The following is a 144,179-nucleotide window of genomic DNA, read 5'->3' as shown; positions in this document are numbered from 1 at the left end:
AGCAGCATCACATACGTCCCTGTGTTGGTCATCACTGTCCACACATTTACACCAATAAATAGCATCAGGAAGAGAACTCAAGACCGCTAAGCCACTTGTAGCAATCATACTCCTGCCTCAATTATGCTTCTGCCATGGCTCTGACTCAAATGTTTGTGGGTTCAAGTCCCCTTCCAGACTTGAACACATAATCTGATCCACTGGGCGGCACAGTGGCGCAGTGGTTAGCACCGCAGCCTCACAGCTCCAGCGACCCGGGTTCAATTCTGGGTACTGCTTGTGTGGAGTTTGCAAGTTCTCCCTGTGTCTGCGTGGGTTTCCTCCGGGTGCTCCGGTTTCCTCCCACATGCCAAAAGACTTGCAGGTTGGTAGGTAAATTGGCCATTATAAATTGCCCCTAGTATAGGTAGGTGGTAGGAAAATATAGGGACAGGTGGTAGGAGTATGGGATTAGTGCAGGATTAGTATAAATGGGTGGTTGATGGTCGGCACAGACTCGGTGGGCCGAAGGCCCTGTTTCAGTGCTGTATCTCTAAACTAAACTAAACTCTCCATTGCAGTGCTGAGGGAGAGATGTGATGTTAAATTAAGCATGCCCTCTCAAGTAAGCGTAAAAGATCCCACTACACTTTTGTGAAGAAGAGCAAAGGTGCTCTCTCCAGTATCCTGGCCAATATTTATCCCCCAACAAACATCACTAAAATAGTTTATCTGTTACTGTTTGTGGGAGCTTGCTGTGCATAAATTGGCTACCACATTACTGCATTACAACTATGACTACACTTCAGAAGCACCTCATTGGCTGTAAATTTGAGGCATCCAGCAGTTGGGAAAGGTGCTATACAAATGCAAGACTTTCCTTCTATACAGACAAAGATCAAACCTGGGCCCTATGATCTGAATGGATGTGCATTTACTTATTCAGCTATGGCAGAGCCTCAATAAATGTCTTTGTGGCATGTGTCATTATTTGGTAGTGCAAGCCTTTGTTCTGTGGTTCTGTACACGTTGAAGTAGGGAGGCTGTGAGCTGCTTTAATGGCGTGGAAAAAGCAAAGGGAAGAGTGTTTATTGACAGCCAATGAGTGGGAGGCAGGGCAGAACTCACAACAAACGGTCTATTTTACAGCAAAAACAAAGTCTATTTACTCAGCAAACAGAGTCTGTTTAAACAGCACACTACAGCAAACAGTCTACAGAGTCTATTTAAACAGCATACCACTGCAAACAGTCTACAGAGTCTATTTAAACAACATACTACTGCAGTCTACAGAGTCTATTTAAACAAGATACTACTGCAAACAGTCTACAGAGTCTATTTAAACAACATACTACTGCAAACAGTCTACCTGGTAGAGCATAGCTACCCGAATGGAACCCGATGATATGTGTCTGGCATTCAGGCTCAGGTCAGGTCGGGCCGGGTTGGATACATTCTATCACCACCTCCAGTAAGTGGCTCCAATGTTAATGTACTTTTTGGTCTTGAAAGGTTGTTTAGTTACAGTTTTCAACAACATACTACTGCAAACAGTCTACAGAGTCTATTTAAACAATATGCTACTACAAACAGGCTACAGAGTTTATTTAAACAACATACTACTGCAAACAGTCTACAGAGTCTATTTAAAAAGAGTCTCTGTAAACTACAGCAAATGACCAAAACCACAGCAGAGTCTCCTGATAAAAACAGGATGCTTTCTTCAGCAAAATGCAGTGAGTGGAGGATAGCTACATAATACAGGATACACTTACTCATCTCCTAGTGGCTGGCAGCATAGAAGATGTTGCTCAGGATCTCGTTGGGGTATGGTGTGAAATTCACGGCATCATTATAGGAATGATATTGAAGCCATGTAAAGGGATCAGCGAAGATAGGCAAAAGAGAGGCTCAAAAAATTGGGGTTGTTTTCACTGGAGCAGGGAAAGTTAAGGGGGAAGGGGAGCTAATATAGAGTGCTTCAAAATCAAGGCGTTGGGAGGGAGTTTAGTAAAAGATTTACTGGTTGATGAAAGGGGGTTAATTCAGGATTATCACTGAAAAAAACAAAGGGAGAAATTAGAATGCACTTTCTCGCACCCATCAATGTTACTGGAGATCTGCGAGCTTATTTATTTTTTTCCGCATTTTATCTTTTTCCTCAGGACTTATCTCCCCTGGAGTATCGGTCCCAGTTCAGGTTCCTGGAGGTGATCAAGACATGGCTCAGTACTGGCCCAGGCTGCAGTAAGAAGGATTGTGGAGGGGACGGTGGGGGACAGTAATGGAACTAGAAGAGGAGACCATCGCATTTGAGATGAAACCAGATTCTGCCTACGATGTCTCAGAGGTGCCAATAAACATGAATTCACCCTATTGAATAGGACTCAATCGATATAACAGCTGTCTGTTAAATTAAACTCATGCTAACAATTCTGCTATTTTTTTGCTTTTTTTTAAAGAAACTTGGACCCTGTTGCCATGCAGTTAGACAACCTCGAAATCGCCGAAGTAAATATGCCGGTCTTATAGTTATGTAGTTTAGAGGGTTCCCAATATTATATCAAACTGAAAACCAAACTGGGGAAGATGGAACAGGTGGAGGGAGGGACCATTGCTTGAATTCTGATGTTTTCTTTGCACTGTTGAAGATTCATTGAAAACCTTCTTCACTGAGACCGCCACATCATAAGGTGGAGAGAAGTGAGGGAAACTGGATTTCTGTTTTAATGAATGGACTACTGGTGATGTAGTCAGTCTCCCGAAAACCGGATGTTCCACTGCAGTGTCGCTAATCATTCCGATTTGTGTGTCTAAACCTTTATTTATGGACACGCTGTGTTCCTGGGATATTCTGCTGTGCAGTCTCTGCTTATGGTTGCTTCTTGGGAGGAGATTTTCTTTATAGAATTAATCGAGGTTGATTTCCATAGGCTTTTACAGAGCTTGTGGTAGAACCAGGAACAAGGCTGTTATCATGAACAACTTGGTTTAAAGAAAGATACTGCAAAGTTTTACTGGCTCGCAGTGCTGGAAGATATTAAACAATATTTGATCCATTTTCAAGTTAATTGCGACTGATAATATATAGTGAACCAACACCCTCCCAGTAATTGACTGCGTATGGAAACATTATACTTAATAGAATCATACAGCACTGAAGGAGGCCATTCGGCCCCTCGTGCCTGTGTCAGCTCCTTGAAGGAGTTAGCCAATCAGTCCCCTTGCTCTGTCCCGATGACCCTGCAAGTTGTTCCCCTTCAAGTATTTATCCAATTCCTTTTTGAACATTATTATTGAGTCAGCTTCCACTGCCCTTTCAGGCAGCACATTCCAGCTTATAACAGATCACTGTGCAAAAATAAATTCTCCAACTCTCCCCCTGGTTCTTTTGCCAATCACTTCAAATCTGTGTCCTCTGCTTACCCACCCTTCTGCCAGTGGAAATAATTTCTTCCTATATACTTTATCAAAACCCTTCAGAATTTCAGACACCCATAAACTTATCTGCTCTAAAGAGAACAATCCCAGCTTTTCCAGTCTCTCTATGTAACTGAAGTCCATCATCACTGGTACCATTCTAGTGAATATCCTTACATCCTCTCCAATGCCTTGACATCCTTCCTAAAGTGTGGTGCCCAAACTGGACACAATAGTCCATCTAAAGCCTAATTGTTGATTTATAATATATAAATAAGAGTACCAACATACACATCAAGGACATAACTGAGCTCCTCTCAAATTACCTTTTTTGTTTCTTCTAAGTTATAAATAAACTGTCTTATACCTTATTGCAGATCCTACAACTCACTGTGTCAAAATCGAGACTTAGTGAACTGTCTTCAGCTCATAACTCAACATTATGGAGCTCCATACCTCCTTTAAATCTCCCATAACCTACCCAATTTAAGACCTGAGCTTGGGCCTCATTTAATCATTAATTTCTCATTTGCCTCATCTTGCTTCCTACTGCATTTTGCACTCGGGACCTTAGCTCTTCACACAGGTTTATTTCTGTCTGCACAAAACCCTGATTAAAGAGATTAACCCCACCCAAAAGTCAAAACGGAAAACATTAACAGAAACCAGAGAGTGGTTTTCACACACTAATCTATTCTCAGGGCTCAGCTTATGGTTATGAACTGCTTAAATTTTGGTCTGCTGGTTTTAAAAGTGGGATATCCTCTATTTAAAAATTTGCCATCACGTTTTGAGTTCCAAATGTCGGACACTTTCCGATCATTGCATTGAAATTTCTCAACGGAATTTCATATAAGGTTCAGCATCAGGGCTTTGAAAGGTAATTTTTAAAAAAGCAGCAAATCCCGAAACCAGCTCTCTGCAGCTCACCCTCATTTCTAAACAATCTGGCAAATTTTTAATGTACATATATATATATATATTATATATACTCTTACTTGTTTTACTGGTTATAATTGCCATAATTGAAGGGTTTGGGACAACCCAAAGTTTCTGAGCCTGAAGCAGCTTGCCGTATGCACTTGGCAACTTTCCTCAGGTTGGATGATCTATCTCATTTACTGATAGCTTCATCACAAATGACATGAAGTATGATGATTGAATGCACTGGGTTAAAGGTCCCACTGGTGTGGGACTCTCAATGCACTGGGCTGGAGTTTCTACTGGAGGGAGAGGCTGGCCTGCTTAATCCACCAGAGATATAGGCTCATTGACTGAACCGAGTCAGAGGTTCCACAATGGTGCAGTGGTCCAGAGGCTCCACTGGAATGCACCGTTTAGCAGGTGCACTGAACCAGATTTCAACTGCAAAGTGAGGCTTGATGAATCCCGTGTGCCAGAGTCCACTGGAATGTGAGGCTGACTGAGTGCACTGGGCCAGGGGATCCTTTCCTGCATCCTTACCAAGTCTTACAATCAGATCCCAGGTTCAGTGCTTCAGCCGAAATCAATTCAACTTTCTCACTGTTCATTACACAATGCTGGATGGAAGGGATGTGATGACGAGTGAGACAGACTATATTCCAACAGTCGAATCATCAACTTTCAGGAATATTATCATTCCATCATACCACAGCACCCTTAGTAATGTGCCCGTACATTATGTGGTCTAACAAGAAAAGTTTCATTTCGACAGAAATATATTCACTTAACAAGAATTACCAGCCGCAGTCATTTAGGATCAAGTATAGTCTGTGTAGATAGGAAGTCCTTTTGTTTGTTGAAATTTGTTCACTGGATGGAAATAATCACTTATCAGATACACATATAGGAGGATAGTAGATAATTCTTTACAATAAAAGGTGAGATACTGGCTTGGCAACTGAAATGGGTTAGAGGTGGACTTCTTGGTAACTCTCGCTAAACAGATACTGAATTCACTTTGAGAGGGTCTGGGACCTCTAGCAAGGCCTGGGAGCTGGCAATACAGTTACAGGACTCCCTTTGATAGGCTCTGGGAGCTTTGGCGGTAGTAGACTGGGTTGCCTTTGAGAGGGATGCAGTACAGCGTTGAATTCGTATTCAGAGAATTTGGGAGAGAATCCTCGCTTCAGATGATGGTCCCATTCAGTTACACTATGTGGAAGGGGGGGTTTTCCTAGATCTGAGCTCGGTAACTGACATCTGAATGGAGTGTCCCAATTTACTGTGTACCAGAGTCCACTGGTGAATGGAGTGTCCCACTTTAGAGTAAAAATAGACAGGGAGACTTATCTCAGTGACAACTGTTGACCCAGTTAAGTGCCCACAGTGCGGAGGCAGGAAGGCCCCAGAGCAGCTATGATAAAATGACCGGGTATTGGGGCGAATCGACAGTCAAAGGCGAGGTTTTCATATTGTGTGACCTCAACTGAGTTGTGATGATTATGGTCAGAGATTGTCAAGCATTGTGGAGCCTGCCCAGAGTTTTGAACAGTATGGCCCACGTAACGAAACAAATGGAAAGTTCCGGACAGATTTCTTTTTCTCTAGTTGTAATGCATGAAAACATATTTACAGCAAATACACATCAATATGTTGTCTCTTCTGAATCCATAAATCGACCGATTTTGTGTTTGATACCAATATATGTTGTTGAATATATATGTAGAAATTAGAGAATGGCAGCATTTTAATTCACGAAGTAATGATAATAAAAAACATTGTTAAGTAAATGACCCGAATTATGTTCTTTCATCCCTCTCAGAGGCCTGATAAGAAGGTCTTTATTACATTAATTTTCTGTATTGGTAACACTTTTGATTTGTTCTTCCTTTTCCTTCCTCTCTCTCTTGAAGGAGCTGGTCCTTGCTTTGGGTATAATTCCATTGTTACTGATTGCTTCCCAGCTCAGCAGTCTTACCAGTTACCAAAAGCAATGACTGTCAGTCGGCCATTCAGCCCCTCGAGCCTGTTCCATCATTTTGTTGGCTCATGGTTGATCTGCACTTCAACTCCATTTTCCTGCATTCGATTCGTATACCTTACGTAACGATGCTCCAATTGCCCCAATATCTATGGCCTGGTTCTAATTTTGAAGATTATATCCTCTTGCCCTGAATTGCCCCACCAGAAATAGTTCCTCTGAATCTACCCAATTGAATCCTTTAATAATTTAAAGTACCTTGATTAGATCACCCCTCACCTTTCTAAACTCAAGGAAGTACAAACCAAGTTTATGCAATCTACACTCATGATTTCTCCCTTTAATAACCGGTATCATTCTTGTGAACTGCACTGTATCCTTCCAAGGCCAGTGTATATTTCCTGAGCTGTGGTGCTCAAAACTGAATAGCGTACTCCAGATGGGGCCTGACCAAGCCTCTATTCAACTGAAGCATTAGAACATGAGAAATAGGAGCAGGAGTACACAGTCCCTCTGGCCTGCTCTGCCATTTAATAAGGCCATGGCTGATCTTTGACTTCAACTCCACCTTCCCAACCAATCCCCATTTCCGTTTATTTCCCTAGAGACCAAAAACCTATTGATTTCAGCCTTGAATATATTCAATTATGAAGTATCCACAGCACCCTGGGGTAGAGAATTCCAAAGATTCACAACCCTCTTGAGCAAAGAAATTTCTCCTAATCTCAGTCCGGAAATGGCCGATCCCGTTACCCTGAACCTATGCTCCTGGTTCTAGACTCTCCAGACAGTGGAAACAATCTCTCGGCATCTAAACCCCTCTCTTTGTACTTCAATCCCTTTGAGATAAAGGTCAATGTTCTATTAGCTGTTTGATTAATTCTTGTACCTGTTCACTAGCTTTTAGTGACACCTAAATCCATTTTTCCTCCACAATTTTTCTCTCTCACCATTTGGAAAATATTCTGATTTATCTTTCTTGGATCCAAAGTGGATGACTTCGTACTTCCCCACAAGGAACGCCATCTGTCACCATCATGCCCACTTAGTAAATCTCTGTCCTGCTTAGTTCTACACAGCTTACGGTGCCTCTTACCTTAGTGCCGTCTGCAAACTTACATATACAGCTCTCTATTCCCTCATCCAAGACTTTAATGTGCATGGTGAAAAGCTGAGGTTGCAGTACAGATCCCTGGAAGATCAAATCCCATGAATCAAAGAAAATTCCAGGTATCACTGACAGACACTGCCCGGGTATCAGTGAGAGACACTGCTCGGATATCACTGAGAGACACTGCGCGGATATCACTGAGAGACACTGCCTGGGTATCACTGAGAGACACTGCCCGGGTATCACTGGAAGACACTGCCTGGGTATCACAGAGAGACACTGCCTGGGTATCACTGAGAGACATTGCCCGGGTATCAGTGAGACACACTGCTCGGATACCACTGAGAGACACTGCCCGGGTATCAGTGAGAGACACTGCGCGGATATCACTGAGAGACCCTGCCTGGGTATCACTGAGAGACACTGCCCGGGTATCAGTGAGAGACACTGCTCGGATATCACTGAGAGACACTGCCTGGGTATCACTGAGACACTGCCCGGTATCAGTGACAGACACTGCCCGGGTATCACTGTGGGACATTGCCCAGGTATCACTGAGAGACACTGCCCAGGTATCACGGAGAGACACTGACCGGGTATCACTGAGAGACACTGCCTAGGGATCACTGAGAGACACTGCCCAGATATCAGTGAGAGACACTGCCCGGGTATCACGGAGAGACACTGCCTAGGTATCAGTGAGAGACACTGCCCAGGTATCACTGAGAGACTCCGCCCGGGTGTCAGTGAGAGACACTGCCCGGATATCACTGAGAGACACTGCCCAAGTATCAGTGAGAGACACTGCCCAGGTATCACTGAGAGACACTGCCCAGGTATCAGTGAGAGACACTTCCCGGGTGTCAGTGAGAGACACTGTCCGGGGATCACTGAGGGACACTGCCCAGGTATCACTGAGAGACACTGCCCAGTATCACGGAGACACACTGCCTGGGTATCACTGAGGGACACTGCCCAGTATCACTGAGGGACACTGCCCAGGTATCACAGAGAGACACTGCCCGGGTATCACTGAGAGACACTGCCCGGGTATCACTGAGAGACACTGCCCAGTATCACTGAGGGACACTGCCCAGGTATCACTGAGAGACACTGCCCAGGTATCAGTGAGAGACACTGCCCAGGTATCACAGAGAGACACTGCCCAGGTATCAGTGACAGACACTGCCCAGGTATCACTGAGAGACACTGCCCAGGTTTCACTGAGAGACACTGCCCAGGTATCACTGAGAGACACTGCCCAGGTATCAGTGACAGACACTGCCCAGATATCATTGAGAGACACTGCCCAGGTTTCACTGAGAGACACTGCCCAGGTATCACTGAGAGACACTGCCCAGGTATCAGTGAGAGACACTTCCCGGGTGTCAGTGAGAGACACTGCCCGGGTATCACTGAGGGACACTGCCCAGGTATCACTGAGAGACACTGCCCAGTATCACGGAGAGACACTGCCTGGGTATCACTGAGGGACACTGCCCAGTATCACTGAGGGACACTGCCCAGGTCTCACAGAGAGACACTGCCCGGGTATCACTGAGAGACACTGCCCGGGTATCACTGAGAGACACTGCCCAGTATCACTGAGGGACACTGCCTAGGTATCACTGAGAGACACTGCCCAGGTATCAGTGAGAGACACTGCCCAGGTATCACAGAGAGACACTGCCCAGGTATCAGTGACAGACACTGCCCAGGTATCACTGAGAGACACTGCCCAGGTTTCACTGAGAGACACTGCCCAGGTATCACTGAGAGACACTGCCCAGGTATCAGTGACAGACACTGCCCAGATATCATTGAGAGACACTGCCCAGGTTTCACTGAGAGACACTGCCCAGGTATCAGTGACAGACGCTGCCCAGGTATCACTGAGAGACACTGCCCAGGTATCAGTGAGAGACTCCGCCCGGGTATCACTGAGACACTGCCCGGGTATCACTGAGACACTGCTCGGGGAGCAGTGAGAGACTCCGCCCGGGTATCACTGAGAGACACTGCCCGGGTATCAGTGAGAGACACTGCCTAGGTATCAGTGACAGACACTGCCCAGTTATCAGTGACAGACACTGCCCAGTTATCAGTGAGAGACACTGCCCAGGTATCAGTGAGAGACACTGCCTAGGTATCAGTGAGAGACACTGCCCAGGTTTCACTGAGAGACACTGCCCAGGTATCACTGACAGACACTGCCCAGGTTTCACTGAGAGACACTGCCCAGGTATCAGTGACAGACGCTGCCCAGGTATCACTGAGAGACACTGCCCAGGTATCAGTGACAGACACTGCCCAGGTATCACTGAGAGACACTGCCCAGGTTTCACTGAGAGACACTGCCCAGGTATCAGTGAGAGACACTGCCCAGGTATCACTGAGAGACACTGCCTAGGTATCAGTGACAGACACTGCCCAGGTATCACTGAGAGACACTGCCCAGGTATCAGTGAGAGACACTGCCTGGGTATCACTGAGAGACACTGCCCAGGTATCAGTGAGAGACACTGCCCAGGTATCACTGAGAGACACTGCCTAGGTATCAGTGACAGACACTGCCCAGGTATCACTGAGAGACACTGCCTAGGTATCAGTGACAGACACTGCCCAGGTATCACTGAGAGACACTGCCCAGGTTTCACTGAGAGACACTGCCAAGGTATCAGTGAGAGACACTGCCCAGGTATCACTGACAGACACTGCCGGGGTATCACTGAGAGACACTGCCCAGGTATCAGTGAGAGACACTGCCCAGGTATCACTGAGAGACACTGCCCAGGTATCAGTGACAGACACTGCCCAGGTATCACTGAGAGACACTGCCTAGGTATCAGTGACAGACACTGCCCAGGTATCTCTGAGAGACACTGCCCAGGTTTCACTGAGAGACACTGCCAAGGTATCAGTGAGAGACACTGCCCAGGTATCACTGACAGACACTGCCCAGGTATCACTGAGAGACACTGCCCAGGTTTCACTGAGAGACACTGCCCAGGTATCACTGAGAGACACTGCCCAGGTATCAGTGAGAGACACTGCCCAGGTATCACTGAGAGACACTGCCGAGGTATCAGTGAGAGACACTGCCCAGGTTTCACTGAGAGACACTGCCCAGGTATCAGTGAGAGACTCCGCCTAGGTATCAGTGAGAGACTCCGCCCGGGTATCACTGAGAGACACTGCCCAGGTATCAGTGAGAGACTCCGCCCAGGTATCAGTGAGAGACCGCCCGGGTATCACTGAGACACTGCCCGGGTATCACTGAGACACTGCCCGGGTATCAGAGAGACTCCGCCCGGTATCAGTGAGAGACTCCGCCCGGGTATCACTGAGAGACACTGCCCGGGTATCACTGAGACACTGCCCGGGTAGCAGTGAGAGACTCCGCTCGGGTATCAGTGAGAGACTCCGCCCGGGTATCACTGAGAGACACTGCCCGTGTATCAGTGAGAGACACTGCCTAGGTATCAGTGACAGACACTGCCCAGTTATCACTGAGAGACACTGCCTAGGTATCAGTGAGAGACACTGCCCAGGTTTCACTGAGAGACACTGCCCAGGTATCACTGAGAGACACTGCCCAGGTATCAGTGACAGACACTGCCCAGATATCATTGAGAGACACTGCCCAGGTTTCACTGAGAGACACTGCCCAGGTATCAGTGACAGACACTGCCCAGGTATCACTGAGAGACACTGCCCAGGTTTCACTGAGAGACACTGCCCAGGTATCACTGAGAGACACTGCCCAGGTATCAGTGACAGACACTGCCCAGATATCATTGAGAGACACTGCCCAGGTATCAGTGAGAGACTCCGCCCGGGTATCACTGAGACACTGCCCGGGTATCACTTAGACACTGCCCGGGTAGCAGTGAGAGACTCCGCCCGGGTATCACTGAGAGACACTGCCCGGGTATCAGTGAGAGACACTGCCTTGGTATCAGTGACAGACACTGCCCAGTTATCAGTGACAGACACTGCCCAGTTATCAGTGAGAGACACTGCCCAGGTATCACTGAGAGACACTGCCTAGGTATCAGTGAGAGACACTGCCCAGGTTTCACTGAGAGACACTGCCCAGGTATCACTGACAGACACTGCCCAGATATCACTGAGAGACACTGCCCAGGTTTAACTGAGAGACACTGCCCAGGTATCAGTGACAGACGCTGCCCAGGTATCACTGAGAGACACTGCCCAGGTATCAGTGACAGACACTGCCCAGGTATCACTGAGAGACACTGCCCAGGTTTCACTGAGAGACACTGCCCAGGTATCAGTGAGAGACACTGCCCAGGTATCACTGAGAGACACTGCCTAGGTATCAGTGACAGACACTGCCTAGGTATCAGTGACAGACACTGCCCAGGTATCAGTGAGAGACACTGCCCAGGTATCACAGAGAGACACTGCCCGGGTATCACTGAGAGACACTGCCCAGGTATCACTGAGAGACACTGCCTAGGTATCAGTGACAGACACTGCCCAGGTATCACTGAGAGACACTGCCTAGGTATCAGTGACAGACACTGCCCAGGTATCACTGAGAGACACTGCCCAGGTTTCACTGAGAGACACTGCCAAGGTATCAGTGAGAGACACTGCCCAGGTATCACTGACAGACACTGCCGAGGTATCACTGAGAGACACTGCCCAAGTTTCACTGAGAGACACTGTCCAGGTATCACTGAGAGACACTGCCCAGGTATCACTGAGAGACACTGCCGAGGTATCACTGAGAGACACTGCCCAGGTTTCACTGAGAGACACTGCCCAGGTATCAGTGAGAGACTCCGCCCAGGTATCAGTGAGAGACTCCGCCCGGGTATCACTGAGAGACACTGCCCGGGTATCACTGATACACTACCTGGGTAGCAGTGAGAGACTCCGCCCGGGTATCAGTGAGAGACTCCGCCCGGGTATCACTAAGAGACACTGCCCGTGTATCAGTGAGAGACACTGCCTAGGTATCAGTGACAGACACTGCCCAGTTATCAGTGACAGACACTGCCCAGTTATCAGTGAGAGACACTGCCCAGGTATCACTGAGAGTCACTGCCTAGGTATCAGTGAGAGACACTGCCCAGGTTTCACTGAGAGACACTGCCCAGGTATCACTGACAGACACTGCCCAGGTATCACTGAGAGACACTGCCCAGGTATCAGTGACAGACACTGCCCAGATATCATTGAGAGACACTGCCCAGGTTTCACTGAGAGACACTGCCCAGGTATCAGTGACAGACACTGCCCAGGTATCACTGAGAGACACTGCCCAGGTTTCACTGAGAGACACTGCCCAGGTATCAGTGACAGACACTGCCTAGTTATCAGTGAGAGACACTGCCCAGGTATCACTGAGAGACACTGCCCAGGTATCAGTGACAGACACTGCCTAGTTATCAGTGAGAGACACTGCCCAGGTCAGTGACAGACACTGCCCAGGTATCACTGAGAGACACTGCCTAGGTATCAGTGACAGACACTGCCCAGGTATCACTGAGAGACACTGCCCAGGTATCAGTGACAGACACTGCCTAGTTATCAGTGAGAGACACTGCCCAGGTATCAGTGACAGACACTGCCCAGGTATCAGTGAGAGACCGCCCAGGTATCAGTGAGAGACTCCGCCCGGGTCTCAGTGAGAGACACTGCCCAGGTATCACTGAGAGACACTGCCTCGGTATCAGACAGACACTGCCCAGGTATCACTGAGAGACACTGCCCAGGTATCAGTGACAGTCACTGCCCAGGTATCGCTGAGAGACACTGCCCAGGTATCAGTGAGAGACACTGCCCAGGTATCACTGAGAGACACTGCCCAGGTATCTCTGAGAGACACTGCCCAGGTATCACTGAGAGACACTGCCCAGGTATCACTGAGAGACACTGCCTCGGTATCAGACAGACACTGCCCAGGTATCACTGAGAGACACTGCCCAGGTATCAGTGACAGACACTGCCCAGGTATCACTGAGAGACACTGCCCAGGTATCAGTGACAGACACTGCCCAGGTATCACTGAGAGACACTGCCCAGGTATCTCTGAGAGACTCCGCCCAGGTATCAGTGAGCGACACTGCCCAGGTATCAGTGAGAGACTCCGCCCAGGTATCAGTGAGAGACTCCGCCCGGGTATCACTGAGAGACACTGCCCAGGTATCAGTGAGAGACTCCACCCGGGTATCAGTGAGAGACTCCGCCCGGGTATCACTGAGAGACACTGCCCAGGTATCAGTGAGAGACTCCGCCCGGGTATCAGTGAGAGACTCCGTCCGGGTATCACTGAGAGACACTGCCCAGGTATCAGTGAGAGACTCCGCCCGGGTATCACTGAGAGACACTGCCCGGGTGTCACTGGGAGACACTTCTTTGTGCTTCATTGGTTGTACTTTGGGATGTCTTGGGCCATGAATGATGTTAATATAAATGTACAAGTTTACCCTTCGTTGGCTTTTCTGAAAATGCTGAATATTCTAACCAGCAATTTATTCCAACTTCCCCTTCGCACTGAGGTTATGGTCATGGATAATCAGCCTCCATTATTGCCAGCAGAGGGGCTCAGAGTGCACATGTCCAGTCAGAAACGATACATTTAGCCTCAGCGACCTGGACTGAGGGGGAGATAAAACATCCAGCACAACTGCTTCCTGTCAGATAACATGGCTGCAAAGCGCTTGTTTGTGAATGTCGGAGAAACAAATAAAGTCTTGCATTTGTAGAGCGCCTTTCATAACCTCAGGACATCTCAAAGCACTTTACAACCAATGAAGTACTGTTGAAGTGTGTGTCACCGTTGTAATGTAGGGAACACGGCAGCCAATTTGCACACAGCAAGCTCCCCACACAGGGCAATGTGATCATGACCAGGTCATCTGTTTTTTAGTGATGTTGATTGCGGGATTAATATTGTCCAGGACACCGGGAAGAGCTCCTCTGCTCTTCTTCAGAATATTGATGTGGGATCTTTTGCGTCCAGCTGACGGAGCAGACGGGGCCTCAGTTTAACCTGACATCTGAAAGACGACACTTCCAACAGTGCAGTACTCCCTCAGTACTGCACTGGAGTTGCAGCTTGGATTATGTGCTCAAGTCTCTAGCGCAGGACTTGAACCCAGAACCTTCAGTCTCAGAGTGCTAATCACAGAGGAACGGCTGATCAAACCTGGATGTGACACTCCCTGCGGTGAAACAGCCTGCCAACACTTAGGTTCATACATGAAGGATTGACGGCTGGTACCTGAGGGCATAAGGCGCCTGAGAAACCTGTTACCCCAGCACCTCCAGACAGCAAGGAGGAAGAATTTTCTTTGCCAAAGACAGCACCGTCTTCTGCTGTTTGTGGAAACCAGCCACTGTCCCCACCAAGCGTTAAAAGATCTGGAACAACAACAGAATGGATGGCAGAGTGATGAGGAGTATATTTTGTGTCACCGCTTGTAGGCCTGCCTTTCAGGGCCACAGAAAAGGTCGTTTGTTAAAAATAAAAAATAAATAAAAAAATTCGCCCTGTTCTGGGCGGGTGGGGGAGAGAATCAGCAGCAGTCGGAGGCTGGGATGAGGCAAGGAGAACTGAAACGCACACCACGGGCGGTACTGAGGGAGCTGAGCTGTCACAAGCTGTAAGCGTCAAACACATCGGTTCAGAGCTGTGTGCCGTGAGGTGAGGGGAGTGGGGGGTGGGGGAGAGGAGAAGGAGAGGAAGAGACCGCGAGAGGCAGCGTGTCAGGCAGCAGCAGATAATGCGCCACACCATGTCAGGTTGCACACACAATGAGCTGGCAGAGGTGGCCGCTTTCATCTCCCTCTCACACATCGGCAGACTGAAGATGCCTGTTCTGCAACTCCGAAATTGGGCAGGGCCGGGATAAAAAACTTGTGTTTATATAGCGCCTTTCACACCCAAAGCACCTTACGACCAATCAAGTACTTTTGAAGTGTAGCCACTGTAAAGTAGGAGACGCGGCAGGCAATTTGCGCACAGCAAGCTCCCACAGACAGCAATATGATTATGAGCAGATCATCTGTTTTAGTGATGTTGGTTGAGGGATAAATATAAGCTGGGACAACGGAGAGAACTCTCCTGCTTTCGTTGGAAATTGTGCCTTGGAATCTTTTACATGCACCTATGATCACAGAAAAGTTGTTGGTTTAACGTCTTATCCAAAAGACGGGCACCTTCGAGGAGAGTTTTTATTTTTCAGAATGCTTTTCCCTTCTTTGCCATTACATCTGCTTCTGCCTTCCCCAAGTCCTGGCCCGCAGTCCCTCCTAGTCTGAACCTGACCTCCTGCCATCTCCAAGCCTGGACCCCCCCCCCCACTCACTGCTGGCCTAATACCTGGCTGTTGCTGCATTCCGGCCTGAGACCGGGTCCCTAGTTTCCTTCTCACCCGTGGGAGCTGCAGCAGGTCCCAGACAAGCAGTACCCACTTTCCCCTGGCAGTGCCCTCTGCCTGCTTGATCCCAGTACCTCCCTTGATGTGGTATTAATTTCATCACCCTGGTTTTTGCAATAGATAATAGACACAAATTAACTAAATTAATGAAAAGACAATTGTGTGAGAGGCATGGAGAAATCGAATCATAGATACAGAGAAACTTCTGGAGTGGGAAGGAAGAGGAGAGGAAATTGCACAATATTTAATTTAAAAAATTATGCTTAAATAACATAATTGGGGATAACAGAATTATTTTAAGTGGGTTAATTATTGCACTAAAATAGTAGAGAGGAATTTCACACAAAAGCATTAAATGTATGTTCACTGGTATCCCAGTGCCTAACTTAGGGGCACTAGGGCCTAATGCAGGGTCTCAGAGCTTAACTTAAGGCCCCAGAGCCTAACTCAAGGCCCATAGAGTCTAACCCGGCACCCCCAGAGCTTCACTTGGTGCCCAAGAGCCTAACCTGGGGCCAAACTCAGTGCCAAGATCTAACTCAAGGCCCTAGTCCTAACTCAGATCCTCAGAGCCTAACTCAGGGTCTCAGAGCCTAACTCAAGGCCCCAGAGTCTAACTCAGTGTCCCCAGAGCCTCACTGGGTGCTCGCAACAGCCGAACCTGGGGCCTAACTCAGTGCTAAGGTCTAATTCAAGGCCTCAGTCCTAACTCAGACCCTCAGAGCCTAACTCAGGGCCTTAGAGCCTAACTTGACCCTCAGAGCCTCACTCAGAACCTCAGAGGCTAACTCAGGACCCAAGCTACTGCTTCAGATCGAAGCAACATGAAGAAATATACACACACAAGCAAGCAGCTAGAGACAGACTGAAACCCACCGACGCACAATTTGTGATTCCTAATTTTCTCTTTCCTCCCCACCCCTCCTCCTACATCTGATCGTCAGAAGTGCCAGGCCCCGTCGGATTGAATCAAACCACCAGAGCGGAGGGAACAAGCACTAATTGCTGGGGCTGTGGGTGATGCCGCAGGTTATGGATTTCAGATGATAATGCAGTTGGAGAAACACTGTCTGCTGTCACCTATTTACAGCTCTGTTTGCCAATGGGCTCTGAATCACTCCGACAGGTCTGGCTGTGATCCGTCAAACGTCCTTCAATTCCTGTCCCCGGTAATTGTAAGAAAGGTCCCACATTTTGACGGCACTTTATTTTATTTTCTCCCCTCTTATTTGTTTTCTTTACAAGCGGTGCCTTTATTTTGCTTTGTAGGCCGCAGGCTCCAAAGTTCCCTCATTCCAGGCCACAGAAGTAAGGCCCATCCTGCGAGCTCTTCCTATGCTGCGAATTCTTCCTCATGGTCGCGGATAACCAAAGCAATCCTAGAGCATGGGAGTTGCCCACGGTATTTAGCAATCCTTCTGATAGCTGGTGAACTGGTATCGTCAGCAGAGGTCGTGGCTGAGGTCACCTTGCCTACAGTGTGGGAAAAAAGGATACTTTCAAATTTTCTTCTGTCTTCTGAAGGCATTAACTCTACCTAGAATGCAATTTCACGATGTGTCGTCAACCCACTGGTATCTTGGCCGAATGACCATTCTTCACGTGAGAGCCGAGGCCGTGAGTGGCGATTCGACAGCAGGGCATCGCAACTGGGCCCAAGCCTTATATTCGCAAATGTGCTCCTTATGGCAGTGGTCACTGGAGTGAACAGGAGCTGGAAGGCTGGCTGATTTCCCCTCCTTAAAAGGATGCAGTAAGGCCAATGACAACCTTCCGAGACATCTTCACTTCTCCAATTGTGGCCTCTTGTGCATCCCCGATTTTCTTTGCTCCATCATTGGCGGTCATGCCTTCAGTTGCTAGGCCTTAGGCTTTGGAGTCACTACGGCACTATAGGATGCCATTTGGCCCATCGACTCCATGCTGGCTCCCTGTAGAGCAACCCAATCCAGTCAGTCCCATTTCCCCACTCTATCTCCGTAGCCTTGCACGTTTATTTCCCTCAAGTGCCCATCCAATTTCCTTTTGAAATCATTGATTGTCTCTGCTTCCACCACCCTCATAGGCAGTGAGTTCCAGATCATTACGTAAAAAAGTTCTTCCTCACCTCCCCCCTGTATCTCTTGCCCAAAATCTTAACTCTGTGTCCCCTAGTTCTTGTACACCTCTATCATATCTCCCCTCAATCCCCTTGCTCCAAGAATAACAACTTGGAATCATTCTGGTAAATCTCCTCTACACCCTCCCTAAACTTCTCCGCCTCTCTCTCCGCCTTTAAGATGCTTCTTCAAACCTACTTCTTTAAGTTTTTGGTGACCTGTCCTAATATCTCCTAATGTGGCTCATGTCAAATTTTGTTTGATAGCACCCCTGTGAAGTACCTTGGGACAGTTTACCACATTAAAGGTGCTATATAAATGCCAGATGTTGTTATATAAATATCATATATTTCTATATGTATTGTTATGACCGAGGTGGGAGGAGTGCACTGTCTTTTCTAGTTCCACTTCTCTACAGGTCACAACACATATTTTAAAAAATGTTTACCCAGTTACCGATGCAGTCAATCATAGACTCTACTCTTTATCCCAGAATAAAATACACCAACCAGGTTTCTTCAATAAACAACAAAATTATCAGTTTATTATAAAACAAGTCTTAACCAGTAATGAAGCAAAGCATTAACACCCAGATTGAAATAGGGAAGTTCCCCTTTTTAAATTCCCCATGCACCAACTCACACACACACTGAAAAAATACAGATATTCTCTCTGCGGAGGTCTGTTACAAAAAAAAAGACAAAAAAGAATACTTTGGCCAAATACTTGCTAATTCTTGAAGAAGATATGGAAAGATGTCAGTTGTCCCTTTTTAGTCTGGCGTCCCAAGTATATATAGATGGCTATCACTGGGATCTTTCTAGAGCAGTTCTTTTCAGGTGACATTGAGGATCAGTTTCTGACAGGCTTTTCAGGGCAAATGCAGCATCAGTTTCTCTATTTCTTACATGTGATTCTCAGGAAGTTCTCAAAGAGATGGAAGAGGGTGAGCTGATGGTGGCTGCTCTCTTGGCTGATTTTCTCCAACTGTCTTCAAAACAGTTCACACCCAACACACTGTCCAAACCAAAAACAATATCTCAAGAGTCAAGCCTCCTGACCCCTATAAATCTTGACCTGTCACTTCTCTGTAAACATCTTCCCCAGGTCACCAAGATTTCTGTTGTTTATTGCTTAAAGCACATGACTTCCAGCAAGGCTATTTTTAAACAACATCTCAGTGTCCTTTCAACGAACTGTCAACAACAAAGCAATATCCAGCTGCTATGAAATCTTCAGCCTTCCAATGAATCCATCTCCACAACTTAACTAGAAGTCCTCAAAAACATGGACTTAACAAAAAATAAAGAAGCACTTTAGTGCCAGTATAAAAAAGCTGAACATCACACACGTCTCATTACACTCAAGTGTCACGTGCTGGCATCCACCTTGGGTGTGGTTGTCACACCTTTCCATATGGAAATTCATGTATCATCCTCAACACCACATCATCCCAACTCTCATTATCACGAAACAGCGATGAATCACAACTGAACAGACAGCTACCAATCAGCAAAGAGTAAGCAGGAGTGAAAACCGTCAATCTTTGAGGTTCATGGTACTACCTTTCAAAAGAGGCAGTTAGCAAAATAAAAGGGAAGGTGAACTAATCAAATCCCTCAAAATGTTTTTTGCTCCCCCTCCCCTTTTGTCACTGCCACCTTGAATTCTTCATTAAGTTGAATAATTGGAAAATGGGGTGTAACATCATGAAGACATTTTGAAAATTACATTTTTGAATTAATTCATGGGATTTGGGCACTGCTAGTGTATTGCCCATCCCAGTTTCCCTGACAAAAAAAAAGACTTGCATTCATACAGCGCCTTTCATGACCTCAGCACATCCCAAAAGTGCTTTACACCCAATGAAGGACTTTTGAAGTGCCGTCACTGTTGTGATGTAGGAAACACAGCGGCCAATTTGTGCACAGCAAGATCCCACAAACAGCAACTTGATAACAACCAGATAATCTATTTTTTAATTATGTTGATTGAGGGATAAATATTGGCCAGGATACCAGGGAGAACTGCTCCCCCCTCCCCCCCCACCCCCCACCCGTCACCGTGCTCTTCTTCCTTCAAAATAGTGCCATGGGATCCTTTACATCCACCTGAGTGAGCAAATGGGGCCCTTGGTTTAAATCTCATCCAAAAGACAGTATCTCCAACAGAACAGCACTCCCTCCGTACCACACTGGGAGCGTCAGCCGAGATCTTTGTGCTTATGTCACTGGATTGGGACTTGAACCCACAACTTTCTAACTCAGAGGCAAGAGTGCTGTCAACTGGGTCACAGCTGACAGTCTAAGGTGATAGTGGGCCTTCTTGAATCATGCAATTCATTGGTGAACTCCACTGTTCACTGGTATCTCAGTGCCTAACTTAGAGCACTAGGGCCAAACAGCACTGTTAGGTAGCAAGTTACAGGAGTTTGACCCAGGGACAATAAAGGAACAACCAATTTAGGTCCAAGTCAGGATGAAGTGTGTGATTAAGAGGTGGACTTGTAGGTGGTGGTGTTCCCATGCACCTGCTGCCCTTGATTTTCTGGGTTTGAGGGATGCTCCTGAAGAAGCCTTGGCCTCATGGTCCTAGCTAACTATTTAAAATAGTGCAGAAAAGGTAAAATCAGAGCACTGTTTTCAAGCCAAAGAAGGACAAAGGGGAAACAGGTTCCAACTTAGGTCTGATTTTAGGAAGCTTTCCACGTAGAGATTGAATAGACATCTTGGGAGAGTGGTTGAGATAGCCGCAAGGTGTATGGCTTCTCATAATGGATCGAATTAGATGGGCTGAATGGCTTTGGTGATCTGTATCTATTGATCTTGGGGCCAGTGAACCCTCGACATGGGAGTCCTTATGCACAGCGAATTAGTGGCTTTCAGGTAGAAAGGATAAATGTGAAAGGGAACAGAGAAATAATTAACTGCTCTTGCAAATACTTTAGATCAATGGTACTCTGAGGAACACTGCCCATCCCCTCAACTATTTATCTCAATAATCTTTCCACTTCACCCCCACCCAGTCTCAAATCATTGCCCATCATCTTTGGCATGGAGTTGGACCGAGGGAAAGGGCAAGAAAGAGATATAGACAGATGGATACAAAAAGCTAAATAATGTTAAAAAAAAAAGAGATGGCGACTAGATATTTGAGACCAAAAGATGAATATGGGAAATCTGAAATAAAGGTAGAAAAATCTGGAATTGCAGAACGGGGCTATGGGGAAAGAGCAGGGGAGTGTGGGATTAACTGGAGAACTCAAGCAAAGAGCCAGCCCAGGCATGATGGGCCAAATGGCCTCTTTCTGTGCTGTATCATTCTATGATTCTCAGTCTGTTAGGATGAGGGCTGAGAGGACAGGTTGATGGTTTTAGGTGAAGATCTTTGTCAGTTTTTTATCCCCACTCCCCCAATTCAGATGAATGATTTCCATTCAAAACGTTAACTCGCTGTTTACAGAAGCCTCCGCTGCTAATGTTTCAGACAATCGGCTGTGTTGTGAGCATTGACCTCTGGTGGTGAAGCTCGGAAATAATTTAGCTATTACAGACTTTAAAGAGTATCAGTGTCCAAATTGGACTCCCTGCTGCATCCCGAGTTCGAGTTAATTCAACCTTGCTGACCTCCGACACCGACTAAACACAAATCTAAATATTCACCCAACAAATGCAAATCAACACACAGATAATCGGCTTCGGGGGGTGTTGGTTGAGGGATAAGTATTGGTCTGGACAACTCTCCCGCTTTCTTCAACAAACAGTGCCATGGCATCTTTTATATCCCATATTAAGGGACTTAAATGAAGAGGCTCCTGTGGACTATAACCACCAGCATGGACCAGTTGGCCTCTTTCTGTACTTTTCAATCCACCCGAGAGGGAAGACAGAGTTTAACTTTTCATCTGAAAGACAGGCGTCTCTGGCAGTGTAGTGCTCCCTCAGTATTGCACTGGAAGATCAGCCTAGTTTAGGTGTTCGGGCCTCATGGGGGTGGGGTGTGAACGCACGTTCTTACAAGCATACAACCACTGAGCTAAGCTGACATTTAAGAGTTCAAGTTCAGACTAGTTGACACTTCTGCCTTGTATTTATAGCTTGAAGGTAGCTTCCATAAGCAGACTGTACCTCTGCAGGACACAGAACTATTCATTTTTTGTTTTCTGTGTTCTTGTGACGTGGGCATCACTGGCAAGGCCAGAATTTGTTTCCCACCCCTATTTGTCCTTGAGTGGGGGTAGTGAGCCACTGAGTGGCTAGCTAGGCCATTTCAGAGGCAACCACATTGATGTGGGTCCACAGCCATGTGTAGGCCTGACTACAGGTAAGGTAAGGTACTTAAGGTACCTACATGCCAGGTAAGAACAGTAAATTTCTTCCCCGAAAGAGCATTTTTATAACTATCTAGTAGTTTCATGATTTAATAATTGAATTTAAAATTTACCCAACTGTCATGGCGGGATTTGAACTCACATCACTGGGCCACTGGATTACTAGTCCAGTTCACATTACCACCATGGTTTAAGATATAACCTCCCTTATCAAATCATATTACTTGTTGGAGATCACAAGGGACTTTCTTCTTAATTCCAGTCTCTTCCAGAGGATGGGGAATACCACCATAAGACCAAGAGGTTCAGGCTAAACTACCTAGTCAGATTTATTTACAGAATGAATAATACGTAAAAGCACTGCGACACATCATGGTACCAAAACCAGCCCAATACCTAAATAAAAACAAAAATAGTCATTGTCCATAAAGGGTTAACATACCCTTTCTAAAGCAGATTATTTTCAGGGTCTGATAAGTAACAGGATCTTTGGATGAATTAGACAGGTTTTTCTCTTGGTTGACCTCCCACAAGTTGTACATGAACAATGTTAATTCCAGTTCATTGATGGAGATAGTATTTTTATCTCTCACCTCTCGAGCAGCCACAGCTGCCAGTTGTAACGGGGATGTCTCTTATTTACAACCATTTCCCTGAAGCAAACAATTTAACGTTAAGTTTAACAGATCCCACACCTTGTGAGCTGAGTGGCAGAATTTTCGGCCTGATCTGGGGGCAAGAATGGAGGCAGGAGGGCACGCAATTTCGCACCATCCCTCCTCCGAGTCATTTTCCCCGGGGTGGGATCAGGGCTGGAAGGGCTACCACCTGCAAGCGGAGGGTAGCCGACTGAAGTGAGTAAAAGGCCAATTAACGGAGGCCGACTCTAATTTTGCACTCGGCCTGCGGGGCCCCCATGGTGTCAGAAACAGACCAGCGGCAGACCAGGGGGGGCCTGCACTCCAGTCAGGCTTTGAGGTATGTCCCCGCCTGCTTGGTGACAGCTGTGGTTGCAGGTCCCCCTGTTGAGGGCGCGTTGGAGGGTCTCCTATTGGCCTTAATTGGGCGGCGAGAGCTGCCTTTGGCCACTAATTGACCAATTCAGGAAAAATCACTCGCAGGTGACTGCTCCCAACATAGTGTGGGGTCACGAACCCCAGTTGACCCCAACAGTGGGGTCGTGACCCAAAAGGCAAATTCCAAATCCGAGATATCAGTATTTGGATGTCAGAGTTTCCTCCATGTAGTTTCCGCATTCAGAGTTAACATCTTTAGTCAGTCTGCACATGTTAACATTTCAAATAAGTTGTATGAGAATGGTCAGTGTACAAGACGGTCACTATATGAAGATTGTCAATATAGGTGATGTTCACTATGGGTAATGGTGAGTTTAAATTCAAAGACTCAAGAACCTATTTGTTACAAGTCAACCTTTATTGAATTAGACACTGGTACAGAATACAAACCCAGACAGAAAGAGACAGTAATATCTGACTGCCACCTGGCACTGCAGCAGGATTTCCGAATATGGCAACTTTTTTTAAAATCAAACCATCAATTGCAACTTAAACTGAAAACCACATTCTCTCAGCAAGTGTGGTTACACCCTGTATGAAGCTCGCTGTCCTTTTTTTCATTGTATATACCCACCCACCCCATATCTTTGATGGGACAAAGAGTGAACCTCTGCTCAGCCCCTCCCACAATGATCAGGAATTCTCCATGTGGTGAGAAACTCTGAACTGTTCCAACTATCAGTGATTCTGGTTATCTTTGAGTGCAACTTGTTTTTAAAAAAGTGATAGAAATTACCGCAATTTCAGTGAGTTAGTATTGGTTACTTATGGAAACAAGTTTGCTCCCATCTTTATATTCCCCCTCTTCCTTCCCTCAGTTTCCCCTCTTTGCCTGCTCATGGGTGGCTCCCTCGTTCTTGGAGCTTCTCGCACAATGGCTGCTGGCGCGAAGCCACAAACAAAAATACTCAACTTCAGAGGACCGAACCCTCATTGGATAGATGCGTTAACGTTTGCTGTCATCACGTGATCAACCATCATACCTCCAGGAACACCTCCAACCAGAGTGGGCAACTCTAAGTAGGGCTTCACCCCAGGTGGGGATTGAACTTCACTCCGCATCTAGGCGGAGTGCTGGGTGCCCGAGATTGGAAAGTGCCCCATTCTCCAACGCAAACATCTGCCACCTCAGTGGGAAGTGGATGGCACAGGGTGGGGGTGGGGGGTGGGGCGTTTGGGCCTCTTTATTTAATTTGTTTGGATTTGCAGACTGAAAGCCCTGGGTAAGTGTCTCTCATCACTGTTGGGCGATGTGTTAGATTTTCTTGGGTTTCCGTCCAACTTGTAAGTAATAGAAAAGTGAAAGGATCCCAAATATTGCATAACCTAAGAGCAAGACTGCTGCATGCTGGGAAAACAGGCCTTGATCTACATCTGCAGCCAGCGTCACTGTAAAGGAAGAGAGAGAGTTAAGCGTTAAAGGATTCCCTAAAATTCACATGGGCCCACAGCAGATCTGTAACAAGTAGAGTTTAATTGCCGACCATTGCTAAAGCTGCCCGATGAACGTTGTCTCACGTTCCACACCAAACACTTCTTTTCTTGGTTTAATGCTTTGTAAGGGATCAGCCATGATCAGCAGGTACCATCCTCACCTTGGAGACAGAACATTGTAGGTTCTTGTCCTACTCCAGAGGTTTGCGCACAAAATCCAGGCTGACACTCCAGTGCGGTACAGAGGGAGTGCTGTACTGCCGGAGGTGGTGTCTTTTGGAGGAGACCTTAAACTGAGGCCCTGTCTTGCATTTCTATAGCACCTTTCACAACCTCAAGGTGGCCCAAAGTACTTTACAACCAATGAAGTACTTTTTTGAAGTGTTTTATTGTAGGAAAGATGGCAGCCAATTTGCACACAGCTAGATCCCACGAACAGCAAAGTGATAATGACCAGAGAATGATATTCATTGAGGGATAAATATTGACCCAGGGCACTGGAGAGAACTCCCGTGCTCTTCTTCAAATAGTGGTCATGGCATCTTTTACATCCACCTGAGACAGAAGACGGGTCCTCAGTTTAACATCTCATCGGAGAGATGGGACGGCACCTTTGACAGTGCAGCACTCCCTAGGTACCACATTGGGAGTGTCAGCCTGGATTTGCTCAGGTCAACATTGATGGGGGGAAACCTACATTAACAATATTGGTCTGCGGCAGACGCAATTTTTCCCTCTTACTGGACAAACTGCCCTTGCTCTAAGCAGAATCCTAGGACACTACATTGCACCAAAGTATGAGTGCTCGAATTTACATACCTAGGAATTCCACAGCAAAGTAGCAGGTCTCCAACAGGAGTGTCCATCGAATAATTGCTTTCTCGGACGTGTAAAAGGCATTCCATAGGATCAGAGAAATACCTTTACTCAAAAAAGAAACAGTTTAGTTATATTTTAGAAGCGCACCAAAAGGAAGCTAGGAGACATAGCAACACTGAGACAGGCACAACCGACATAATGTCTCCTTTTATTCTACATGTACTTGACATGCAGAGGAGCAAAGATGAAATAATATGCTAAAGCCATGCAGCACTAGATAGGAATAAATTGTGCCCTTTCCTTTTTGTGCCCTGCGCATGAATTACAACAATATCTTGCATTTGTATAGCGTCTTTAACGTAGCAATCAGAAAATAAAATCGACGCCAAGCCAAAGAAGGAGCCATTTTTCCTGCCAACCTTTGCTTCCAACTTATCTGGGTCAGGTCCATTCTTATTCCGTTAAGTTGGCTTTCTCCCAATTCATTATTCCTACTCTGGATTGTTCTTTATCCTTTTCCATAGTTAACCTAAACCTTATGAAACAATGATCACTGTCCCTAAATGCTCCCCTATTGACACTTGATCTGCTTGGCCCACTTCATTCCCAAGAACCAGGTCTAGCAGTGCCTCCTTTCTCATTGGACTGGAAAATACTGCTGTAGAAAATTCTCCTGAACACACTCTAGCAACTCTTGCCCCTCTCTGCCTTTTACACTATCACTATCCCAGTCTAGATTTGGATAAAGTCCCCCCATTTTAACCACTCTACAATTCTAGCACCTCTCTGTAATTTCCTTGCAAATTTGCCCCTCTACATCTTTCCCACTAGTTAGTGGCCTAGAGGGAGGTAATTCCAGAGTGTAGGGCCTAGACGACCAAAGGCACGTCTGCCAATGGTGGGGTTAAGGGTGTGGGGGCTGCACAGGAGGCCAGAGCTTGGAGGAAGTTTCTCTGCAGGGTGTAAGGCTGGAGGAGGTTACAGAGTTAGGGAGGGGGTGAGGCCATGGAGGGATTTGAACACAAGGATGAGAGTTTTGAAATCGCAGTGTTGATGGACCAGGAGCCAATTCTGTGGAAGACCACAGGGGTGATGGGTACAGGAGCCAAAATTAGGACACACAAACTCTAACATGTCAAGTTGTTCCCTTTCATAGAAACATAGAAAAATAAGAGCAGGAGTTGGCCATTCGGCCCTTTGGGCCCGCTCTGCCATTCAAAAAAGATCATGGCTGATCGTCTAATTCAGTTACTCTGTTTTCTCCCCATATCCCTTGATCCCTCCGGCATTAAGAAATATATCTATCTCCTTCTTGAATATATTTAATGACTTGGCCTCCACTGCCTTCTGCGGAGAGAATTCCACAGGTTCCCCACCCTCTGAGTGAAGACATTTCTCCTCATCTCAGCTCTAAATGGCATACCCCGTATCCTGAGTCTGTGACCCCTGGTTCTCGACTCTTCAGCCATCGGAAATGTCTTCCTGCATCTAGCCTGTTTAGTCCCGTTGGAACTTTATAGGTTTCTAGGAGATCCCCTCTCATTCTTCTAAACTCTAGCAAAATAGGCCTAGTCAACCCAATCTCTCCTCATACGTCAATCCTATCATCCCAGGAATTAGCCTAGCAAATCTTCTTTGCACTTCCTCCATGGCAAGAACATCCTTCCTCAGATAAGGAGACCAAAACTGCCCACAATACTCCAGATGTGGTCTCATCAAGGCCCTGTATAACTGCAGTAAGACATCCTTGCTCCTGTACTCAAATCCTCTTGCAATGAAGGCCAACATACCATTCGCCTTCCTAACTGCTTGCTGCACCTGAATGCTTGCTTTCAGCGACTGGTGTACAAGGACACCCAATCTATCACCATTCAGATAATAATCTGCCTTTCATGCAATGTGCACTGTACATATAGAACAGTCAACACTGAGGCACACATAGCCACGCAGTACTGGGCTGGAGTGAATTGTCTCCTGTTACCTGGTACAAATGGGCAACAACTGAGACCAATGATCAACTACAAATAGTTGAGAGGTGGCAAACATTTGATCCCAACTTTTTGAAAGCTTTGACCCTAACTTTTGTCACCAGTTCCATTTTATTTTTCCACATGTGCTATTTAATCATAAGGGTTAATCATGGATTGTGGATATATATAATAGATATGAGCCTATTTACCCGTGTACAATATGGGGGGGAAACTGGTTAGCACCTGGCTATGGGCGTGAAGCCAGTGGCATGACTGCAAGGCACACCTGAAGAGTACGGTCCAAGGATCATCCAAAATGGGCAAATTGTGGCTGGTAATTAGCCATACTGATACAGCTTGCCCAATAGGCCCAAAGCAACATTAGCCTGCTCAGGGACAGGTACATCCTGGGATGGTGGGGACTGGGGGTGGGTGGGTGCAGGAGGTGGCGATGGTGGAGCGCGGATGAATGAAGGGGTTATGGGGGTGGGGGGCTGCAGCAGCCCATAGTATTAACATCCAGCCTAAAGGAGTATCCCTTCTCTTCCTGACTCCATAGTCAGGTAAGTAAAGAAAAAGTTCCTCAAGTTAGGCCTGCTAAGGAGCTTGTGCAGTACAAACTCCACCCAGATTTTCACCCATTTCCCAGAGGGATCCTTAAATAGGCATTCAGCCCCTCATTAGCATATACAAGGGACCTTATGCCAGTTTAAGGCAGCAGCCAAGGACTTCTGAATATCGCCTGAGTATTTCAGAGCCCTTGGGTCACAGGACAAAATTGGACCCATTTTGCCCCCATTTTGTGCCTGGGAAACAAGGTCCAATTTTGTCCCCTACATATGTGTCAACGTAAATTGAGGTACAGGTGGGGTCGTATAGTCCAGGCAGGGTTACCTAGTTCCCCCTTTTGCCTTGTGTGCACTGGACATATACAGGAGCTGTCACGTCAGCTGGGCGGGCAGCAGTTTGGCACAACGTTTCATTGGAGAAGATGAGGTTGGAGAAGACATGAGGGGAGATAAGAGGTCAGCTAGAGACAGACTCATGTTCAGGGTTAGAGCATGGGGCAGCCACCGCGTGTAGCATGTCCAATTTCCAGTCATCAAACAGGAGGTCCGATGCTGGCACGTGTCCACATTGGCTTTTTCACTGTGTTTTTGTCTGCCATCTGTTTCACCCTATCCCCCAGACCCTGTAAAGACTGATAAATATTTAGTTCTAAAGTTCTCCCCACAAACAGCCACTTACCTTTAATATTCCACATCTCTCTAAATTTGAGCTGTTGACAATTCCCATTAGGCCTGCTGCAAACAGATGGCCGAAGCTAATGTTAATAATTCAAATGAGTTGACAGTGCACTGTGGATGAGCTTGGGCCTAATAGCCAGGCATTTCCATCATAGATTCTGGCTGAACCAGATTCTTCATAATCTCCTCATCCTCTTTGACCCAGAGCGAGGCTTCCGACCCTATATCCTATCCATTACGATGACCACCTCCTTCCACCTCTGTAACATCGCTCACCCCCACCTCGAACTTAGTTAATTAAGAACATGGGAACAGGAGATGGCCATTCAACACTCCCCCCACACCCATACCCCCCACTAGTCTGTTCCACCATTCAATTAAATCATGGCCTTAGTTCCATAATCCTTAATATCCTTGTCTGACACAAAAAGTCAATCTCAGTTTTGAAATTTTCAGTTGACCCCCAGCCTCAGCTTTTCTGAGAGAGAGAGTTCCAGTTTCCCACTCCCCTGTTTTATGAAGAATTGCTTCCTGACACCACTCCTTAACAGCCTGGCTCTAATGTTAAGGTTACGACACCTTGTTCTGGACTCTCCCCACTAGAGCACAAATCAACAGGAACAGAAAGCTCATGCAAGGGTGAAAGGTAATTTCTTAATTTAGCGTTTTAATTTGTGACTCGCAACCTACTGAGTAACGCGCCACCGTGGAGTCTGAGAGACGCTTTGCAGGACAACCTGTACTCTTCCTGGAACAGCCAATCATGGAGCATTCTGGGAAACACCAGGGCCTGAAGCAGGAAGGAAAGGATACATTAAATTGCAGGCTGTCCAGGGGAAGGAGCCGTTTCATGTTCAGAGTATCTTCCCAACTTCTCTTTTTCAAATAAAGATCGGTTCCACCACAGTCCCCATGGCTATTGATTCCGGCAATGCTATTCTGATACTGTCCTCTGGCAGGGGTGGGGGGAGTGCACGTAAGAGCAACCAAGATATCATGACGTAATTCAGAAATACCAAATACCAGGAGTTAGATATCAAAGTGAATATTGCCACCATTGTGTCAACCAATGAGCTTTTGGTGGGGTGGAGCTAACAGCAAACAGAGTCTATTTTATAGTGAATAACGTCTATTTATTCAACAAACAGCAAACAGAGTCTAATTAAACAACAAACAAAGTCTTAAACATCGCACTACAACAAACAGTCTATTTATTTAGCAGAGTTTATTTAAACAGAGCCTCTATGAACTAGAGCTCACGACTGGAACTACAGCAAAGCCTCCTGATGAAGGCAGGATGTTTCTCGAACAAAATGCAGTGAGTGGAGAATAGTCCATTATACAAATGACGTGCTTAAGATCAATCACAGTTACTTAGAGCAGTGACTGACAGGGGGCATTACCCAATCATCTTCAGTCTAGCCGGGACTAGTGGTGTCACTATCTGTAGCCATTAGCTATATAACTTTAAAAGGGCTAATTTCAAACAAATGAGGGGACGACTTAAGCAGATTTATTGGGTGCATGGGGGGAGGGGCATTTTGTTCGACAACACATCAGTGAAGGACAAGTGAAATTCCTTTAAAGGCATGAAGGATAAATACATGCCCCAGAACCAGCAGGCTCAGAGTTAACAGGTCTGAGTGAATTAATAAACAAATCAAAAGTGAAATGAAGAGAAAAGATGGCCTTTATAATATACAAACATAGGAATTAGGAGCAGGCCACTTAGCCCCTCGAGCCTGCTCTGCCATTCAATAAGATCATGGCTGAACTGATTGTAACCACGACTCCACATTCTCGCCTACCGCTGATAACCTTTCACCCCCTTGTTTATCAAGAATCTATCTACCTCTGTCTTAAAAATATTCAAAACTCTGCTTCCACCACCTTTACTCTCTGTTTCCTGTGAGCTAGCCAATCTTCTCTCCATGCCAATATTTTACCCCAACACCATGAGCTTTTATTTCCCGCAATTTTACAGGGATTCACTGGAGTGAATTCAAGAACAAACAGTAATACGCTAATTATCACAAGAACAAAAAGAGACCTAAAAAAAGAATAGCCCCAGACGTGTCGTGTTTTTATAGTAAGCAGGGAGAGGAAAGGTTGGGAACCATAAAAGATGCAAACAGGTTCAATCTGCCATACAGAAGGGCAATTAGGGATGGATAATAAACGCTGGTCTTGCCAGCGAAGTCACAAATGAATAAAGAATAAAAGGAATGGAATTTACTTTTGCTAATGAACTTAAATTTACTTGACACATACCGGAAGCAACAAGAAGTTGGTGTGTTACAACAACAACTTGTATTTATATAGTGCACTTAACGTAGTTAAATGTCCCTAGGGAGGAGCGATTATCAAACGATATTTGACAAAAAGCCCCATGAGATATTAGGCAGATGACCAAAAGCTTGATCAAAGAGGTACGTTTTGAGGAGTGTTTAACAGAGGAAAGTGAGGGAGAGAGGCAGAGAGGTTTAGGGAGAGAATTCCAGAGCTTGGAAGCTGAAGGCACGGCCGCCAATGATGGAGCCGTTAAAATTGGGAATGCGCAAGAGGCCGGAATTGGAGGAGCACAGAGATCTCGGAGGGTTGTGGGGCTGAAGGAGGGAAAGATGGGTGGTGGGGGGGGGGTGGGGGTGGTGTGGGGGGAGGTGTGAGGCCATGGACGGATTTGAAGAAAAGATTGAGAAGTTTAAAATTGAGATGTTGCTGGGTCAGGAGCCAGTGGTGTAGGTCAGCGAGCACTGGGGGTGATGGGTGAATGGGACATTGGGGCTTGAATTTTAGGTCCTACTGGGGCCCGGACCAGAGGTGGGCAGGCACTGAAAATAGCGGTGCAGGCCAGTGTGGCTTCAAACTGCTTCATTAACGGCCACTAAAGGCCAATTAAAGGAGGCCGAATGGGATTTTCCAGTCAGCCTCCAGGATCTAGCGGGCAGTGGGGGGTGGGGAGCCAGTTTAATAGCTTGGTGGCAGTCTCCTGGCGAAAGACTGGGGAGGGGGAGGCGGGGGGTGCCAGAGCTCCAGACAGGCCTAGAAGCCCTCCCTGCCTGCCTAGGTGTTGCTGCAGCCGCAGCTGCATTGTAGAGGGGATCCCCCTGCTGCGGAAGTAGCCCAGCTGCTGAATCTATTTTTTATTATGAATTTGAAACTGTTGGAGATAGGGTGCCTCCATTTTGGATGAAGCCCGCCAAAGACTTGCAGGGGTTGATAGGTAATTGGTCATTGTAAATTGCCCCTAGTGTAGGTAGGTGGTAGGAGAATGGTAGGGAATATGGGATTAATGTAGGATTAGTATAAATGGGTGGTTGATGGTCGGCACAGACTCGGTGGGCCGAAGGACCTGTTTCAGTGCTGTATCTCTCTATGACTCTATGGCTCCCTCACTTACCTTCCACGGCATTCTGCTGCTCCTCTCAAGCTGGAAGGCTTCGAGAGCCCATTCGCTGTCCTTAATTGGACGGCGAGCCCGCACTCTGGCCACTAATTGGCCGCCCCAGGGAAAATCATAATGAGTGACCATTTGCGTGAGCTTCTGACCCACGTTTCAGCCTGACCGCGGGGTTCAGAAGCCCTCAGGGAACATCCTGTGTGAATTAGGGCAGCAGAGTTTTGGATCAGCTCAGGATAGAGAACAGGCCTAGTTCCACATAGTTTGGGAAGAGTTACACCCAGGTGAGTGAACAGGTTGGTGTGTAATACATGCAGGATAATGCACTGGGTGGTGTCTGTTGTAAAGACGTTATAGCAGGGCCTTCAGAAAAATTCAAGGTAATCAGGCAGAGTCAACATGGATTTGTGAAAGGGAAATCATGTTGAACCAATTTATTGGAGTTCTTTGAGGAAGTTTGATAAGGTGCCACATCAAAGGTTATTGCAGAAAATAAAAGCTCACAGTGTCGGGAGTAACATATTGGCATGGAGAGAAGATTGGCTAGCTAACAGGAAACAAAGAGTAGGCACAAATTTTCTGGTTGGCAAGATGTAACGAGTGGTGTGCCACAGGGATCAGAGCTGGGGCCTCAACTTTTTACAATTTATATAAATGACTTGGATGAAGGGACCGAAGGTATGGTTGTTAAATTTGCTGATGACACAAAGATAGGTAGGAAAGTAACTTGTGAAGAGGACATAAGGAGACTACAAAGGGATATAGATAGGTTAAGTGAGTTGGCAAAGACCTGGCAAATGGAGCATAATGTGGGAAAGTGTGAAATTGTCCACTTTGGCAGGAAGAATAAAAAAGAAGCATATTATCTAAATGGTGAGAGATTTCAGAGCTCTGAGTTGCAGAGGGATCTGGATGTCCTAGTGGATGAATCACAAAAAGTTAGTATGCAGGTACAACATGTAATATGGAAAACTAATAGAAAGTTATCATTTATTGTGAAGGGAGTTGAATATAAAAGTAGGGAGGTTATGCTTCAGCTATACAGGGCATTGGTGAGACCACATTGGAGTACTGTGTACAGTACTGGTCTCCTTATTTAAGGAAGGACGTAAATGCATTGGAGGCAGTACAGAGAAGGTTTACTAGATTGATAACTAGAATGGGCAGGCTGTCTTACGAGGAAAGATTGGACAGGCTAGGCTTGTATCTGCTGGAATTTAGAAGAGTAAGAAGCAACTTGATTGAAACATACAAGATCCTGACAGGGTGGATGTGGAAAGGATGTTTCCCCTTGTGGGAGAATCTAGAATTAGGATTCACTCTTTAAAAATAAGGGGTCGCCCATTTAAGACAGAGATGAGGAGAATTTTTTTCTCTCAGAGGGTTGTGAGTCTTTGGACGTCTCTTCCTCCAAAGGCGGTGGAAGCAGAGTCTTTGAATATTTTTAAGGCAGAGGTAAATAGATTCTTGATAAGCAAGGGGATGAAAGGTTATCGGGGGTAGCTAGAAATGTGGAGTAATCAGTTCAGCCATGACCTTATTGAATGGCTGAGCAGGCTCGAAGGGCCGAGTGGCCTACTCCTGCTCCTAATTCATATGTTCGTATGTACACAGGATTAATCATGTGGACTACAATCCATGGCCAGAGAGAATATTATACGCAAGATAACACAGGCTGAAATGTGCTGCACACAAACCCAAGTAGGCTAGTCACTCACACATATATATACAGGTATAAATTTAAATCTTGTTTCAGAAGAAATATATATTTATTTCTTCTGAAACCGAACACAAAAAAGGATCCTTTCCTTTACATCAAAGCAGTTTAGTTGCCTTTGAGTATTAGAAATAACACATGAACCATTGTGAATTGCTTTTAGCCACTCCATTCAGTACAACACGCTGTTATATATCCCAACCTCAATATTAATCTCTCGTTTACTTTATGTAGATAGGGTAGAGTAGCACAGTGGTTATATTATAAATAACTAATGTAGAGGCCTGGATTAATGATCCAGAGACACGTGGTTCAAATCTCACCAAGACAGGTGGGGAATTTAGATTCAGTAAATTAAATAAGTATGGAATAAAAAGCTAGTAACAGTAATCGTGACTAAGAAACTACCAGATTTGTTCTAAAAATGCATTTAGTTCATTAATGTCCATTAGGGAAGGAAATCTGCTGTTCTTACCTGGTCTGGCCTGCATGTGACTCCAGACCTACAGCAATGTGGTTGACTCTTATTGGGCCTCTGAAATGGCCTAACAAGCCACTCAGTTGTCAAGAGGGAGTAATAACTGTTGGCCTTGCCAGTGATGCCCATTTTTTGAATGAATAATAAAAGTTATGTACCCACCCTTATTGCCTTACTACTATAACCACCTTGCGACACTCACATAAAGTGTAGTGATTGAAACTACAAGAACTCACCCTGAAGAGTTATAAAAATGGACTTTTCTTTTCAAACAGAGGACAATGTGTTTCAAAATGGCTGCCAAAGCTCAAAAGACCTGGTTTGTGTATTCAAAATGTATACTGTCTGGCAAAGACAAAAGAATACATTCAAAACTAAGAGGTATCAATTGCACCCATCCTAAACCCATCAAGAGACATTTTTGAATTGAATGGGTTCTTCTGAAACAAAGAAGGTATGAAGTAGCCACATCCTGGACCATTGTCCACCACCACAGGGAGGAAAATCCATGCCTCCCAACCGAGGCAAAGGTGTGAAACAATTTTTGACCCTAAAAGTAGCTCTCTGGAGACAGAGGGAGACCCAAGAAGAAGCATCACCAAAAGCTGGAAAGAAATCCAGCAAGCCAAGAAGGGAGGCACCCTGCTGCGAATTCTACATTTTTAATTTGCACAGCAGTGAATTGGAACTGACTCTCTGTCTTCAAACTGAATAATCTACAAACATCTCAGGTCTGCAACCAATGAGAAATTGACCTCCGAGAGAATTCAACAAGTTTACCTTTGAACCCCAAAACCCTACCCTGCTTAAAACCATTTACCCCTTTGCCTCTCTATCTGTCACTTGTGTGTGTGTGTGTGTGTGCGCGTGTGCGAGTGAATGTGTGAGTGGGTGCAGTTGCAACAAATTTGGGATAAGGCAGATTGCTCAATAAATAATTAATCTTCCGTTTTAAACCTACACAAAACCCTGTCACTGTTTGTCCATTTGACAAATAAAACACAAAGTGGTTATAACCCTAACAGCAAAAAAACACTTGCTGCAGTCAGGTGGGAGTTGAACAGTTAGAATCACCCAAACCTCTCACCGTATGACTGCAACAACCTTGTGATACCTTGTGATTGAGGTAGTTAATGTCGCTGCCAATATTGCATCGCTGTGTCTGACTCAGTCTTTGATGCCCCTGTATGTGCTGTGGATAGAGCTGGCATGGTTATTAATAAATATCTTTACGACTAAATCATGCAGGACAGCTTGAAATGAGCTAAATTAGGCCTCAGATCTGGAGCTCGTCCTAACTCCAATCTATCGGTATGTGTTCCTGTAAAGGGCCGGGAGGTGTTGTCTGATAACCTTTAACTTATATAGGTTAAATGTAGGAATTTATTTTGACACAATAGTCTTGATTTTAGTTTCCATGACAACCCATGAATGGATTGTTGAGTAACAGAGTGGAAATGTGGCAGAGATCTTGGTTGATAGTTCAAATCACGCCAACGTCCGCTAGGGTGAGGGGCTGGAGGAGGATATTTTGGGCAGAATCATATCAGTCGTGTGGAGGTGGCTTTGGGGGCGGGGGGGGGGGGGGGGGGGGGGCGTGGGGGGAACATGATTCCACCTCCGAGTGTTCTTGCTGGAGCTGGGTTGTGATCAGCACCAACTATCCACCCGGCAACAGCTGCCAATTGTTATCGATTAAGTGCCCAGTTAGGGACAATTTGGTGATACCACTGGGATCTTCCTGATGGTGGACAGATTCCCCCATCTTGAGGCGCCCTCATGGTTCCCCCAACTACAGTGGCAGCGCCCACCTTTCCCCGTGACTCTACCAGCTACCCAGAACCTTGGATGCTCCCTTTGCCCCTACTGTCTCCACAGCCCGCCCGCCCGCTGTCCCTTATTGAACGGGACTCCCGGAAATGGCCGTCTCGAGGAAGATCATGCAGGCAGGTGGCCCTGAGAACCCGGAAATGGTCCCAGTCCATGTTTAAAAACGAAGGCGGTCAGATTCCACCCTTTGAAACCCCTACCAGAAAGTGAAGAAAAAAACTTGCATTTATATAGCGCCTGTCACGACTTTACTAAGTGGCGGGGATGACGTGAAATAGACACCCTGGCATTTCCTGGTGTTTGCACTGAATGTGGACTCAGTCCTCCTGACACCCGTCTAAAACAGCCTGGCAGGGTGGCCAGGTGTTCAGTGAAGGAAACGGATGCTGGGAGATTGTTTCCCCCGTCTGGGAGTTTGGAACACGGGCTCACAGTCCCAGGATAAGGGGTTGGCCATTCCAGACTGAGATGAGGAGAAATTTCCTCACTCAGAGGGTTATAAATCTTTGGAATTCTCTAGCCCAGAGACTGTGGATGCTCAGTCATTGGAGTGCCAAGTGAGGGTCAGCCCTTTTGGCATCACGAGCATCACTTTAACTTCATCTGCCACAACACAATGCCGGACTGCTCCATTTACCCCCCACGTCAGCTTCATAATCCCAATCATGATCTAGCGACATAGGTTCAAATCCCAGCACAGTGACGGGGGGAAAATTTAAATTCAATTTATTAAATGTCATAGTAAATAGTTATTTCTCAGACTGGAGGATGGTAGACAGTGTTGTTCTGCAAGGCTCAGTGCTGGGACCACTGCTTCATTTGCTATATATAAATAGCTGGGGAAGCCTATCCCCACTCCCTCCAATCACCTCTCCCCCCGACAGACTGCACAAAGCTTAATGTTCACCCCTTCCCAACATCCCCTACACCCATTACATTGATTTGATCCCATCTCCCCCCTACCCCCACACTGAAATTTTTAACTCCTCCCCCCTCCCCACCAGTGTCACGCCAGCTTTCCCCGGACGGGGACTTGAATGCACGGGAGTGACAGCCGCTGTGCCGAAGATCGCGGTGGGCCCGGACGATTTCAGTTAAGTTTATTTAAATTTATTCATGCCATTCATTTGAATATTGAAATGCTGTTCCCGTCGCCCAGAAGTTGGGGGCGGTGGGGGGGGGGGCCGCCACGGAGCCTCGCTGCCACTGAGGGGATAGGGCCGGGCCTTCCTGGCATCGGCCTCCCTGACGGACCGCGCCGGAACCACTTTCCGGCTCCCTCCGTCACAGAGCCTGATGTCGAGAGCTTGGTAAAATCCAGCCCATTGAGAGAGTGGTTAGTAAAGCATATGGGATCTTGGGCTTCATAAATAGTGGCATTGAGTACAAAAACAGGGAAGTTGTGCTGAACCTTTATAAAGTTCTGGTTCGGCCCCAACTGGAGTATTGCGTCCAGTTCTGGTCACCACACTTCAGGAAGGATGTGAGGGTCCTTGAGAGAGTTCAGAGATTTACCAGAATGGTTTCAGGGATGGAGGGTTTTAGTTACAAGGTTAGGTCAGAAAAGCTGGGTTTGTTCTCCTTAGAGCAAAGCAGATTGAGGGGAGATTTAACAGAAGTGTACAAGATTATGACAGGCTTAGATAAGTTACACAAGGAAAAGCTGTTCCCATTAACAAATAGTACTCAGACTAGGGGGCAAAGGATGCAGGGGGAAGATGAGGAAGCACCTTTTTTTTAAATGCAGCGAGTGGTAATAACCTGGAACTCGCTGCCCACAAAGGTGGTGGAAGCGATGATCAATGACTTCAAGAGGAGAGTTGGATGGCCACCTGAGAGAAATAGATTTGCAGGGCTACGGGGAGCGAGCCGGGGAGTGGGACTGACAGCATAGCTCCCTGGAGAGCCGGCATGGACTCGATGGGCTGAATGGCCTCCTTCTGTGCCGTAAATGACTCTATAGCCTGGATTTTGTTCTCCCCTAGGCATCGGGTTCTGTGGTAGGGTTGAAGGGGGCGGGGGGGGGGTGGTGCCTGAAGATGGTTCCAGATGAGGCCTGCCACGGACCTCGATGCCGGGAGGGCCCGGCCCAGCCCGATCCTCCCGACAGTGGTGAGACTCCATGACAGCTCCCCCACCCCCCCCGCCCCTCCCCATCTCCGCCACTGGGCGATGGGACAACAATTAACATATTCAAATCAATAAAATGAAAACATTTAAATAGACTTATCTGCAATCTTGAGGGTCCGCGTGATCTCGGCTGGGCAGCCGGCACTCCCACGCCTTCATGTCCCCGTCCAGTGAAACGTGGCGCCACACTGGTGGGGTGGGGAGAGGATGTGATCAGTGTGGGGGTGGCGGAGGGTAGGGGGGGTGGTGGAGGCAGCTAATGCCTTTGCCGGGGATAGATAGGCCGCCTCCTCCACATGCTGGTCGTGCTGGCTATTTAAATCAGCCACCGTGCGGGTGATTGCGGTGGCTCTTTGGCGTGCGACCCGCATGGCTCGGCCGCCATTTTTTAATCTCGCTGCCGAGATCCAGCCCCATGACTCTAAACAAATCTGGAATAAGAAGCTAGTCTCAGTAATGATGACCATGAGTCTTATCCGATTGTCATAAAAACCCATCTGGTTTATTAATGTCCTTTCGGGAAATCTGCTGTCTTTAACTCGGTCTGGCCTACGTGTGGTTCCAGATCCACTCGCCTCTGAAATGGCCTAGCAAGCCACTCAGTTAGTGATGCCCACATCACATGAATGAATTTTTAAAAATCAAACACTCAATTACAACACAATAACTTAGAAGGCAATTGGATCCCTTTCCTGATATTGCTGCTGATGTTGTATGTTGTTTTAGATATTTACTTGTCTGATAAAGAACATTGGTCCAAAGGAAGCCATTTGCAATCACTGATTATATACAAAAGGTGCATGTTGAGGAACTTGAACTGACCAGAATTCCAGCAATGGAGAATGTGACTGCGGAGAGGAACTGCCAGCACCTGAAACAAGAAGCAATGTGGAAAAGTTAGGTTGCTCACTCTAGTTGCACTTAGTTTCTGTTTATTCAGCAGGATAAGGATAATTCACTGTGTAACTACGTGGAGCTACTGTTAATTCAGCAGAGTTATCGTAGAGTTCAATCTTGCTTCATGCTATTAAAATTCCATATTACATTTTCTTGTGTGAATTTTTATAATTAAGCTGGATTTCTGTTAGCCGCACTCTATAATACTCCTCTTGTCTTCACACATGGAAAATGTGAGATAAATACACAACCATGAGCATGATGGGCCGAATGGCCCCCGTCTGTGCTGTAAGTTTCTACTGACACTGTGTGGAGATTGTCTGGAAGGCAGTCTGCCTCTATTTGTGTTATTGCATATAAATAATTTGAGGGTTCCAGACTTGGCTCAGTGCAAACACACTTCTGCCACGTACAAGGGCACAGTTTTTTTCTCCAGATGAGGCTTGCTATCCTTTAAACTCAAGATAAAGAAAATCTAAGCTCTAACTCCTTGGCTTAGTGGATAGTGTACTCCTATCTGAGTCAGACACTTGTGGGTTCAAGTCGCACTACAGACACAAGTCAGGTTGATGCTACTGTGTATTTACTGATTGAGTTCCACACTGTCAAAATCAGTATTGAGGGAGTACAGTACTGTAGGTCCCTTACAGTAAGAAACAGGGGAATTTATTATGTTGGACAAATAAATGGCTGACCAACTAAATGCATACTTTGGTTCTGTCTTCACAAAGGAGGACACAAATATCATACCAGAAATGTTGGGGAACACAGGGCTTAGTAAGAGGAATTGAAGGAAATCAGTATTAGTAGAGAAATGGTGTTGGGGAAATTGATGGGATTGAAGGCCGATAAATCCCCAGGGCCTGATGGTCTGTATCCCAGAGTACTTAAGGAAGAGGTCCTAGAAATAGTGGATGCATTGGTGTACATCTTCCAAGATTCTATAGACTCTGGAACAATTCCTACAGATTGGAAGGTAGCTAATGTAACCCCACTATTTAAAAAGGGAGGTAGAGAGAAAGTAGGGAATTATAGACCAGTCAGCCTGACGTGGGTAGTGGGGAAAATTCTAGATTTTATAGCAGAGCACTTAGAGAACAGTGGTAGAATTGGGCAGAGTCAGCATGGATTTACAAAAGGGAAATCATGCTTGACAAATCTACAAGAATTCTTCGAGGATGTAACTAGTAGAGTTGATGAGGGGGAGCCAGTGGATGTGGTTTATTTGGACTTTCAGAAGGCTTTCGACAAAGTTCCACATAAGAGATTAGCACGTAAAATTAAAGTGCATGGGATTGGGGGTAGTGTATTGCGATGGTTGGTTGGTAGACAGGAAACAAAGAGTAGGGATAAATGCGTCTTTTTCCGAATGGCAGGCAGTGACTAGTGGGGTACCGCAGGGATCGGTGCTAGGACCCCAAATATTCACAATATATATTAATGATTTAGATGAGGGAACTAAATGTAATATCTCCAAATTTGCAGATGACACAAAACTGGGTGGGTGGGAGGGTGAGTTGTGAGGAGGATGCAGAGAGGCTTCAGGGTGATTTAGACAAGTTGAGTGAGTGGGCAAATGCATGGCAGATGCAGTATAATGTGGATAAATGTGAGGTTATCCACTTTGGTAGCAAAAACAGGAAGGCAGATTATCTGAACGGCTATAAACTGAGAGAGGAGAATATGCAGCGAGATCTGGGTGTTCTTGTACACCAGTCGCTGAAGGTAAGCATGCAGGTCCAACAGGCGGTAAAAAAGGCAAATGATATGTTGGCCTTCATAGCGAGAGGATTCGGGTACAGGAGCAGGGATGTATTGCTGCAATTATACAGGGCCTTGGTGAGGCCACACCTGGAATATTGTGTGCAGTTTTGGTCTCCTTATCTGAGGAAGGATGTTCTTGTTATAGAGGGAGTGCAGTGAAGGTTTACCAGACTGATTCCTGGGATGGCGGGACTGACGTATGAGGAGAGATTGAGTCAGTTTGTGTGGAAGAAAATAATAATCATGGGAAATAAGTAAAAGCATTATGATTGCTAAGTGGGTATGAAATAGTTAAAGTAGACTAGCTGACGCCTGTGATTCCTGTAATTATAAGGACAGCTGTTCCTTTGTGGTATGATCATGTAACACTTTGTGGTTTGGAACAATGGGCTCTTGTGAAATGTATGCTGTCAATTCCTGTTGATAAGGAATGTAGGGCCCCTCTTATCAGAGTATACGACAGCTGCTTTGATGTAACTGCAGATTGCACGAAGCACTCAGGAATGCAAGCTTGATAAGGATGAAAGGAAGACTCAAGGACAATTGATGGGGTCTGGGATGCTAAATGTCAGGGAATGTGAACTGATAGCGCAAAGTTGTTTAGTTTGGTGTATAAATATAAACACTCTTCACTGTTCGAGAGAGTGCTGCTTACAGTGCAGACTGTACGGGCTCTCCGTGATATCACGCAAATAAACTCCTAGTAACAAATTTCGAAGTCTCCGTATGAGTTATTAAAATATCTTCGACAGTTAGGATTATATTCGCTGTTCAGAAGAGTGAGGGGGGATCTCATAGAAACCTATAAAATTCTGACAGGACTTGACAGGGTGGATGCAGGAAGGATGTTCCCGTTGGTGGGGGAGTCCAGAACCAGGGGTCATAGTCTAAGGATACGGGGTAAACCTTTCAGGACTGAGATGAGGAGAAATTTCTTCACCCAGAGAGTGGTGAGCCTGTGGAATTCGCTACCGCAGAAAGCAGTTGAGGCCAAAACATTGTATGTTTTCGAGAAGGAGTTAGATATAGCTCTTGGGGCGAAAGGGATCAAAGGGTATGGGGCAAAAGTGGGAACAGGCTACTGAGTTGGATGATCGACCATGATCATAATGAATGGCGGAGCAGGCTCGAAGGGCCGAATGGCCTACTCCTGCTCCTATTTTCTGTGTTTCTATGAGTACCACACTGTCACAGAGTGCTGCACTGTCAGAGGAGCAGTAACTGAGGGGGTGCTGTGTTGATGGAGAGTCAGTACTGAGGGAGTGCTGCATAGTTAGAGAGTCAGTGGTGAGGGAGCACTGCACTATCAGAGAGTCAGTCCTGAGGGAGTGCCACACTGTTGGAAAGTCAGCACTGAGGGAGTTCTGTATTGCCAGCGAGTCAGTAATGAGGGAATGTTGCACTGTTAGAGGGGCAGTAACTGAGGCCGTGCTTTGCTGTTGGAGGGGCAATTACTGAGAGAGCACTACACTGCTGGAAGGGGTATCTTTTGTATTGTAAAGCAAGCAGCCATTTTTTTCTGCAGAATTTAAATGTTGGGGTTTGGAAAATTCTGTTTTATTACCTGAGGCCAAATGGCTCATGAAGAGTAAACTTGAATTCATTCCCCAACATCTGACTGATCTGGGGGAGAAAATGAAAAATATTAATTCAGTTATATTATCTACACGACATGATCGACTCTTAACTATCTCTGAGGAATGGCTTTGCAACCACCTCAGTTGTATTGAACCACTGCCCCTGCAAAGAAGTCTCAACATAACCTAACCAATAAGTCAGGGCACCGAGGGATGGGCAATAAATGCCGCCCTTGCCCGCGACACGCGTATCCCGAGAATAATTATAAAAATATAATCCTGTGAGGGATGTTGACCACCTGATCAAATCATTCACACAAAACACACAAATACATGCCTGAACACGCTCATATACAGATACATGCTTATTCACACACAAATACACGCACGCAAACACCAGCATCGACACACATGGACTTGCGCACATGCACGCAACACAGGTGAACACACACTCAGAAACACATGCACACGCAAAAACACGTGCACACACATGCACACACTCCCAAATATGTGCTCCAGCTCACACACACACACACACACACACATTCACAAACATACATACACACCTGCACATTTGCAGAAACCCTCCCTCAAAACGTGCACAAGCTAAAAAAAAAAGAACATGAGACCGAAGCCATGGCAGATCAGTTGGAAAATTAACAAGAGCTAATGTTAATGCTGCAGCTAACGGCCAGTTGTGACACACGGATTTCCACACAGGTGTAGTGTCGCAATGTTTTGAAATTGCAATTGCATTCTGTACTCCAGAGGCTGCTATAGAACACGCATGCTCGCAATTAAAAAAGGAAACTAAGACAGAATAAAAGGAGAAGACGTTATGTTCAGCTGCCGCAGTCTTTGTCTTTTTTTTGGTTTCATTTCCGACACCAAACTCAGCTCCACCTCGCTCAGTCTCGAGGACATCGCAACAGGTCAGTGTGAGCCCAACCATTTTGGTGAAAATCTAGGAACACTGGAGGTCCAAAGAGATTCGGGGGTCCACATACACTAAACATGTAGTATTCAGGTACAAAAAAAAAATCAAAAAGGCTAATGGAATGTTAGCCTTTATAACGAGAGGTTTGGAATATAAAAGGGAGGAAGTTTTGCTACAGCTATTCAAAGCCCTGGTTAGACCACATCTGGAATACTGTGTACAGTCTTCAGAAAGAATGCATTAAAATTGGAAGGAGATGCAGGACAGATTCATCAATATGTTAACAGGGCTTTGAGGAATAGATTATGAGCAGTGATTACATAAACTAGGCTTGTATTCCCTGGAATATAATGGTTAAGGGGTGATTTGAGTGAGGTTTATAGGGTTTTGAAAGGGATTGATGGGGTAGGTAGAGAGAAACTTTTTTTCTGCTGGTGGGACAAGAACAAACCTTAAAATCAGAGCCACCAGTCAGGAGAGAAGTTAGGAAATGCTTCTAAAGGTAGAAGTGTGGCAATCTCTCCCACACAAAGCTGTAGATGAGAGCTCAATTAATAATATTGAATCTAATACTAGATTGATAGATTTGTGCTAGCCAAGGTAAGGGATATGGAGCCAATGCGGGTGGATGGAGTTAGAATACAGATCGGCATGATCTCATTGAACTGTCTCAGGGAACGGGCAGAATGGTCTACTCCTGTCCCTCACCCAGAGCAGCACAATGGACGTTCCTCCATTTTACATGCTGGGGCCTATCTGAGGGAGATACCAGTTTAGTATGGAGCGCCCTGGGCTCATGCCCATTAGGACCTGGTCCGAGACTGCCTAAACTCATTCCACATGGCACGCCTACAGAGAGGCAGAGGGAAAGTTCAACCCTATCAGTCTGGGCTGGGCTCGAACCCGAGTCGCAGACGATGAAAGGCCAACCACCCAGCGTGTTCGAAGCCCTTTTCCCTTTGAGAAGGCAGCGTTACCTTTGATCGGTGAACTTCCCCCTTGTCATCTTTCCCACCGACTCCAAGGATTTTCCTGCTCTTCAGCCTGCTCACCAGGTCAGTCTGGCTGTGTTTCTTCAGCAGAGAGCTGGGCGCTTTGACCGCCATCCTTGTTGCCCCTCACCCCACCCTCTTACTCTGGAATAACAGTCTTTCCTGTTACAACACCAGCCTGAAACACAGAAAGCAAAGAGAAAGCTCGAGAGTCTGATCATGAGGCACAGCAGGAATAGTGAGTGTATTTATTATTTAACATCACACTGGTCTATTATTGATATTATTTAGGCACTAAAACCAGTTCAGGCTTTTAGCTACAAGCCCCTGACGTCTAGTATTTGCCTTAAAGTGTGGCCCAGTCACTAGCTTCATCAGAAACTCAGAAAGACTGACTCGCATTTACATTGCACTTTTCACAACCTTAGAACGTCCCAAAGCATGTCACAGCCAATGACGTACTTTTGAAATGTAGTCACTGTTGTAATGTAGGAAACAGGGCAGCCGACTTGTGCACAGCAAGATCCCACAACCAGCAATGTGATCATGATCAGATCGTCTGCTTTTTTTAGTGATGTTGATTGAGGGATGACTATCATCCAGGGCCCGGGGCAGAACTCCCCTGCTCTCCTTTGAAATAGCCCCATGGGGTCTTTAAGGTCCATCCGTTAAAGAGGGCAGAAGGGAGCCACGGTTTAATCTGTCTCATCTGAAAGACAATGCGGCATTCCCTCATTGCTGCAATGGGACAGTCAGCCTGGACTTTTGTGCTTGAGGTGCCGAAGTGGGATTTGAACTCACAACCTTTTACGCAGACAACGGTGACAGAAAATGCGCGCGAGAGAAAACACCATTTTGGCTCCAAGTTAGCAAAGCGCCTCTGAAAACCAGCAAGGTTAAAAACATGTAGTTAAGGCCAGGTGGCCCATGTGAAAATATTCTGGTCCCCTACTGCTTAATGTCTGCTAAGTGAGAGGGTGAATTTCTGCAGTGTAAGTACACATGGTTAAAAGCAATTGCTGGCAATGGTTAAATTCGACATTCAACACATCGAGGAGCTCGGATTAAAACTCAGTGGGATCCCACATCATCTGCTACCTTCACTCCTGTGTTTTATTTTCCCTTTTGTAAATCTGTTTCTAAATGTCATAGCTCCTGCCTATGCTTAGTGGTTATATTTTAAAAATCTACAGTGTTGTGTGCTTAGCGGAGCCTTAGGCAACATCAGTTAAGTGCCACAATCAGTCATAATGCACCTACAGTGGTGACGCACACCGAGTTAAATTGTGGCTTTTGCTAACCTCCCTAATGTTCTTTTCCTTCAACAATTTTCTCCCATCATTTCCTCTCCATCGACTTCTACCATGGGCATCTATTCTTCATTCTTCAAAATTGCGTAATTGGGCTCCAAATTGGATGTCCTGTCGTTGCAAAAGGTGCTATATAAATGCAAGTTTTTTCTTCTCATTCACTCCGGCTGTGCAGAATTGGGGACCGGGTTCTTCACACTTCTTTCTCCTCCATGGTTTGAAGCCAGGCTGCACTAATGTGATGAAAGTCCCCTGGCCCCGGAAGGGTCCCTATGCTCAGCCTGGTCCCTGTTTCCACGATGCGTTAGTCCGTTCATAAGTCATCATTAACTGGCGTACGTTTGGCAATGTCCCTCAGAGAAGTGTCAGGTCGGCTGGTGTGGGCAGTTCTGATATCACGGTGGTGCGGTGCCAACTGTTCGTCTGAAGTTGACCTTCGGGTTGGTTGTTGGGGTACAGCAGAGGGAGCTTGACACTGCAGCTCATTCTTGATGCTACAGTTGGTGCCAAAAGTGCATCATTATTCATTGTTGAATACCTCATTCTGATCAGAAGGAACCCTAGTCCATGATGTCACCCAGCTATTTGACCCTAGTGTGCTTCACAGTCCATCCCAATTCTGGCCTCGTCGGACGTCCATGGTCTCCAGTGAATAGTGACTGCGGATAGTGATAGAAAGCTGATTTTTTTTTAACCCCATCTCCACCCTGTCCTCTCAAAGTACTGAGGCAAATTGCAGCACCCAGCAGCTAGCTCAGTATGACCAGGAATTGAACCTGCGAGCACACCTGGTCTCGGTGAGGCTCGGCATCGCGCTGAATCGTGAGAAAGAGAGAAAGGACTTACATTTATATAGCATCTTTCACAACCTCAGGCCATCCCACAGCGCTGTCAGCCAATAAATTACATTTTTGAAGTGTAGTCATTTGTTGTAGGAAACGCAGCGGCCAACTTGTGCACAGCAAGATCCCACAAACAGCAATGCCATAATGAACGTATCTATTTTAGTGATATTGGTTGAGGGATAAATATTAACCAGGACACTGGGGAGAACTCCCCTGCTTGTCATTGAAATCGTGCCATGGGTTTTTGGTTTCACAGCTCATCCAAAAGACAACACCTCTGACAGCGCAGCACTCCCTCAGTACTGCACCTCTGACAGCGCAGCCCTCCCTCAGTATTGCACCTCTGACAGCGCAGCACTCCCTCAGTACTGCACCTCCGACAGCGCAGCACTCCCTCAGTACTGCACCTCCGACAGCGCAGCACTCCCTCAGTACTGCACCTCTGACAGCGCAGCACTCCCTCAGTACTGCACCTCCGACAGCGCAGCACTCCCTCAGTACTGCACCTCCGACAGCGCAGCACTCCCTCAGTACTGCACCTCTGACAGCGCAGCACTCCCTCAGTACTGCACCTCCGACAGCGCAGCACTCCCTCAGTACTGCACCTCTGACAGCGCAGCACTCCCTCAGTACTGCACCTTTGACAGCGCAGCACTCCCTCAGTACTGCACCTCTGACAGAGCAGCACTCCCTCAGTACTGCACCTCTGACAGCGCAGCACTCCCTCAGTACTGCACCTCTGACTGCGCAACACTCCCTCAGTACTGCACCTCTGACAGCACAGCACTCCCTCAGTACTGCACCTCCGACAGCGCAGCACTCCCTCAGTCCTGCACCTCTGACAGCGCAGCACTCCCTCAGTACTGCACCTCGGACAGCGCAGCACTCCCTCAGTACTGCACCTCCGACAGCGCAGCACTCCCTCAGTACTGCACCTCTGACAGCGCAGCACTCCCTCAGTACTGCACCTCTGACAGCGCAGCACTTCCTCAGTACTGCACGTCCGACAGCGCAGCACTCCCTCAGTACTGCACCTCTGACAGCGCAACACTCCCTCAGTACTGCACCTCTGACAGCGCAGCACTCCCTCAGTACTGCACCTCTGACAGCGCAGCACTCCCTCAGTACTGCACCTCCGACAGCGCAGCACTCCCTCAGTACTGCACCTCTGACAGCGCAGCACTTCCTCAGTACTGCACGTCCGACAGCGCAGCACTCCCTCAGTACTGCACCTCTGACAGCGCAGCACTCCCTCAGTACTGCACCAGAGTGTAAAAAAAAGCTGATTATTCAGATCCTGGGGACATTAGGGATGTACACACGACTTGTACCAAAGGCACAGGTAATGTTGCCTGACATGAACCAGTGATGTCCACTTTACTGAATACACCTGATCGCCTATCACCTACTCTCTGGCGGCTTGTCAGGAGAAGTTATCGAAGCTTGTGATAAAGTGGGAAGCTTTTACTTTGAATGAACAAGAAAAACAGCAATAAATTAAAGGATTGTCCCACTGGGGTTTGAGGCTTCAGCTGGCAGCCCTGCCAGAGATAACAATTATTATAAATATTTCATGAGAAAAATCAGAGTTCTGCACATACCTTTTTACTCGTGGTCAGGATTCATGCTAAAGTTTCGAAATTTAACATGTTGTAATGATCCTCCTTTACTCTGTTTCCAAAGGCTGGTCTTGCTCTGAGTATTACGAGCGTACGAGAGAGAAAAAGAGAATGAGAGACAGGCAGAGACACAGCCTTACCTTAAAGTGTGGAATAGAGGCGCAGCTCAGCATGTAATTCACTGTCCACGTCTGATCTGTCTGATGAAGTAAATCTTATTAAAGGGAGCTGACATAAACATTCCAGCTCCCTTGTGGCCCGAATCCCCAAGACCACAGAGAGGGAAAATATCTGGCACGTGTTTGACTTATGGGATCCAGACTAACTGGAACTTCAAGCTTTGCTATACAGTAAACAAATGAGACAAAGTGGAGTCTGTGTTTGCGAATCTACACTGGCTCCCAGTCGGACAATGCTTTGATTTTTACCATTCTCATCTTTGTGTTCAAATTCCTCCATGGCCTTTCCCCTCCTTATCTCTGTAACCTCCTCCAGTCCCACAACCCTCCCAGATGTCTGCCCTCCTCCAATTCTGGCCTTTTGCGCATCCCCAACTTTAACCGCTCCACCTCTGGCGGCCCTGCCTTCAGCTGTCCGGACCCGAAGCTCTGGAAATCCTCCCCTGAACCTCTCCACCTCGCTACCTCTCTCTCCTCCTTGAAGAAGCTCTGTAGAACCTCCCTCGCCGACCAAATGTTTGGTCACCTGCTCTAATGTCTCCTTTCGTGACTTGGTGTCAATATATTATTTGACAACACTCCTGTGAAGTGCCTTGGGACGTTTTCCTGCGTTAAAAGTGCTATATAAGTGCAAGTTGTTGTTGTTGGATAGGATTGTATGGGTCTGTTCCAAAAGGCGATGTGTATTTCACTTCTTTCTACATGTTATGAAGGGAGATGTGTCTGAGCATGTTGCAATCCACTGAGTTACTGTTTTCTCTGTTAGTAACAAGGTTTGTATCGCCTCTCTCCACATCCTTCTGTGTTTTCATGTGTTTTCACTCATTATTTGAAGGTGTTAACTGTCACTGGTTGTGGCTCCATCAGCATTAACCAACCCACAACGTCTTGCTTACCCGTAGGTAACCTTTGACACCCTGCTCATCCTCTGGTGCCTTTCCCAGCCCTTGGCGCGTTGTCCATCCTCTGCTACAGTCTTTGTGACCACGTCAGCTGTGGCTCTGTTGGTAGCATTCTTACATCTTACACCTAGAAGGTCAGGAGTTCATGTGCTGCTCCAGACCTTAAATACCCCAATGTAGAGAGCTCTCCAGTGCAGTACTGAGGGAGTCCTGCACTCTTGTTGGTGCTGCCATCCTATTCTCTCAGGTGGATATAGAAATCCTACAGCACTCAAGGAAAAGCTCTCCCCGACCAATATTTATCCCTCAATTGATGTCACAAATACAGATTATCTGGTCAGTATCACCTTGCTGTTTGTGGGAGCTTGCTGTGTACAAATTGGCTGCTGTATTTCTTACATTATAACAGTGATCACACTTCATTGGCTGTCAAGCACTTTGGGGCGTCCTGAGGTCATGAAAGGTGCTATATAAATGCAGGACGTTCTTTGCTTTGCTCTCTTTGGGTAACCGGTCACTCTCCAAACGGGGGGACACCCCAGTCAGTACTGACAAGTGGAGCCTTGCAATCTTTTCCGATCCACATCAGGGCACGTTCCAGCGGGTGGGGTGTCCACTGGAGAATGATCAGAAGCAGGAACCCTGGCTGATGTCCCCTTTCCAGCAAAGGGGTCATGAGCTCGATGGTAGAAACTCAACCACTTACCCTGCCGAGAATGTCTCTCCGAGTCCAGACAGGGAATTAAACCTGGGAGCTTCTTTGAGCATCAGATGACGTAAGGACGAGCTGTGAATTCCAGTCAGGTTCAGCAGCCACTTGGCAATAATTGACAGCACTCTCCCCTTTGAGTTACAAGGATGTGGAGTGAGCCGTGTAAAACGCCATCTTAAACATTCACTCCCTCCACCACCGACGCACAGTGGCAGCAGCGTGTACCATCTACAAGATGCACTGCAGCAACGTACCAAGGCTCCTTCGACATCACCTTCCAAACCTGCGACCTCTACCACCTAGAAGGACAAGTGCAGTAGGTACATGGGAACACCATCATGTGCAAGTTCCTCTCTAAGTCACTCACATCCTGACTTGGAAATCTATCGCCGTTCCTTCACTGTCGCTGGGTCAAAATCCCTCCCTAACAGCACTGCGGGTGTACCTACGGCGGTTCAAGAAGGCACCTCGTCACCACCTTCTCAAGGGCAGCTAGATGTTTAATGCTGCAGTTGGAAAATGAAAGTGTTCCTATGTGGTTTGTAAGGCTCAGTGCTTTACTGGCTGGTTCTAAGAAATAGAAGCAAAACAGAAATCTTCCAGAGGCTTGAGCACAACATCTAGGCTGACACTCTGGGCTGAATTTTATGGGTGCCCTGGGGATGCGAACAGAGGTGAGGGTGCCTCATAAAATAGCATTGGGGAATGGAATGCCCATCGCCTTCCTGACCCCTTCCAATTTAGTCCAGGGTGGGGGAGGTCGATAACGGCTTGCCCACCCCAGGCCAATTGAGGCCCTTTTAATCGCCACTAAAGGACCTCTTCCCGCTTCTACCTGAATGCCACCTCCCCTGCAAAACCCCAATTACCTGCTTGGGGTCTCCGGCATCCGCGATGCTGCAGGGCCTCCTGCAGTACTGGCAATCACCACTGCTCCCAATGGCGCTGCCGGTACTGCAGAGCTGCGGCCTTCTGATTGGCTGGCAGCTTTTGGAGGGTCTGACAGAGGGCCGAGGCGAAGTCTCCCTCACCTTCTGGCCCGTTTCCAGGACCCCCGTCACCAGAATAAAATTCAGCCCTCTCAGTGCGCTACTGAGGGAGTGCTGCACTGTCCGATTTGCCGTTTTTTCGGATGAGATGTTAAACCGAGACACCATCTGTTCTCTCTCGTGTTTCGCAGAAGTACAGGGGAGTTCTCTCTGGTGTCCTGGACAATATCCATCTCTCAATCAGCAGCACTGAAACAGACGATCTGGTCATTATACCACTGCTGTCTGTGGGATCTTGCTGGGCGCACATTGGCTGTCACGTTTCCTACATTGCAACAGTGACTACACTTCAAAAATACTTCATTGGATGTGAAGCACTTTGGGGATGTCCTGAAAACACAAAAGGTGCTACAAGACACCAAGACATTCCATCTTTAAAAATCTTAAATTTTAAAAAAAACATTCAGAAAGGAGCCATTTAAATTGATGCCAGCCTCAATAAAGGATCAGATTCTAGTCTGCTGGATTACAAGCTGTGCTATCCAATAGATTACTGAGCTATATAAAACGCTGCTTTCTACATCAGAGGAATTTAATCGAGAACAGCTCAGACATCAGGAAACATTTTTCACAAAAACAGCCTCCTGTTTTTAGCCACCCGCTTGTCTTGTTTATTTCTTGCTCATTATTGTCTCAGTGTGACTCTGATCTGCAGCTGCAGTCTCGGGAGGGTGTCTAAAGGGAAAATAGGAGTTTGGTGAACGTCGAGAAGTAGCAAGATTGAAAGGTTGCTGTGCCCGTCTATTTGGTTCAATGATAAGAGCTACAATATCTGCCGAGCTCTTGAGGTTGGACCAGATTGAAATTGCTTTTGTTCCAAGTATTAAAATTAATAAAACAGTTGGAGTCCGTTTCAGCGACGAAACTGATTATTTTCTCATTAATAATTTTCAGGTTGGTCTCATTTCTTATCACTCAGTGGCGTACAACATGAAACAAAAAACCGATTTGTATTTCTATAGTGTTTAACATAGTAAAACATACACTTCACAGAGTCGTTATCAAACGAAATTTAACACCGAGCCACATAAGGAGATAGTTGGGGCAGGTGACCAAAAGATTTGGTTTCAAGGAACAACATAAAGGACTAAAGAGGTAGCGAGGCAGAGAGGTTGAAGGAAAGAACTGCAGAGCTTAGGGAAACAATTGCAGAGCTTAGGGCCCAGGCAGCTGATGGTGGAGCGATTAAAATCGAAGATCGCTCACGAGGCCAGAGTTAGAGGAATGCAGAGGTCTTGGAGGGTTGTGGGGCTGGAGGAAATTACAGAGATAGGGAGGGGGTGAGGCCGTGGAGGGATTTGAAAAGAAGGGCGAGAATTTTAAAGTTCAGGCGTTACCAGACCGGGGGCCAATGTAGGTCAGTGAGCACAGAGGGTGTTGGGTGTACAGGACCTGGTGTGAGCTAGGTGCCTCATTTGTCATTTGGGCTGCTTTGAATTTCATTGCATTACCATGTCTTACAGCTGAGCACCCTGTATCTTATTATTATTGTCCCTTGCTCAGGAAATGGGGCTGCAGTTGGAGCAAGATAGCAGTGAGACATTAGAGAAAATCCTCACCAGCTTCCATTGCTCTCCCAGTGCAAGTTCCACTGCCCCTATACATGACAGCACAATTCTCCCGCCCTGTTGTGTGGTGCTGGAGGACAACATCCCCTTTCCTCCAGTACCTCGGCCAGGGCTCCATTCTTTGCGCGTGTGCCTGGATGGTGAGTGTCGGCTGGCTGTTCAACCACTGGGGGCTTCGCAGCCAGCTCCGAACCTGTTCTCACTCCCGCACAAAAACTGGAGGGCCAGCTTGGCTGGGAACCAGAATCCAAAGAACCTCACCTACTCATATACTCTCAAAGACCTCGGTCCATCTGGACTCCAAAGGAACCAAGGGACTTGGGGATAGGGCGGGCAAATGGTGTTCTAGGTCAAAGATCAGCCGTGATCTTATTGAATGGCAGAATGGGCATGAGGGGCCGAACGGCCTATTCTTGCAGCTATTTCTTATGTCCTTCTTCAGTTAACCTCTGGAGCGCGTTGCTGTCTGGTGCAGTAGGTGCTGAGTCTCAGTGTTGCTTTCAAGTGGGAGTTGAAGCTGCTTCTGACTGGGGCAGGCATCATATAGAGGATAAGTGTCTTTACTCACAATATCGGTCCATGTGATATCCTGGATTGGTTTTGATTGGCTGAGGCAGTTGGAGAGGAATGTTCGAGGGTTTTTCTTTGCCTTTTTCTTTTGCTGTTTTTCTTTGTCTCTCCCAGGTATTTCCAAACTCCTGTCATGCATCGTACCAGCACATCTCTCAATCAGATACACGAGCCTAGTATGGAGTCGGTTTAAATTGTGTTTCATAAAATCTTTAAGCTTTGATCAGTTACACAGTGGAGAGGGGGGGGGGGGAACAGACCTTTAAAGATGATGTCACGATGCGCGAGACAATAGACAGTTTCAAAGCAGTTCTGCCATCAGGCTGATCCTCTGATCTCCCCTTGAGCTGTGTGATACTTTGGAAAGGTTTTACAATTTTATCAGGAAGTAGAGGAATTTCAATCAACTCTCCCCTTCCACTCGAGTACAACCCACGCGTTAACCAGCCAGGCTCAGTGTGCCTCCGGAGAATCAATGGGTTGAAACGCAGGTTGGCGATACAGTCAAAGATTCAGGCCCTGCACTGCCCTGCTTCCAGAGAAGGGCGATGACAACTGGAGGTCAGGGCAAAAAGGAGGGAGAGCAACTCCATCAACAACAACATGGCTTCCGGATATCTCAAAGCACTTTACAGCCAGTGGAGTGCTTTCTGAAATGTAGTCACTGTTGCACAGTAGGAAACGCAGCAGCCAATTTGCACACAGCAAGATCCCACAAATAGCAATGTGATAATGACCCCGGATAGTTTTTTTGTTCAGGTGATGGTTGAGGGTTAAATATTATCACTGCACACACATTGCCAGGCCTCCAGAAACTTTATTTTTGCTGATGAATGTCACGCGACATGGACCCGGGATCTCGTGCCTAGTGTTTTAACTCAGTGAGATGCACTTCCAGAATGTACTGATTCACTAACAGGGTTGCCCGTCACTGAGCCAACCCATCCATATTTGCCGGATTCAGGCCCAGTCGTTGCACTGTTTTACTTTCACCACCAGGGGGAGCTCCTTTTCCTTCCCGTGGTGCACTCTGGGTAAGATGCCAACCCTGAGGCCATTTTGTGTTTTACCGCCCCACAATTAATTCTCAAATAATTTTTTTGTTTGCTCACAGAAGCAAAGCGAAATGTAACAAATAATAAATGGCTGTTTCTGTTTATGTCAAGGAATGCTTTGACGGGTGTGTCTTCTATTTTTAATAATGTGTTTTTTTTGCAGCAAAAAGGCTCCAGGAAATGATATTGTCTGAAAACTACCAAAAACCTCAAAGACTAATCCTTAAATTCGTTGGGATGTCATGATTTATCCAGCTGGGATTAACAGATCTGCCGAAGTTAAGATGGTCCCCCTGTGCATTTGGGATCAATAATCCCAACTGGTCTTCCCCTCCAGCAATTAACCCAGGGGTTACTCAGAGCAATTGGATCAACACATTGGCTGCCCTACGGCTAAGGCCAGTTGGCTGAACACTGATAAGGACCTAGCTTGGACGGAAATCTGGTGACCCCTTATGAAGAGGTGCCACGTGTATGGCTTCCAGGCTGAGGACAGGATTGGGTGTGGCAGATTTTAGGGCCTCGGTAGCTGAAGGCGCGGCCACCAATTGTGGAGCGATGAAAATCGGTGCAGTGCAAGAATGGAGTTAGGCTGCAGTGCTTATCATTGGCCTCTGCTCTTAGTCATTGAGGTTAACAGTTGAACAAATGCTGTGGAGGTTCTAACTGCGTTTGCAGTATTTGGAGTGAGTAGGTGGTGTTAAATAACATGCATAGAGCCACATAGGCGTCAGGGGCATCAGTGAGCTACTGTGTGGGGGAAATGTCAGCTGACTTGAGGGTGGGAGCAGCTCAAAATGTCAGACTCCGTCACCCTTAGCCTCTGACATGAACTTCGCGCCCTCACCTTCACTTTCACCTCCAGTCTCAGCTGCCTCGGTGTTCGATTCTGACTCCATATCCCCTCTGTCATGGAGACAGCTGAATTCCCCCTCAGTACTATCGCCTGTCTCCAGCCGAACTGCCAAAAACGCTCTCCTGCCTCGTCTCCCATTCTCCACACTCTGTAAATTTCCACTTGTCTGAAAATCTGTGTCCCATCGCTCACCAGGTCTCGCTCAGCAATCACTCCTGCCCTTGCTCACTCCCAGTCCCCCAGCACCTCCAATTTAAAATTCTCTTCCTTGTGCTTAATCCCCTTCATGGCTTTGCCTCTTGCCATCTCTGCCACATCCTCCAGGCCGTCAACCTCCCCTTCCCCATCCAGAACTCTCTTTCTCCGACTCTCCCAACCAATCCCCAGCGCCAACATTGACGGCCGTGCATTCACACATCTATGGCTGGATTGTATAGGGGCTTCGACGTCGGATTCCATGGCTTGGGGGGGAGATTATTAAGATGGCTCTGGATGAGGCCGGGCATGGACCTCGAAGCCGGCAGGACCCGTCCCGATCTTGCCAGCAGTGGCGAGGCCTCATGGCGCTTCCCCGCTCTTCCCCCCGGCCACTCGGCGGCGGGACCCGAATTTGAATACTCAAATAAATTAACTTAATGATGATCCCATCGCCTCCTGAAATCCCACTGCGATCTTCATCCCGGCAGCCGGCACTACCGTGCCTTCGAATCCCCATCCGGGGAAACGAGGTGCAACACCTGCGGGGAGGGGGGAGGAGGTAGGTTTCTCAATGCGGGAGTGGGGGGAGCGGGGTCAAACTCTTTGGACTGGTGGGGGGAAAGGTCGCGATCTGAATCAAAGTTTTTTTCGGTGGTGGGGGGTGGGGGGGGTGGTGGTGGAATGGGCTGTTAATGACTCGATTATTCTTTGGGGGTGTGAGTGAGGGGAGTGCAGATGTGTAATATGTAAATTAAATTTTATCACTTTGGTCCCCCTTTAAAGATGGTGCTGGCCCCTTCGCAGTTGGACGGATGCCGTTGCCTACATGTCACCGGAGGTGGGGTGGGACGGTCTGCCCTGGCCGTGTTAATGAGCTGCCGCGTATAAAATCGCAGAGGCTACGGGGAGCCAAACCTGCGCGTGCGGGCCGCCATCTTTTACGGCCGCCGCTGTACTAGGTGGCAGCAACATAACATCCAGCCCCTAAGCTCTATCCTCAGGGAAGGGGCAGGATATTCAATCCGTGTCATTGTGATTCCTGTAGGAATACACCACCCCCCACCCCCCACCCCCCCACTCTGCCAGTCCCTCAAATTGAACACTGCGCACTTGGAGATATCAGGGACACACTGAGGGGGTGCTGCAGTGTTGGAAGTGCCGTCTTTCGGATGAGACGATAAACCAAGGCCCCATCTGCCCTCTCAGGTAAAAGATCCCATGACACTATTTCAAACAAGAGCAGGGAGGTTCTCCCCAGTGTTCTGGTCAATATCTATCATTACCTATCGCTAAAAGCGATTATCCAGTCATTATCACATTGCTGTTTGTGGGAGCTTGCTGTGCACAAATTGACTGCTGCGTTTCCTACATTACAACGGTGACTACACTTCAAAAAGTGACTATGTTGGCTGTAAAGCACTTTAGGACATCATGAGGTCATGAAAGGTGCTATATAAATGCAAGTCTTTTTTTTTTGTAGTATGAAATTTGCAGACGGTCCCTTAAGCAATGCTCACCCTGAAGTGTTTATCTCTCTCTGTGGTTATTTGACATCTGATTTGACCCTCAGATACACCATTAACTTCCTACCTCCTGTTATGTAGATGGTTTAGCGAGGGTTGTTTTCGACTTGTAACATACTGAGGCGGAGATCACTCCAAGATCATCGTTTCTGGTAAGTTATTTCATTCATTGCCTCCCTCAATGATGCAGCTCTGGAACTGATAACACAAACTGCGGTAGTGGCAGCTGTGGTAAGGGGTTCAGGGTCAGGAACTGAGTGCAAAATGGGACTTTGTGGCTGCTGTCTGTGATGTACGTCTCCTGGGAGGGGTCAGCAGTGTGAGGGAATGGGGGGATGGAAGAGGCGAGGGGAGAAAATTGGGAGACGAAGACGAGTTGGTTGAATCCCCACCCAATCTTGATCTGGGAGGTATCAAGTGCAGATTTCAGGCTCAGCCTGCTAGAGCAGGGGGAATCTGGAGAGGAAACACATTATGTGTTGTCAAATGGGTTGACATAAGCGGCGGAGGGGGTATTTGGGGGATTGGCACAATGTGCTGGCATGTTTGGCAAAAGAGCCTGTAAAACAAGACTGTCCTGGCAAATCCATGGGCTTTAAATGTATTGTGAGTTGCCACAATGGGGAGATACTGTACAATGTCATCCTGACTTGGAGGTACATAAGCCAATCTCTGCCAGGGCAGCAGTGAGGTGGGGAGGGGTGTGTCTGTGGGGAGGGGGGGGGGGGGGGGGCGGGGTTGAGAGCAGCTACTAATGGTCTTGTCCTCCCCTTGAAATTAGGATGGGAGGGTGGGTGGGGGAGAGAACAGGCAGCTCGTGCTCACTGTCCAGTCACTCAGTCACTGCCGGTGGAAAATGCACGAAGACAGGATCGAGTTTGACATTGGCACTGCCCCTCAGGGTCGAACAGCTTGCACCACCAGGCATGAGATATCAGGCTCAGTGGGTAGGCCATTTGCCTTTCGGTCAAAAGATTGTGAGTTCAGGTCCCTCTCCAGAAAACTGAACACCAAATCCGAGCTGTCACTCCCACCGCAGCACTGAGGGGGGGTGCCGCACTGTCAGAGGCGCCGTCTTTCAGGTGAGAAGTTAGTTGCCGTGCGGCCGACATGACAACAGCGGCCACGCTTCCAAATGTACTGGCTGCAAAGCGCTTTGGGACGTCCTGATAGGCGCCATACAAATGCAAGTTCTTTACTCTCAAAAAAGATCAGGGTACATTTGAATAGCAGGGGTGGTGTCCCTTCACCTTCTCCAGAGTCTGTAGGCGGTTGCATGAGCAAAGAACCAATCCCCTAATGACCCCAGTGGTTTCCTGTTTTGTGCCAGAGCAGCTTGTGTGTGTGTATTTTCTCTTGACAGAATAAACATCTGCTCAGTTCGAACGCCACTTCTCAACCCCACTTCCTTTCTTAGGGCTGAAGGCAGGAAACTCTATCACTTCCTGACATCTCTCTCTCTCTCTCGCTGTTTTCTATCTGCGTTGCTTGTTTTTACGGTTCTTTAAAAAAAAATCAGTTAATACCTCCTCGTTAAGCCCTCAACTTTATAAGCTGAGACATTTTAAACAGCCTCTAGCACCAGCAGGAAACCTTCAGCAAAACTCCAGAGGACAGACACAGGTAATAAGACTTTTATTTTATAGAATAATAGGATATAGGTTAGATTCCAGTATCTGTAAAAATTAAAGAAGGGATTTGCTTTGTGAACTAACAAAGCACTAAGTCATTTTGTTTTTCGTTTTGTATTGAAGTCTAGCTAAAAGGGGATGTCTTATTTTCCTGTTAAAGGAAACTTGCAATTAGCAAACAATTAAAAAAGGCAGAAAGCCCAGAACAGTGTGAGTTTAGGGCATAAAACATTGACGGATCAGATCATTGGGACGAAGCTGTTCTCTGTTAAGAAGTTGACCGTGTGTTAACTGGACTGCGCTCCCAATATGTGATTCCCTAGCACCCTGATTCTAGTCGCAGACGGGACTCCGGTCAGTCTCCGCGTCCAGCAGCGCAGTCCGGGCATTGCTCCCGGTTCTGAGTCCAGCGGGCAATGTAGCTCCGTTTGCGCACAGCCTGTCACCGGGAAGGGGAGGGTAAGGCAAGGGACGACTCTGAAAACTGCCCGTGTGAGTACTGTATGTTTTTTTTTTACTGCCTCCAGCTTCTTTGGCTTTGATGCATGGGCTTAACATGTCCTTCAGTCGCATGAGAACCGTGTGTGACTGTCATTTGGTTTTGTATTACTTTTGGACACAGGAAATCAGAGTGGGAGTAGGCCATTCAGCCACTCTAGCCATTCAACCAGACCATGGCTGATCTTCTACTATTTTCCTGCACTATCCCCATATCCCTTGATATCTTTAATATCTAGAAATCTATCAATCTCGGTCTTGAATATACTCAATGACTGAGCTGCCACAACTCTCTGGGGTAGAGAATTCCAAAGATTCACCACCCTCTGGGTGAAGAAATTCCTCCTCATCTCAGTCCTAAATGGCCTGCCCCTTATTCTGAGACTGTGTCCCCTGGTTCTAGACTCACCAGCCAGAGGAAACATCCTTCCTGCATCGACCTTGCGAGCCCTGTAAGAATTTTGTACACTTCAATGAAATCACCTCTCATTCTTCTAAACTCTAGAGAATACAGGCCCAGTCTCCTCAATCTCTCCTCATAGGACAATCCTGCCATCCCAGGGATCAGCCTGGTGAACCTTCATTGCACTCCCTCTATGGAAATAATATCCTTCTTTGTCATGCCTTCACGTGACTGTTAGTCGCGTGACGACTGTGCGTGACTATAGGCCGTGTGATGGCTTCACGCGATCCTCGGCTGGGTGACGTACCGAACCTCTGGGCTCACTCCATGGCTACTTGGGCTGGGGGGATCTCGCTCTGTCGGCTTTTCAGTTTCTGACCAACCCATCCCTGCTCCTGTCTCCTTGCAGCATCCCACCGTCAGATAAAATGGTGCCTCCTGGGCTGATAGATCAATGCCAGCAGCTGGCAAGGAAGTGGAATAACCCAGTCAAAAATCCACAGAGTTCTTGGACTGTCCGACAACTGCTTAAAGGACCAAAATCGTTTTCAGGCAAAAATAGCCTTTAATGGGTTCAGCTGGTAAACATACCGATCGTGTAGTCACAACAGCACGGAAGGAGGCCATTCTACCCATTGAGTACACGCTGGCTCGCTGTAGAGCAATCCAATCAGTCCCATTCCCCCCACTCTATCCCTATAACCCTGCAAGTTTATTTCCCTCAAGTGCCCATCCAATTTCCTTTTGAAATCATTGATTGTCTCTGCTTCCATCACCCACGTGGGCAACGAGTTCACAGTTACTACCACTCGCTTGGCAAAAAAACTTCTTCCTCACATTCCCCCCTGCATCTCTTGCCCAAAACCTTAAATCTGTGTCCCCGAGTCCTTGTACCATCAGCTAATGGGAACAGCTTTTCTTTGTCTACCTTCTCTAAACCTGTCATAATCTTGTACACCTCTATTAAATCTCCCCTCAATCTCCTTTGCTCCAAGCAGAACAACCCCAGCTTCTCCAACCTAACCTAGTAGCTAAAATCCCTCATCCCTGGAACAGTTCTGGCAAATCTCCCTCTCAAGGACTCTCACATCCTTCGTAAAGTGTGGTGACCAGAACTGGATGCAGTACTCTAGTTGTGGCCGAACCAGAGCTTTATAAATGTTCAGCATAACATCTCGGCTTTTGTACTCAATACCTCTATTTACGAAACCCAAGATCCCATATGCTTTGCAAAGTACTCTCTCAATATGTCCTATCACCTTCAAAGATCTATTCACATGAACCCCCTCAGTGTGGATCAGAGCTAGACAGAGCTGAGTTGGTTGATCTTAGCTGGCGCTGGGTTACGAGAGGCTACAGTTGGGATCAGTGTCCCCGGGTTAGAGAGGAGCACAAATAAAATTGTCCTCATTCCTATTGAGCACTGCTGTGAAGTGTGTGAAGGTGTATGAACAGCATGCGGGGATAGGTTGGAATCAGCTGTGCTGCCCCTACTATCGAATAGCCTCTTGGCCAGGGGTGGTGTTTGCAGGGCAGGGGCCTGTGCGATGTTTCAGGTTTGGGGCCCTTACATTTCACTAGGTAACGATACTAAATATTCACTGGGGGCTCCGTGCGATTGTATCAGTCGCCCAATTCTAAGGTCACCTTGACGCCCACTGCTCGGGTTCACACCTGGCAACAGGGTCACTTAGGCAAAGGAAACAGAGCGAGTCCTTGGGAAGCTATCCAGACCACGCAATGTATCCAATCCAAACATAACCAGCCTTTCCAGTACATCCTGCCTATCAATTTTCACCTCATCTATTACCTCGACCATCTCCATTTCTACTGATATTTTGTCAGCATTCTCTTCCTTAGTACACACCGCTGCAAAGTGCTCATTAAGTATTCTAGCCTTGCCCTGCGCCTCTAAATATATATCACCCTCTTTGTCCCTAATAGGCCCACCCTGCTTCTTACTGCCCACTTACTATTTACATGCTGGGAGAAGATTTTTGGGTTCCTTTTTATGTTTCCTGCCATTCTATTCTCACATTCTCTCTGCCTGTCTTAATTTTCCTCTTCACCTCCTCTCTCAACTGATTGTATTTGGCCTGGTTCTTGCTTGAAAAATTCACCTGACATGCATTATACACCCTCTTTTATTCTTTCATCATATTCTCTATCTCCCTTGTCATCCAAGGAGCCCTGGCTTTGGTTCCATTACATTTCCCCCTCATTGGAATGTACCTAACCTGTGCCTGAAACATCTCCTCCTTAAAGATCACCCATTGTTACAGTTTGTCCTGTCAGTCTTTGGTTCCATTTTACCCTGGCTAGATCCCCTCTCATCCCATTGACGTTAACCTTCTTCCAATTTAGACGTTCTATTTTAGATTCTTCCTTGCTCTTCTCCATTACTGATCTAAACCTTATGATACGATGATCGCTCTTACCCAATGGCTCCCCCCCCCCCACAGGCACTTGGTCCACCTCATTTCCCAGCACCAGATCCAGCAGTGCCTCCTTCCTAGTTGGACTGAGAACATACTGGTCAACAAAGTTCTCCTGACAACATTTCAGAACTCCCTCCTCTTCCTCACCCTTTACTCTAACATTATCCCAATCGATATTTTACTAATTAAAGTACCCCAGTATCACCACTCTATAGTTCTTGCACAGCTCTTTGATTTGCCTGAAGATCTGCTCCTCTATCTCTCTCTCACTATTTGACAGCCGATAGATTATCCCCAGTAGTGTGATCATACCCTTTCTGCTTCTCAACTCTAACCAGATGGATACTTGCCTTTGCCCCCTCAAAGACATCCCCTCTTTCCAACACTACAATATCTTCCCTAATCAGCACTGTCACCCCACCTCCCTTTTTTCCTTCCCTATCTTTTCCGAACACTTCATATCCTTGAATATTAAGCACCCAGTTCTCACCATTTTTAAGCCACATTTCTGTCATTGCCTCTGCATCATATTCCCACATCTAACTTTAATTAATAAACTATACAGTTTATAATGACTAATAATTTTATATAATATATACTGATCCTTAAATACACAAAAATATGATGACCAAAAATTAATATATTTAATAATCTATGGATCAAAAATTATATAAAACATAATGACTTTTAATCAATTATATAAAACAAACAGTTTTAAAATAATTAATAAATTCTATAAAATATGTCATTAGTAAATTATATAAATATGACCAGTAATCGATAAATATAAAACAGAATGGACAATAATTAATGAACTGTTTAATATAAATCTTCTGAAGAAACAAAAGTGAGGAACTTTGTTTTTAAAAAGTAAAATTGAAAGAATAATTAATAAATAAATAAATAGAGTAATCCAAGAGTATAAGGATGTGATTATCAGGGCTTTCTGTATTTGTATGTTGTGTCATTTTCCCCTGTTCTCTCATCCTACCAGGCTGCTTTTGAATGGAGAAACAAATTATTCTTAGATTAAGATGTTATCGGCTGTTTTAAAAAAAAAATGAAATTCCTCTGTCTGTCACAGATCCCAAAGAGACAGGGAACCTGATGAGGCTTGCCAATTCTGGTTGGACATCTTCCTGCAGGTTTCATGAACTCCTGTCTCCAGTTGCCAACCAGCCTTTTCCTCCTCCATTTCCAATATTTTTTTTAACAATAAATTACATTTAAAACAAAAAAACAGAATATGTTTGATCACCCTAGTAGTTTGGTCCCAGGATGTTGCCGGCAACATGGTCCTGGAGATTAATCTTTAATTCCTGGAGACTCCAGGGCAGTCCTGGAGGGTTGGCAACTGAAGACCCGAGAGGCACTGCGATGGTTACCTTATGATCAATGGAGTTCTATAAAAAATTAAAACAGATAATACTGGGAAAAGCTCCGCAAGTCAAGCAGCATCTATGGAGAGAGAACTGGGTAGCACAGGAATTTTACTATTTTAAGAAACCATTTTTATCGTTTTTTACAGTGTGACTACACTGCAGAGAGAGACTTGAGAAATCGCCCCTGGTGCCAATTGGAAATTGGAGTATTCCAGAGTGACCGCATTCCTGGACCTGAATCCTGCCTCCATTTCCCAGGAAGCTCCTTCTAATACTTCCCTCAGTCCTGGATACGGTACAGGAAATAATTTGTTCGTCTGCTAGCTGACCATCACCTCTGACCTCTGACCTCCAAGTGCTCTCTCGTTCTCTCTATCACAGCCTCCTTTGCCTTTATCTATGACTTGTTGATAAAATAAGGGCTAGGCTATTCAGGGGTGAATCAGGAAGCACTTTTTTTACACCAAGAATGGTGGAAATCTGGAATTCTCTCCCTCAAAAGACAGTGGATCCTGGGGGAACAGTTAGAGTTTTCAAGACTTGGGATTTTTGTTGGGTAAAACATAAGAACACAAGAATTAGGAGCAGGAGTAGGCCATTTGGCCCCTTGAGCCTACTCTCCCATTTAATAAGATCATGGCTTATCTGATTGTGGCCTCAACTCCACTTTCCTGTCTACCCCCCATATAACCATTGACTCCGTTGTCAATCAAAAATCTATCTAACTCAGCCCTGAATCCATCAATGACCCAGCCTCCACTGCTCTCTGGGGAAGAGAATTCCACAGACTAATGACCCTTTTGAGAGAAGAAATTCCTCAAGAACACAAGAATTAGGAGTGGGTAAAGGGTAATAAGGGATGTGGAGTACAGGGGACTAAACGGAGTTGAGGTGCAGGTCAGCTGTGATCTAATTGAATGGCGCAATAGGCTGGAGGGGCTGAATGGCCTTGTCTGGTCCCTATGGTCAATGCTGCTCTGAATTGCCCTCTGACCGCTCACTCAGCAGTCTCCCAGAATGCATTGCAAGCCAAATGCTACTTCTGCTCAGTAACTGAGTGACTCCTAACTTTAGAGTCATAGAGTTATATACAGCACAGAAACAGGCCTTTCAGCCCATCATGACTGTGCCAGCACAGACTGGCTCACTATTCCATGACAGAGTGGAGAATATCAAGGATGTCAATGCACTAGCTCTCCAATAAGAAATGTCGGGGAAGGGCTAAAACCTGGAGTATGGAGTGTCACAGATGATAAAGGGGGTACGTCTGGATTACATAACACCTAGCCTGCTCTTTAAAAGCCTCTAGGTTGTAGAAGGAGGGAAGGGGATGTGGAGACCCATCCCACCCACCCCCCCCCACCCCCCCCCCCCCCCCAGTTTAGAAGCACCGGGGAAGAATGAGCAAAGTTAAGATAGAGTGCGATGGTGCCAACAGAGGGAGAATACATAGGAATATAGAAACATAGTCAAGGAGGGGACCATTCATACCCCGAGCGCATTGTGCCATTCAGTTAGACCATGGATAATTTATATTATAACTCCATTTACTTACATTTGCTCTATATCCCTTTATCCCCTTGTCAAACAAAAATCTATCAATCTCAGTTTTGAAGTTTTCAATTAATTTCCAGTCTCAACATCTTTTTGAGGGAGAGAGTTCCAGATTTTCACTACCCTTTGTGTGTGAAGTGATTCCTGACATCACCCCTGAATGGCCTGGCTCTCATTTTAAGGTTACGCCCCCTTGTTCTGGACTCAGCTCACAACGGGAAATAGTTTCTCTCTATCTACATGATCAAATCCTTTCATCACATTAAACACCTCAATTAGATCAGCTCTTAATGTTCTCTACTCGAGGGAACACATAGCCGATATATCCTTCCTCAGGTGTGGAACTGAACACAGTTACTCCAGACGGGGTCTGACTGGAGTTTTATTTAACATAACCTCCACCCCTTTGTAATCCAGCCTCATTAAGATACAAGGGTGAGGAAGCAGATTTAATAGTAACTTTCCAAAAAGGAATTGAAGGGCTATGGGGAAAGAGCAGGAGGGCAGTGGGACTAATTGGATCGTTCTTTCACAGAGCTGGCCCAGGCACAATGGGATGAATGGCCTCCTTCTGAGTTGTTTTATTCACGTTCTGTAATTCCATTAGTCTTTTTCATTATTTTCTTGTGCCTGCCCACTGGCTTTTAATGATTTATTAGGAAGCAGGAGGACTGTGTAGCTCGGGCTTTTTGGAACTGAGGAGAAACAGGGCAGGGAAATTGAGAGAATTGACCATAGACGCAGACAAGAACGGTGGCAACGGGGGCAGAGAAAGAGAGACTGGTAATTTAAAATGAGGGATGATCAGCTACCAGACAAGAAGTTATGTCTTGTATCTTGCCGGGGGATGAGAGAGGTGTAGGAAGAGGTAAAGGAACAACAGTCATGTTGAGGACCTTGTGAAGATTTAAGGATTTGGCAACAGTTGTTGGCAACATTGGACAAACTCAATTGTGACATTTTTAAGTGGTGATTTGTATATTTGAGGCAGTGATCCAGCTCAAAACGTGGGGGAAAATAGCAAGCTTCGTCAGCCAAATTACATCTTTCTCTTTTCCTGAACTTCTCTGTTTCTCTTTCTCTTCCTCCTTTTTAAAAATCTCCCTTTTTTTAGATTTCTCTCTTCACAGCTGCGGGGTTAGCAAGCCTTTTTCTTGCTTTTAATCACTGAAGTTTAAGAGAAAGCAGGCAATAGCTATGGAGGGGGGACTATCCCATCATTCATATGGATACTGAAAGCCCTCTAGTAAATCTATGGGGCCTATAGATGACTTTCCCTGCCTGTGTGCATTCTGGGATAATCCATCCTCCATTGTGCTCTCTTTCGCAAAAAGAAACAAGCAAGATATTTCATGAGCAGACCTCTCAGGAAGATCCAAAATGACTTCACAATTATTGTGAGTCGCTTTAAGTTCAGCGCCTTTGGTTATGTAGGCTAACATAGCAGTTACTTTGTGCAGAGCAAAATTCCACAAATAGCAAGGACTGACTGGCTAGTCTGTTTTTGGTGTCTTGGTTATGGGATGAGTTATAGCTATGGGAGAATTTCCCTCTCTCCTCCTGGGATATTTAACATCCACCAGCCTAGTGAAACAGGCAGAGGATGCCTTGGTTTAAAAGTCTTATTCAAAGGACATAATTGTTGAATTTACCAGAAGAGTTAATTGTTTTGGGAGAGGAAAAGGTCCATTTGGATTGGAAAAATGAAAGATCCACCTGGAGTCTCAAAGCTGCAGTACTGGGTCCCCGCCGCACGAGGTCCCCAGGTGGGCAAAGTGCGATAAAGCTGCAGTACCAATCTCTGCCAATAGAGGCCTCCAATGAGCAATTCCGTAATACTGGACTGTCACCACCAGATGGCGGAGCTGATCTATGGAAGGTGCAGACTCCTGCATTGTTTATCCTGATAGTGTGTCAGTATTTACAGGGGGTCCCTGGGTTTGTGTCAGTATTTACAGGGGGTCCCTGATAGTGTGTCAGTATTTACAGGGGGTCCCTGGGTTTGTGTCAGTATTTACAGGGGGTCCCTGATAGTGTGTCAGTATTTACAGGGGGTCCCTGGGTTTGTGTCAGTATTTACAGGGGGTCCCTGATAGTGTGTCAGTATTTACAGGTGGTCCCTGGGTTTGTGTCAGTATTTACAGGGGGTCCCTGATAGTGTGTCAGTATTTACAGGGGGTCCCTGGGTTTGTGTCAGTATTTACAGGGGGTCCCTGATAGTGTGTCAGTATTTACAGGGGGTCCCTGGGTTTGTGTCAGGATTTACAGGGGGGTCTCTGGGAATGTGTCAGTATTTACAGGGGGTCTCTAGGAGTGTGTCAGTATTTACAGGGGGTCCCTGATAGTGTGTCAGTATTTACAGGGGGTCCCTGGGTTTGTGTCAGTATTTACAGGGGGTCCCTGATAGTGTGTCAGTATTTACAGGGGGTCCCTGGGTTTGTGTCAGTATTTACAGGGGGTCCCTGATAGTGTGTCAGTATTTACAGGGGGTCCCTGGGTTTGTGTCAGTATCTTACAGTGGGTGGGGGGGGGGGGGGGTCCCTGATACAGGAAAGTTTTAAACTTTTGGCGTAAATGTGCTTGTGGGGTGAAAGACAGAAGGGTATTTCTTGAAATTGCACCTGTTTGTCCCAGCTGTCAGTCAAAGACTCCATTTCTTTTAAAGGTTAACCTCTCCAGCCTGAATTCTCAGTGAATAAACTGTTTACACCACGTGACCTGTGTTCGGGTCTGTTCTGATCACAACCCACTGGCCTGTGTTGGGGCACACTGTGTGAATGGACTGTCAATATAGGGCCTCCGTTCGCTGCTAAACTACAAATGGCATTGGAACTAATTCTGCTCCATTTAAATATTCAGCCCATCGACAACAGGAAAAACCCCGCGTCATTCCATTCCCCCCCCCCCCCACGACCCCTCAATGGCAGCAAAGGTTATGACCCCTGACCCCAATTCTCTTTCTCCCAACCCTTGTACCAGTGCGATAATGGGAACACTGGGACAAGGGATGGATGAGAGGGAGCTGGGAGCATAGAGGCTGGAGACTCTGGGAATCTGGGAAAGGAATTGCTGGTGATCGGTGAAAAGTGGGAATGGAATGATCAACTCGTCATCTAATTCCTGGGACCGGTCGGGTCCAGTGGCCTGTTTCTGTGATGTTTGCCTTTGTCGTATTGTTTGAAATAAAGATTTGTATTTCAGCGCAATTCAGCTGCAGATTTTTATTACAACGTGGAAACTTCTGGAAATATTCTCGAGTCTGCTGGTCAATCAGCAGAGTCAGTGTACACGATGTGGGGTGAGTGAGGTGAGGAGGGAGCAAACTGGAGCAGTGAAATCGTGCTGGGACCGCCTGAATGTTGCAGTAACTCTTCATGTGAAGGTGCTTGAGTTTAAAAAGCTTTCATGCCCTCATGGTTTCCTGAACTGCTTTACAGTCTATCAATTACTTTTGAAATGTGGTCGCTGTTTAATGTAGGACACGTGGCAACCAACTTGCGCACAGCAAGATCCCATAAGCAGCAATGAGATAATGACCAGTAGTACTGTAAATAATGGAAATCGAGAAGACTCTACCTCAGCAAAACTGTTCAAACTCAGGGTCAACGGAAAATGTCAAAACTGGGACAGGAAGCAGGAAGGCATGTGGGGAGTTTGTTTTTCATTCTTTCACGAGATGTGGGCAACACGAGCATTCGTAGCCCTTCCCTAGTTGCCCTTGACAACTGCATGGTCATTTCAGAGGGCAGTTAAGAGTCAACCACATTACTGTGGGTCTGGAATCATATGTAGTCCAGACCAGGTAGGATTTCCTTCCCTAAAGAATATTAGTGAACCTGATGGGTTTTTACAACAATTGATGATAGTTTCAAGGCACCATTACTGAGACTAGCTTCCAATTCCAAATTTTAAAAAATTAATTAGTCGAACTTAAATTCCACCAGCTACCATAGTGGGATTTGAACCCATGGCTGCAGAGCATCAGGCCAAGCTTCTGGATTGGGCCAATGACATTACCATTACACTACTGTCACACTGTGAGTTAGTCCAGTGAAGGAGATACACTGAAAGAAACACCGGCAGACAGCAGGTCACACGACACAGTCACAGTGTGACAAGGTGCCATTTCCAACAAGATCCAGAATGTCAGTGGGTTGAAGCGAGGGGGAATTCACCCTCTTTATAATGAAGGAGCAAAGGAACATCTCACTTGATGGCCTTGGGTTCAAGGATGTTTAGTTTAGAGATACAGCACTGAAACAGGCCCTTCGGCCCACCGAGTCTGTGCCGACCATCAACCACCCATTTATACTAATCCTACACTAATTCCATATTCCTACCACATCCCCACCTGTCTCCTATATTTCCCTACCACCTACCTATACTAGGGGCAATTTATAATGGCCAATTTACCTATCAACCTGCAAGTCTTTTGGCTTGTGGGAGGAAACCGGAGCACCCGGAGGAAACCCACGCAGACACAGGGAGAACTTGAAAACTCCACACAGGCAGTACCCGGAATCGAACCCGGGTCGCTGGAGCTGTGAGGCTGCGGTGCTAACCACTGCGCCACTGTGTGTGACAACCAGTCTGAGACTATGTAACCATCACCCTCTTTCTTGTATCATAGAATGTTGAGATGACCTTTAGACTGTGTTATAATTTAAAAGAATGTTTAATAAATTACTTGCATATTCAACAAGTGAATTCTCTTTCCCCATCTCTTCTCCTCCCCCAACAATATCAACTCTTGTCAGCGGTCAGACTCCATGGGGCAAGTTTTCAACTTGGTGCGAAACTGTTGATTGTGAATCAAACCCCCGTTTTGGGAACTTCCCGATTTTTGAAAGAAAGATAGAAAGAACTGCATTGTCATAGCGCCTTTCATGACCTCCGGACATCCCAAAGTGTAATACAGCCAATGAAGTATTTTCGAAGTGTAGTCACTGTTGGAAGAACCATTGATTAGAATGGAAACGGGTTTTCTGTAGCAGGTGGTTAATCTGCAATGGCCAGTTCCATACCTGGTTGCCAAGTTGAAAATCTACGCCCATGAACCTCCCTGGTTCTCCAAGGAGTAGATGAATTTGAAGGGAAATTATGTTAAAGCCTCGTTCAAGTAGACTTGGGTCGCAATGGTGGTAGAGATTGTGGGTTTGGAAGGTCCAAGAAAATTCTCATCTCCCTGCCCACTCCATGTCTGGGTTCACACTTGAATTGGAAGGATCTCCATATCCCTTACCCTCTTCTCCGGTCTTTGGTTCCCTCGTAGTTGACATAGAGACCAACTCCTCCATTCAAGGCATAAGATTAAGGAATAAATATTTGCCTGTACACAAGTGATGCATTGTTTTCTTCTAAAGTATCCTCTCCCTACCCTTGTATGGTGCTATTTATTGAAGATTACCATCTGAAAAGGGAATTAGATGGTTATTTGGAATGCAGAAAAAATTAAAGGGTGTTGGGAGAATGCAGGACATGGGGATGAGACTAGGATTAGACTTGGTGGCTTGTGTGGAGAGAAACACTGGCGTTGACTTGTTGGATTGAATTGCCTCTTCCTGTGCTGTAAAATTCTTTGATCCTATTGGGTGACCACAATTCAAGTGTGAACCCAGACATGGAGTGGGCAGGGAGATGAGAATTTTCTTGGACCTTCCAAACCCACAATCTCTACCACCCAGAAGGACAAGGGCAGCAAATGCGTGGGAACACCACCTCCTGCAAGTCCCCCTCCAAGTCACACACCATCCTGACTTGGAACTATATCGCCGTTCCTTCACTGTTGCTGGGTCAAAATCCTGGAGCTCCCTTCCTAACAGCACTGTGGGTGTGCTAACCCCACATGAACTGCAGCGGTTCAAGAAGGCAGCTCACCACCACCTTCTCAAGGGCAATTAGGCATGGGCAATAAATGCTGGCCTGGCCAGTGATACCCACATCCCAGCAACAAATAAAAAAAATGCATTTAAGGAAAAGCTAGATAAGTACATTAGGGAGAAAGTGATAGAAGGATGGGGTGAGATGAAGTAAAATAGGGTGGGCGGAGGCCCACATGGACCTGTTGGGCCAAATGGCCTCTTTTTGTGCTGTATTTCCGTGAACATGAGGCTATTTGACCCAGTGTTGCTACCCCTTCAAGTTTGCCCTGGAGCCACCAGGAATTAGAGAGAGTCTCCTGGACACTGCAGTGAGCAACACTCAGGGGAAAATCATAGGGGCATTAATTTTTTTTTAACACTTTTTGTTTATTAGTTGCAAAGATATTGGAGATGGAAAACCACCCAATCAGGTGACCAAGAGTTTTCTTGCTTTCCAACTGGTGGTAGAAGGTGTCACAAAGATGGACATGTTGGGCAACCAATGATAGGAGCATGGGGGTGGGGCTGTTGGCAGTCATGTGATGAAGCCTTCTGGAATACATCCAATCAGAGTTGGCCACTCTAATTTGACTGCCCGGGATGGCAGGCTTCATAATTAAGCCTTCACTCCATCATTGACACAGCCAAGGAGAACTCTTCACAGCCAATGAAGTACTTTTTGAAGAGTAGTCACTGTTGCAATGTAGGAAACGCGGCAGCCAATTTGCGCACAGCAAGCTCCCACAAATAGCACCATGACAATGACAAGATCATTTTTTTTTTGTGATGTTCGTTAAGGGATAAAGAACATCCCTGCCCTTCTTTGAAATAATGGCCATGGGATCTTTTACGTCCACCTGAGAGGGCAGACGGGGCCTCGGTTTAACGTCTCACGAAAGACAATGCAGCACTCCCTCAGTACTGCATTGCGAGTGATACAGCCAAGATGGCAGAGCTCAACACCTCGAATCCGCAACCTTCCAAATTAGACACATGAGTGCTACCAATTGAGCCAACCCAACATCTAGTTCCTCTAAGCACAACTTACCTCACACAGGCCAAGCCCCAGAAACAGGCTGAAAACGTGTAGTTGTTTATTAACTCAGGGCACAGTAATATATTTAGACCGGTATCTCATGCCAACAAAGTCATATTGTGCTGTCATAAATATGGGAAATAAATGGGTTCCTGTCTAGCAGGATTGCAGTTCCAAGACGCACGAATGGATTATTGTGCAATAAAGGGCTTTTAGTAAATATTTAACCCTTTGTTCCCACAGCACCATTGAGGGGAGATTTTCCCCGATCTTTGTCATCTTGGAACAGATGAAATGGTCAAGAGGAAGGGAGAGGACTTATTTTTACACTGGAGTATCATAGTCATTCACAACATTTGGGCATAACTGGTGAGATTGGCATTCATTACCCATCCTGATGCACTCAGCACCCCCCCGAAGGGCGGTTAAGAGCCAACCACATTGGTGTGGGGATTGGTGTCACTTATAGGCCCAGGCCGGGTAAGGACAGCAGGTTGCCTTCCCAAAAGGACATTAGTGAACCAGTTAGGTTTGTCAGCCAGCTCTGTAGTCACTTTTACTGAGACTGGCTTTCAGATGCCAGGCTTTTCAAAGCCCGATTCAAATTCTCAAATTGCCATTTTGAACTCTTGCTCTCTGGATTATTAGTTCAGGATTAGGAGTGCAGTGACAAACCCACTGTGCTACTGTTCCAGCAAGGGGCACGTAAGGCTGGGCCATCTCCTGCAGCCCCTTCCCTTCCAATTGACAAAGGGCTGGATGAATGTCGGGAGACAAGATTGGAGTGGGAGAAGGATGCCCACGGGCAGCTTTCATTCCTGAAATCCCAACTGAAAAGAGCCCCAGTGTAAGGTTGAGCACTGGCAATGGTGGAGTGTTGCTAAGCTATTGCAAGCATGGGCCTGTGTTGTCTAGGAAGGCCTGATAAGATTAGGCAGGTGATTTCGCTTGAATGGGGGAGAGGGAGATTTCTGGAGAAACTTCCAGAACATTAAGGGGTGGGTACGCAGTGCATTTGGTCCGTAGGAGGAAGAATTTCTCTCACTCCCTGTGTTTTACACCTCATGTACCCACACTGTCACTATGCACCACTGCATGCACTCCAGAGATCCACAATAGCTGAGCATGACATGCATTCCAGGGTGGCCAAAGCTGTTTCCTCATCCTCCACCCGGTTTATCAATTCCCAGCTCAACAGCAAAACAAGTAACTCGCTTCGTAATCGAAGCCTGGCTTATTTTGGCAGAATTTTGCCCTTTGTGTGGGGACCCCCACCCCCCCCCCCCCCCGAGTTTGGGATCAAATGGGGGTCACAACCCGGCACCGTGTGAGGAACAGTCACCCGGCAGTGATGTTTCCCCGAATTGGCCAATTAGTGGCCAAGAGGGCAGGCTCATTGTCCAATTAAGGATGCTGGGCGGGCTCTCGGCCAATAGCCTCCAGCACTGAACAAACAGCAGGCTGCCTTCTCAGGTAAGAAAGAAAGTGAGAGGCCGTCTCAGGATGGAGGTGCCGTCTCTCCAGCGTCTTAAAGTTTGAACTAATGAATAGACTCAGTAGCTGGCACCATTGCAGAGGTAGAACCCTTCAACGGGGCAGTCTACGGCTGCAGGTCTTAATTGGCCTTTAAGGGCCCTGCCACCTCCGTCTCGTCTCCGGGAAAATGGCTCGCGAGTGGGATGGCGCCAGCTAACCAGCATGCCGGCCGGCCGGGGGTGTGAATTTCCCTGCCTGCCCACCTCTGTGCCTGCCCTCATGGGGGCTAAAAATCCATCCCCCCCCCCCCCTTTTGTCAGCCATGTCTCCGTGGAGAGCATTTTCCTCTCTGAGTCAGCCGCCGATGCAAGTCCCAATTCAGCACACGATCCAGTGCTGACAAGGTAGTACCGAGGGAGTGCTACACGGTCGGAGGTGGTATCTTTTCTGATGAGACGTTAAATCGAGGCCTCATCCACCCTCCTTGGTGGATGTAAAAGATCCCATGGAGGAGTGGGGGTGGGGTGATTCTGTCCAACAAACAAAGAACAAAGAACAGTACAGCACAGGAACAGGCCATTCGGCCCTCCAAGCCTGCGCCGATCTTGATGCCTGCCTAAACTAACACCTTCTGCACAATATTTATTCCTTAACTAACGTCACTAAAACAGATGATCTGGTCACCATCCCACAACTGTTTGTGGGAGCTTGCTGTGCGCCGTGTTTCTTACATAACAGTGACGACAGTACTTCATTGGCTGTAAAGTGCTTTGAGACATCCTGAGGTCGTGAAAGGCGCTATATAAATGCAAGTCTTTCTTCCCTTCATCAAAGTCTCCTTCACCTGATCCTTTTTGTCCCTTTTAATTGTTTCCCCCCGACCTTGCCTCCCCTGACTCACACTGAGGCACCAGCTAATCTCCAACTCATCCCTGGAGACAGGCCTTGGGCCAGGGCAGACAATTTGACCACAGGGGCTGGAGGCATTGCATCCTGTTCTGGTCAAGTCCTCATGCAAGTGCGCTTTCCAGAGAGTTTTCTTCATGGCTCAGTTGGTAAATGCCCTTCACAGGGTATAATTGAACCACAAAGATCGGAGTGGTCTACGGTTCAATCCCCACAATTTCAACTTTAGGCATAGGAAGAGGTCACTTGGCCTATGATGCCAGCTGAGAAAGAGTTCTGCTGCCTTATTCCACTTTCCAGCTCTTGATCTAGGACACAGCACCCTATCCACCACCTTCAACATTCACTCCCTCCACCACTGACCCACAGTGTGTACCATCTACAAGACGCACTGCAGCAACGCACCAAGGCTCCTACAGACAGCACCTTCCAAACCCGCGACCTCTACCAACTAGAAGGACAAGGGCAGCAAATGCATGGGAACACCACCACCTGCAAGTCTAATTCCAAGCCGCACACCATCCTGACTTGGAACTATATCGCCGTTCCTTCACTGTCGCTGGGTCAAAATCCTGGAACTCTCTCCCTAACAGCACTGTGGGTATACCTATAGTACACGGACTGCAGCAGTTCAAGAAGGCAGCTCACCACCACCTTCTCAAGGGCAATTAGGGATGGGCAATAAATGCTGGCCAGTGACGCCCACATCCCATGAATGAATTTTTAAAAAGCCCTGTAGGTTACAGCACCTCCAGTGCATATCAAAATGTTTTTTAAATACAATGAGGGTTTCTGCCTTGACCACCCTTTCAGGCAGTGAGTTCCAAACCCCCACCACCCTCTGGGTGAAAGAAATTACTCAACAAAGCCTGTCCAATCCTTCCACCAATTACTTTAAATCTATGTCCCCTGGTTATTGACTTCTCTGCTAAGGGAAATAGGTCCTTCCTATCTACTCTATCTAGGCTCCTCATAATTTTATACACCTCAATTATATCTCCCCTCAGCCACCTCTGTTCCAAAGAAAACAACTCCTACCTATCCAATCTTTCCTCATAGGTAAAATTCTCTTGAGTATAGTGGATTGAGGAATGCCGTGATCGAGGTGATTGGAATGTGAAATAATGTTACCAGGTCTGTAGTGAGTTAGCTGATATTATCCAAAGTGGTGATACAGGAACTACCATCATCTTCAGCCCCTCAGGAGCGAGGGAGAGGGATAAACTGACCAGCGTTCCAGCTCAACATCCATTTATCCATCATCCTGGCTGGAAAGTATAGGATTGTCCTCAACCTCCAGTGCCTTCCATGGTGTAATTGTGACTTTGGTGCCATGCCCAGTGAGGTACCAAGGAGGTTCTGCCCATCTACCTCCAGACTCTGTTGCATGGACCCCAACTCACACCAAGTCCTGTTTACCCATCGCTCCCGCCCTCTCCGACCTATATTGTCTCCCGTTCCAGCAAAGTCTCGATTCTAACATTCCAATCCTTGTTTTCAAATCCCTCCATGTTCTCGCCCCCTCCCCCTAACACCACCCCCGCCCCCGCCCCACCCACCCACCACCTCACTATCTCTGTAATCTCCTCCAGTCCCAGAACCCTCTGAGATCTCTGCACTCCTTTATATTCTGACCTATTGCGCATCCCTGATTTTCATCGCTCCATCATTGGCGGCCATGCCTTCAGCGGCCTGGGTCCTAAACTCTGGAATTCCCTCCCTAAACCTCTCCGCCTCTCTCTCCTTCTTTAAGACGGTCCTTAAAACCTCCCTTTTGGAGCAAGCTTTTGGTCACCTGATCTCATACCTGTGACTCGGTGTCAAATTTAGTTTGATAACGCTCCTGTGAAGCCCCTTCGGATGCTTTACTACGTTAAAGGCGCTGTATAAATGCAAGTTGCTGTTGTAGGCATCGTCAACAAGAGTTGGAAGATAAGGGGTGGGCCCTGTCATTGTGAGTCTTACGGTATAGTTGACACTACAATTGTCCTCAGTACTTCTGAGTGAAAGTGGGGGAAATAATCAGCCAGGATTCGCACTCCTATTACCCAGTGACATTCCCCCCCCACCCCCCCCCCCCACCACCCCTCCGCCACTTCCCCCCAGCCCTCCCCCCCATTCTTGCTGGAAAGTGCACCTGGGTAACCATTGGCCATCGGCAGGGACGGACATGACTGTGAAGCCTCCCCATGTTCAATAGTCCTCTGCTGCTGACTCTGGACTCATGCGTGGTGGACGGCCTCTCGTGTGAGGCACTGGACAGCAGCCAGCATTGGCGAGACAGCAAGGCTACAGGAGAGGAGGGAAACCTAATCTGGCAGCGTTGGGGTGAGGGGGAGAATGACTGGCCGTGGAGGGGGGAGGGGGAGAATGACTGGCCGTGGAGGGGGGAGGAGGAGAATGACTGGCCGTGGAGGGGGGAGGACTGATAGAAAAATAACAGCGACAGCGAGTGGCTCGTCGCTAACCGAGTACAACCAGAAAAGGAAAAAGCTTTCTTCTTTCGGTGTCAATACCTATTGTATTCCTCAAATATTTTTAGTTGTTGAATTCCTGTTGAAGTGAGCACCATTTCCTCCCTTGGCCGGACACAGGGAATAATTCCCTGATGAACCTGCCTTGGGTTTCCAGGTATTTTCCATGTTGGTCCATTGACTTCCATTTAGGAAGCCTGGTCTCTCTGATGGCTCCTTCCAAGTTAATATTCCAACTTTTTTTTTTCTCCCCTTTTTGAATTTCCAGGAGCCGTCCCGAGTCTTTAGTTTGGAATGCCAATCCTGGGGCAGTTTCACATGCTGCCCATCACATTCACCCAAAGCCCCATCAGCAGTCAGTACCCTGCCCGCAGTTGGCACTAAATGAGCAGTCTCACTTAGAGAGGCCACAAGATGACTGGTACAGTGAAATGGGTAGATCCCATTGCTGGTGCTCCAGGGGACAATGTCTTAAGGCTCAGGTTGAGGTGTATTTATGGGGCAGGGTGAAAAGGGAGCTTTGCTTTATCTTTCTGAGAAGCTGATGGTATAAATTAGAGGGAAATATTCCATTTTTTTCTCACCCGCTTGCCTCCGTGTCCCAGCCCCCATTGTCTGACCAACCTTCATCCATCATCCGAGGCAGTGAGTGGTGGCAGACTATTGTCACCCAGCTTCTACAACAACAAATTGTATTTATATAGTGCCTTTAATAAACTGTCCCAAGGCGCTTCACAAGAGCATTATAAAACAAAATATAACACCGAGCCACATAAGGAGTTATTAGGGCAGATGACCGAAAGTATTTTGCGTTGGTCCTCACTATTGAGGATACAAGTAACATCCCAGAAATAGCTGTAAATCAGGAAATAGAAGGGAGGGATGGAACTCAAGAAAATTACAATCACCAGGGATGAGCAAATTGATGGAGCTGCGGGCTGACAAGTCCCAGGTCCTGATGGACTTCATCCTAGGGTCTTAAAAGAAGTGGCTAGTGAGATAGTTGATGTGTTGGTTTTATTTTTCCAAAATTCCCTAGATTCGGGGAAGGGTCCAATAGATTGGAAAATAGCGAATGTAACTCCTTTATTCAAAAAGGGAGACAGAAAGCAGGAAACTACAGGCCAGGTAGCTTAACATCTGTCTTAAGGAAAATGTTAGATGCTATTATCAAACATGTTGTAGTAGGGCATTTAGAAAAATTCAAGGTTATCAGGCAGAATCAATAAGGTTTTGTGAAAGGGAAATCATGTTTAACCAATTTATTGGAGTTCTTTGAAGAAGTAACATGTGCTGTGTATAAAGGGGAACCAGTGGATGTACTGTACTTGGATTTCCAGAAGGCATTTGATAAGGTGCCACATCAAAGGTTATTGCAGAAAATAAAAGCTCATGGTGTAAGGGGTAACATATTGGCATGGATAGAAGATTGGCTAGCTAACAGGAAACAGAGTAGGAATAAATGGGTCATTTTCTGGTTGGCAAGATTTAACGAGTGGTGTGCCGCGGGGATCTGTGCCGGGGCCTCAATTTTTACAATTTATATAAATGACTTAGATGAAGGGACCGAAGGTATGGTTGCTAAATTTGCTGACGACACAAAGGTAGGTAGGAAAGTAAGTTGTGATGAGGATATAAGGAGGCTACAAAGTGAGCGGGCAAAGATATAGCAAATGGAATATATGGTGGGGAAATGTGAAATTGTCCATTTTGGCAGGAAGAATCATAAAGAAGCATATTATCTAAATGGTGAGAGATTGCAGAGCTCTGAGATGCAGAGGGATCTGGGTGTTCTCGTGCATGAATTGCAAAAGGTTAGTATGCAAGCACAGCAAGTAATTAAGAAAGCTAATCGAATGTTATCATGTATCGTGAGGGGAATTGAATACAAAAGTAGGGAGGTTATGCAATAGTTATACAGGGAATTGGTGAGACCACATCTGGAGTACTGTGTACAGTATTGGTCTCCTTATTTAAGGAAGGATGTAAATGCATTGAAAACAGTTCTGAGAAGGGTTACTAGATTAATACCTGGAATGGGTGGGTTGTCTTATGTGGAAATGTTGGACAGGCTAGGCTTGTATCCACTGGAGTTTAGAAGAGTAAGAGGTGACTTGATTGAAACATCTAAGATTCTGAAGGGTCTTGACAGGGTGGATGTGGAAATGATGCTTCCTCTTGTGGGGGAATCTAGAACTAGGGGTCACTACTTAAAAATAAGGATCGTCGATTTAAGATAGAGATGAGGAGAAATATTTTCTCACAGAGGATTGGAACTCTTCCTCAGAAGGCGGTGGAAGCAGAGTCTTTGATATTTTTAAGGCAGAGGTAGATAGATTCTTGATAAGCAAGGGGCTGGAAGGTTATCGGGGGTAGGTGGGAATGTGGAGTAATCAGTTCAGCCATGAACTTATTGAATGGCGGAGCAGGCTCGAGGGGTCGAGCGGCCTACTCCTGCTCCTAATTCGTCTGTTTACATGTTTGTATGTTCGTAAGCTTGGTCAGAGATAGGATTTAAGGAATGTCTTACAGGAGGAGAGAGAGGTGGAAGGGCGGAGAGGTTTAAGGAGGTAATTACAGAGCTTAGGGCCCAGGCAGCTGAAGGCATGGCTGCCAATGGTGGAGCGATTAAAATCGGGGATGCTCAAGAGGCCAGAATTAGAGGAGTGCAGAGATCTCGGAGGGTTGAATGACTGGAGGAGATTACAGAGAAAGGGAGGGGTGAGGCCATAGAGGGATTTGAAAACAAGGATGAGTATTTTAATGTTGAGGCGTTGCTTAACCGGGAGCCAAGGTAGGTCAGCGAGCACAGTGGTGTTGGCTGAACAGGACTTGGTGTGAGTTAAGACGCGGGCAGTCGAGTTTGGATGGCCTCATGTTTGCGGAGGGTAGAATGTGGGAGACCAGCCAGGAGTGCGTTGGGATAGTCAAGTCTGGAGGTAACAAAGGTGTGGATGAGGGTTTGGGCAGCAGATGAGCAGAGAGAGGGGCGAAGTCGGGCGATGCTATGGGGGTGGAAATAGGTGGACTTAGTGATGGTGTGAATAAGTGGTCAGAAGCTCAACTCAGGGGTCCACAGGTTCATTTCCTAATAGCAACTATTCAACAGCAATCAGGAGGGGGAGGAAGTCCTTGCAAAATAGTCCTTGCAAGGACCGGAAATGAACCTGTAGCGATGATTGCGAGGTTAACAGACATTAAGAAGCAGTCTGTTAATTACTGGTGAGTATATGTCATAGGTTTATGTAAGGAATGGATTATAGTAACCTAATGCCCAGGGCTGTGCTTCATCTTTTAGGGACAACTTTAAATACATAAGTAAATCTCAGAAATTCTCATGTGTCAAGCACCAACCATCAGCCAGCTGTCGTCTCTGTTGACACTCAGACCCTGATACTCCAACATTGAAAGGCAATCATTAAACACATTGCTTCTCGGAGATGGATCTACTCCTTCCATCTGTAAATTTCCCCTCTTTTCATTTGCCTCTTCTGACACCTCTGCAGCTGAGGCTTCACTACACAGCCTGAACCCAGGCTACCGCCATGGCCCTCAGTGAGGTCATGGGTTCAATCCCTGCTCCAGGAATTTCGGCACATAATCTGGGCTGAAACTCCAGTGTAGTACTGAGGGAGTGCTGCATTGTTGGAGGTGCCATCCTTCAGGTGAGACATTAAACCATCCACTATTTCAGGTGGTGGTAAAAGATCCCATGGGGCTATTTGGAAGAAGAGCAGGGGAATTATCCTCAGTGTCCTAGGCCAATATTCATCCCTCAATCAACATCACTAAAAAAACATTATCTGGTCATTATCACATTGCTGTTTGTGGGAGCTTGCTGTGCGCAACTTGGCTGCCGGATTTCCTACATTTCAACAGTCACTACACTTCAAAAAGTACTTCATTGGCTGTGTGGAGATGTTCCAATGTTGTGAAAGGTGCCATATCAATGCAAATCTTTCTTTCTGCTCTTTAACCATCTACCAGGAGGGTTCTGGGACTGCACACTTGTGCCTCGCTCCAATTTCCAATCTCACAGCTGCAGCCTCTGCTCAATGTAAACCAGATTGAGCAATGAGTAGAGCAGGGCACAGGCCTGTGTCTATCAGCACTGTGTGGCATTCAGTGCTACTGCCGCAATGTCCAGTGTTACTGTTCTAATGCTCAGTGTTACTGTCTTAATGCTCAGTGTTAGTGTTTGAATGTTCAAGGTGCCCTCACAATGCTGGATGTCAGGGATAAAGACAAAGAAAATCGCCTCCCTCCCAACCACCTTCTAGACATACACACGAAGAAAGGCCAAAAGGCGGCCCGAACCTGTGGAACCGTACCCTAACAACAGTCATGACTGCAGGAGAGGGTGTGGAAGAAAGCTGGGGGGAGGAAGAAGGGAAGAGAGGAATGGAAGAGAAAAAGAGAAGAAAGTGGCAAAAACAGAATGGAGCAAGAGGGGTTTTGTAAACATCAACTGTCTCCCCAGGGCCCATAAGACAGACGCAGGGCATGGTATTAAACTATGCCAATGTATTGTTGCCTGTGACTGAAAATATTGCTGCTGGGATTAGTCTTCTGTGAACAGCTTTGTCAAAGGCCTTGGTCATTCATTCTTCCTGAACAATGAATAAGAAACGTGCTATGTGGAAAGTCCCAGAGCTTCCAGCATTGAACACTGGATCTCTGCCGATCACAACTTCCTCAGTGTTATTTATCAAGTTACATTCATTGAGGTAACTTATTTGAATCTGGCCAATGTTAAGAGCCAATTGCTGAGAATGATGAAATGATTCATGCCCATCAATTTGTACCTCTTGTCTGTAGGTCAAGTGGAACAAGACACATTCAAGTAGGATTGTCAACTCTCCCAGATTCCCCTGGAGTCTCCAGGAATTGAAGATTAATCTCCAGAACACTGTTACAAGAATAGGGATGTAAAAAATGGAGTTTCTCTTCATTTTTCTTTAAACACTTTTATGTATTATCATAAAAGTATTAGAGATTGTGTAGTAAGGCTGCATTGACCGGGCAAAGTGATTGTAGATAACAGGTCATGTGAGGAAACCTCCAGGGATACATCCAACCAGAGTTGGCATCTCTACATCCAAGGAACATACCAGGAAGAGTTAGTGGTCCCTCTGTCCCCACGTCATACAATTGAAAATGTAACATACTTTACCTTTAATTGAATGGAAGAATCAAAGCCATAAAATATGAGGTGTTAAACTAAAAATAAAGCACAGTCACAGGGATGTTTAACCTGTGGCTCTTTCCCTCACTCATCCCCAGGCCGAGAGATCCAGGTACCTCAACTCAATTTGAATAAACATTAAAAAAAAAATCTTATTTGCTGTCTTGTCCTATTTGAATTTTGAAGCACTGGAGGTTTGGGAAGTGTTTTTGTGAGTGTGCCATTCCATTATTGCCAGATAAATCTTAAATCTGTTCGCATCAGCAATTTGAAACCTGCGCCAGCTAGAAGGACAAGGGCAGCCAGTGCCTGAGAACACCAAAAAACCCCCCCCCCAAATCACACAGCGTGGAGCCTTTCACAATCAAAGGATGTCCCAAAGAGTTTCACACTCAATTAAGTTGTTTTGAAATGTGGTCACTGCCGTCAGAATCACAGCTGCCAATTTGCGCACAGAAAGCTTCCGCAAACAGCAATGCGATAACGACAAGGTCATCTTTGTCGGTTCATGGATAAATATTGGCCAGGACACAGGGGAGAACACCACAAGCTCTCCTTTGAAATAGTGCCGGGGGATCTTTTATATCCACCTGTGAGGGCCTGGGTTTAACATCACGTCTGAAAGACAGCACGTCCGACAGAGCGGCACTCCCTCTCTGGGAGCGTCAGCCAAGATCCTGACATAGGATTTGAACCCACGACCGTCCGCTTCTAAAGTGAGACCCGGCTGACAAGTTTAAGAATGCAACACTTTTTATACTTCTGGTCCTCATGGCTCAGTTATGACACCAGCTGATGCATCTGCCGACTAGGCAAGGGCTCCAAAAACCATCGCGAATTCCACTGAAGTAAGTTACCACGCTACAATTCTGACTGTGCTCCCACGCGGGTTAATCTGATCGGCAAGTACAAAATTGCATGACATCATACTGTTTTCTAAAAATTGTGGTTAAATGACATGATTTCCTTTGAACTCCTTCTTAGTTAAAATCACAATATGCACTGATTATATTGGGGTGTGTGTCAAGAGTTATTATTCTCTCCTCTGCCACATGGAACAGATGTTCTGTTAACTAGCACTTACCCACCACACACCAGACTGGCAGCCATTGACTCTATTGCACCATGTTACTGGAACATAGGAACAGGAGGAGGCCAATTCGCCCCTCGAGCCTGTTCCACCATTCAATAAGATCAGGGCTGACCTGCGACCTCACTCCACGGGACTGAATTTTGCTGCTGAGGTGGAGGAGGGGGTTTGGAGATGGGGGCGGGGGCGGGGCATTGCAATTCAGATAATTGCATGTTGGGAGTGACTCGCCGACGTTTCGCGCCTCTGGGCGAGTTTCCCAGGAGCGGCTGCCACAAGAACTGCCAACCTGTTCCATGGAGACGAGCAGCCACTTAAGGCCCCACTCAGGGACCATTATCAGAACCCGTCGGAACATCTTCACAGGGTCGGACTAGGCCGCCACTGAGTCCGGAGCCTGGTAAGAACTTGGAGGCAGCCTCCCGGTGGCAGGCCAGAGAGCCATGAGTGCCTCCTCTCACTGCTCCAGCAGATGAACCACAAATATGAAAAGGCCACAGCCTCGGCCTAAACCATTCCTGCGGAGAGATGTTCCCCTCCACACTGGTGGCCCCAACAACTGTGGGCTTTCTTTAATTGTAAAGCTTCAGTGTGCTTCTGAGGGTGCCTCCATTTTGAGGCACCCTCGCGTTCGCCTTTCTGCCTCAGCGGTGCCCACCTCTCCTGGTAAGGCAACCAGTGCTGCAGGCCCTCTGATTGGGCCACCCCCGCCCCGCATCAGGAATCCCTCTGCTGTCCTTAATATACAGCGAATGCAGAGGCAGTCCATTAGGAGCCTGCCTCACGTGAAGTTATGCCAACAGTTGGCTTGGCGACAAGCGCAGAATCGAGGCCCACATATGGTCCAGACGTCAGGTTCCCGATGCCCGAGGGAAAATTCTCATATTTTAAATTAACAATTGAGCTTGCATTGGCCTTGCCGTTTGCAGAAGAGAGTTCCAAACTTCTACCAGCCCTTGTGTGTAGAAGTGTTTCCTAATTTCACTCCTGTAAGATCTGGCTCTATGTCCCCTCGTCCTAGACTCCCCAATCAACCAAAAATAATTTCTTTCTATTGACACTATCTGCTCCCCGTCATATCTTGAAAACTATGATCGAATCACCCTCTAACCTTCTAAACTTCAGGGAATACAACCTCGGTTTGTGTAACAATACTGCGGATGCTGGAAATCTGCAACAAACACAGAAAGTGCTGGAAATACTCAGCAGGACAGGCAGCATCCGTGGAGAGAGAAGCAGAGTTAATATTTCCGGTCGATGACCCTGCATCAGAACTCCTCAAAGCCGGGAGGGAATAGTCGGGAATAGTCACCTGGCTATGATTTTTGCAGGATTGGCCAATAGGAGGCCATGGGGCACACTCGCTGTCCAATTGGATGGTGTCGTTGACGGTGCTATTAAGCAGCACTTGCTTAGCAATAACCTGCTCAGTGACGCTCAGTTTGGGTTCCGCCAGGGCCACTCAGCTCCTGACTTCATTACAGCCTTGGTACAAACTTGGACAAAAGAGCTGAACTCAAGAGGTGAGGTGAGAGTGACTGCCCTTCACATCAAGGCAGCATTTGACCGAGTATGGCATCAAGGAGCCCTGGCAAAACTGGAGTCAATGGGAATCAGGGGGAAAACACTCCACGGGTTTGAATCGTACCTAGCACGAAGGAAGATGGTTGTGGTTGTTGGAGGTCAATCATCTGAGCTCCAGGACATCACTGCAGGAGTTCCTCAGGGTAGTGTCCTAGCCAAAAACATCTTCAGTGGCTTCATCAATGACCTTCCTTCAATCATAAGGTCAGAAGTGGGGATGTTCACTGATGATTGCACAGTGTTCAGCACCATCCGTGACTCCTCAGATACTGAAGCAGTCCGTGTGGAAATGCAGCAAGACTTGGATAATATCCAGGCTTGGGCTGATAAGTGGCAAGTAACATTCACGCCACACAAGTGCCAGGCAATGACCATCTCCAACAAGAGAGAATCTAACCATTTCCCCTTGACGTTCAATGGCATTACGATTGCTATCAACATCCTGGGGGTTACCATTAACCAGAAACTGAACTGGAGTAGCCATATAAATACTGTGGCTACAAGAGCAGGTCAGAGGCTAGGAATCCTGCGGCGAGTAACTCACCTCCTGACTCCCCAAAGCCTGTCCACCATCTACAAGACACAAGTCAGGAGTGTGATGGAATACTCTCCACTTGCTGGATGGGTGCAGCTCCAACAACACTCAAGAAGCTCGACACCATCCAGGACAAAGCAGCCCACTTGATTGGCATGCCATCCACAAAAATTCATTCCCTCCACCTCCGACACACAGTGGCAGCAGTGTGTACCATCTACAAGATGCACTACAGCAACACACCAAGGCTACTCAGACAGCACCTTCTAAACCAGCGACCTCCACCAACTAGAAGGACACGGACAGCAGATGCAGGGGAACACCACCTCCTGCAAGTTCCCCTCCAAGTCACACACCATCCTGACTTGGAACTATATCACCGTTCCTTCACTGTCACTGGGTCAAAATCCTGGAACTCCCTTCCTAACAGCACTGTACCTACCCCACATGGATTGTAGCGGTTCAAAAAGGCAGCTCATCACCACCTTCTCAAGGGCAATTAGGGATGGGCAATAAATGCTGGCCTGGCCAGTGACGCCCACATCCCATGACATGAATTTTAAAAAATTAGGAATGGTGGGCAGGTTCCAGACACTGGAGGGCCAATAGGAGGCCTGGCCATGATTGTGGGAGGGCAACCTCTCCACTGGATGGCCAACCACCGCAACTGTGGCTCAGCGGCCATGGCAGGTGCGAGGAGGGGGTGTCCCCAGCGGGATGAAGTGTGGGCCCCCTCCCCACCTCCCACCGAGAAGCGGCCTCCTCTCACTGGCCGTATTTCCGCCGCAGAGTCGAGCTCACCCGCTGACTGGAAAATTCGAAATTCCAGTCACCGCAGGAAAGAGGGCTTAATGACCTCAAATGGCTACTCGCCACTTACAGGCAAGTAGGAATTCTGCCCCCGACCCTGCCCAGTCGAAAATAGCTCGGGGGCGGGATGGTACCGGCAAACCAACACGCCAGCCGCTGGTGGAAAATTCCAGGCCTGCCAAACTCCAGTGCCACCGTCATTGGCCCTTAAAAATCCTTGGAATCAATGGATATGAGGATAGGGTGGGAAGGTCGCGCTGATGTAAAAGATCATCCATTATTAAATGGCAGAGCCATTGAGGGGCTGAATGGCCTTCCCCATATAAATATTGTTCCAATGTTCCTCACCCTGCATCGAACTGCACCATACCTGATGTGGGAATATTTGATTCCTGACACTGAGCGTCTGAAAATTCTCCACCTCCTTGATGAGCACAAAAATGCTCTGAAACCAAACATATCTTTCCAAAGGACAGCAAAAAAAAAGCAACAGACTCTTAATGAAGTTGAATTGAACTGAAAGAAATATCACGTAGACGGAATGTAGAAATAGGCGGGGACCTTGAACTACAATAAACAAGTTACTGGCCCATTCTTTCCCATAGCTGCTTTCGAGCTGCAGTCATGCCCTTTATCAACCCTAACAGGCACTCAGAAATACAGACAAATGAGCTCTAGGGAAAGAGTTTGACCAGTTCCAATCCCTGACCTGACCTGACCCCATCTATTAATCAGGTTGCTGATAGTAGGATAGCTAATACCGTGACTCTACTTCGAACATTCTTTCAAAGGGCGGCACAGTGGCGCAGTGGTTAGCACTGCAGCCTCACAGCTCCAGCAACCCGGGTTCAATTCTGGGTACTGCCTGTGCGGAGTTTGCAAGTTCTCCCTGTGTCTGCGTTGGGTTTTCCCCGGGTGCTCCGGTTTCCTCCCACAGCCAAAGACTTGCAGGTGATCGGTAAATTGGCCATTGTAAATTGCCCCTAGTGTAGGTAGGTGATAGGGAATATGGGATTACTGTAGGGTTAGTATAAATGGGTGGTTGTTGGTTGGCACAGACTCGGTGGGCCGAAGGGCCTTTTTCAGTGCTGTATCTCTAAAAAAAACTCCTTTCTTGCTGATACTGCAGGACAGACTGATGGATTGGAGATGGCAGGAGTGACACATTGAGAGGGATGCACAACCTCTGCATCAGAAACGGAGTACTAGCCACATGGAAAGAAGGACGGATACTGAAAGGATTCATCTCCATACTTCAGTGTCTATCTCTCCATCTTCAGCCCTTCACTGTGCCTCGAGGGCCCAGATTTAACACTGTGCAAGTGGGTGGGTTTTGAGTGAGTTAAGATCTCACCCCATATGTGGCTCAGTGAGTCACACTCTCACTTCTGCCAAGAAGTCAAGGGTTCAAGCCCCCCACCCCCACCCAATCTCCAGCCCGACACTTCCCTGTGCAGTACTTTCAGAACTGAGGCCTCATCTGTCCTCTCAAATAAACATAAAATATCCCACACACTCTTTGAAGAATAGCAGGGGAGTTCTCCCTGGTGTCTTTACAATGTGTTTCTACCACCAGCTCCAATTTTCTTAACCCTACATCTCCCATCTTTCAGTGCTTATCACATCTCCGAACCCTTCATTATCTCTCCCTCTTTCTCTATTTTTTCCAATGTGTTTATCCTTTAACCTCCAAACCTTCCGTCTGCCCATCTTCCATCTCCAATATTCAGTCGCTTTCTCTATTAGTTCCCTTTTGCCTCCAATCCTATTGCTGAGTTAAATGGTCCTTTCAAAGTCTTCCAATTAATATTACAAGAAAATATTTTAGACGTCCTGACAAGAGGCCAAGTTGGTATTTTTCACATATTTCTTTCAAGAGACCAATATTAATATTTCAGGCAAATAAACATCTTAGAGACTTCCTTCTACTCATTTGTGGTTTTTGTTGCAGCCTTTTGGCAGGTTACTGAGTATTAATTCCATCTGGCCTTGTCAAATTGTACAAACAGGCAGTAGACACAAACTGTTCTTTGGAGACAGACGCCCGTCAGGCCAGTGGCCATTTGCATGAGTCACTTCCCTTGAGATTTATTACATTCCATTCCAGGCTCATCTCCAATCTCCCCTATTTCTTCTCTGCTGCCCCGTATCCTAACTCGCACCAAGACCCGTTCACTCATCACTCCTGTACTTGATGATCTACATTGACTCCCAGTCCGGCAATCCTTTAGTTTTAAAATTTTCACCTTTGGTTTCAAATCCCTCCATGGTCTTGCCTCCATGCAACCCCCTCTCCCCACCCCAACCCCTCACCCCTCTCTATGTTTAACCTCCTCCAGCTCTACACCCCTCCAAGATCTCAGTGCTCTTCCAATCGTGGCCTCTTGCGCGTCCTGAATTTATCGCCCCACCATTGGCGGCTGGGCCTATAGCTGGCTGGGCCTTAAGCTCTGGAATTCCCTCCCTAAACCTCTCTGTGCCTCTCTCCTTAGAGTCATAGAGTTATACAGCACAGAAACGGGCCCTTCGGCCCATCGTGTCTGTGCCGGCCATCAAGCATCCAACTATTCTAATCCCATTTTCCAGCACTTGGCCCGTAGCCTTGTTTGCTATGGCGTTTCAAGTGCTCATCTAAATACTTCTTAAATGTTGTGAGGGTTCCTGCCTCTTCAGGCAGTGTATTCCAGAGTCCAACCACCCTCTGGGTGAAAACATTTTTCCTCAAATCCCCTCTAAATCTCCTGTCCCTTACCTTAAATCTATGCCGCCTGGTGATTGACCCCTCTGCTAGGGGAAAAAGTTTCTTCCTATCTAACCTATCAATGCCCCTCATAATTTTGTACACCTCAATTATGTCCCCCCTCAGCCTTCTCTGTTCTAAGGAAAATAACCTTTGCCTTTTCAGTCTCTCTTCATAGCTGAAATGCTCCAGCCCAGACAACATCCTGGTGAATCTCCTCTGCACCCTCTCCAGTGCAATCGCATCCTTCCTATAGTGTGGTGCCCAGAACTGTACACAGTACTCCAGCTGTGGCCTAACTAGCGTTTTATACAGCTCCATCATAACCTCCCTGCTCTTATATTCTATGCCACGGCTAATAAAGGCAAGTGTCCCATATGCCTTCTTAACCACCTTATCGACCTGTGCTGTTGCCTTCAGTGATCTATGGACAAGTACACCAAAGTCCCTCTGACCCTCTGTACTTCCTCGCGTCCTACCTTGCATTGTATTTTCCTTTGCCTTGTTAGTCCTCCCAAAATGCATCACCTCACACTTCTCAGAATTAAATTCCATTTGCCACTGCTCTGCCCATCTTACCAGCCCACCTATATCTCCCTGTAATCTAAGGCTTTCCTCCTCACTATTTACGACAGCACCAATTTTCGTGTCATATGCTAACTTACTGACCATACTTCCTATATTCCTTCTTTAAGTCGCTCCTTAAAATCCATCTGTTTGACCAAGTTTTTGGTCACCTGTCCTAATATCTCCTTATGTGGCTTGGCGTCAAATTGTCGTTTGATAATTGCTTCTGTGAATTGCCTTGGGATGTTTTACTCCAATAAAGGTGCTATATAAATGCAAGTTGTTGTCGTATTTCTGCTTAGTTTATTGTCTTCCCTCCTACCTTTGAAAACATTGACTTGTGTAAGGGACACAATTCTATGAACACTGGGCATGGATGAGGCTAGACAGTGGCGATTGGTAAGCTGTTCAACCTTGGAGGGCATCATAGAAACAGCAGTAGGACATTCAGCCTCTCATGCCTCATTCTATTGGATCACGGCTGATATGTCCCTCAACGGCCTTTACCCGCATCATGACTGAACATATCCCCGTGCTCCACACCAGTACACCTCCTGAAACAATTGTTGGATAGAGATCAGAGGCAGATCATGGAGATACGCCATGGTATCTTTGACATTAGGTTCGTGGCACAGATGGACCTTGCTGCCTTAATGATGGCGTCTTCACCCTCTTTTAATTTCAACATTAAGCAGAGCCCCTTAACCTCAGTGTTTAGTTTAGTTTAGAGATACAGCACTGAAACAGGCCCTTCGGCCCACCGAGTCTGTGCCGACCATCAACCACCCATTTATACTAATCCTACACTAATCCCATATTCCTACCACATCCCCACCTGTCCCTATATATTTCCCTACCACCTACCTATACTAGGGGCAATTTATAATGGCCAATTAACCTATCAACCTACAAGTCTTTTGGCATGTGGGAGGAAACCGGAGCACCCGGAGGAAACTCACGCAGACACAGGGAGAACTTGCAAACTCCACACAGGCAGTACCCGGAATTGAACCCGGGTCGCTGGAGCTGTGAGGCTGCGGTGCTAACCACTGCGCCACTGTGCCACCAGTGGCAACAGGTTCTAATCCACACAGAAACAAAATATTCAGACACAGGAAAACAGAAGCCAATAGTCAAGGACGAGAAGAGGCCACTGACACCATGAAACAAATTCTCTCTCAAATTACTCCCAATAAACCAATAACTTGGGTTTACGAAGCACCATTAAGGCAGTTAAAGGTCCCAAGGCACTTCACAGGAGCGTCATTCAGAGAAATAAATTGACACCGAGCCAAAGGAAGAGTTTTTAAGGAGTGTTTTGAATGCGGAGAGGCAGTAAGGTTTAGGGAGAGAATTCCAGAGTTTATAGGGCTAGACAGCTGATGGCACGGGCACCAATAGAGAGACGAGAGGCATTGGGAATGTACAATGTCTAATGTTTTCCAATCTAATACTCTGGCAAAACATTCTGAATGTTTATCAGCCTTTGAGTAAAGAATGTTTTCTAACTTATCACTCATTTATGTCCTCTCAGCCTACTGACTTGATATCGCTTTGACGTAATACTCCTTTTATTTTTTTACACATCTCTCTGAGATGTCCCTTAACCTTTTGCTCACGAGTGTGCAGGAGTTTAAAGGGTAATCTTGGTGTTTCCAACAGGGACCCTTGCTCAAGTGGACCTTGGGTCAGGAATTCTACCCAATCACATTCCTGCAAATAAAACTTCTACCCAATCATATTCCTGTCATTACAGTCTTCCATACTGTATGTCCTCCTGAAAATATGGAGCATAAAAAAGCAAAGAAAAAGATTCAGAAAAAAATGACAAACTCACTCATCCCATCTTTCAACAAGTTCCCTTTCTCTGAACGGCTTCTCACTTCAAGTACAACTTGTGGGCGGCACAGTGGCGCAGTGGTTAGCACCGCAGCCTCACAGCTCCAGCGACCCGGGTTCAATTCTGGGTACTGTCTGTGCGGAGTTTGCAAGTTCTCCCTGTGACCGCGTGGGTTTCCACTGGGTGCTCCGGTTTCCTCCCACATGCCAAAGACTTGCAGGTTGATAGGCAAATTGGCCATTATAAATTGCCCCTAGTATAGATAGGTGGTAGGGGAATATAGAGGACGTGGTAGGAATATGGGATTAGTATAGGATTAGTATAAATGGGTGGTTGATGGTCAGCATAGACTTGGTGGGCCGAAGGGCCTGTTTCAGTGCTGTATCTCTAAATAAATAAAAATAAATGTGGTCCTGTCCAATGAGGCCTGAGATTCTGGGCTGAACGCTACACACCCCACAGGGCCCTGCCTCTATCCACAATGCATGCAGCAGCACTAATGTACGATGGGACTGAGGTAACACGACTAAGTGTTTGAAATACAAATTCTAGAAACCAGCACATGGTACAGGCCCTAGACTGCACCCTTCCTCCTGCCTTAATTGCCCTAGGCTCCAAACTTTGCCATTTCCTCCTGACCTCAACCTGACCTGGGATGCCTCCAGCTCTGAAGTGTGCTCTCCCAATTTCCAAACCCAGCTCAATTTGCCCTCCCTCACTGTCTAAGCCCAAGTTCACTGATATAAGACCCCTTTCACTACACTCCATTTCACCCCTCAACTCTAGTGTCCATTATCCCTGCATCACCCTGCCCTCAGGCTTCACTTTAGCTCTAGGCTTCAGCCCATTAACTGGGGTTACCAACTCTCCAAAATTATCCTGCTGCCTCCAGTGATTAAAGATTAATCTCCAGAACACAACTGCCAGTGTAAACCCTGGAGAAAAATCATAGGGTTATTCAAAAAAGGGTATCTTCTTCAGTTTCTTTGAGCATTTTCATTTATTAGTGGTAAAAATATTGAAAATTGGGGGGGGAAAGGCTGTTTGACAGTCAACATTAATCCAATTGGGTTAGACCAATTCTATTTTCTTTCCAATCGGCCTTGGGGAGGCAGGAATGCCTAGAGGATGGAAAAATGGAGGGAGTTTGGGGGTGGGGCAGTTTGTGTATCTAAGGGAGGTCTTGGTGGGGGTGCAGCAAAGGTTCACATGAATGATTCCTGGGTTGATAGGGCTGTCCTATGAGGAGAGATCGAGTATAGAATAGAATGATAGAATGGTTACAGCTCAGAAGAAGGCCACTCAGCCCATCGTGTCCATGCCGGCTCTCTGCAAGAACAACTCACCTAGTCCCACTTCTCCGCCATAGCCCTGCTAATTTTTTTTTATCTTCAGATAATTATCCAATTCCCCTTTTAAAAGGCATGATTGAACCTGCCTCCCCCACACTTCAGGCAGTGCATTCCAGATCCTAACCATACGCTGCGTAAAAAAAAACTTGCCTCATGTTGCTTCTAGTTCTTTCGCCAATCACCTGCTATCGCTGTTCTCTGATCCTTGACTCTTAGGCCAATGGGAGCTCTCTGGAGTTTAGGAGAATGAGAGGTGATCTCATTGAAACATATAAGATTCTGAGAGGGCTCTGACAGGGTAGATGCTGAGAGGCTGTTTCCCCAGGCTGGGGAGTCCAGAACTAAGGGTGGGGTGGGGGGGGGGGGTCACAGTCACAGGATAAGGGGTCGACCATTAGGATTGAGATGAAGGTTGTGAATCTTTAGAATTTTCGACCCCAGAGAGCAGCGGATCCTCAGTCGTTGAGTATATCCAAGCCTAAAGTTGATAGGGAATCAAGGGAGGTGGGAATCAGGTGGGAGAGTGGAGTTGAGATAGAAGATCAGCCATGATCGTATTTAATTACGGACTAGGCCTGAGGGGCAATATGGCCAACTGCTGCTCCTACGTTGTACGTTCTTATAGTGGAACCTCTCGGCAAAGACCCCAGCAGATTTGGAAAGCTTACTCTTGACCTGATGCATGACTTGAATTTATCTGCCTACTCTTCTGTTCTTCTTTTCAACTGTTTTTTTTACTAAACCAGAGATTTAATCACATTTGATGCTGTTAAAGGACAAATATACAATTGAGAAACGTGCGTGCAGGTTATTAAGTACAAAGGAAATGCAAAGCAGATCTTAAATCAATCAGAGGAATCGGAAAAAGTGATAATCATGTCGAGCACCAAAGTAAACTAGGGATTGGAAGACGAATATTGGATGATATTGGAAGAAAGATGCAATTGCAGAAATAAATTGTTTTGTAGAGCATTCAAAATATAAATCACTTGGGGATAGCCTTGGAGGCTCCTTTTAATATCCTGTTTAATATTTTTAAGTTATGTTTAATAGTTTCACCTTTAAACAATGCTACTTGGAAATGACTGGCATTAGAAATGTTTCATGAGTGCATTAAAGGCTTCCATTTTCTTGGACTGCTGCCAATGAAAGTTAGTGATGTTGCATTACATCATTTTTGACCTTTTTATTGACAGTTTCATTGTAAGTCATAATATTTTATGTTTACTTTAAGTACAACATGAGCAAAAGAGAAAGGGTGAAAGGTTGAAAGGCAGAGAGAGAGAGTGGGAGAGATGGAGCGAAAGGGAAAGTGAGAGGGAGAAAGCGCGTCAAAGAGAAAGAGAAAGGTCAGAGATGGGGAATTCTGCAGTGAGTAGCTCACCTTCTGACTCCCCACCATCTACAAGTCAGGAGTGTGATGGAATACTCTCCGCTTGCCTGGATGGGTGCAGCTCCAACAACACTCAAGAAGCTCGACACCATCCAGGACAAAGCTTGATTGGCACCCCATCCATCACCTTCAACATTCACTCCCTCCACCACTGCCACACAATGGCAGCAGTGTGTACCATCTACAAGATGCACTGCACCAACTCACCAAGGCTCCTTCGACAGCATCTTCCAAACCCGCGACTTCCACCGCCTAGAAGGACAAGGACAGTAGGTGCATGGGAACACCACCACCTGCAAGTTCCCTCCAAGCAGCACACCATCCTGACTTGGAACTATATCGCCGTTCCTTCACTGTTGCTGGGTCAAAATCCTGGAACTCCCTTCCTAACAGCACTGTGGGTGTACCTACACCACGTGGACTGCAGGGTTCCAGAAGGCAGCTCACTGCCACCTTCTCAAGGACAATTAGCGATCAGCAATAAATGCTGGTCTGGCCAGCGATGCCCATATCTCACGAACAAAATAAAGCAAAGCATCTTAAAAATGAACACATCTCTATGTGTTATAAGTGAAGATTTCTATAATAAAACTCCCTCCTAACACCTCTCCTAGTGTCGAGAAAATGGGGAACCCTTGCAAATTCTTTTGAATGCTGTAGGTGGGTGGGAATGAGAACCAAAAAAAACCAAAGGGTACATTTATTTTAATGTTGATGGGGTTGGAAGGGGATTAGAGGAGGGAGGGCAAGTTAAAATCCTAAATTAAGTCCATTTCTTGTCACTATGTTTTGCACACGACCACATTCCTGCAAGGTGTAAAATGTGATGTATCCCTTTGACATTCCGTCTTGGATTTATTGCTCTGGGGGCAGACGAGGTATTGCATAATGGATCAAATATGTAAATATAATTTTTTAAATGAGTGACGATTGGATCGAGGATAGTTTCCAGGCACGCATGTGCTTGTAATAAATTCATCACTCAGTCCCTCACCCCCGCACCATCTCCCAGTCCCATCAAGTGGCTGTCAGCAGCTGAAAGGCAGGTATTCCTGAACCATCCTGACTCACCCCTCTGTATCCCCACTCCCCCCCTCCGCCACATCACCCCTCCTCACCCTAGTTGTCTGCTGCTGCAGTATAGTGTGTCAGGGGAATCGAGCCAGCCTCCCTCTGTAAAGTAGCCAAAACTGCACCACATTTAATAAAGAGGTCTTGCCAAGAGTCCTGCCTCACAGTGGCTGCATTCTTCCATTCAGATATTTTATTCCTGTCATCGCCTTGGAGGGACTGACTCATACCAGCATTACGGGATCCAGGGCACCAGCCTCACCCAAGCGCCAATGCCACGCGTGACCCCAGACTGGCTATTCCGCTTTGGAGAGCGTTGTGGTGGCTCCCCAATCCTGCCCTCGTACAGGCACTTCCCAGAAAAAAGCGCAGGAGCAGGAACCCTGGCTGTTTTAGAGTCATAGAGTTATACAGCACAGAAACAGGCCCTTCGGCCCATCGTGCCTGTGTTGGCCATCAAGCCTATCTATTCTAATCCCATTTTCCAGCACTTGGTCCATTGCCTTGTGTGCTATGGCGTTTCAAGTGCTCATCTAAATACTTCTTAAATGTTGTGAGGGTTCCTGCCTCTACCACCTCTTCAGGCAGTGAGTTCCAGATTCCAACCACCCTCTGGGTGAAAAAATTGGTCCTCAAATCCCCTCTAAACCTCCTGCCCCTTACCTTAAATCTATGCCTCCTGGTTATTGACACCTCTGCTAAAGGAAAAAGTTTCTTCCTATCTACCCTGTCTATGCCCCTTGTAATTTTGCATACCTTCCCTAAATTAAATTTAAATAGCGCCTTTCAACATACTCAGGATGTCCCAAAGCACTTTATAGTCAATAAGGTACTTTTGAAGTGTAGCCACTGTTGGAATGTAGGGAAAGTGAGCAGCCAATTTGTGCATAGCAAGATCCCACAACCAGCAATGTTAATATGACCAGATCACCTGTGCTTTTTTTCAGTGATGTTGATTGAGGGTTATATATTGGTCAGGACACTCCCTTTGCTGTTCTTCAAAATAGTGCAGTGGGATTTTCTACATCCACCTGAGAGGGCAGACAGGGACTTGGTTTAACATTTCATCTGAAAGATGACACCTGTGACAGTGCAGCACTCTCTCAGTACTGGACTGGGAGTGTAACATATAATTTGTGCTTAAGTCCCTGCAGTGGGACTTGAATCTATGAACCTACTAACTCAGAGGAGAGAGTGGTACTACTGCACAACTAAACGGAGGGAGGCATAGACCCCAGGACTGCATACGTGGAACACAGGGCCTACAGAATTCTGCTCTTCCCCATCATTAGTCCCACCAGCGGGTAATGTGGTGAGGTTCTTGTGGTCAATGGAGATCATTAAAATCCACATTGTGGTACTTTAGTAGAGGGGGCTGTGTCTCAAGGAGCCCATTCTGCTGAGTAACTCTTATGAAGCTCTTCTGTGTTTTATTCCTACTTGAGATACGTTCAAAATCACACGTCTCGCACTGCATGCATTGGCAGGTTTGAAGATAAGTTGATGGATTGCTCAGAGTGAGCTGGTGCCTCTTGGCAACTGACAGTGAGTCACACACAGGGTTGTGAGACGGCAGAGAGCAGTGAGCTAATTCCTTATCACCCAACGCGTGCTGTGTAGCAATTATTAGAACAGGAAGACACCAAAGTGATGGAGAGGTTGCAGAGAAGATTTAGAAAAGAAAGACTTGCATTTATACAGTGCTTTTCATGACCATCGGACTTCTCAAAGTGCTTTACAGCCAATGAATGTAGGAAACTGGAATGGTTCCAGGGATCAGGGGCTTCAGTTATGCGGAGAGACTGGAGAAGCTGAGACTGTTCTCCTTAAAGCAGAGACGGTTAAGGGGGGATTTAATAGAGGTTTACTAAAGAAGTTGAAGAGCTTGTCAAGAGGAAGAAGAAGGCTTATGTTAGGATGAGACGTGAAGGCTCAGTTAGGGCGCTTGAGAGTTACAAGCTAGCCAGGAAGGATCTAAAGGGAGAGATAAGAAGAGCAAGGAGAGGACACGAGAAGTCATTGGCGGATAGGATCAAAGAAAACCCTAAGGCTTTCTATAGGTATATCAGGAATAAAAGAATGACTAGAGATAGGTTAGGGCCAATCAAGGATAGTAGTGGGAAGTTGTGTGTGGAATCGGAGGAGAGGGGAAGTGTTAAATGAATATTTTTCGTCAGTATTTACAGTGGAGAAAGAAAATGTTGTCGAGGAGAATACTGAGATACAGACTACTAGGCTAGATGGGATTGAGGTTCACAAGGAGGAGGTGTTAGCAATTTTGGAAAGTGTGAAAATAGATAAGTCCCCTGGGCCAGATGGGATTTATCCTAGGATTCTCTGGGAAGCCAGGGAGGAGATTGCAGAGCCTTTGTCCTTGATTTTTATGTCGTCATTGTTGACAGGAATAGTGCTGGAAGACTGGAGGATAGCAAATGTTGTCCCCTTGTTCAAGAAGGGGAGTAGAGACAGCCCTGGTAATTATAGACCTGTGAGCCTTACTTCAGTTGTGGGTAAAATGTTGGAAAAGGTTATAAGAGATAGGATTTATAATCATCTTGAAAAGAATAAGTTCATTAGAGATAGTCAGCACGGTTTTGTGAAGGGTAGGTCGTGCCTCACAAACCTTATTGAGTTTTTTGACAAGGTGACCAAACAGGTGGATGAGGGTAAAGCCGTGGATGTGGTCTATATGGATTTCAGTAAGGCGTTTGATAAAGTTCCCCACGGTAGGCTATTGCAGAAAATACAGAAGTATGGGATTGAAGGTGAATTAGTGCTTTGGATCAGAAATTGGCTAGCTGAAAGAAGACAGAGGGTGGTGGTTGATGGTAAATGTTCATCCTGGAGTATAGTTTCTAGTGGTGTACCGCAAGGATCTGTTTTGGGGCCACTGCTGTTTGTCATTTTTATAAATGACCTGGATGAGGGTGTAGAAGGGTGGGTTAGTAAATTTGCGGATGACACGAAGGTCGGTGGAGTTGTGGATAGTGCCGAAGGATGTTGTAGGTTACAGAGGGACATAGATAGGCTGCAGAGCTGGGCTGAGAGATGGCAAATGGAGTTTAATGCGGAAAAGTGTGAGGTGATTCACTTCGGAAGGAGTAACAGGATTGCAGAATACTGGGCTAATGGGAAGATTCTTGGTAGTGTAGATGAGCAGAGAGATCTTGGTGTCCAGGTACATAAATCCCTGAAAGTTGCCACCCAGGTTAATAGAGCTGTTAAGAAGGCATATGGTGTGTTAGCTTTTATTAGTAGGGGGATCGAGTTTAGGAGCCACGAGGTCATGCTGCAACTGTACAGAACTCTGGTGCGGCCGCACCTGGAGTATTGCGTGCAGTTCTGGTCACCGCATTATAGGAAGGATGTGGAAGCTTTGGAAAAGGTGCAGAGGAGATTTACTAGGATGTTGCCTGGTATGGAGGGAAGGTCTTACGAGGAAAGGCTGAGGGACTTGAGGTTGTTTTCGTTAGAGAGAAGGAGGAGAAGAGGTGACTTAATAGAGACATATAAGATAATCAGAGGGTTGGACAGGGTGGATAGTGAGAGCCTTTTTCCTCGGATGGTGATGGCAAACACGAGGGGACATAGCTTTAAGTTGAGGGGAGATAGATATAGGACAGATGTCAGAGGTAGTTTCTTTACACAGATAGTAGTAGGGGCGTGGAACGTCCTGCCTGCAACAGTAGTAGACTCGCCAACTTTAAGGGCATTTAAGTGGCCATTGGATAGACATATGGATGAAAATGGAATAGTGTAGGTCAGATGGTTTCACAGGTCGGCGCAACATCGAGGGCTGAAGGGCCTGTACTGCGCTGTAATGTTCTATGTTCTATGTTCTATGTTCTAGGTGTTCAAAATGATGAAGGGTTTCGATAAATAAGGAGAAACTGTTTCCATTGACAGCTGGGGAGGTAACAGGGGAAGACGCAGTTTTAAGATAATTGACAAAAGAGCCAGGCGGGAAATGAGGAGAATTTTTTTTAATGCAGCGAGTTGTAATCTGGAATGCGCTGCCTGAAAAGGCAGTGGAAGCAGATTCAATAGTAACTTTCGCAAGGGAATTGGATAAATACTTGAAGAGGAAAAAATTGCAAGGGTTTTTGGAAACAGCAGGGGGAGTGGGACTAATTGGATAGCTCTACCAAACAGCCAGCACAGGAATGAATGGCCTCCTTCTGACCTGCAAACAAGGGCAATCAAGCATGATTTGACCAATCAAAGATCATCTCGCTAGAGCATATGATGCTTGAAAGGGACGAATATTATTTGTTCCATTGTAATTCATCCTTACAGAATAACTCTATCCTCCCAATAGCTGTCTCCTGTTACTTCTCAAGTAATTCCAGAGTTTTCCGTTTTCCCAAAGTCCCTCCTGAGTGTTAAGCACTTTGCATCTTGAGGAAACTCCTGATATCTCTCCTACCTTACCTTTTACCAGTTTGGGTCTCAGCCCCCTTTGTCCTACTCCCATTGTTTAGTTTAAGGCAGTAAAAATAAACAAAAGACTTGCATTTATATATGACCTTTCACAACCTCAGGATGTCTCAAAGCACTTTACAGCCAATGAAGTACAGTCATTGTTGTAATGTACATAACACAGCAGCCAATTTGCACACAGCAAGATCCCACAAACAGCAATGTGATAATGACCAGGTGATCTGTTTTTTGTGATGTTGATTGACGGCTATCTACTACCCAGGACAGCAGGGAGAACTCCCCTGCTGCTCTTCAAAATAGCACCTTGGGATCTTTTACAACCTCACAAGAGGGCAGATGCGTCCTTGGTTGAACCTCACATGTGAAAGACTGTACCTATGACAGTGTAACACTCCCTCAGTTCTGCACTGGAGCATCAGCCTCAATTGTGGCACTCAGATCTCTGAAGTAGGGTCTGAACTCACAGCCTCCTGACTCAGGGAGACGAGTGCTGCTCACTGCACCACAGCTGACCCCTGGTATTCTGAATTAGCTTTTTCCATACAGCTTACTTTCTTAATTATCTATGAATGTGACCAACGCTCAGACTGTTCCTTCCCAGGGTGATAAGCCCAAGTCTCTCTCAGTCTTTCCTTATAACTCAGACCCTCGACGATGGGCATTGATTGACCTTCTGGTTTTTCTCTGCACTGTCTCCAGTGTTTGAACGTTTTGTGTACAGGAGTTCACTCAGCTTAGCAACCAACTCATCTCGAGTGGCCCTGAATCCACCAACTTACCTGGTAGATTATTCCAAATATTCATCACTATTCTGAGTAAAGAAATTAAGACCTTGCACTAATTTAAATTTGTGCTCCAATGGCTTTGATATACTTTGAAACAATATTCTGCATTTATCATATTTAGCATTTAACATGCTATCTCAATAAAGTCCTCCTTTGGCCTTTCCTCTAGACTGTAGAGTTCTCTCCTCTCTCGTCATAGTTTATCCTCTATACATTTGGGATCGCTCTTGCTCTCTGCACCTGTCCCAATGTAGGTAAATAAAAATAAGAAATGCTGGAACCACTCAGCAGGTCTGGCAGCATCTGTGAAAAGAGAAGCAGAGTTAACGTTTCGGGTCAGTGACCCTTCTTCGGAACCAATGTAGGTAAATCCTTTCTATCTCCAACCCTGCACCCCTCCCTATCTCTCCTTCATTCCTACAACCCTCTGAGAGCTCGGCGCTCCTCCAATTCTGGCCTCTGGTGCATCCTCAATTTCCAGCGCTGCACCATTGGTAAAAATGCTTTCAGTTGCCTAGGCCCTAAGCTCTGGAATTTCCTCCCTAAACCTCTCCATCTCTCTACCTCTCTCTCCTCCTTAAGATGCTCCTTAAGACCTAGCTCTTTATCTTACTATCTCCTTATGAGGTTCGGAGTCAATTTTTGTTTGGCAATTGTCTGTGAAGCACTGTTTTACCATGTTAAAGGTTCTATATAAATGCAAGTTGTTGTTGTGATCACCTGAATGTTCCAAGCAAGGCCTTCCAACATAAGGCCTTACAATACCCTATGCCCTCTCTACTGATAATTTTGCAATGTCTCCCTCATGTGTTGCAGACTTGCTCACCGTGAGCGCACATCAGAAAACCGGGACTGTGAAATTCACTTCCAGGGTCAGAGGTCGAGGCAGAAACTATGTCAACATTTAAGAATAGATTGGATAGGTGGTTGAAGGAAAAGGGGTCGAAGGGATCTGGAGATCAGGGTGGGAAAATGTGATTGGAACTATTTGCCTGCATGGAGGGTAAACAAGGACTGGTTGGGCTGAATGGCCTGTTTGTATGTTGCAACTTCCCTGTAACTGAAGGGACTTGAGCACATAATCCAGGCTGACACTGCAGAGCGGTACTGAGAGAATGCTGCACTGTTGGAGGTGCGGTCTTATGGATGAGATGTTAAACCGAGGTTATAATTGTTTGACCATATCTTCACTCCATTGAAAGCTTGCTATTATTCCTGGATCCTCACATCCCTCTGTGCTAATCCCATTCCATTCATTGCTTAATTATTATCCTTAGCCTCTGCAAAATATGCTACACTGCGCACTTGACATTGTCAAACTGCATCTGTCTGGCCAATTCCATGACTGATTGTCTGATTTTGTTGTGTTGTCAGCAAACCTGGTGACTTCACAACCTTCCCAACATCTGCCTGCTTTAAACACCAAAGGAATTTGAAGAGGCCAAAGCAAAAGATCAGAAACACTGCAATTGTGATACTATAAATCTACATAATTAAAACTTATGTATAATCCTTCAGCAAACTAAACAGAGGGAGTAAAAAAAAACTTTAAACACCAGAAATTGCTACTGAAAATGTAATTAATAAAGGCGGTCCTATGACATTTCTCAGCCCCCAGTTCTAAGCTGGATGTTACCTCTTTGATTTCAAAAGCATTAAATCAAGTCCTAACTGAGCCAGAGGGACAGATAAATCCAGCCTAGGAAATCCCAGCCCCCGGTCTGCTTCCTCGACGACAACTGGATGTGTGTCATTGCCTGAAAGGTTTTCCCAGGATCCCACTGGAGTTCAAGTCGGAGACTGGTGGATCTCCCAAGAAATCTCAGCCCTGTCTGTATAGCAAACATGTCAAATATCAGCTGGCTTCAGTTGGTAGCACCCTCAACAGCAATGACCTGCATTACTGCAGGAGTGCTGCACTGTCGGAGGTGCCGTCTTTTGGATGAGATGTTGACTCGAGACCTTGTCTGTCCTCTCAGGTGGGTGTAAAAGATCCCACGGCACTATTTTGAAGAAGAGCAGTGGAGTTCTCCCCGGTGTCCTGGCCAATATCCCTCAACCAACATCACATCATTTGGTCATCATCAGATTGCTGTTTGTGAGAGTGTGTGCAGAATGGCTGTTGAGTTTCCTAAATTACAGCACTTCAAAAAGTATTTAATTGGCTCTAAGGTGCTTTGGGATGTGCTGAGGTCATTAGAGGTGCTATGGAAATGCAAGACTTTTTTTTATAGTGTGCCTTCAAAATAGTAAACTGGCATGAGCATTATCAAAGAAAATTTGACACTGAGCCACATAGGGAGATATTAGGACAGGTGGCCAAAAGTTTAGTGAAAGATGTAGGTTTTAAGGATGTCTTAAAGGAGGAGAGAGAGGTGGAGAGATTTAGGGAGGGAATTTCAGAGCTTAGGGCCGAGATGGCAGAAGGCACAGTTACCAATGGGGGAGCAAAGGCCCTGTCAGTCCAGATAGATGTAAAAGATCGCATAACTCCACTGAAAGCAGAGTTCACCATCCCTCAAACAATGTTCTCAGAGAAAGAGAAAAAAAAAGAACTGACTGATCATGGACATGATTGTTGCTTGTGGGATCTTGCTGTGCGGAACATTTACTATTCTGATGAAGGAGCTCCTCTTGTAATTTTGTTCTTTTTCAGATAATAACAGAAGTGCTTGGTGTTCCTAAGCATTTTCTGTCTTCTTTATTTCAAAAATAAATATTGTATCCTGGCTAATTATTATTTGAAAAATCTATATTGTAAATGGCAGACTTTTCCTGAACTCACGCACCTAGTGTCCCCAAGTATTGTTGATTGGTATCTGCAGAGGGGACTGACACATCCCAGAGCTTTCACTGTGAAGAACAGTTTTAAAAGGAATGTTTTCCTAGGTAAAGAGAAATTCCTGAGATACCAGAGAGCTGCATGAATGCACAAAGGAGCTGTCACACACAAGCCACACAGTAGCACACAGCAGTGATCTGTTCCTTTTTACCAAGGGTATGATAGACGTACAGGAGTGGACACAGAGACACACACACATGGACCGTACAGCACCGAGAGCGAATCCTTCCCTTTTACCCAGTTTTTTATATTATAAACGTGCAGGAGCTGACACAAAGAAAATTGCAAGAGACACGGTGAATCATCACACTTTACTCAGTGTGTGCTCAGTGTGTGTTTTAGTCTATGTCAATGACTTCTGTTAATCCTAAATACTTTATTGTCTACAAAATGCAGCCACTGCTCTCTGACACATACTGAACTGTGTCCTGCAGACACACCACAAGAACTTGTTTTTTTTCCCGAAATCGTCAGTAAAGAGCTGTTTAATATTTGATAAACCCATTGCTCCTGAACATTTTTTTCTGTTTATCAGAATATGTTTACATTTTTGAAAAGCACTTTGCCCCTGTATAAATCTCTAGTCTCCAGTGCGTATCCTGTGTTAAGTAACAGCATATACCCACATTTTCAGGGACACATTTTTTCCCTTCCAGTTTGAACCAGTGTAGTCACTGCTGTGAGGTACAACAGCCAATTTGCGCACAGCAAGCTCCCACAAACAGCAATGTGGGGCCGGATTCAAAGCGGGGTTGGGAACCCAACACGCCCAGGTGGATTCCACCCTCGTGCCTGAGTTGTGTTGCTCTCGCGACGCTCTATTTAAACGTAAATGCCCTAATTGGCAGGTGGCGAGCTCAGCGCCCAATCAGAGGCGCCAAATGCCTCCTGGTGGCAAAGGCAGGTGGCAGCCATGTTGGGAGGGTGCTGGCAACAGCGAGGATGAAAGAGGCCTTGCAAAAGGTCCAACGCTCAAACCAGCACAAGGTCAGCTTAAAATTAAATGGAGAGAAAGATTCTGATATCCCCGCACTGAACCGACAGCTGTGCATTAACCTGCCAGCGCGGGTTCACCGAATTAAAGATTGAAAATTCTAATCGGGACCACACAGGCCCCCTGAACAAGCTCATTGGTGGCAAGCTGCTTGACCATTCCCTCCCCTACACCCTCGCTCGCCCTTTGAAAATTCAAAACTGCGCGGGTGTCAGTATCCTGAGATGACCTCCAGGATTGCAATTTTGAAATCCTGCTCACACTGGGTCCCAACCCCAAATCTCTTTGAAAATCTGGCCAACCAGATCACCCGTTATAAGGTCTTGGTTGAGGGACAAATCTTTGCAAGAGCACCAGGGAGAACTGCCCTGATCTTCTTTAAAATAGCACCACAAGATCATGTATATCCACCTGAGGGAGCAGACAAAACATTGACTTAACATCACACCCAACAAAGCAGCATCTCTTCAGAGCTGCACTGGGAGTGTCAGCATAGATTGCATAGTTGAGTGGGACTTGAACATATAATCATTGGAATAAAGGGCACGATCATTACACACTGAGCCACAGTGATAAGCAGCAAGCACAGTTTTATTGCTGGTGATGGAGACTTGCAGTGAGAAGTTGCCATTGATTTACATTATTCACCTGCGTTGACCTTGTACCACTTACAATTCGGAATGCAGCAATATCAGAATTTGTTTTTCCAACTTTCTCGCCTCCTCTGCTGAAGCGACTGACTCCTTTTCACGGCACAGCTCCCCAGTCGCAGTATCCGATCCAAGTGGCTGTTCTCCCATGTGTGAGTGGCAGCAGGTTGTTTGACTAGGGAAGGCATCACAAGTTCAGCTCGATCCCACTCTCCCCCTGATGACCACCTCTCAAGGAGGAGGTGAAGGTGATCCGGAGCAGGAATGCTGTTGATTTTTCTCTTCCTGAACCTGGGCTCCTGTGATCCAGTGCAGCAACCTCCCAACTGCAACCCTAAAGGCAGACTGGGAACTGAAAGCATGCCATTGGCACAGGGAGGTAGCATAGTGGTAATATTACTGGACTAATAACTCAAGTGGCCTGGATTCAAATCATCAACATAGCAACTGTTGGAAATTAAGCTCAATTAATAAAATTTAGAGGAGGTGGTGGTGTAAGAGCAATGTCACTGGACTACTAATCCAGAGGCCCAGGCTAATGCTCTGGGGATGTGGGTTCAAATCCCACCATGGCAGATGGTGAAATCTGAATTCAATTAATAAAAAGAAATCTAATAGTGACCATGAAACCATCGATTGTTGTAAAAATCCACCAGGTTCACTAATGCCCTTCAGGGAAGGAAATCTGCCATCCTTAGCTGGTCTGGCCTACATGTGACTGCAGACTCACAGCAATGTGGTTGACTCTGCTGTCCTGACCCCTATCCTGTAGGTTACTCCAGACTCACAGCAATGTGGTTGATTCAGTTGCTACTCAGGGGGCACTTGGGAATGGGTAATAAATGCTGGCCTTGCCAGTGATGCTCACATCCCAAAGCACTTCAAAAAAGATATGGTCTGTTTACCCCAACAGACTACTCAGGGAGCCACGGAATCACATCAGTATCTGAATTTGCTGTCAAATAACAGTGAGGTGAATGGAACTTGCTGTTATTCAACTCTAAATGGTAATAACTGCAGACGAGTAACAGATCTGCGCTGAAATGAGAATGTGCCAAAGTTGTTGTTTGTGATGGGTTGCTCCAGCGTTAGCTGTGCAACACTGGCTCACCATCGAAAGCCATGGAATTACTGTAGGCACGCTGCAGGTATGAACTAAACCCACTGTAGATATTTCCCTCCCTTCCTGTACCAGATTTCACATTCAAATCACCCCCTTTAATTGATCCTCCATCTCATCCTTTCCTGTGTTCATTTTCCAATCTTTAAACCACTTGGTTAAGGAGCTAATCCATTGCTTGCGCCGTTCGCTCATGTCCCAGGTGCCCTGCCTCCCCCACTGTGCTGTTACAAGCTCAGACTATCAGAGACTTTGCGGGCAGAACTGTTCTGAGCTGAAGGGCTCAGGAGCAGGTTTAACTAACTTTTTTTTTTATTTCCAAAATATACTTTATTCATAAAAATCTGTAAAAATTTCATTCCCAAACAGTTTCAAACAGCATCAAGTCAAAAAATACAAACAGTGCAAAGGTGATCAGTTTCCTTCTATACAATCATGAGTTGCCTCACAACCCTTCCATTTCATTGTCATGCCATATACATTTTTACATTTACAACACACAAAATTTTCCCGATACAGTTCGAGGGGTTTCCCATGGATCCAGCCCCTCAGTTCAGCTTGGTGGGGGGACCTTACACTGTGGTCTTTCCCCATTGAGCCTTTGCTGCGGCTGCCCCAAGCTTTAGTGCGTCCCTCAGCACGTAGTCCTGGACCTTGGAATGTGCCAGTCTGCAACATTCGGTGGTGGACAACTCTTTGCGCTGGAAGACCAGCAAGTTTCGGGCAGACCAAAGGGCGTCTTTCACCGAATTGATAGTCCTCCAGCAGCAGTTGATGTTTGTCTCGGTGTGCGTCCCTGGGAACAGCCCGTAGAGCACAGACACCTGTGTTACAGAGCTGCTTGGGATGAACCTCGACAAAAACCACTGCATCTCTTTCCACACCTGCTTTGCAAAGACACATTCCAGGAGGAGGTGGGCAACCGTCTCTTCCCCACCACAGCCACCGCGGGGGCATTGTGCGGAGCGGGTGAGACTTCGGGCGTGCATGAAGGTTCTGACGGGGAGGGCCCTTCTCACCACCAGCCAAGCTACATCTTGGTGCTTGTTTGAAAGTTCTGGTGATGAGGCATTCCGCCAAATGACCTTTGGTCTGCCCGAAACCTGCTCGGGGAACCATCCGACAGGATCCACCGTCTCCTTTTCCTGTAGGGCCTTGAGGACATTCCGTGCAGACTCGGATGGACCAGTGGTCAAAGGTTTTTTTCCCGCAGAAACTGCTCCACGAAGGATAGGTGGTACGGCACGGTCCAACTGGATGGAGCGTTCCGCGGCAATGTGATCAGGCCCATCCTTCGCAACATCGGGGACAGATAGAACCTCAGCACGTAGTGACACTTGGAGTTTGCGTACTGGAGGTCTACACACAGCTTGATGCAGCCGCACACGAAGGTGGTCATCAGGATGAGGGCCATGTTGGGTACATTTTTCCCGCCCTTATCCAGAGGTTTGAACATCGTGTCCCTCCGGACCCGGTCCATTTTAGATCCCCAGATGAAGCGGAAAATGGCTCGGGTGACCGCCACAGCGCAGGAGTGGGGTATGGGCCAGACCTGCGCCACGTACAGCAACAACGTGAGCGCCTCGCACCTGATGACCAGGTTCTTACCCACAATGGAGAGAGATCGCTGCCCCCACATGCTGAACTTTTGTTGTACCTTGGCTACTCGCTCCTCCCAGGTTTTGGTGCACGCCCCGGCCCTTCCGAAACATATCCCCAGCACCTTCAGGTAATCTGACCTGACGGTGAAGGGGACAAAGGATCGGTTAGCCCAGTTCCCAAAGAACATGGCCTCGCTCTTGCCGTGGTTAACTTTGGCTCCCGAGGCCAGTTCGAACTGGTCGCAGATGCTCATCAGTCTGCGAACGGACAGCGGATCCGAGCAGAAGACGGCGACGTCATCCATGTACAGGGAGGTTTTAACCTGAGTGCCTCCACTGCCTGGGATTGTCACCCCTCTTATGCTCGCATCCTTCCTAATGGACTCAGCAAAGGGTTCAATACAGCAAACAAACAGGTTTAACTAACAGCAGGTGACCTGCTGCAGCAAAACCGGGTCCACTGTAAAAATAGCAGCTGTAACTCGACTTGGAACAGTGACAGCCACTTCACAGTATAAAGGGAATTTTGTCAAAAGTGTGGGGGGGGGAGGGGGATTTTATTTTCAACCAGAAATATCAACTGGGGAAGTACAACAGGCGTGAGCTTTTGTTCGAGAAAGTAATTCAGGAAACTGCATTTCTGGGATTCTGATCAATGTAGCAACAGATAAAAATGAGATGAGTCACCATGTAATTTCCATCATGTGGCAATATACTTTGCTGGAGTTATTGTGATAAATTGGCAGCACTTACACTAGTGGCATTAGGTAGTTTAAGGGCAAATGAAACAGTTTAGTTACAGTTGATGCTTAGTAAATTGATATCAATTACAGCCGCAGCTTTCCTATGGAAGAAACCTATTCCCGCGTCGGCCGTGCCTAGTGAGCAACACTCTTGCCTCTGAGTCAGAAGGTTGTGTCTCCCAAGTCTCACTCCAGGGACTTGAGCATGAAATCTAGGCTGACACTCCAGTGCAGCACTGAGGCACTGTTAGAACTGCTGGCCTGATGTGACACTAAACCGTCAGGCGGATGTAACGATCCCACAGCACTACTACGAAGAAAAGCAGACGAGTTCTCCACGAGTGTCCAGGATGATATTTATCTCTCAATCCACATCACAAAAAACAGGCTATCTGTTCATTATCACAGTGCTGTTTGTGGGAGCTTGCTGTGTGCAAATTGGCTGCTGTGTTTCTGACATGACAAGAGTGAATACAAAAGGACTTTGTTGGCTGTAAAGCATCCTGAGGTCGTAAAAGGCGCTATATCAATGCAAGTCTTTCTTCTATTTCACTCCATGTGTATGGAATTCAAATGGATCAAATCGTCATCCCACTCCCCTGCTCTTTATCCAATTCCCTTTGGAAAGTTACTATTGAATCTGCTTCCACTGCCCTTTCAGACAATAAGGTCAGGGAAATCTATGAAAGGTCCATTTTGAAAAGTATCTGGATCACAAGAGAAAGAGAAGACAGCACGAGGTTCAGAGTTTCACTATTCTATCCACAATGAGCCCTGAGACTGAAATAGAGAGTGTTTTATTCATATCTACAAAAGAACGACTTGCATTTATATAGCGCCTATCATGATTTCAGGGCCCCCAAATGTGTTTCACAGTCAATGGAGTACTTGTTTAACGTGTGGTCACTGCTGTAACATAGGAAATGCGGCAGCCAATTTGAGCACAGCAAGATCCCACAAACAGCAATGAGATAATGCTCAGAGCATCTGTCTTTTTTTGGCGATGTAATGAGCTTTGATCTCTGAAACCAGGGACTCAACTCTAGACTAACTTGATGGAAGGTTTCGGGGGTTGTAGATGGAATACCTTAGGGCGAGGTGCCGTGGATCCTGTTTGCTGTTCTCTAGATAGCCACACTTGTTATGTCACCACCCTTGTAACATAGCAACATGGATATAAAACAAAAACGTGCATTTATATAGCCCCTCTAATGTAGTGAAATGGCCCAAGGAGCTTCACAGGAGATAATCAGACAAAAATGGATGCTAAGCTAAGGAAGGACAGGCACAGTAAAGGGAAATGGAGGGATTATTACTTAGGCGAGGGTGGGGGTGGGGTGTGTCAGGTGCGGGGAAGTGGTGGGGGAGCATCCAGTTGACATGACACCAGAAATTGTCAGGAATCTGATTTATTGGATTTTCCACTCTTCCTGCCCCATTTCCAGGAAACATCCTGCTTCATGGTTGAACGTCAGCCAGCGTACTGCGGACAATTCTGGGCACCACACTTCAGGAAAGATATAAAGACCTTAGAAAGGGTCGAGAGGATGTTTACCAGGGATGATACCAGGAATAAGGGATTTCAGTTATGAGATGTGGTTGGAAAGGTTAGGACAGTTCTCCAAGAAATGGAGATGGTTAAGAGGTTTTCAAGATCATGGAATCATAGGAGGCCATTCAGCCCGTTGTGTGCGTGCTGGCTCTCTGCAAGAGCAAATCACCTTGTCCCACTCCCCCGCCTTTTCCCTGTAGCCCTGCAAATTTCTTTTTTCAGATAATTGTCCAGTTCTCTTTTGGAGGCCTCGATTGAATCTGCCTGCAACACACTCTCAGGCAGTGCATTCCAGATCCTAACCACTCGCAGCGAAAAAAAAGTTTTTCCGTGTGTCGCTGTTGCTTCTCTGGCTAATCACCTTAAATCGATGTCTTCTGGTTCTGGATCCCTCGGCCAATGGGAACAGTTTCTTCCTATCTACTCTGTCCAGTCCCCTCATGATTTTGAACACCTCTATCAAATCTCCTCACAATCTTCTCTTCTCCAAGGGGAACAGCCCCAGCTTCTCCAACCTATCCACGTCACTGAAGTTCTTCATTCCTGGAACCATTCCTGGGCGGCACAGTGGCACAGTGGTTAGCACCGCAGCCTCACAGCTCCAGGGACCCGGGTTCGATTCCGGGTACTGCCTGTGTGGAGTTTGCAAGTTCTCCCTGTGTCTGCGTGGGTTTTCTCCGGGTGCTCCGGTTTCCTCCCACAAGCCAAAAGACTTGCAGGTTGATAGGTAAATTGGCCATTATAAATTGTCACTAGTATAGGTAGGTGGTAGGGAAATATAGGGACAGGTGGGGATGTTTGGTAGGAATATGGGATTAGTGTAGGATTAGTATAAATGGGTGGTTGATGTTCGGCACAGACTTGGTGGGCCGAAGGGCCTGTTTCAGTGCTGTATCTCTAATCTAAAAATCTAATCTAATCATTCTCTTGAATCTTTTCTTCGCCCTCTCTAATGCCTTCACATCCTTCCTAAAGTGTGGTGCCCAGAACTGGACACAATACTGCAGTTGAGATTGAACCAGAGTTTTATACAGCTCGATCTAACTTCCTTGCTTTTGTACTCTATGCCCTATTTGTAAAGCCCAGGATCCTGTGTGCTTTATTAACTGCTTTCTCAACTTGTCCTGCCACCTTCAATGATTTGAGCACATGTACCCCCAGGTCCCTCTGCTCCTGCAAATGATGGGAACTTTGATAGAGTAGATGGAGAAGCTGATTCCATAAATAATTTTCAAAGGGAGGAACTTATAGGGTTACGGACAAAAAGCAGGGGGTGTGGTATTAAGCATGACTGCTCTTTCAAACAGCCAGCACTAGCACAACGGGCCAAATGGCCTCCTTCTGTGCTGTAAGTTTCTATGATTCTATGACCATAAGCTTGGTCAAAGAGGTAGGCTTTAAGGAGTGTCTTACAAGGGTGAGTGAGGTAGGGAGACAGAGAGCTTGGGGCCTAGAGGGATGAAAGGCACAGCCGCCAATGGTAGAGTGAAGGAAGTGGGGGATGTACAAGAGGCCTGTGCTGGAGGAATGTAGCGATCTCGGAGGGCTGTAGGAGGTTACAAAGATAGGGAGGGCCGAGGCCCTTGAGGGATTTGAACACAAGGTTGAGGATAGGATGAGTGATGGGTGAACGGGATACGAGTAGCAGAGTTTCGGATGAACACAAAGTTATGGAGGGCATGTAGCCTAACACAAAGCAATATAGTACACCAGAGAAAAGGAGGAAGAAAATATAGACATTGCTAATGGAGAGTGCTGAGGTCAAGGGTCAACGGTCACATTGGAGCAGCAGAAAATTTTAGAAGTTTAATTAGTAAGTAACTGGTTTATATTGTTTGTGTGATTTTTAAAATCTTACTCTTAATTAAACGTTGGGCAGATAGCTTGACCAGGCCGTGGCAGAAAGGTGTCTAAACTGGCTGGTCGTGCCTGGGAATCAGGACCTAGGGGCATTACAATTGGCTTTTATACCCCTGGGCTAGAGAGGAGGGGAACCGAATTCAGTCGGCTCCTGGTCACTGTCCAGTGAGTCTCTGTGGAAAATGTTTTTGGGCGGCTGTTGAGCGAAGGCAGGATCAGGCTTAGTTCTGATGCCTTCACAATCAAATATCCTGTCAACACTCACTTTATCTGGTTAATGACTGCACGGGTGGGGCACCAGTGTAGCAGCAGGAATTGACCCTGTTGCCCTGTGTCATTGAGGCAGAGATTCAGAACTGATAAAATTTAATTGAGCTGGAAGTTCACTCTTGCTGTTTAAACGCAAGCTGGTTTTGCAAGGATCACCTGCTCCTGTTGCGTCTGGAATGGACTGCCGCAATATTTTTTCTCTCATTTTTCTCTTTAAGGTCAATTTGTCCTGATCTAGAGATCTTTGTGTGCTGTTGGATCTCTGGTCTTGACTGAGTGACCAATCTTCATGTGCAGGCCTAGGCAGTGAGCATTGACAGGTACGTCTGTCTTGGGTTCAGAGTGTGGAAGGATTGTTACAGCTGAGCCCAATCTGGCACAGATCCAATATCTAGCAAGGGTGACTGAATACTGATTAAGAAAAGGAAGCCAGGATTATTTTCCCTCGCCCTCCCCCGCTACCAAGGCTCGGAGGCCAATTGTACTGAGATCAGGAATCGAATCTGGAATCCTCATGGGAACAAGTTCAGCCCCTTGAGTCTGTTCCACTTTTTAGTTATGCTACAGCTATCTGTACCTCAACTGGGTTTACCTGCCTTTGATGCATGTTCCTTGATACCCGATAAAAATCTATTCATCTCAGCCACGAAAATTGCAATTGCATCCCCAGCATCCACAGCCTTTTGCGGAACATAAGAAATAGGAGCAGGAATAGGCCATTAAGCCCTTCGAGCCACGCTCCACCATTCAATAAGATCATGGCTGATCATCTACCTCAACTTTCCCGCCCTATTCCCACATCCCTTAATTCCCTCAGTGCCCAAAAATCTATCGATCTCTCACTTGAATATATTCAAGTGCTGAGCATCCACACCCCTCTGGGGTAGAGAATTTCAAGGATTCACAACGCTCCAAAGAATTTTTTTTTCTCAATCTCAGTCCTAAGTGGCCAACCCCTTATCCTGGGGTTGGCCCCTAGTTCTAGACTCCCAAGCCAGGGGGAACATTTTCTCAGCATCTACCCTGTCAAGTCCCTGAAGAATTTTATATGTTTCAATGAGTTCATTCTTCTAAACTGCAGGGAATATAGGCCCAATCTACTCAATCTCTCCTCATAGGGCAATGCCCTCAATACAGGAATCAGGCTAGTGAACCTTCAAAGGCAAGTATACCCTTCAGTAGGTAAGGAGACCAAAGCTGAACACAATACTCCCCACGTGGTCTCATCAGGGCCTATATAATTGCAGTAAGACTTTACTCTTATAGTCCAATCCCCTTGCAATAAAGGCTGTTTGCTTTCCTAATTGCCTGCTGTATCAGCATTTTAACTTTCTATGATTCATGTACAAGGACACCCAGATCCCTCTGAATAACATTTCCCAGTCTCTTGCCATTTAAAAATATTCTGCTTCTCCATTTTTCCTACTAAAGTGAATAACTTCACATCTGTCCACATTATACTCATGTTCTTGGTCACTCACTTAACCTGTCTATATCCCTTTGCAGCCTCTTCATGTCCTCCTCACAGCTTACTTTCTAGAAGAGTATTCCTGATTTCCAATATCCCTTTGAGTGAAGAAATGCTTTCCGATTTCCCTCCAAAACAGCTTACTCCAATCTTAAGATTGTTTCCCCCCCACAACCCCTTTGTTCGGGAATCCCCCACCAGAGGAAATGGCTTCTCCGCATCTACCCTATCAAATCCTTTTATCTGAATGTCTGTTCCACAGAGGCTCTACCAACTGGGTCACCAGGAGGGGTGGCAATTATTGGCAAGAGGTGAACTCTGTATCCCAGCTTAGAGATTGGATCTGTGATCCACTTCAAGCTCTGTAGGTGATCACCAGGAGATACATGGCAGCAATTCAGAACTTGCCCTTGCATTATGTGCTTTTCTCTGTTCTCTCCCGCTCTGTGAGGAGCTATATGATGTCCATTTGGCTGCTCAATTATATTGGTGCCTGGATCAATACCTCGAAAGGACGGGGATCGTGTGTACTGGCCGAGAGCAAATCTGAAGGGAATAAACTTGCAGCGCTACGGGAAAAGGAGTGGGACTAGGTGAGTTGCTTTTGCAGAGAGCCGGCATGGACATGATGGGCCGAATGGCCTCCTTCTGTGCTGAAACCATTCTATGATTCTATTCTATCCTTCACCTCAATTCCAAACATAGAAATAACTGATGTGGGTTGTTCACACTCACCTCCTGTAAATATTTAGCTCTTGTCACACTTTCTCCATCATCCTAACTGTTATAAAACAACCTGACATCCAACAGACTCTGAGCAATGCCACAGGATAACTGCTAGACACATCTACCTCTCGGACATTATTCACGCTCATAAAACCAACCATGGCTGCTTATGATAATGGGCTATTGGGTTTCAAAGTGGGTGAAACAATAAGGCTGTTATGACCAGGTGAGAAGGGGTCTAGGGATTCCATCTCAGCCTTTGCCTGGTTTAACCGTAACAGGGTTTAATTTTAAAACATTGTGTTTTTAGCCTCCCCCTCAGTGAATCCTTGTTCACTGCTCCAAATGTAAGGCAAAGAAATCTGACAGGTTTCCTTAGCTTTAAACAAGAAAGGTAAAAGTTTATTAATCTTAAACTCTAAGCCAGTTAATGACTATGAATATGCGAGGCGACCACACTAGCATGCATACGCGATAAACACACACGCAGATAGAGACAGAAAAAGTAGAAAGAACAAAGGGGAACAGTTTGAGGCAATATCTGACCCGTTCTGAAGAAGTGTTGCTGACCTGAAACGTTAACTCTTCTTCTCTCTCCACAGATGCTGCCAGACCTGCTGAGTTTTTCCAGCACTTTCTGTTTTTACTTCAGATTTCCAGCATCCGCAGTATTTTGCTTTTATTTTATTGAGGCAATATCTGTTAGGTATTTACTATCCGTTAAGTTCAATATGGAGTCTTTGGTTGCCGGTAAATCCCACTGTTCGTTTGGGCCCAGCTCAGGCTTCAACTTGTTTCGATGTCGGAGTCTTTTCTCTCTTGAGGTTTATGTGTCTTCTATGGGTCCAGTGGCTTGGCAGAAAGTGAGAGGGAGAGACAGCCAGGCTTGTTCCAGCTTCAGTTGCAAAACTGCCTTCTGTATTCTTTTCTGTGTGGTACAAATAAAAACCAAGTTGGTCAGCAGGTCAGTCATGTGATTAACTGGCTTAACCACTTCTGCGTTTGTGGATTGTATTGTCTTAGTAGGCCCTGGAATGTGCTTCCTTACATCTTCTATGTCTGCTGATCAAAATCCATTTGGGGTTAATTGGAGCAGGGAATAGTCCTTTGTCTCCACAAGCAGTGTCTCTTAGTATGCAAATATCCATCCAGCCCAGTGTCTGGTGATCTTCAAACAAGTCAGTTCTTCACTCCAGCAACAGTTTAAAATCAATGTTCGTATGTCAAAATTAATATGCCTCATTCTTGGCAGGTGGGGGTCTGCATGATAATTACAGATTGAAATAATTCAGTTCTCCATCAAAAGTATCACTCAACATTGGATCTTTTACATCTCCCTATGAAGGCAGACTCGGTACTGCACTGTGGGGGGGGAGGCTACCCGACCCGAACCTGACGGGACCTGACGACATGTGTCGGGTTCGGGTCATGGCCCATCTTCCGGATACAACGTTCGGGCTCAGGTCGGGTCAGGCCGAGTCCGGGTCGGGTCAGGCCAAGTCCGGGCCGGGTCAGGTCGAGTCCGGGTCGGGTCAGGCCGAGTCCGGGCCGGGTCAGGCCGTGTCCGGGCCGGGTCAGGCCGAGTCCGGGCCGGGTCAGGCCGTGTCCGGGTCGGGTCAGGCCGAGTCCGGGCCGGGTCAGGCCGAGTCCGGGTCGGGTCAGGCCGAGTCCGGGCCGGGTCAGGCCGAGTCCGGGCCGGGTCAGGCCGAGTCCGGGTCGGGTCAGGACGTGTCCGGGTCGGGTCAGGACGTGTCCGGGCCGGACACACACAATAAGTGCTCTGCCAGTAAGAATTGAAATTATAAAACTTACCTGAGCTGGGACGAAACTGAGTCTGCACAGTGAGCGAGTGACGTCACTATGACGTCGTCACTATGACGTCATCACGCATGCGCTGCAGCTTCCTGGAGGTTCCGAGTTGGAAGGTAAGTAAAGGGATGGTTTGGTCGGGCTTGGGGCAAAATAGGACGGACTCGGGCCGGGTCCGGTCTGGTTCTTTTTCCCGACCTGAGCAGGCCTTTAGTCAGCCTGGATGTTGTGCTCAAGTCTCTGGAGTGAAAACATGAACTCATGACCTTCTGGGTCAGAGGTGAGAGTGCTGCCCATAGAACAACAACTGACAACTACAATGGGAACTGTAAATGTGCAGTAATCAGCTAAAATAACAGAAAATGCTGGAAATACTCAGCCGGTCAGGCAGCATCTGTGGAGAGGGCAATAGAGATAATGTTTAACGTTGATGACATTTCGTCAGATAAGGCAGGCGGAAGATTGGGGGGGGTGAAGGGGAGGGCAGGGAAGCACGAAAGAGGTCTATGATGGGGGGTGGATTTAAGTCCCGTTCCCCCATCACCCCTCTGCTCGCTGACCGACAGTGGCTCCCAGCCGGGCAATGCCTCAATTTCAAAATTCTCGTCCTTCTTTTCAAAGCCCTACATAGCCCCTATCTCTGTAATCCACTGCAGCCTTACAATCCTCTGAGATGTCTGCACTCCTTCAATGCTGGTCTCTTGAGCATCCCCAATTTTAATCGCTCCACCACTGTCGGCTGTCTAGATTCTCAGCTCTAGACTCCCCTCCCTAAACCTCTCCACCTCACCCTCCTTCTTTAAAACTCTCCTTAAAACCTACCTCTTTAACCAAGCTTTTGCCCACCTGTATCTCCTTATGCAGCTTGGTCTCAAATTTTGCTTGATAACACTCCTGGGAAGCACCTTGGGATATTTTACCATGTTAAAGGGGCTATATAAATGCAAATTACAGTTGTTGTGGAGGGCAAGAGCAATTTAGTGACAAAAGGGATGATGGATGCAGCAAAAGGCAAGGGGCTGACAATAATGGGGCAAGTGATGTTAGATCGCGAACAGCTGATGTTGTTTCGAACCACAATAAATATGCTTATATTGCATTTATTATTCGCTGCTGGATTATTGGAAACCCTGACAACAACAGAACAGAACACACTTTAGCCGCATTCCGCCAATGCTGACAGCTTCATCAGCTGTCTTGGGCCGACAGTTTCAAAGCAGAGATGTGCCGATGCTTCAAGGGCGCCCTTTCTGTTAACACTCAATCTGTTCCACAGTAAGTACGTGACTAATGGGACAAAGGTAAAAGCCCCCTTGCCAGTGTTCATTCTGATACAACAATGGCTGTAAGAGAACCTGCTACAAAACAGAGAACCTCTCCCACAACCCCCGAAGCAACCAGTTAAGATAAATGTGCATTTTCACGTGAGGTTGCACCAGCTGTGCTCACTTGACAGCTCAATTAAACCATTAATTATAGTTCAAACTTTGTACATGTAAGTACCAAAGCAATTTTCCTGTGTTTATATACAGTGCCACTTGTGAATCTATTAATTTTCTGCTTGACTTAATGAAATTAAATAAAATGATTAATCGACTTTTTTGACGAGCAGCAGGGAAATTCTCCCCAGAGTCCTGGCCAATACTTATCCCTCAACCAAACATCTCTGAAAACATAGTATCTGGCCATTATTACATTGCGGTTTGTGGGATTTGCAGTACGCAACTGAAAGTCTTGTTTTCTATAGCACCTTTCAGGACCTCAGGACGTCCCAGAGTGCTTGATAACCAGTGAAGTATTTTTGAAGTGTAGTCGCTGTTGGACTGCAGGAAATGCAGCAACCAATTTGAGCACAGCAAGATCCCACAAACAACAATGTGAGAATGACCAAATCATCTGCTCTGTGAGTGTTGTTGGTCAAGGGGTAAGTATTGGCCGGGGCACTGGGTTGGACTGCTTCCGCCCTTCTTCAAAATAGTGCCATGGGGTCTTTTACATCCAACTGAGAGTGCAGACGGGACCTCGGAGTACTGTCTCATTGGAAAGACGGCACCTCCGACAGTGCAGCACTCCCTCAGTACTGCACTGGCAGTGTCAGCCTAGCTTTTATGCTCAAGTCCCTGGGGTGGGTCTCGAACCCGTGAGCTTCTCACACAGAGGCCAGGGGGCTACCCACCGACCTGGCAACTTTGTGACTCCGGGCCCCCACGATGTGGTTGATGCTGAATGCTCACAGGGAAATCGCTGGTGGTGCCCATGTCTCAACTTCAAATGAAATCCAGACCAGACTATCCAATTTGCATATGAGCTTGGCTGTAGCATAATGAAGCCCTTTACTTTTCCTATTGAATTACTGAAACCAAACACACTTGTTTAGTAGATGTTAGATAGCTATTACAATAATTTGTCTCATTTACTGGAAAGGTGCTATAAACATCCAAGTTATTGTTTTTGAGAAGTAATGGCAAATCCAGATCATTTTATAATGGGATTGACTAATAACTAATTTTAATTGCTCATTAGAAATTCTAATTAGGACAATACTCCCCCCACCCCCCCCCCCCACCCATGGTGGGAGGGGTGGGGGGAATCGAGGGTGTTGGGGGTCAGGAGGCCAGGGGCCTGTTGTACTAGGGTTTTATCAAACCTTACAGTCAGCATTCAGCATTTGCTCTTTCTTTCCAAATCTGTTTTTCAGTCCTCTCTCCATCACTCACAGGTGTGCGGGGAACAATGAAGCAGACTGCATCACTGAAAAACAGGAACTCCTTGGAACTGCCCAGTGGCGCAGCTTGAGTCAGCTCCTGCTGTTTATTCTAAGATCTGAGGGACAGCACGGGATGGGGATGGGGATGGGGGTGGGGACACTTTGTGAAGTTGCAGCCCAGCCTCATTTTTCACATGGTTGATCTGATCTCTCTCTAGCACGTTCCTGACTTTTCACACGTCTTGGGATCCTAACATCCTGCTTGCATCCTTGCTACTTGGAGGTTTCTGTTCTCACAAACACAGCCCGGTGTATTGTAAGAAGTGTCTTTCAAATTCGCCAACACAGTAGATCTTTATTCCTTCCGCCCCTCACCCTGCCTTCTACTCTGTCCCTTTCACTGTGTCCCACTCAGGTTTCTAAAGGCTACTCTGTAAACCTTGTCCATGATCTGAATTGACAGAGAGCAGTGGGAATAATGTGTCTGACCTCTACACCTGAATTCCTTGTGTGAAGCTTTGCACCAATTGCCCTAAATCAGAAAACCTGCCCAATCTGTCCCTTTGCCAACCTTTCAGCCACCGTCTCTGACTAGGCCTCTTTCTTTCTGCGCTCTATCAGGCCTATTGCTGTCCTCTTTAAGGCCTCTTGGTCCTCTTTCAAGCATCTTTTGTGCCTCTGGCAGACCTCTTTTAGTGCTCCTTCTGCCCTCTATAGGACCTCTTACATTCCTGTTTTGGGCCTCATTAATGCATCTACTGAGTCTTGTTCAGGCCCCATGTATTTCTCTTCCCAGGTTGGAGAAGCAACATTCGGCAACAGCCGTGGATTTAACAGGTGCCTAAAACTAGCTACGTAGAAGCCTGGGAACAAGTTGCTTCTCAATGGGGGATGGAGGGTGCATGGCGTGGGAGCAGTGAGACCTAAAGAGGCAAAATGGGAAATTAAGTAAGGAAAGACCTTCTTTGAGAGTCCTGCACAGGGTCTGGCAAATGTTATGCACTTAATTCTTTTTTAGGTTGTATTTTTAGCAGAGCAGGGATGGAATGTTCTGGTTATGTTTTTAAGGACTTTGTCAGATATTTTTCTCGTGCTCTGGGCCACTCTTGTAATGAGCTCTCTCTGCCAAAGAGTTCAAGGAAGACTTTGTCCACACAATATCTAATAGTGTAATGTGGGATCTTGCTGTGTGCAAATTATTGCCGTGTTTACTATATCACAACAGTGACTACACTTCAAAGGTACTTTATGGACATCCCAAGGGGTCTCACAGTCAACAACACGCTTATAAAAGCGCGATCACTGGTGTTTTGTAGCTAAACACAGCAGCTAATTTGTACACAGCAAGATCCCACAAGCAACAATGAGGAAATAAAATTGACCAATTCATTTATTTTGGCTGAAGGATAAATGCTGTCCGGGACACTGGGGAGAACTCCCCTGTCCTTCTTCAAATAATGCCACTGAATCAGTTACGTTCGCCTCGAGTCAGGGCCTCGGTTCTCATCACAAAGAAGGCACCTCTGGCAGTGCAGCACTCCCTCAGTTGTACACTGGGAGTGTCAGCTGAAATTTGATGGCCATGTCTCTGCAGTGAGACTTGAAGCCACAGCTTTCTGATTCAGAGGCAAGAGTGCTACCACTAAAGACAGAGGGAATTATTGCTGAGAAGAGTACGCAACTTTTTTGGGAGCAATTTTTTGTTTTAACTGAACAAGATGCTTCCTCTTATAGGGCTGCTCTGTATCCCTGCAGTGGGATTAGTAAACGTCTCACTTGAGTAGTTCAGAGGAGGGTTTTGTAATCCAAGAGAAAAACAATAACTTTATTAAGGGTCAAACCAACATTACATACCACAGCGCTCATGAAACTCCATATCTCGTTTTCTTCTTGGCATTATTTGCCTGACTGCAACCTTGTCTGATACTGATTGTCAAATCACATACGTCAGAAGTAAAAACGATTGCATTTTTATAGAGCCTTTTGTAACCTCAGAATGTGCTTTATAGCCAATGAAGTAGTCTTATAACATGTTGTTAGTTAGGAAATGCGGCAGCCAATTTACTGGCAGCAAGCTCCCACAGACAGCAATGAAATTATGATCAGACAGCCTATGTTTAGTAATGTTGGTTCAGGGATAAATATTTGAGAGGACACTGGGGGGAGCTCCCCTGTTGTTCTTCGAAACAGTGCCATGCGAACTTTTACACCCACCTGGGAGGGCAGGCGGGGCCTCAGTTTAACGTCTCATCTGAAAGCTGGCATCTCTGACAGTGCAGCACTCCCTCAGCACTGCACTAGAGGGCCAGCGTTGATTTTCTGCTCAAGTCCTGAAATGGGACTTGAACCCACAATCTTCCTGCTAACTTATATGAAACATTGGCACTTACGCAAGTAAAGGACCACCTATAAATACTCGCATTGTAACATTCAGGATGCATGTGAGAGTGATGTCGGGCAAGAGTAGTACCTATAAACATTTATAGAGGGTCCTTTAATCTGTGTCTGACAACACTAAGGGCGGCACAGTGGCGCAGTGGTTAGCACCGCAGCCTCACAGCTCCAGGGACCCGGGTTCGATTCTGGGTACTGCCTGTGTGGAGTTTGCAAGTTCTCCCTGTGTCTGCGTGGGTTTTCTCCGGGTGCTCCGGTTTCCTCCCACAAGCCAAAAGACTTGCAGGTTGATAGGTAAATTGGCCATTATAAATTGTCACTAGTATAGGTAGGTGGTAGGGAAATATAGGGACAGGTGGGGATGTTTGGTAGGAATATGGGATTAGTGTAGGATTAGTATAAATGGGTGGTTGATGTTCAGCACAGACTCGGTGGGCCGAAGGGCCTGTTTCAGTGCTGTATCTCTAATCTAATCTAAAAACTTCAGTTCAGAAACTGGTTAGATCCAGACTGGACGAGTGGGGTATCCTGCAAGGGCAGTTTTTCAGCTAGCAGAAATGGCTGAGTGTTGCTTTAAACCTCAATAAACCTTGCTGTGATTTCTTAGTCAGTTTGAGTTTTGTTAGCTCCTTAAAAACAAGCTTGAACTCTATACCCTTACAGTTTTAAGTCATCTGGCAGCTCCGTCTCGAAACCTATTACCCTTGACTGACTTTCCCACTCTTTCAGATGCCTATGGTTACATTGAGTGACCAGTGCAAAGTGTTGCCAGGAGTCTGGTGCATCTGCCTCCTTCAGGAACTGATCACACCTACGCTCACTGCGCGGATCCCACTCCATCTCAACTGCAAACACCCCCAACAACAGGCAGGCAAAGAGTGCTGCCTTTAATTTTGAACTGAAGTAACTGCTTCATTCACTCTTTCGTCCAGTTAATTTTTGCCACATGGCATGAGGCTGTTCTTTGAAGATTTCAAACATTAACAACTTTCATTTCGGTGAACTTTGTGTTTGTTAAGCTGTCTTTCAAATGAGACGTCAAACTGATGCCCCATCTGCCCTCCTGGGGAAGACATAAAAAAATCTCATGGCACTATTTTGTAGATGTGTTGGAGAGTTTCCCTGGTGTCCTGGCCAATATTTATCCCTCACTTTAAAAACCAGATTATCATTATCACATTGCTGTTTGTGGGAGCTTGCTGTGTGCAAATTGGCTGCCAGGCTTTCTACATTTTAACAGTGACTACACTTCAAAAAATTGTTAATTGGATGTGAAGTGCTTTGGGACATCATGAGGTTGCGAAAGGTGCTATATAAATGCAAGTTCTTGCATTCATGTGGAGCTAAACTTGAAGCCGGGTGCAAAACCCAAGTCCAAAAAAACAACAACAACTTATATAGCTCCTTTAACATAAGAAAACTTTGGTAGTACAGAACTTGAGATATATTGCTGAAAATAGAGATATTTTGTCGAAGTTCTTCAACTTGCACTCATCAGAACAAATCACAAGAATACCAATATAAGGGAAAGCAACAAATTTATACTATATGAGAAGTGACTGCTGATTGGTTGGCAAGTGGATTCTGATTGGTGGAGGCGTTGCCATGGAGAATGCACCAGTTATGGTGACTGACAGTTAACTGCCAAGCTTGTTTGAAATTTAAATCAGGCAGCTTGACTCTGACTGGTCAAGGGATTGCCCTGAGGAATAAACCGGCAAATGGCTGTCACTTATTTTGTTTAGCTGAAACAGGTGCAATGTGTGTACATGTTCTTTCTGTTTGCAAAGAACAGGGCCCTGTGTATTAATATATGTAGCTTGACCAATCAGAGTCAAGCTGCCTGGTTTACATACCAAACAAGCTTGTCAGTTAACTGTCAGTCACCATATACTGGTGCATTCTCCATGGCAGCGCCTCTACCAATCAGAGTCCACTTGCCAATCTATCAGTACAGTATAAATTTGTTGCTTTCCCTTACATTGGTATTCTTGCGAATTGTCTTGATGAGTGCAAGATGAAAAGCTTCAACAAAATGTCTCTATTTTCAGCAATACATAAGAAAACTTCGCAAGGCACTTCACACAGGAGTTATAAAACAAAATATGACTCTGAGCCACATTAAGGAGCGATTAGGTCAGATGACCAAAGGCCAGGCCAAAGAGGAAGGTTTTAAGGTGCCAGGAGTGCATTGGAATAGTCAAGTTTAGAGGTAACAAAGGCATGATTGAGGGCTTCAGCAGCAGATGAGCTGAGACAGGGCGAAGCTGGGCGATGTTACGGAGGTGGGAATAGGCGGTGGCAGTGATGGTGTGAATATGTAGTCGGGGTCAAATCAAGATTGCCAACAGTCTGGTTTAGTCTCAAACTGTTGCCAGGGAGAGGAATGGAGTCAGTAGTTAGGGAATGGAGTTTGGAGTGGGGACTGAAAACAATGGCTTCAGTCTTCCCAATATTTAACTGGTGGAAATTCCTGCTCATCCTGTACTATATGTCAGATAAGCAGTCTGATAATTTAGCAAAGAAAAATCCAATCCAGCCAATTACCACCTGTCAGTGTACTATCAATCATCACAAAGTGATGGAAGGTGTCATTGACAGGGCTATCAAGCAGCACTTACTCACCAATAACCTGCTCAGTTTGGATTCTGCCAGGGACATTTGGCTCCAGACCTCACTACAGCCTTGGTCCAAACACGGATAAAAGAGCTGAATTCCATGTGAGGTGATACTGACTGCCTTTGACATCAAGGCATCATTTGACCAAGTATGGCATCAAGGAGCCCACATAAAATTGAAAGCAATATGAATTGGGGGAAACCTCTACACTGGTTGGAGTCACACCTAACACAAAGGAAGATGGTTGTGGTTGGTGCCAATTATTTCAGCCCCAGGACATTGCTGCAGGAGTTCCTCAGGGCCATGTCCTAGACCCAAGCATCTTCAGCTTCTTCATCAATAACGTTCCTTCTGTCATAAGGTCAGAAGCGGGAATGTTCACTGATGGTTGCACAGTGTTCAGTTCCACTCGCAATCCCTCAGATAATGAAGCAGCCCGTGCCTGCATGCTAGTGCCAGAAAATGAGCATCTCCAATAAGAGAGAGTTAAACCATCTCCCCTTGACATTTAATGTCATTAACATCACTGAATCCCCTGCCATCAACATCCTGGGGGATCACCATTGACCAGAAACTTAACTGTGGCTACAAGAATAGGTCAGAGGCTGGGAATTCTGTGGTAACTCACCTCCTGACTCCCTAAAGCCATCTACAAGGCAGAAGCCAGGGGCTGGATTTTACCATAGGCAGACGGGACTTCGCCACTGACATAAAACCTAGCTCAGGGATCCGACCCACATTTTACGGGTTCCCGGGCTTTAATTATCCTGAGGCGGGACTTACACCCGCTTGAGGGAGGAAGTCCTGCTTCAGTGAGCTGCCGGTCAATCATCGGGCCAGCAGCTCTTAGTTCTAGCAGCGCCACCGGGAGTGGTGGCCATGGAGCCAGGAGAGCAGGTAAGTTGGGCTTGCCTCGCCGGTGGAGTGGTCAGTTGTGGCGGCGAGGCAAGGGTAGTCGTTTGGAGGGGGGGGGCACATCTTGGGTCCCGGGGGTGGGTTGGGAGGCGGGGGCGGCCCTCAATCGGGCACCCTGTGCCCAACTGACATGGCAGCCCCCCGGCGCGCGGAATGGCTGGCAGCTATCACTGGGCAGCCTTTGATATCCCCAGCACACCCACTTGTAAAATGCCCGTGGAGGTGGGCAAATGCCCTTTAATGACCATTAAGTGGCCACTTAAGGGCCTCGATTGGCCTGGGGCAGGCGGTTCCCCACCCCCTGCCCCCACCACCGCCAACCACCGTAAAGTTGGCTGGAGGCGGGGGCTGGCCAATTTCACGCCGCCCCCACATCACCATCCGACCCGCTGGGGTGGCGTAAAATTCAGCCCCAGGAGTGTGATGGAATACTCTCCACTTGCCTGGATGAGTGCAGCTCCAACAACACTCAAGAACCACGACACCACCACAAAATATCCTGCTTAATTGCTACCCCATCCACCACCGTAAACATTCACTACTTCCACCACCGGTGCACAGTGGCCGTGTGTGCCGTTTACAAGATGCACTGTAGCAACTCACCAAGGCCACTTCAACAGCACTTTCCAAACCCGCGACCTTTACCACCTAGAAGGAAAAGGGCAGTAGACGTGTGGGACCACCTGCAAGTTCCCTTCCTAGTCACACACCATCCTGACTTGGAACTATATTGCTATTCCTTCACTGTTGCTGAAACACAGTCCTGGAACTCCCTCCCCCACAGCACTGTGGATGTACCTAGACCACACCGACTTCAGCAGTTCAAGAATGTGACTCACCATCACCTTCTCAAGGGCAGTTAGGGACAGGCAATAAATGCTGGCCTTGCCAGCGGCGCCCACATTCTGTGAATGAATGAAAAAAAGGTGAAAGGGTCGTGTCTAACTTACTGCATCGAATTCTTCAAGTTCTCTGCTGCGATAGCAAGTTGTAAAGTGACCTTCGCTTCAATTTGAGATGTGTAAATTGTAAACTGTTTTATTGCATTTGCTCCTGGGATGTGGGCGTCACTGGCTTAGCCACTTTTATTACTTGACCCCAGTTGATCTGAGGTGGCGGTGGCAGTGGGTGCTTTCAACAATTCGAGCCTCAATTTTAACCTTAGCCTCCTGGTGAGAAGGGGTAGGGTTGGGTTGGATGCTTGCTTTACACCCCACACATTTACACTCCATTGACATCAGTGGTTAAAATCAGGCTTGCAGTGTGGGACTCGAGACATGCATGGACCAGACAGGGTTGGTATCGCAGTTTCTCTTCTCTGGCGGGTGTTAGTAAATTAGTTATGTTTTAATGACAATCCAGAAACTTTCATTGTGATTCCTTCAGGTTCCAATTGAAAAATGACAAGACATATTGAATTACATTTCATTAACTCTCCCCGATGAGATTTGAACTCAGCACGTCTAGGTTTTGTTTGAAAAATTAATTCTCGGGATGTGGGGGTTCGCTGGCAAGCCTGGTAATTAACTGCCCATCCCTAGCTGCCCTGCGAAAGTGGTGGTGGGCCTTGAACCTCGGAGCAGCTTGTTAGGCCACTTCGGGGTCAGCCATGTTGGTGCGGGGATGGAGTCACGTATCGGCCAGATCCGGCAACATCCCGAGAGGACATTTGTAAACCAGGCTGGGTTACGAGGCCAGTCGGCAAAGTGCTACACCGCCATATCCCTACATTTTCCGCTGTTTAACGATAGTTCAGTTACAATAGGTCTGCAGATATAGCAGACATTGCTTGATTATTTGAAAGACTGTGTCTTACTGGATCTGGTGGCGTACCTTTTGTTGGACACTGTCCCTTTAATGGGGTCAGACAGCACAGTAGCAGTGACTGATAATGTCCATACGCTTTACATTAATGAAAATATTTACTCCAGTAGCTCACTCAGCCTAAATAGCCGCAGGCATTTCCTGTCAGTTTGAGCCAAGTCATTCCAAGGGTCCAGGAATATATTTCCCAAGGTCAGAGCATTGCCACGAGAGATATGCATATCTCTTTTTTAAAACTGAAATCCATAGGGACTGATCGCGGAACCACTGGGAAAGAATGGCTGTGTTTGTGTTTCTCTCCCACTAAGATGCTCAGAAACCTTCTCTGCAGCAAGCCCAGAGTTTCTCAAATACGTGTTACGCACCACGTTTTAAGTTTGCGTCTTTCCTCCTCCTGCTCCTCGGTGCAGCTGGTGCTACAGGAAGTTTTTTGCTCTGTTACACACCATGATGGGACGTTGAATGCGAAAACCTGCTGCTCGCTTTTAGTTTTTCTTATTGGTTCTTGGGATCTGAGCGTCGCTGGCCAGGCCAGCATTTATTGCTCATCCCTAATTGCCCTTGAGAAGGTGGTGGTGAGCCGCCTTCTTGAACTGCTGTAGTCCATGTGGTGTAGGTACACCCACAGTGCTGTTAGTGAGGGGATTCCAGGATTTTGACCCAGCGACTGTGAAGGAACGGCGATAAAGTTCCAAGTCAGGATGGTGTGTGACTGGGAGGGGAACTTGCAGGTGGTGATGTTGCCATGTGTCTGTTGCTCTTGTCCTTCTAGGTGGCAGAGGTTTGGAAGGTGCTGTCGAAGGAGGCTTGGCGAGTTGCTGCAGTGCATCTGGTAGATGGTACACACTGCTGCCGCTGTGCGTCGGTGGTGGAGCGAGTGAATGTTTAAGGTGCTGGATGGGGTGCCAATCAAGCAGACCTCTTTGTCCTTGTTGCATTGATTAGTCCCGATTTTTCACTAAGTTGCAAAAGTTGACCTTGGTGGGGGAATGGGAAAGAAATAAAACATTTCTCAAATCATTGGGTGGGGAGTAATTTGCCACCTCTTAACATTTTGTTCCTACCCAATATTCATAGAACTATCGAGCAGGAGGGGGCTAATCGGCCCATCATGCCTGGGCCAGCTCCCCCTGCTCTTTCCCCATAGCCCTGCAAAATTTTTCCCATCAAATATTTATCCAATTCCCTTTTTGAAAATTACTATTGAATCCGCTTTTACCGCCCTTTCAGGCAATGCATTCCAGATCACAACAATGCGCTGCACAAAATAAATTCTTCTCATCTGCCCTTTTGGCTTCTTTTGCCAGTTGCCTTAAATCTGTGTCCTCTGGTTACCTACACTCTTGCCAGTGAAGACCAGAGGATATCTCTATCTGCTGCCAAGTTCTCCTGGTCAATTGAAGGTCGAAGTAGACAACCCAGTTGTCGATTCCTTAGAGTCGCATTCTAAGCCACAAGGTTTGCAAGACTGGTCTAGTGATGATTTTTTCCCCTCAAGCTCCCAGCCCTCGATAGTTCTCTCAGACTGGTGTCAAGGCAAAGATATCATAGCATTGATACGTGTCTGACACACTGACCGCTCAGCTTCTCTCATACTGACTATTGGCTACATAGGATTACATTAATAGGATATATGCCGCAGAAACAGGCCATTCAGCCCATCCAGTCCATGCTGGCATTTATGCTCCACTTGAGCCTCCTCCCATCTTTCCTCAACTAAATCTAACATCATAACCCCCCCCCCCCTTTTCTCACCTTCACATGGTCCATCTCCGACACTTCCCTTCCTCGACTTCTCTGTCTCCATCTCTGGGGATAGGCTGTCTACGAATATTCATTATAAGTCCACCGACTCCCACAGCTACCTCGACTACACTTCTTCACACCCTACCTCCTGTCAGGACTCCATTCCATTCTCCCAGTTTCTCCGTCTCCGATGCATCTGCTCTGATGATGCTACCTTCCACGACAGCGCTTCTGATATGTCTTCCTTTTTCCTCAACCGAGGACTCCCCCCCACTGTGGTTGACAGGACCCTCAACTGTGTCCGCCCATTTCCCGCACCTCTACCCTCACCCCTTTCCCTCCCTCCCAGAACTGCGACAGGATTCCCCTTGTCCTCACTTTCCACCCCACCAGCCTCCAGATCCAAAGGATCATCCTCCGCCACTTCTGCCACCTCCAGCGTGATGCCACTACCAAACGCATCTTCCCCTCCCTTCCGCTGTCAGCATTCTGAAGGGATCATTCCCTCCACGACACCCTTGTCCATTCCTCCATTACCCCCACCACCTCGTCCCCTTCCCATGGCACCTTCCCCTGCAATCGCAGGAGGTGTAATACCTGCCTATTTACCTCCTCTCTCCTCACTATCCCAGGCCCCAAACACTCCTTTCAGGTGAAGCAGCGATTTACTTGTACTTCTTTCAATGTAGTATACTGTATTCGCTGCTCACAATGTGGTCTCCTCTACACTGGGGAGACCAAACGCAGATTGGGTGATCGCTTTGCGGAACACCTCCGCTCAGTCCGTAAGCATGACCCTGAGCTTCCAGTTGCTGGCCATTTCATCACCCCCCCCCCCACTGCTCTCATGCTCACATCTCTGTCCTGGGATTGCTGCAGTGTTCCAGTAAACATCAACGCAAGTTCGAGGAACAGCATCTCATTTACCAATTAGGCACACTACAGCCTGCCGGACTGAATATTGAGTTCAATAATTTCAGAGCATGACGGGTCCCCCTTTTTATGCTTAGTTATTTTTTCTATTTTTCTTTTTCCTTTTTTATTTGGTTATTTTATTTTAGGTTTTTCAGTTTGTTTAGTTTGTTTCCACTGTGCTTACCCACTGTTCTGGTTTTTTTAATGTGTTTTTTTATGTTTGTGCTTGGAGTACTTTGTGCTTTACAGTCATTCACACCCTCTCTGTACTAACGCTTTATCTTTCAGCACACCAGTAACACACCGTTCGCCTTTGTTCCATGACCTTCTGGTCAGTTATTCTCTGTGACCTTGCCCTGTCAACACCTCTTTTGTTACCTCTTGCCCCACCCCCGCTTTACTCGCTTGAAACCTTTTATATTTCTAATATCTGTCAGTTCTGAAGAAGGGTCAGTGACCTGAAACATTTAACCCTGCTTTTCTCTCCACAGATGCTGCCAGACCTGCTGAGTATTTCCAGCATTTCTTGTATTTATTCCAGATTTCCGTATTTTGCTTTTATCATAACCCGCTATTCTCTTCTCCCTCAGATGCTTATCTAGCTTCCCCTTAAATACATCGCACCACACCACCCCCCGCCCTTTGGTAGCCAGTTCCACATTCTCGCCAGTCTTTAGGTAAAGAAGTTTCTTCTGAATTCCCTATTGGATTTCTTGGTTATTATCCTATATTGATAGCCTCTAGTTTTCTTCTTTTCCACAAGCTCACTCTGTATCCACTCTATCAAAACCTTTCATAATTTTAAAGACCTCTATTAGGTCACCTCTCAGCCTTCTTTTTTCAAGAGAAAAGAGACCCAGTCTGTCAATCCTTTCCTGATATTTATGCCCACACATTTCTGGTATTATCCTTGTAAACCTCTCTGCACTCCCTCCAGTGCCTCTATATCCTTTTTATAATATGGAAGCCAGTACTGCACGCAGTACACTAAGTGTGGTCTAACCAAGGTTTTCTACAGGTTTAGCGTAACTTCCCTACTTTTCAATTCTACTCCTTTTCAATTGTTTGAAAGTGGCACTTCATCCAGATGCCAGATTTGGATTGGAGCTGAATTCCGACCCTGAGGACTTGGACAGGGAAAGCCCTGGCTGAGTGCTTCCTCCTCTTCACTACTGAAACCTCACATTCCATCCATTCTGTTTGGGGTTAAGCCTTGGGCTTGTGAGTCAGCAGGTTTAAGGATGAGACAGGGGAAATGAAGAAACGGAGGCATATACCCCTCTTTGGGGAGTACAAAACATATCCCCAATGAGACCGAGTTCTGAAAATTTAGTGTTTAGCTTCCCCGGTCACCCTGTTCTTCCCTACAGAGACACAGTGAGTAATTCTAGCCTAACCTAACTTTTAAACTAACATAGAAACAGAAAATGCTGGAATACACTCAACAGGTCAGGCAGCATCTGCAGAGAGAGTAACATCTTCCAGGGTAGTGTTTTTCCACTGTATTGAACTTCCAGTGTTGCGTATTTCTACCAACTTCCGAAAAGCATCAGCAGCAAAGATTATCAAAAAAAGAGTTTCCTGTCATTTCCAGACATGTTATGAATTTGACCCAGAGATCAGGGCAAGTGGAAATACTCTTGAGAATGTAAGGAGCTAGGGTTTGCCTTGAGAATGATCAGAAACACAGGAGGCAAGAAGTGATGAATGAAACAGACTGAAGAGAATCAGAAAAAGTAGCAGTTGGCCCTTAACCTCCTTCTTACACTGTAAAGATTCAGCTTCTCTAATCTTCCCTCCTAGCCCATCCTCTTGAGAATTAAATTCATCTGTGTCGCTCCTCTCTGCACCCTCCTTAACACCTGTATGACTCTCGGGGAAAAGCAGTGACCAGAATTGCCGCAATACCCTAAATGAGATTGGGTTAGTGGATTACAAGCTATGTAAACTTCCAATTCATCCACCTGACTACATAATTCAATGCTCCATTTGCAAATGATGCCAATGGTTGCCGCAGGGGCTCCGATCAGGGTTAAACAGCAAGCCAGCCTTGGGAAAGTGCGTAGCAGATGGGGAGCTAGGTGTCGACGGCAGGAAAAAATAAGCAGGGATGTACTTGGGGAAGTGAACTTGAAGGTAGAGTGCACATTGTGGGCAAAACAATACAAACACAAAAGAGGCGGAAGTGGGGACAGCTGTGGTATGGAAGCTGCAGGTGAATAGACTGTGACTCACAGCTCAAACTCAAGCAGCCAAATTATAGTGCAGTTCCTTGATCAGTTTATGGAACGAACTTTTTTTTTTTGCATATATTTCAGGCTTGTGTTAATGCTTGAGCACCAACTATCTGCATCAAGCACTTCTGTAAACAGTAAATGAATTTCAATGTCGAATAATGTGAGGTGGTGTATTTGGATAGGAGGAATAAGGAGGCCACAGACTTCTTGGAAAATAATCTAAATGGGGTAGAGGTGCAAAGAGATCACAAATCATTCACAGTAGTAATGCAACAAAGTCATAAAACGTGCCAGTAAAGCACTGGGGTTCAGAAATAGAATTCAAAAGCAGAGAAGTTATGTCAAACTGATCTCGAACCTTGGTTAGCCCACACTAGGAGTATTGTGCACAGTTCCTGTCTCCGTATTTTAAAAAAAGGGATAGGGAAGCACTGGAGAAGGTGCAAAAAAGATTTACAGGGATGATATCAGAACTGAGAGGTTATAACTATCAGGGAAGACTGAACAGTGCTGGGATTTTATTTTCCAGAATAGAGAACCATAAATATAAGATAGTAACAAGAATTCAGGTGAAGCTTCTTTACCCAGAGAGTGGTTAGAATGAGGAACTTAAGGAATTCTTGAAGTGACTAGCATTTAACGGGAAGCTAGATGAACACATGAGGGAGAAAGGAGTAGAAGGATATGTTGATAGGGTGAGGTAAAGTAGGGTGGTGGGAGGCTCATGTGGAGCATAAACACTGGCACAGAACTGTTGGACTGAATGTCCCTGTTTCTGTGCTAAAAGTTCCTCTGTAATAAGTCAGGTGCAGGGTGGTTTGACACAGAAAGTGGAACTTTCAGCTTGGCTGATCAGCTGCCTGTTAAATATCCAACAAGGAAGATTACATTTCTCTTTCCACTCATCTAAATTATGCTCTCTTATTCTATTGATCTGCCTTATATTCACATTATCTATATAACATAATGCATTGATGAAATCACTATGATGAAATGAGATGTCAAACCAAGGCCCCTTGTGCCTCTCAGGTGGACGTAAAAGATTAAAGAGAAGCGGGGGAGTTTTTCCTGACATCCTGAAACCACTATTTATCCCTCAATCCAACATCACTAAAACAGATTATCTGCTCATTATCACATTTCTGTTGGTGGGATCTTGCTGTGTGCCAATTTGCTGTTTGTTCCCTACATTGCAACAGTGGTTACACTTTTTTTTTTAAAAAAAAGGTACTTAATTGGCCGTGAAGCACGTGGCGACGTTCTGAGGTTGCGAAAGGAGCCAAATAAATATATTTTTATTTTCATAGATATAACATGCCCAAGATGTCCCTTAGTCTCCTAGGTACATGTCCTAAACCTTTCCTGCAAGTGTTCAGGGAAAGAGGGGCGCTACAGCTTCAGGTAAAGGCACTTGGTACATAGCTGTGATCGATATCTTTAAAAAAGAACAAAAATACTGCATCGGAGCCTGGACTTGAGCAGAATCAATGAACAAACACTTAGGATAAACGTAAGACATTTCTTTGTCTGGGATTTGAGCCCGAGAGCTGCCTCTCAAAGCAGCCAGGCAGATGAATTTCATATGCACAAGTTAAGTGTTCACTGAGATTGCCAGCAGTGGTTTCCACTGTTTTACCTTAATGTCGAGGCTTTTCTTATCATTATTACACAAAGCAAATCCTGGAAGTGAAATGGAATGCATTGCTGCCTGTTTTCCTTTCAGCTTGCAAAAAAACAACACAGGCTAAGAATAGTATTTCGCAGTTTGACATTGTTTCTCTCCTCCTGAAAGAATAGACTCGTGTTTCCGTCAACAGTGTATCGACCTTGTAGCCAGCTAGTTGTGATGAGTAGTTATAAATACCATGAACAAGAATGTGCCCCACTACTTTGAAATGTTAACTCATTCATCCTTTACCCCAGTCATCCTACAATTGATTCGGTGCCACAATGCAACATTAGGGATTGGTCAACAATGGACAAAGACGTTTAAATGAAAAGTTTTAGCTGAAGCAAAAGAATGCTACAGCCCCAGCAAGCACCAAGAATTGTCCTTTTCCTAGAATCAAGGTTGTTTCTACCAACCCTGCCCTCAAGCACACCAAGAATTCGTCATGAGTTTTTTGAATGAGAAACCTAAGCCAAGGCCCATAGTACAGGGTACCATCCCAGGGCCCATTGTACAGGACAACATCCCCAGGGCCCATAATACAGGACATCATCCCCAGGCATAACACAGGACAGCACCATAGTTGAAGATATGAGTTAAACAGGAAAGCAGAGATTAGGTGACACTATTGTGATGGGCATTGTACTGGACAATTCAATGGACATTGTAAAGAGCATTATAATGGCTATTGCAATGGACATTAATGGGCATTGTAATGGACATTTTAATGGACGCTATAATGGGGATTGCAATGGACACTGTAATGAGCACTGCAATGGGTGTTGTAATGGACATTGCAATGGGCATTGTAATTGGCATTTTAATGATCATTGTAATGGGCATTATACTGAACATTGCAATTGACATTGCAATGGATATTGTAATGGATATTGTAATGCGCATTGCAATGGGCATCATAATGGACATAATGGATGTTTTAATGGGCATTTCTTGTGACAACTAAGCTTGGCCTAGGCCCCCATTCCCCCCTTCACTAAAGCCCCATTGTAAAGAACTTGACTATGACTACTTGGGCAATCACAGAGGGTGCTTAAAGCAATCAATTTCCAGGAAACATTTCAACATGCAGACAGTGAGTTTAAAAATGTTATCCTGCACCCTGAACTAAAGGGATAACCAGTGAAGAAACAGAACTCAAATTCCATTCATCGACCCCTCATTCACCCCATGCAAGACTTTAAAAACACAAATATTTAGCAACAGTAAAAATAGAGAATGCTGGAAACACATAACTGGTCAGCATCCGAAGAGAGAAAGCATGGGTTAACGTTATGGGTGGAGAGTCTTCAATGGCACTGCTATAGAAGTAGGGAGCTAGGGTAGAGAGCCTCTTTTTAAGTGTGACAGAAGTAGGGAGGTGGGTAAATAGGTATACACCATCCGAGATCAGACATTTATCCATCAGACCAACATCACTTAAGCAGATTATCTGGCCTTTATCACATTGCTCTTTGTGGGAGATTGCGGTGTGCAAATTGGACACTGTGTTACCTACATTGCAATCGTGACCACTTCAAAAGTACTGCATTGGCTTTAAATGCTTTGGGACATTCCGAGGTCATGAAAGGTGTTTTATTTCTTTCTTTACAATGTCAATCCTTCAGGATTAAGCTCCTGAATGCTACAGGGAGCAAGCTAGCAAAATAAAATTATAGGGGTATTACAACATGTGTGTGCTTACATGGAGTGTGCAGCACAGAAACAGGCCATTCGGCCCAACTGGCCCATGCTGGTGTTTATGCTCCACATGAGCCTCTTCCCACCCTCTTCATCTTACCCTGTCAGCATATCCTTCTATTCCTTTCTCCCTCACAGCCTCTGTATCTATCTTTTCCTTAAATGCAATATTGGTCAATATTTCTCCTTCAACTAACGCCAAGGCTAGATTAACCATAGAAAAGTTACGGCACAGAAGGAGGCCATTCAGCCCATCATGTCTGCACTGGCTGAAAAAACAGGCCGCCCAATCTAATCCCAACTTCCAGCACTTGGTCTAAAGCCTTGCAGGTTACAGCACTTCAGTTGCATGTCCAAGTACCTTTTAAAAGAATTGAGGGTTTCTGCCTCTACCACCATTCCTGGCAGTGAATTCTAGACACACACCACCCTCTGGGTGAAAAGGTTTTTCCTCATGTCCCCTCTAATCCTTCTATCAATCACCTTAAAGCTGTGCCCCCAGGTAATTGACCTCTCCACTAGGGGAATCAGGTCCTTCCTGTCTACTCTATCTAGGCCCCTCATAATTTTGTACACCTCAATTAAGTCACCCCTCAGTCTCCTCTGTCCTAGGGAAAAGTACCCTAGCCGATCCAAGTTTTCCTTATGGCTGCACCTTTCAAGCCCTGGCAACATTCTTGTAAATCTCCTCTGTACTCTCTCCAGAGCAATTATGTACTTTCTGTAATGTGGTGACCAGAACTGTACACAATACTCCAGCTGTGGCCTAACCAGCGTTTTATACAGTCCCAGCATTACATTCTTGCATTTGTATTCTATACCTCATCCAATAAAGGAAATAATTCCATATACCTTCTTCACCACTCTATCTATCTGTCCTGCCACTTTCAGGGACCTGTGGACATGCACTCCAAGGTCTCTCACTTCTTCTAACCCTCTCAATATCCTCCCATTTATTGTGTATTCCCTTGCTTTGCTTGCATTACCTCACACTTCTCTGAATTGAATTCCATTTGCCACTTTTCCGCCCACTGAACCAAACCATTGATATCATTCTGGAGTCTACAGCTATCCTCTTCACTATCAACTACACGGCCAATTTTTGTGTCATCTGCAAATTTCTCAATCATGCCTCTCACATTTAAGTCCAAATCATTAATATGAACCACAGATAGCAAGGGACCCAACACTGAGCCCTGTGGAACGCCACTGGAAACAGCTTTCCATTCGCAAAAACATCCATCGACTACTACCCTTTGTTTCCTGTCACTGAGCCAATTTTGGATCCAACCTGCCACATTCCCCTGTATCCCATGGGCTTTCATTTTTCTGACCACTGGTCACTTTTACCTCATTACCATTTAGGGGATTTTGCTGTGCATAGATTGGCTGCTGCGTCTGCCTAAATAACACTTCAAAAGTAATTCAATGGCTGTGCAGTGCATTGGGGCATCCCGAGGATGTGAAAGATGCTATATAAATGCAAACACTTTCAATGGGTTCACATATACTAACTATTTGAGTTGGGTAATGAAACCATAACTTGTTCATGTGATGTTCGCCTGTCTGCTATTTTAACGGAGGTTTTTATCCATTTAACCCACAGAGATAGAGGACAGAGGAATCTCATGCTGACACATGGGGTAGATCTTGATGTACAAAGGGCATTGAGGGGCACTGATAGGTTAGATAGTAAGAAACCTTTTCCCTTAGTGGAAGGGTCAATAACCGTGGGGCATAGATTTAAGGTAGGAGGTTTAGAGGGGATTTGAGGGAAAAAAAAATTCACTCAGAGGATGGTTGGAATCTGGAACGCACTGCCTGAAGAGGTAGTAGAGGCAGGAACCCTCAACATTTAAGAAGTATTCAGATGAGCACTTGAAACGCTGTAGCATACGAGGCTACGGGCCAAGTGCTGGAAAATGGGATTAGAATAATTAGGTGCTTGATGGCTGGCACAGACACAATGGGTTAAAAGGCCTGTTTCTGTGCTGTATAACTGTATGACTCTATACAATCCTCCAAGAGCTCTGCAATTCTGGCCTCTTGAGCATCCCCGATTTTAATTGCTCGGCCGTTGGCGGCCGTGCCTTCAGCTGCTGAAATCCTAAGCTCTGGAATTTCCTTCCTAAACCTCTCCGCCTCTCTACCTCTCTCTGTCTCCTCCTTTAAGATGCTCCTTAAAACTTACTGCTTTGGCCAAGCTTTTTGGTCACCTGCCCTAATAACTGCTGATGTGGCTCGGTGTCAAATTTTCTCTGATAATGCTCCTGTGAAACTTCTTGGGACGTTGTACTATTTTACAGGCGCTATATAAATGCAAGCTGTTGCTGATGCTAGTGCAAAATATCAATGCAAATAAAAATTCAGAGAGATGTGAAATGGGCTCCTGGCTCGCTGTCATCCATTTTGCAACAATCGCAGAAAGTCAAGATCTGCCCCTTAATGTGTTTATTTGCTCGAAAGAACAGCTTGCATTTCTATAGTGCCTTTCACGACCTCAGGATGTCCCAAAGTACTTTAAAAGCATTGAAATACTCCTTGAAGTGTAGTGACTGTTGTAATGTGGGAAACGGAACAGCCAATTTGCACACAGCAAGATCCCACAAATGGCAATGCCCAGATAATCTGTTTTTAGTGATGTTGATTGAGGGATAAATATTGGCCAGGAAAGGGGGGGGTGGGGAAAAGTCCCCTGCTCTTCTTTGAAATAATACCATAGGCAGGGATCTTTTATGTCCACCTGAGAGGGCAGAAAGTGCCTCAGTTGGACGTCTCATCTGACAGCGCACACTTCCTCAGTACAGAACTGGGGGTATCAACCTAAATTTTGTGCTGAAGTTCCTGGAGTGGGACTTGAACCCACAATCTTTCAGTCTCAGGGGATAAGAGTGCCACCCACTGAGCTGCAGCTGACCACATGCTATTCCTAGGGTGAAGGCTTTTGCTTCCAATTTCCAGCCCCCCGCAGCTTGAGCTATTTGACGGGTTCCTGCACGTTTTTGTGGTGAGGATTTGACTCCGCTGTGGCACAGTTAATTGCATAGCTTTTTTTTTTGTTTTTTTAATCTCCATGTCCAATAATTCTTATTATAGCTTTCTGTGACAAACAATGAATCTTCATTGTACGGCTGAAGGCTGCCGAGAGACTCTGGCAGCTAATAGGTCCCTGTTGGCTGCCACTGATGGATATATTGCAACCCCGTGTGAGATTGACATGCACAAAGGTTTTGGACACATTCGACGTAACCTTTTGACTCTGTGAGAACTAGCTGTTTCCCAGCCCGGATGGAACAAAGCATCTATTTTTAAAATTGCCGCAGCCTTGCATCGAGCAGAAGCATAGCGGGGTAAATGATGCCAAGCCTCCCACCTCCCCCGAGTACCTTTTCGGCGAGACATCATGCTAATCCGGTCTACAGTTTTAGAAAATTTTGTTTTTAATTTGACGCGGAAATTTTCTCCCTTTCCTGAAGGTGAAGGCTCAGGCGCCGGGTGCCACCTGTCTCGGGCCTAAGCGGCCTTGTCTTCTAACGTGAGCCCTGTCAGGTTACTGGACAAGGACAAGCGTCGCATTCGAGCCTCACCTGATATTCACATGTCTTACCCGCTGGGGTCAGTGGGTAGCCAGTCAGGCAACGGCCACGGCTGAAATCCCCTCCCCCCACCATCTCCAAGCTCAAGACCAATAGGGACAACTCTAGCATCCTAGGGTCCCCACATCTGAGCCCAGATAACTCAACATAGATCAGGGACCAAAGCGGGGACCTTTCTGGTCTGCACGGCTCAGTACCTCAGCACGGACATACAGATGAAAAAAACCCATCTGGGAACGATCAATACTGATCCAATACACCTGCAAACTCAAACTCAGGCCAAGAAAAGAGAGAAAACAAAACTGTAGGAAAAACTCCGGGAAATTCCTCCCTGATTCGCTAAGACGCTCAACTAAATGCCAGAAGCCCATGGTCACCCATAATGCTTTAGTGGATCTCTCACCCCAATATGTCTCAATTTTCTTATGGTTATTCAGGAGCGAAATGATCATCTCCATCCATTTGGCCATTCTCTAAGCCTTCCTATCCCACTTTATACCCAATATCCTTCAATAACCCTCCCCATCAAAAATTTCTAGATCACATAGTGCCTTTATCCACAGCACCTTCAGGAGCACTAACAGAACTCTCTTCCTACTCACTTCTATTTCACTCCTGACTGCCATACAACAGCTAAAAAATTGGACAGGCTAGCCTCCACCAGATAGGCCTCTGACAAGGTGGTTCTCCGATGGTAACCCTTCCTCATAACTTTCTCTCCCTCCCTGTGTGGAAGTGCTTGGGCACCATTTAGTCTCCCTGCCTCCACAAGGGCAGCGCAACTTCCATCCTATCCACCCATAACACAGCACACTGACATCAGCACTGATATCTCAGATTGTCTCCTGATTTTTCAGTTTGGTCTGTCACTGGGTCTCAGGAAGACGTCAGGATTGTTCCCGGCTCTTTGCTGACTTAGTTGGTTGGATTTGAGGCAGTGTTTGGAGTGGTACAGTTGTGCCAGCCCACTGCCGACTGCCACCTACTGTAATCTGCTGCATAATGCATGTGTGCGGATGTTGGAGGAGCACAAGATCAGGCTTGGCGATGGTGCCATCCTTGGCCCTGACTGCCAACTCTCATCTTCTTGGCTCACACATGACAAGCGGTCATTTGGTGAGGTATAGGAGGGCAGGCAGACCCTGTAGAACCTCAACCCGACAGAGAACCAGCCCCTAAGATAGAAAATTGGATAGGAGGGGAAAATCTTTGTCAGGAATATAGTGGCATTTAGAGAAAAATAAGCATGGTGCTAATGGTGAAAACTCGTCTATAAATCTTGCCTATCAGGTCCAAATGACATCAGCAACAGGAAGAACAAAACCTTAACGGTTTATTGTCAATGGAACCCTAAATCCCTGCTATTGTTTGGCTTTGGACTTAGATGGGCATCAAACCCAGTAGATGAGGTTTCAGCCCCATGTCCCACCGCCAAGGTGTGACACAATGTAGCTCCAAGATGCTGGACTCACTGCATTGCCCAACAAGTGGCACTCTCACCTAGGTATCTCTCCCTTGTTGCTTTAAACTTGCTCTTGACGCTGCCTGGGAGCCAATGCTCCATTGAGACAGTGTGCTGTGTTACTCTTCTTAAATAAGGTGTTGATGCTGTAAATGTTGAAGCAGTTCATTGAGTTTGGACAATCTCAGCTTAGTTCTTCTGGTGCGTAGAAAAAGGCCTCAAATGGTTTACTAGTTGGCGATCTCACCACGGGATGTGTGCAACAGCTGTACTTATTCAACGGAGGGCACGTTTCTGAGATCTGATTTGAGGCATGTATAATTGGGGCGGAGCGGAGGCACCATTACATAGAATTTTGCAGCAGAGGCCATTTGTGCCAGTGTTTATGCTCCACATGAGCCTCTTCCAACCCTACTTCACCTCACCCTATCTGCAAATCCTTCTACTCCTTTCTCCCTCATGAGCCTATCTCGCTTCCCCTTAAATGCATCAATGCTATTTGCCTCAACTACTCCATATGGTAGCGAGTTCCACAAATTAACTGCCACGTTTCCTATATTACGACAGGAACTGCATTGCAGAAGCACTCCATTGGCTGTAGAGCACTTTGTGAGGTTGTGAAAGGCACTATTTCCTTTTTGTTTTTTTAAAAAAGCTGGACTTCCTTTCTCATCCTTCTCTCAGGAAACTTGCAAAGGGGCCCCCGGGCTAGAAGGGGTGAAATTCCTGAATGCATTGGGACCCAGAGGTGAAAGGTCATCGCAGCTTGAGATCAGCGTGACATTTAACTTCAATAAATAGAGAAAATGCTGGAAATTGCTCAGCAGGTTTGGGCAGCATCTGCAGAGAGAGAGAGAGAGAGACAACAGAACTAACATTTCAGCTCAATAACCTTCCATCGGAACTCTTAACATCCAACTAGATTACATCTAACTTGTGCCTGGTCTGAAGCAGCTTGTCCCTGACACTGGGTGCTGTAAACAGAAACATGTGCAAAATTCACACACACACACAAAAAAACTGTTTTGCGAAAAGCATTTATTGCAAACTCCAATTAGTTGTTGCTCCTCTGTCTTTCCATGACAGTTGAGTAAGCACTTTAAATCAGTATGAGACAGGTGTATAATGTGTGGCAGAGGTACCTCGTTAATCCCTGAATGACTAAAAGTATAACATTCGTATAATATTCCTTTTGTCAAACCTTGTGTTGATGTAACATAACCCTGGGGCTAGGATGAAGCCTGGTAATTATATGATTCAAGTATTTAGCTGCCTGAAGAAACAAACTGAATTATATGGATATGTCAGGATTATTATAATTTTTGTTTTATTGGGAAACCAAGATGATCACTGCAAAAACATTTACTGACAAACAAAGCCATAGATCAGCAGTGGAAACATTCAAAATATGATCAATAGAGTGCAGGAACAATATATCTTAATGAAAAACAAGAACAAACTAGCTAGTAATGACACACCATGGATGAACAAAGAAACAAAGACAAAATTGAAAATAAAGGGAATGGCATATACTAAATACATGAGCAACAAAGGAGAGGATAGCAAAAGGGAATATGGAATGGTTAGGAAAGAACTGCAAAAGCAATTAGGATGGCAAAGAGAAACTACAAAATCAAATAGAGTCTTAAGTCATTGAGCCATAATGGCACAAAAGGAGCTCATTTGTCCCATTGAGTCCAATGCTGGGACTTTATTATCCAGGAACATAAAAAGAAACAGTATTCTACAGACATGTGAATAACAAAAGAAAAATCAGGATCGGGGTAGGGCCACTAAGGGATAGACACGATAAGCTCACGATTACTGATAGTGTAATAGCAGAAATAATGACTAATCTCTTTGTCTTGGTATTTAACAAGGAGACTAACATGGTGGAGATGATGTGAGAAGAAGAGATTAAAAATGATATAAAGATATTTAAGATAAAAAGGGAGGATATAATTGGTAAACTAATCAAACTTACAGTGGATAAGACCTCTGGTCCAGATGGATTGCATCTGTAAATATTAAAAGCAGTTAGGGAAGAGAAAGCAGAGGCATTATTACATATATATAAAAATTCATTAGAACAGGGAATAGAGCCAAAGCATTGGCAGACAGCTAAATATATAATATACAGATAGATAAAGTCCAGGGAAGTATAGAATTATTAACTTAACGTAGGTGGTAGGAACGATAATGGAATACTTAATCAAATCTGCTATAGCAAAACATCTAGAAATTGAAAGTATAAAACATAGCATGAATTCCAAAAGAGAAGGCTGTGCTTGTCGAATTCTTTGAAGAAGTAACACAAAGGGCAGATATGGGTAATGCAGTAGATCAAATATATTTGGATTGACTAAGGTCAGAATATGTGGAGTCAGAGGACAAGTAGCAGAATGGATAGCAAGCAAACAGAAATCAGAGAGTCGGGGTTAAAGATAGTTACTCAGACTGGCAAATGGTGTTGTTCACCATTTACATAAACGATTTGGACTCAGGAATGAGAAGCACAATTTCAAAATTTGCAGATGACACCAAATTGAGGGGTGTAGCTAATACAGAGGACAGTGACAAAATACAGGAAGATATTAATATATTTACAGAATGGGCATGTAATTAGCAGATGAACTTCAATATAGATAAGTGCGAGGTTTTTCATTTTGGTAGGAAGAATAAAGAGGCCACACACTCTTTGGAAATCAAGTGTCTAAATAGGGTAGAGGAACAGAGGTATCTCAGGGCTGCACAGATACATAGATCACAAAACATACTCATTATCACAGGGTAAGGTCGAGGCAAATAGCATAGATGCATTCAAGGGGAAGCTGGATAAGCACATGTGGGAGAAAGGAATAAAATGATATACTGATAGGGTTCAGTTAAGAAGTGTGGGAGGAGCCTTATGTGGAGCTTAAACACCAGAAATACTTTGTAATTGCTCAAGAACCATGACTGGGAGGAAGGTCAATTCTGATTTTTTGTCTGCCTTTTGACAGATCATTTGTTGGCTCATGAATAACTGTTAACCTGGACATCAGGGTGAACTCCACTGCTCTTTTTGTAAATAGTGCCATGAGATCTTTTATGACAATGTGACAGGTGAATGTGGCCATGTTTTAACACCTCATCCCAAAGACAACACCACCAACAGTGCAGCACTCCCTCAATACTGCATTGGAGTATCAGCCCAGATTACATTGCTAAGTCTCCTTAGTGGGATCTGAACCCACAACCTTCTGGACCAAGAGAGAAGAGCACTACTCATTGAGCCACATGGCTCCTGGGCCACAGTTCGCCATCACGCAAGTGGCCATTCTCTGCGTGAAAGCCTGGACAGTGAACGCCAGCAGGCAAATCGGCAGGGGAGCACATCACATCCCAACCCCGTCTCACCTGATATCAGCATACCTGCACACTTCCACCCAGAGTCGCTGGACTGCGATGAGCAATAGCCTGGAGTCTGAGACCAATCATCGCCCTGATTTAGAAAATCTCCCAGACTCGTAATTTTTTTTATTAAGTCTGAGAAGACAATGAATCAATGAATCGACTTTGGATCATTAACAATGACGGATGACTTACGGCTCATGACGCCATTGAGGGATTCGGAAAATGCCAAGAAAAATATTGGAACTGAAGTTGCAGCAACATGGTCAGAACCCTTCAACTGGGTTACAGTTTAATACTGCTGCTGCTAAGTCTGTTTTCTTACACTGTGCGTCTATTTATCTGCTCGATAGTCTGACCGCACAGCTACTCTTGCTGGTGTGAAGTGAACTTTGTGAGTAGGGGGTGTGGAAGTTCAACTTGTTGTTAACAAGAAGGAACTCCCATTTATAGAGAGCCTTTCACATCTGTAGGATGTTCAAGGAAGAGGGAAAACAGCACAGACCTTTCTTTTTAATGTCCCGGGTGTTGTTCCCAGCAGTATCCCGGAGTTTAAACTTTAACTACTGGAGGCTCCAAACCAATCTGGAGTCCGGCAATGCCAGAATTTAAAAAATCTCATCCTTGTTTTCAAATCTTTCCATGGAGTCAACCCTCCCTATCTCTGTAACATCCTCCAGCCCTATAATCCTCCAAGATCTCTGTGCTCCTCCAATTCTAGCCACTTCTGCATCCTCTAATTCCATCGCTCCACCATTGGCAGCCGTGCTTTCAGCTGCCTCAGCCCTAAGCTCTGGAATTCCCTCCCTGAACCTCTCTGCTTTTCTACCTCTCTCTCCTCTTTTAAGACCTTCCTTTCAGCCTACCTCTTTGAGCATCTGTTCTAACATCTCCTTATGTGACTCGGGGTCACATTTTGTTTGATAATGCTCCTGCAAAATGCCGTGGAATGTTTCACTACTTTAAAGGCGCTACATAAATGCAAGTTGTTGTTGCCGCTTCCGGGAAGCGCCCTGGGACATTTTATACATTAAAGGCGCTATATAAATATGAGTTGTTCTTGGTGGTGGGTTGACAACCCCATATAAGCAGATCCATGAACTAATTTAAATTAAAATGACCATAAATACTTCCTCTAGCACAAACCAGAGTAAAATAATTTCCTTTAATTGGCATTTTTCTTCCCATTTGAGTCGCAATCTCAAGGGAGCTTGTTCTGTTGAATGGTGAAGTCAATGGTAACCACTGAACCTCTTGTACAAGCACAGCTGCTGTGGTGGTAGTCTTGCTCTGTCTTGCCTTACTTATTCTTGGTAAACAGGCTCTGCTCCTTTAATCTTTACATACAGTAACGTGTGTGTGTAGATTCGGGGGCGGAGAGCAATAACTCCCCATACAGATCG

The 144,179-nt window shown here is 46.2% G+C and overlaps 2 protein-coding genes and 1 long non-coding RNA gene across 7 annotated transcripts in view; 2 read left to right on the top strand and 1 right to left on the bottom strand.

Moving 5' to 3' along the window:
- The window catches only part of pax10 (paired box 10), an 18,785-nt gene extending 12,722 nt beyond the window's left edge, over positions 1-6,063 (top strand). For both annotated transcript variants that reach the window (XM_068019633.1, XM_068019632.1), the window contains exon 8: positions 2,145-6,063. In XM_068019633.1, the coding sequence (XP_067875734.1) occupies positions 2,145-2,230 (86 nt within the window). In that variant the 3' untranslated portion in view covers positions 2,231-6,063. The remainder of the gene's footprint in view (positions 1-2,144) is intronic.
- A 17,613-nt stretch (positions 6,064-23,676) lies between these two features.
- LOC137353395 (tumor protein p53-inducible protein 11-like) lies at positions 23,677-141,401 on the bottom strand. Its single transcript, XM_068019630.1, has 8 exons — positions 141,368-141,401; positions 48,286-48,379; positions 44,515-44,707; positions 42,588-42,646; positions 39,185-39,233; positions 29,498-29,597; positions 25,591-25,692; positions 23,677-24,726 (listed from the first exon to the last, which is right to left on the bottom strand). The coding sequence occupies exons 3-8, from the start codon at positions 44,641-44,643 to the stop codon at positions 24,593-24,595; spliced, it is 573 nt and encodes a 190-aa protein (XP_067875731.1). The 5' UTR covers positions 44,644-44,707; positions 48,286-48,379; positions 141,368-141,401; the 3' UTR covers positions 23,677-24,592.
- On the top strand, positions 58,307-89,345 carry LOC137353396 (uncharacterized). 4 transcript variants are annotated; one of them, XR_010969849.1, is made up of 6 exons: positions 58,307-58,538; positions 63,414-63,562; positions 68,023-68,203; positions 71,962-72,087; positions 80,786-82,607; positions 86,908-89,345. It is a non-coding gene; the product is annotated as an uncharacterized lncRNA (long non-coding RNA). The 4 variants fall into 4 exon arrangements; XR_010969848.1 differs by lacking the exon at positions 71,962-72,087; XR_010969850.1 differs by lacking the exon at positions 71,962-72,087 and having other exon boundaries at positions 68,010-68,203.
- Positions 141,402-144,179: the final 2,778 nt, after the last annotated feature.

The sequence above is a fragment of the Heterodontus francisci genome, chromosome 41, assembly GCF_036365525.1.
Source record: "Heterodontus francisci isolate sHetFra1 chromosome 41, sHetFra1.hap1, whole genome shotgun sequence".
Lineage (NCBI taxonomy): Eukaryota > Metazoa > Chordata > Chondrichthyes > Heterodontiformes > Heterodontidae > Heterodontus > Heterodontus francisci.
This window is presented reverse-complemented; position numbering and strand designations above follow the sequence as displayed.

What these genes read in the sequence shown, in the direction of transcription:
- LOC137353395 (XM_068019630.1), bottom strand. Translation starts at nt 44,643, where the DNA reads ATGGCGGTCAAAGCGCCCAGCTCTCTGCTGAAGAAACACAGCCAGACT. An exon ending in CATGAGCCATTTGGCCTCAG is followed by an intron (nt 39,234 to 42,587) that starts GTAATAAAACAG and finishes TTCTTGTTTCAG; the next exon opens with GTGCTGGCAGTTCCTCTCCG. An exon ending in CTTTGCTGTGGAATTCCTAG is followed by an intron (nt 24,727 to 25,590) that starts GTATGTAAATTC and finishes CTTCCTTTACAG; the next exon opens with TGACGCTGGCTGCAGATGTA.